At 43.8% G+C, this 125,007-nt stretch overlaps 1 long non-coding RNA gene across 3 annotated transcripts; it reads right to left on the minus strand.

Moving 5' to 3' along the window:
* Positions 1 to 52,181: 52,181 nt before the first annotated feature.
* LOC142488779 (uncharacterized) lies at positions 52,182 to 114,986 on the minus strand. Of its 3 annotated transcripts, none has more exons than XR_012799652.1 (5): positions 114,795 to 114,986; positions 108,026 to 108,118; positions 71,051 to 71,213; positions 52,717 to 52,843; positions 52,182 to 52,386 (listed from the first exon to the last, which is right to left on the minus strand). It is a non-coding gene; the product is annotated as an uncharacterized LOC142488779 (long non-coding RNA). The 3 variants fall into 3 exon arrangements; XR_012799651.1 differs by lacking the exon at positions 114,795 to 114,986 and adding an exon at positions 109,396 to 109,477; XR_012799653.1 differs by lacking the exons at positions 71,051 to 71,213; positions 114,795 to 114,986 and adding an exon at positions 109,396 to 109,477.
* Positions 114,987 to 125,007: the final 10,021 nt, after the last annotated feature.

Genomic DNA, 125,007 nt, shown 5'->3' on the forward strand with positions numbered 1-125,007 from the left:
TCTTTTTTTGGATATTTCCGGTTGTGCTCTGCCTTCTTTCTTTTCTATTGTATTCTATGAAGAAGCAGCAGCAGCAGCAGCAAATCGCAGGCAAGTGAAAAAAAATCAAGTGTATTAAAGCCCCAAAAAATCCAACATTTTGTTGTTTTGGATCAGCTTTGGGTCACAGTAATGTATGTGTTCATATGATTGCAATGATGCATGCACTTTCCTACACATGCTAATGTTTAGTAAAGGTACGTAGGTGTGTGTATTGTAAAATTTCTGTCAGTATTACATATTTGGCAATTAAAATTACCATGCACGAACGTCATGCTTTGAAACCATATCACAAAGTACTACAAGGAAAAAAAAATGTAAATCTTTTTTTCATTTTTCATTTAAAATCAGGCATATTATTAGTTTAGGAACATATTCCAATTGGGATATTATTATTTCTCAAGTAAATAAGGATTGACAGATTCCTTAAGGGGAATGTGTAAAGGTCTAGAGTGGGTCAGTGTAACTTAATAGCGACATGCCTGGGAGGAACAGGCTTGTTGGGACCACGGATTCCCAAAGGTTTTAGAATGAATTGATTTGTTCCCTTTGGCACTGCAGCCACAGTCGGTGAACAATGTTTATACTTTGTGATATCACTTAGGACAACTCAATCCACCAATTCTGTTTGGTTTACTCTCACAAACTCAAACTGGGGCGCAGGAATGCCATTTGCTCAACCATTAATTCATAGCTAAGGATAAACGATAATTAGCAGCTGGTAATTTGTGAGGTAAAATACTATAGGTTATATATCCAGGTCTACTGGCTGCAAAACCCATGCAAAAATAAATGGTAAAAACTGTGCCAGATGTAGCACATGAAAAAAAATACTATCACTCTCCTTGGGACACCTGCTCTTCCATAAATCTGGTGCCCTTTTCTAAACACTCTCGCCTCAGTTTACAGCTGTAGAACTTTGACAATTTGAAACCAATTTGAGCCCCTTACAACAGGGGGGCTCAACTCCTGTCTTCAAACCCCACCAACAGGTCAGGTTTTCAGGATATCCCTGCTTCAGCACAGGTGGCTCAATCAGAGGCTCAGTGAAAGAGCTACCCATGCTGAAGCATGGACTGATTGAGCCACCTGTGCTGAAGATGGGATATCCTGAAAACCTGACCTGGGAGGAGGGGGGACTTGAGGACTGAAGCTGAGCACCCCTGCCTTACAAAACGGGTGCAATGTTTGTGTCTCCAATTGGCTCTGTTTCATTTCTAAATCTGCTATGTACTTGCACCCACATTGCCCCCACTGTGAAGAAGGAGACACTTTTGCATGACCCCTTATGTGTTCCTGTGCCTATTTCTCTAATTGTTGTATGCATTGTCCCTTAGGCCTCGTCCAGGGTGGAAACAGGCGCGCTGGCGCTCCAGCGCTGCGCCGTGCTCGGCCGGGCAATTCCTGGCCGGCTAGGTGCGCGCGCGTCTGGGGGCGCGGCCACGACATCACGGAGCTGGTTCGCCCTCATTGGGCGAACTGCTCACGTGACGCGCTTGCGAGCAGCAAAATCAATTTTGCTTGCTCGGCAAGCGGCTAAGCGCCGAGCAGGCGCGCCCGCCCGCTAACGCAGGCCACACACATTGTCGCAAATGTGTCCAGTGTGAGCGCGTGCGCCCGCTCGGCACCACCCTGGACGAGGCCTTATAGTTCATTGGGCATTTAAAACCTCATGTTGCATGTGAGATCACAAGTATGTTTACAATGGAATAATTATTATTCACATGCTATGATTTGAAGTGGATGTTGTACTGTAGCTGCCCTGAGAAGACTGTATGTAATGAGGAAATAAGCGAATTGCCCCCACACAGTTAAAAAGATAGTCTGTAGCAGTAGCAGAACATATTTGTTTTTCAGATATAACACAGAGCTAAAGTATTTTGAGGGAAAACACATCACATCATTAAATTTGTCACTAAATCCGAGTGGTCCTGTCCTACATCTCTCTAGGTGATAATGAGTATTTTGCATGTAATTAGCAAGAATAATTAACACATTCCAAGTAACAAATAGACTGAATGGTACTCAGCAAACAAAATAATTGTTGTGCTAACAGAGCCCAGTGTGTGCTTTTATTACTTCACAAGGTCCCCATTTGCACTAAAGCCTACTATAGACCTCAGGATTCCTTTCTATTGATAAATGACGGAATCTAACATTGTACTTCACCCATCTGCTTGACAGAAATTTCAAGACCACCTAGAGACTTGTTTGTAAGGAACATGTTTGTCAATTAGTAATCAAAATCATTTTAGTAATACATTAATGCACTGCTGGTCTTCATTAGATGGTGGAAAAGTCAAAGTGATTAACCAATTGAAAGTAAATAAAAGTGTGAGGCAGACCCAATGTAACATTGTAATTGCTTTCCTAAACAATGCACTCACCCTCCAGTCAAAATGATGTGATAATTGGGGGGGGGTAGGCACTCGGTCAGGAGAATGAAAAGTATGCAGTAGACAGTTGCATCAAATTTAAGAAAGAGTTTCTTGAATCTGGTGCAGATTGTTCGAGACCAGAAAGTTACGTCACCTCAACCCTGCCAGAATCTGTCATAATCTGTCATGGAGATTGAAGGGAGAAAAATGGACGCAGAATGTGTTACATTTCGGTTTTATCTGTGCATCATGTAAATCCTGCATAACATCTCCATTTGACACTCGAAATTGCAAGTTGAGGCCCATGGTGCAAACATTGAAGCAACGAGCTTGATACACTCACTGAGCCACAGAAAAACTAAATGAAAATAGTGCTTTTTGCATCACATTTGCTGTAAAATTGCCTAAATTACATAGCTATTACATAGCTCCCTGGGTTTCTTTGGAAAATAAATTCCCATTTCATCAGAAAACCAGACAAGAGGAAGGTGAGTCCCTTTGTATGTGGAGAGGTAGAACAAAAGGGTCGCAAAAGAGTTACTTTCCGAGGTCAAGCAACTTCCAAGTTTAACTATACTATATTTACAAACGAATAAAAAATATATAAAACATAAATGAAAAAAAACCCAAATAGATGTTAGCCCTTTAATTACATTTCTTAAACATGTCACTGCAATTTTTTTTTTTTATCTTAGCAATGACTGCACATATTGGATATAAGATTGAAATAATGTTTGTGTGTGTATTTGTGCCCCCTGTGATTGGCGGGTGGACGGCCACAGCTCATTGGCCTGTGGGGTGGGCTGACTTCACAGCAGGGTGTGACAGTCACACCACCCAAACTCGGCCACCGCGCCTAACCTCAACCCGCCGCCCCTCTCACCCTCCAGCATGAGTGGCATGCCGCCTCACCTCAAGCCGCCGCCCCTCACACACTCCCGCCTAACATCGCCGCCGGCTCCCGCCTCACCTGCGCGCCGGGGATGGGGGGGGAACGAGCGGCGGCTCCCGCATCACCCGCCACCGCACTGAGTCCCAACTCACTGCCTCACCCGCGGGAGCGCCAGGGACCGGGGTAAAGGGGGGGAACGAGCGGCGCTCCCGCATCACCCGCCACCGCACTCGCATCACCCGCCGCACTGCCTCCTGACTCACCGCCTCACCCGCGGGGAGGGGAGGGGAAGGTGAGGGGAACATGAGCGCCGGGGACGGGAGAGAGGGGGGGGGGGAACGAGCACCAGCTCCCGCATCACCTGCCGCCTCACAGATAGCCGCTGTACTGCCTCCAGACTCACCTTACCCGCGGGAGCACCGGGAACCGGGGAGGGATGGGGGGAGGGGGAACGTGCACCATTTCAAGGAACGCCGGGGACAGGGGTGGTGGAAATGAGGACTGGGGGGGGAGGGTCATGCAGGCGTGGGACTGTGATGTCAGGTACAGGGAGGGGACAGTGACGTGGGGTGCAGGGGGGGAGAGTGATATTAGGTGCAGGGGGGGGAGGGTGAGGTGCAGGGGGGGGAGGGTGAGGTGCAGGGGGGGTGATGTGAGGTGCAGGGGGGGGGGTGATGTGAGGTGCAGGGGGGGGGGGTGATGTGAGGTGCAGGGGGGGGTGATGTGAGGTGCAGGGGGGGGAGTGATGTGAGGTGCAGGGGGGAGTGATGTGAGGTGCAGGGGGGGGAGAGTGATGTGAGGTGCTGGGGGGTGAAGAGTGATGTGGGGTGCAGGGGGGGGACTTATGTGGGGTGCAGGGGGGGTGGAGAGTGATGTGGGGTGCAGGGAGTGGAGACCAAAGCTGTGAAGGGGGGGAACAGGGGTGTGAATTGGGGGGGGGGGAACCCAGCTGTGAAGGGGGGTAAATCCCGGGCAACGCCGGGTATATCAGCTAGTATTGGATAAATACATCCCACGTGGGAGACAAAGCCATTGCACAGTTTTGTTACCCTTTATATATGATGCTATTAGTACTGCTGAAATGTTCCAAAATGTTTATCCAGCATTTAAATAAGCCAGGGCCATATTACAGTATGACTGACCTTACTATGAAACAACCAAGAATAGTCCTGTCTTTTTCACTTGGTGCCTTTGAGTGCCTAAATATATATAAGTATTGATAGTGGTCTCTTGGTGGCAGACCTTTTCCACGATAGATGGAGAGAGCAGGTCAAGATACTTGGAGGCCTGTGACTAGGCAGGAGTTATTATATTGGACCTGACAGTTTACTACTGTGCAACTCAACATCTGTGAGTCATTGAGAATTAAAGTTAGAAGCACTGTCTGATTTTTCACTTGAACAATTGGACTTGCATTAAAACGTGTTACACAATGCAGCCTCCTACATAAGTTAGATATCAAGAACATTTTTCCTTTTACTACAAGAGACATAATGCAATTTTAATCCTAACTCAGGAAGAATATGGTAAATTTATATCAAAGAATAGAGAAACGGAAGATAATGTTCATAGAAAGATATAACTCTCTCTCTCTCTCTCTCTCTCTCTCTCTCTCTCTCTCTCTCTCTCTCTCTCGTCAAAATGAGTGCTAAGGAGAGGTCTTACAGTACACAGAGAGATAGAAACAAAGGACAGTCCTGCTTACAGGTACCTCTTTGGACTTTGGGATCATATGTTGGCAAGAGGCCTATCCTCCCAGCCCTACAGATAGGGACTGAGAGAGTGAGTTAACCCATACAAAGGGATAGGCTGTTTGTTTGTTTGCTTTCTTAAGTATGTATTGTTTGAAGCTAAGGGCTGAATAAAAGCCATGATTTATTTCCCCCAAATATGTCTCCCTTGTTGTACCTCTGCACATGTCTCCTACAGTGTTGAAGGGAAATGCTCTTTGAATGGAGAGAACACTCGAAATTAAATAATAAGAATGTTTATAGTGAGACAACAAAAGTGCTGATGTGTATACAAAAAGACAAAGTGTTATGCCTGGGCCTGCCCGGTTTCATAGGGAGGTTACATTGAGGTAGTTGTGTGTTTGATATCAGCAATGTTTTACCTTTTCTCTGGGGGGTTTTCTGTGGTCGGCAGGGTGGTGGAAAAGATGGGTACCAGGAGTTTGTATAGTGCAACATCAATCCTTCTTTATGTTCCCATGCTTAGGAACATTGCAGTCACTGTTACATGTAGATTGATATGATTGTACTTCATTTCATCCATACCAGTGTCACTCTTGGTACTTGTTGTCCCTGAGTGCCCACTCAATACTCATGTGAGGCACATTTACTTGATAAAGTAGCATGTTCCTCTTGTGAAGCCAGCCAGCCTTTTTAGCTACATCTTGAGGGTCCCTTTTACGTCGGGCCCCTAATGAGATCCTGGCCTATGCTGTGTAATGTTACTATTACCTTCCAGCCCTGTTCTGGAACTGCCACTTCCTCAAGGGGTATTGATTTCTATGGCTGAGAATCCGCTTCTAGGGCTGATCCTCAGACATCCTGGGGTCTTTTCTGCTCTGCCCACGGAGGCATGTCTGCATTTCCGTTACTGGGACATGCTCTTCTCATGTGGTCATACTATGGGATCCTAACTTATGGGGCAGTATCCCTAACTGTAACACAATAAAAGGGTCCTATACTATACTTTATGGAAAATATCCACTACCTACTCCCCGAGGTTCTGCCCCTTCTGCAATGTATTTGAAAGACGCTTGATTTTTTTCTTAGATCACGTGAGTGGGAAATTTAGTGTTTTCAGCATTTTGCACATATTTAGTTAGCATTTTTGCACTGTGTATATTTTTTCTGTTTTTCTACATACACCCTAAGATATTTTGTGCTTTGGACCTGTGTAAGGAATCCACTACTGGCTTTGACTATTGCCTTGCAGACTTGTGCAGTTGCAGGCTTCCTCTGGCAATCTATGGCACAGGTGCTGCCTCTCATTGCAGCTTCTGCCCTGTGCTACTTCATTGGAGGAATTCTCACACACCCTCCTCCTGTGATTGGATCTCCGCCCTTTATATTCTAGGCGTTGGCTCTGAACCAGCGCCGAGCATAACTATTCCTACCTCTATGTTACTGTCTCTGCCACAAACCACCCCAGGCCTCTCTCCTAGCGTTCTTACCTTCCAAGTTCCTGAGTATCCAGAGGCCTGGTCCTGGACGTCTGTGCTGAAGCGTTGTTGCCAGCACTGGCCTGCTGCTATCTCCTTGCAGTGGCCTACCCTGGACGTCTGTGCTGAAGCGTTGATGCCAGCACTGGTAACTGCTGCATTCCCTCCTAGCAGTAGCTACCCTTCCTGTCCTGTGGCCTGCCGCTATTCTCCTGTAGTGGCCCATCCTGGACGTCTGTGCTGAAGCGTTGATGCCAGCACTGGTACTGCTGCATTCCCTCCTAGCAGTGGCTACCCTTCCTTTCCTGCGGCCTGCTGCTATCTCCTTGCAGTGGCCTGCCCTGGACGTCTGTGCTGAAGCGTTGATGCCAGCACTGGCCTGCTGCTATTCTCCTGCAGTGGCCTACCCGGGACGTCTGTGCTGAAGCGTGTTGCCAGCACCGGTACCTGCTGCATTCCCTCCTAGCAGTGGCTACCCTTCCTTTCCTGCGGCTTGCTGCGATCCTCTTGCAGTGACCTGCCTTGGACTTCTGCGCTGAAGCGTTGGTTCTACCCGACGCTGCCCTGCGGTGAACTTCGGCCAGCCTGCTGTCTCCTCCTGCTGAGATCGGCGTCATGGGCCGAGGCCGCTCCTCGCGCAGAAGCCACCCCCGCGCTCACGCTCCTAAGCTGAAGCGGGGAAATCCTGACTACCTGTTGCCGAACTCCTGCTTCCATAAAGACGATGCTGCCTTCTCCAATCCTGACCCTGCGATGTACGACTACGAACTGCGCACTCCGGATCAGTCTGCGTGGACTCAGGTCGGTGATTATATAACCCCACCTCAGCCCCGCGGTCCGGTCCCGGTTTGTGGCGAGCATCGGCGTAACAGTATGCTCGGCCCGTTAAAACCGGACCGCGCCGTGGCGGGGGATGGCAATTTTCCAACTGAAGTTATGTCCCGTCCTGCGTATCAGTCCCACTATGAAGGCCAGTATTTGTGTGAAGTAATACCCCTGATGGATGAAATGTTTACCTATGAAGGTTTAACCTCTTTGCAAAGACAATGCCATTGTGATCTCTTTATTAAGGCTTACTGCATCCTGAGCTTAAAACAGTCTCTGGCCGCTTGTATTCGCTCTCCTGATTCCCCTATAACCTGGGATAATGTGAACCCTATGGAACTGGCCGACGCCCAAGAGGCAATCTATGCCCTGGCCTCATCACTGGACATTCATCTAGTAGAACAGAGCGCCCTCCTCATGTTGGCTCAGTCTCAAGATACACTCCATGTATTTTCCTCAACACTAGACACTCACATAATAGAACAGGATCCCCTCCTTGCCAGCTATGCTGCTGCTTGGCAGATTCTCTGTGCTGCCAGTCCTGTTACTAAACCTGTGGGGTTACCTCTCTCTCCTAAGAATGGTCAAACCATTTCTCTGTCGCTGCCCGCTAAGGAAGAAGCTGCCACGCTCCCTAATCCTGAGTTAACCTCCCTAAATTCTGTCCCTGAGGTTATTTCGGTCTTAACCCCTGCTAGTCAGGCTTATGCGTTCCCCACTGTAAATCCCTGCAGTACCCAGGTCAGTATGTCTTCCCTAGCACCAGAGAATGAATCCTGTTTGCCCTCTTTTCCTAAACCAAAAATCCTAAGCTCTGTTTCCGAGGTTTTTTCTGTATTAACCCCTGCTAGTCTGCTCTGTGAGGTTCCTACTGTTAACCCTAGTATTCCGCAGTCTAATGATAGGTCCCTAGGGCAAGAGGCAGAACCCCCTATGACCCCACTCTCGGAGACTAGCTTCTATTTCTCTGATTCTCAGGTACAGAGTAATTTAACCCTTGGGGTTTTTCCTATGTTAACCCCTGCAGGTCAGCCCTGTGAACCTTCCTTGGTAGATCCCTTTAGTTCGTCAGTCAGGGACACCTCCTTAGCCTCAGAGGATCAACCCCTTTTGTCCTCTGACTCGGCTAAAATTCTCGGGGTTATGCCCCCTGAACTTTCGGCAATAATACTGGCTCCAGTAAAAAGTACTCTGGAGCCGTTTGTTTCTCTAAACCTGTTCGCAGAATCCCTACTCCTAGGTATTTCACTCACCCCGTCTGTCACTCAGAGAGCTGAGACCCCTGCTTCTGAGCATAGACCCCTTTTCGTGGAATCTGTTGTCGTTTCTGATGTCCCAGACACTCTTTCCCAAATACCCACTTCAGAGACCAGCACAGGCGTGGTCGCCCCACTTGCACTGTCTGAGTTCTCCTTTTCTCAAATCCTAGGGTTTAAAGCGAACAGTACATATTATGCTCCTTTCCAAGTGACCCCTACTAAGATCAGCGTATCTGCTGTTGCTCCCTCAGTACCATTAAAGTTAGGGCCCTTCTTTTTGAAGGATCAGGCTTTCAAGTTTGAGACTCCCTTTATCCCTGACTTTGTAAATCTGCAGTCCCTTCTCACTGTAGTTAAAAGTTCTCCAGCAGCCGCTGAGTTAAGCTTTGCCGCTGTCAAATCTTCTGTTATAGAAGTAACCTTGCCTAGCTTACTTCTGTCTGTCCTATCTGTGATGCCTATCACCTTTACTAAAATTTCTGTTTTGCAAGGTATTTCTCCTATCAAATCTGTGATACCTGCAATTCCTTTAATCAGTTACAAAACCCCTGTCACTCAGTCTCCCATGGAGTCTGATGCCCTCACTAGGGATTCTCAGGGACCCAATTCTGTAAAAAGCAAGATGTCCCTTGTGTCTGTTGGAGAGTTTACCCCAGTTTCTCTCACGGATCATGCCACAGCCTCCGGGATGATTAAAAATGACTTTAAGTCTGGGATGCCCATTCCTGTAATAATACTGTTTCACGCTGATTCGCCCACAGTATTCGGGGTATCCACTACTGACTGTATGTCTACTACCACGAACTCGGGGGTATCGCATTTGGAACTTTCCCTTTTTTCAGAAGATCCAGTCTTTAAAATGGACTTATTTTTCTCTGTGTCTTCCACAATACTTGGGGTACTTGCTATTGACTGTCCTGTCCCAAAACTAGGGTTACCTCTCAAAAAGGTGCCTGGAGCTACCGATGTTAAAAACCCTATGTTTAAAACAGTAACAATTTGCATTGCTTCTCCCACAGTATCATGTGAGACCTGGGTACCTGGGACCTCCACTCCGAAGCCAAGCTCTAGTTCTCTGTCTTCTTTCTCTGTGTTGGAGGCACCCAGCTTTAACCCCAAGACTTTTTTCCCTAAGGTTGATGCACCGCTTAACCGCCTGCCTTGTTTTTTGGATAAAATCTGTTTTCTCACCTTTCAAACAGACTCCTTACTCGCAGGTCTCTGTGCGGTGCCCAAAATGCCCGATCTGCATGGCAATTGGCCTCTCCCTAAGACGAAGACACCCTTACTGGACCTCGTCGCTTTACCTGAAGCGTCCGTTCCTGTTCTCTATGGGTCCACTATGGGTATAGACATGCTTATTATGTCCTTCGCCAAGGCCACAATTTCGGATTTGATTCTCTCTAAAGATCACAAACCAAAGGAAGCGGATCCTTCTTCAACTGCCAGTACCATGAGTTGCATACACACTGCTACAGACTCTCGCAAATTGCTTGGGATAGCAACCCTGCTAGGTATCAAAAGTACCGCTGCAATAGTGTGTAGTGAACCCTCCCGCCCCATTCCCTTGCTAACCACCACCCGGAATTCCTTGGAAGCTAAAGACTCTCGCAACTTCCTCCGTGCTGATTTCACCAAAGACATTGCCTTCTCTGAAGGTCCCTCTGCCATTTTTGTCCGACAATCTGTGTCCTGTGTCCCGTACTCTTGGACTATTACTATGCACCGGACACCTGGCTACTGTCCTTCTGATGTTCCCATTCCGGAGCCCTCAGGTCCCATTGTCCATGTACCAAGAACTGCAGTACCACCACTGTCTTTCATGACACTCGCCAATGTACATCTGGATTGTGGACCTAATTCTCGCCGGAGACACTTCAGGAACAACTCAATGTCTCCCAGACCTATGAATGGTCCTGTTCACCCAGGCTTCTCACCCAGTGGTGGGGGTACTGTAAGGAATTCCAACAAACTATGGGCTTTCAACGCCACCTCTCGCCTAAGGAGGTTTAGGAACAATTCCATGTCCCCCAAATCTGTGATGGATCTTGTTCGTCCGGAGGTCTCACCTGAAGGGGAGGGGTACTGTAAGGAATCCACTACTAGCTTTGACTATTGCCTTGCAGACTTGTGCAGTTGCAGGCTTCCTCTGGCAATCTATGGCACAGGTGCTGCCTCTCATTGCAGCTTCTGCCCTGTGCTACTTCATTGGAGGAATTCTCACACACCCTCCTCCTGTGATTGGATCTCCGCCCTTTATATTCTAGGCGTTGGCTCTGAACCAGCGCCGAGCATAACTATTCCTACCTCTATGTTACTGTCTCTGCCACAAACCACCCCAGGCCTCTCTCCTAGCGTTCTTACCTTCCAAGTTCCTGAGTATCCAGAGGCCTGGTCCTGGACGTCTGTGCTGAAGCGTTGTTGCCAGCACTGGCCTGCTGCTATCTCCTTGCAGTGGCCTACCCTGGACGTCTGTGCTGAAGCGTTGTTGCCAGCACTGGCCTGCTGCTATCTCCTTGCAGTGGCCTACCCTGGACGTCTGTGCTGAAGCGTTGATGCCAGCACTGGTAACTGCTGCATTCCCTCCTAGCAGTAGCTACCCTTCCTGTCCTGTGGCCTGCCGCTATTCTCCTGTAGTGGCCTATCCTGGACGTCTGTGCTGAAGCGTTGATGCCAGCACTGGTACTGCTGCATTCCCTCCTAGCAGTGGCTACCCTTCCTTTCCTGCGGCCTGCTGCTATCTCCTTGCAGTGGCCTGCCCTGGACGTCTGTGCTGAAGCGTTGATGCCAGCACTGGCCTGCTGCTATTCTCCTGCAGTGGCCTACCCGGGACGTCTGTGCTGAAGCGTGTTGCCAGCACCGGTACCTGCTGCATTCCCTCCTAGCAGTGGCTACCCTTCCTTTCCTGCGGCTTGCTGCGTTCCTCTTGCAGTGACCTGCCTTGGACTTCTGCGCTGAAGCGTTGGTTCTACCCGACGCTGCCCTGCGGTGAACTTCGGCCAGCCTGCTGTCTCCTCCTGCTGAGATCGGCGTCATGGGCCGAGGCCGCTCCTCGCGCAGAAGCCACCCCCGCGCTCACGCTCCTAAGCTGAAGCGGGGAAATCCTGACTACCTGTTGCCGAACTCCTGCTTCCATAACGACGATGCTGCCTTCTCCAATCCTGACCCTGCGATGTACGACTACGAACTGCGCACTCCGGATCAGTCTGCGTGGACTCAGGTCGGTGATTATATAACCCCACCTCAGCCCCGCGGTCCGGTCCCGGTTTGTGGCGAGCATCGGCGTAACAACCTGTTGCTGCCTTACCATAAGTCTTTTGCCAGAAAATATATATTTTTTTGTGCTTCAAATACATATACTGTAGGTAAAGTGACTTACCTGAGGTCACTAGGTGTTCGCACTAAATTGGGTTCTTTCTCTTTGAGGAAGTGCCTTTAATATTATGACATATCTCCCATTCTGTGTGTGCTGACAGTGTGTTGTCCTCATTTAATATTGATGAGCATTAGCTCTACAGTACCTATAGAAAGGAAAAGCTCTCTACTCGTCATTCATGTTAAATATTAATGCCACTTGTCAATGTCTAAATTCACAGATACAGTATCTTTAGAGCAATGAATATCCTACTTAAAGCAGCAAAACGTGTAGCATTGTGCGATTTTTTAAATTTTAATGTTTAATTACAAGATTGAAGCAAGGGGTCTCTGGAGCTAAACTGCGTTAATTTCAGCTCCAGGGACCCCCTGCTTCCAGAGATACTTATCTCCGTAGGGGGTGCCGGTATATACAGCCAGGGAGCTTGTGTGCCTAATGAAATGACAGCGTTTAAATGCCCCGCATCACGAGGGGCCAATAGGAAGCTGTGAGATCATCCCTTGCAGCTTCCTATTGGCCCACGTGACTGGCGGCTTTAAACTGAAGACAGATACTGGTACCCCCAACGGAGTTAAGCATCTCTGGAAGCAAGGAGTCCCCAGAGCTCCAGAGTCCCCAGAGCTGAAATGAACACAATTCAGCTCCAGAGATCCACTGCTTCAGTCCTGTAATAAAATTGTGCAGTGCTACATATTTTGTTGCTTTAAGTATTCAAAGAAAATACAAATATGCTTCTATCCCTAGTGGTTAAATGCTTGCGCTGGAACAGCCAGGTAACCTGGATGTTTAAGACAGTTTTTCTTAACCACATGACCTGTAATAACCATCAATTTTTCAGAATGGTACCAATTTATTTGTAATATGTTACATTTAAATTAATTCAAACAGACAATGGTGTTATTGTATATAGTTTAAGGGGTTGGTTATAATGTTCAACAACTAAATCATAGTTGTGGAGATTCACAAACTGTCCACATTTGGCAAGATTTGTGTATGTTATATGTGGTGCATACAGTATGTCTCGCTTTTTATGAGGTGGCACATATGCAGGTAGCAGATTAAAGGACTAGACATTACATTTGTAAAATAATAAGATTGATAGAACGATTACACGAACGTTCAAAATACTGGCTTCTCTGTGTGCAGATCTTCTGCAGATTTACTGTGGTCTACTATTTTAAGTCTCTCATCTGCAAAACTGGGGCAACAACTGTGCACTGGCTTTATTAACGTAGATCATTGCCATTTAAATGAAAAGGGTTTTCCTCTTTGATCACTTGATAGTATTTTTGTAGCAGTTTTTACCCTGGTTTTAACTACAAGTGAAGTACCAACTTAATGTTCTCTATGTATTAAAAGGGACGTGTGCACAGTTGCATTCAAAAAATAGCATTATTTTCTGTATGAAACGCAACATATTCTCAAGTGTATATCTATTTTTTTTTTAATTTGGCACATGCTGTGCTAGTATTCTGGGCTAAAACAAGAAGACTTTGTTAAGGTGCCGGAGAAAACCAACAAGAAAAGTAACGCAAGGCGCACGTTTTTTCTCACATAGACCTGCGCCAGCATGCAAATGTAACTGTGCCCTAACACATCTCATTGCAGGCAGACCTACCCTAAAAGGGTGCAACTAAGATTACTACATGGATGCCTGGCATCTATGTATCAGTGTGAGTTGCAACAAAATACTGTAACAGCTTTGCCGTTTGATACTCAGAGCCCAATGTGGTAACACTGGTATTTCCCAAGCTTATTTATCAGCCAGATGGAATAACAGCAAATCATTTTTGTACACTCTGCTAACAGGCGATGTTCCATTACAGGTAAACACTCCAAGGCGAGAATAAGCTGCTTTTGAACACATTTTCCTGGTTTATCTTTCACATTTACTTTGCCGTCACATAGAGTGACTGAAGAGAAAAAAATATAAGATATTATAAAACACAAAATAAACAGAAGGATTCTAAAAATACGATAAAATATGAAAACAAGTGACAACAAACAGACTCTTAAGGAAACGGAGTGTAAAAGATAGAAAAAATCGAGTCATTTATCAAAAGTCTCCCAGCTGCAAAGGTGGCGCGATATCAGTGCAAAAATACTACAAAAACATTTATCAAAGGAAAACAATTCTATTGGTTTCAATGGAAATATTGTTTCTTTGATACATCTGGTGCAGTTTCCTATACCCACTTCGGCAGCTAGAAGACTTTAGTAAATAACTCCTTACCTTAGAGTAGACGTGCGCAAACTAGGGGGTGCAGCGGTTACAGAGATCCCATGCTCACCCCCAAGGCATTTAAATTAAATGCCTGGGGACCGTGCAGGGCCTTTGTAACTTTTCCTACCTATACAGTGAACAGACCATGAACAGTCTTTTGGAGACAGATCTCAGATGGTAAGTGCTGCATATGGTAGGGGTGAGGATCTTGTTCAGATAGACAGGTAGTTTGCCCAGAAAGTATTTGAAGGCAAGACAGGAAAGATGTACTTTGCGCCTAGACTCAAGTGATGACCAATCTAGTTCTTTGAGCATTTCGCAGTGATGTGTGTTGTAGTTGCATTGTAGAACAAAGCGGCATAGTGAATTGTAGAAGGTGTCAAGTTTGCTAAGGTGGGTTTGGGGTGCCGTATACTATGTCCCCATAGTCGATAATTGGCATTAGCATCTGCTGTGCGATACGCTTTCTGACCAGCAGACTAAGGGAGGGTTTGTTCCTGTAAAGTACACCTAGTTTGGCATATGTTTTTGATGTCAGGGTATCAATGTGCATCCCGAATGTTAAATGGGAGTCAAACCATGTGGACAAGTATTTAAAACTAGAAACAGGAGTTAGGGTGGTTCACTTGAGATATACTGTATATATATATTATATAAATTGTAATTTATTCGCACATATTCGCTTACACACAATGGAACACAAAATACAGATGAAAAACACATTTACTGGAGTCAAAAACTAGACTCTTCTAGGTGCAGGGAACTCTAAATAAGAGTTTCCCTTGACCGGGACTTAGCCCAAAATCTCCTGGTTCCCAAATCGGTGTGAGGTTCCACATGCCACCTCTCCCTTCTCTTATGAACCGAAATCGGCATCAAATCCCTGCTACGTTTGATTGAGAACTTGGGCGCTAAAATTGGGACTTAGAATCTGGCAGGCAGGCTTTCCTGTCTTGAAATCGAAGCCGGTTGCTCTGCTATTCGCACAGAAGCAAATTTGAAAAACCCGTCCGCGCTCTTACTACTGGGAATCTCAAATTTGATTGGCTCAGACGATTCTTATAGTATTCTGAGTTTCATTCATAAAACTCAGCAGCCAATCATCGCGTGGGAATTTTCTCAGTAGCCAATCAGAGCCAATATATAGTATATATATATATATTTTTTTTAAGTGATGTTATTTTGTCCCAGCTTTGCAGCCAGGAGACTTGGATAAATGGACCCCTTATTCTTCTGGGATTTTTTTTTTTTTTTTTTTAGCAAAACCATGTGCAAAATGTGAGGAAACAGCAGAGGGGCAACTTGTTTTATCAATGAAAATTATACTTTAATAGAATAGGAGAATTACTGTAAATGCATGAACAGGTCATAGTCACAAATTTCTTGCATACATATTAGTATTGTTTATAAGTACAAGACGTGTTTGTTTTTGAGTGGATGTGTCTACATTCCAAACATAAACATAAACAAAACTGTTCTATTTTTTTTATTTTTTAGAACATTTTTATTGGGCAATTACAAAAGTCATATACATAGTAAGTTACATTTTGTCAAATAAAATACATTTTTGGAGAAATAAGACAGAAAAGAATGTCACCCACTTGGGTGATGCCCCTAGATCTATATTTGACCATACCAGAAAGGAGAGGGGCTGGAAGAAAGAAAGAGATAGTGGGGGGAATGGAGGGGGGGGGGAGTCGACCTCCTTTCCTGACGTCCATCACCTAAAAGTAGACTATACCTCTTAGCGAGGAATCAAAGAGCCTACGGATCTTGTCTGACGTATCTCCAGCAGAGAACAGTATTTGCTGTTTCTTTTAACTTAATCAACCAGGGCTCTCATACTTTGTAAAAGGCCTCTGAGGAGTGTTTCAGAAATGCAGTTAACTTTTCCATCTGCATTGTTTCGTTTATTCTGTTTTTTAACTTCTGCTTGGAGGGGGGGGGGGGCACTTTCCTCCTGGAGGCCGCAATTGCACATCTCACCGCTGTAAGAATAAAGGAGATCAATTTCCTTACTGGACGAACAATTCGGTCCAGTGGCTTAGCCAATAGGAAGGTCAGTGGATCAATAGGTATCATGAGATCTGTTATCTCTTTTATCAATGTTTGAACCATAAGCCAATATTTCCGAATTTCTGGTCATGACCACCAAATATGTTCCATGTCTCCCTTTTGTCCACAGCCTCTCCAGCAGAGGTCGGAGGCCAGAGGATAGATTTTTTGAAGTCTCACTGGGGTAAGATATCAGTGGAATAATATTTTATAAATATTCTCTTTTGTCGTGGTGCATATGGAAGTTCCTGAAGCTGATTCCCATATAGCTTCCCAATCCTCCTGGCTGATAACCACACTTAATTCCGTAGCCAATTTGAGCATATAGTCATGCGCTGGAAAATCTGCTGAGATCTCCAACTCAGCGTATAATTTGGTTATCAGGCCTTTTTGGTATATACCATCTTTACACATCCTTTCAAAATTAGTTAGAGGGGGAAACTCTAATTTCGGGGAGATTTTTTGTAAGAAGTGTCTAATTTGGAGATATTTGAACGCGTCTAACTCTGCATTCTCATATTTTGTTCGCAAATCTTGGAACTTCAGGAACTTCCCCCAGCATAGGAGGTCAGCAATAATTTTAATTCCTTTAGATATGAATTGGTTAAACTGTCTAGGCTCGCAGCCCGGTGGGAATTTCGGATTATCAAAAATTGGGGTAAACTGCGAGCAGGCGGGGGCAAGGTTGAATCGGAATTTGTTTTTTTCCATACCTCCCATGTGTGTCTCATGGTCCCTAAGGAAAATTTGTGTGTTTGCAACTCTTCTCTATCCATACCCCAGAGGCAAACTGGCAGAGAAGGCGTCCCAGAGTGATGGGACTCTATATCCTTCCAACTATAGCTTCCCGGGTCAGCATTCCATATCACTGCTTGTCGCAATTGGGCAGCTTGGTAATACCTGGATATATCGGGGACTCCCAGGCCTCCTCTTTTCCTCGAAGCCATTAGAACCGATCTAGCTATTCGAGGCATTTTCCCCTGCCAAATAAATTTAAATATTTTATTTTGGATGTTTTTCAATTCAAAGCCAGGAATATGTTTGGAAAAAGTAGAGAAGTCAGGGGAGAATATTCATTTTTACTGAAATCATTCTCCCAATCCATGAGATCTGGTAACCTTCCCATTTATCTAAATCTTGTTTGATTTTCCTAAAAAGGGCTGGGTAATTATGCTGATATAGAGAGTGGTAGCTCCTTGATAAATTCACTCCCAGATATTTAATGTATGAAGAATTTCACCTATAGTTAAAATTGAGCTTAAGCAACTTTATTTCTAAGTCACTTAGATTTAAATTTAGAGCTTCTGATTTGTCGCTGTTGATTTTGTAACCAGAAATTTTCCCAAAGTCCAACAATTCCCTTTGAAGGTTAGGAAGGGAAGTTTGAGGATGAGATAATGTTAGAATAACATCGTCAGCGAATAGGGAAATTTTATAATTTGTTGGTCCAATTACTATCCCTCGAATATTTTTAATTCCTCGAATTTTAGACGCCAAATGTTCAATGGTTAAGGCAAAAAGGAGGGGGGACAAAGGGCATCCTTGTCTCATTCCATTTTTAATATTAAACCTTTCACCTAGTCCACCTGGAACTCTGACCACAGCGGATGGATTACGGTAGAGAGCTCTAACCCCCTCTAGAAATAATCCATTATAACCAAATTTCCTCAAAGTATGGTCAAGGAACAGCCAATCTATGCGATCGAAAGCCTTCTCTGCATCTAAACTTAACAAAACAGCCTTGGTATCGGTGAGATGAACATGCTCTATAATATTAATTATCTTCCGGGTGTTGTCTGAGGCTTGCCTACCCGTGACAAACCCAACCTGGTCAATATTGATTAACCTGGGGAGTATAGGGTTCAACCTATTCGCCAAAATTTTGCTGTACAATTTGAGGTCATTATTTAGGAGGGAAATTGGGTGGTAGCTCCCGCAAATCATCGGGTCTCTGCCTTCCTTATGAATAATCACAAGATTTGCTAGGGGCATTGAAGCCGGGGTCTGACTCCCCTCTAGGAAAGAGTTAAACAAACTCAACAGGTGGGTGGACAGTATCGGCAGAAATCTTTTATAGTAAACATTTGTAAAGCCGTCCGGGGGGGGGGAAGGGTGGAGGTGTGGGGAGAGGGGGGATGGGGGGGGTGGGGAAAGGAGGAGGGGTGAGGGGGGGGAGGAGAAGGGGGAGGGTGGGAGGGGGAGAGGTGGGGGGAGGGGGGAGAGAGGGAGGAGGTAGGGGGGAGAGAGGGGGGAGGAAGGGGGGGAGATGTGGGGGGAGAGGGGAGGGGGGAAGAGGGGTGGGGGGGAGGTGAATGGAAGGGGGAGGGTAAAAAACCTTAAGTTATATTTTAATCCTCAAGTTCTCGAACAATATACCACATACTGGTCAAAACTGAAAATTCCTTAATTATAACATAAACCTTTAAACAATCAGGCATCAACATTTGTAATAAAGTATTGGCCGTGCTGGCCAGGTCTTATGAGAAAAAACAGGGGGGAGGGGTGAGGGGGGGAGGGGGAAGGGAAGGGGGGGGATGGGGAAGGGAAGGGAAGGGGGAGGAGGGGAGGGAGGTGGGAGAGGGGGGGGAGGAGGGGGGGAAATTGTTCTATTTAAAGAACAACCTCAGCACCTTTGTGATTTCAATTATAAGGCAGTTAAAGATTATATGGGAGAAAAAAAGCCCAGCATTGAAATGCATTTTGTGAAAAGTTAGTACTTATGTTTGCCAATTTGTTTCTTTATTTTTTTTGTTTATCATTTTTCTCTTGTACAGGTTTTTTTTTCTCTACATATAATAACGGATATAATAATACGTATTTTTTTCCCCAATTTTGTTGAAATATAATTGTAAATGTTGCAGAGCAGTTAAAAGTAAAAACACTGAACAAACAAATGTCAATATCATTCCATCCTCTGTAGACAAGAAACCCTGCACCCTTAGGGCAAATGTTCTACACATAGGAATAATAATAGGCATGTCTGAATTCAAAGCCGGGCTCTTACAGTGTTGTCAACCTCCAGAGGAAGTTTGCTTTATATGTTTAACTGCTAATTGTCAGGAACTGCTTAGGATTTCCTCGCAAAGTCCAAAATGTGCAAGGGAAAATCTAATACCAAAGCGTTCTGTCTGAAGAGGTCTTGGCATGCTTTTGAGTAAACAAAATGAGTAACTTTACTATATACAAATGTCTCATTTATTTCAACAGCAGAAACATTGTTACTTACTGCTGCAGCCCTAGGTTTGCGTGTTATACTTTGTCATAAATTTAGTTTGTTATGTCTCTTCACATTTTGGGGTAGAATGAAAAGATCAAGATTAAAATTGGCAATAATTTCAAAACTAACTTCCTCCTTTCAGCCTGAATAAATGTTGAGTATTATGGGGAGAGTGGGATTAGTCGAAAGCAGGCAGTGGTAACTCTCAATGCTTTACTCTGCTGTACAAACATGCAGCACAGCAAAGTTACAAATTTATCAGACTAACAGGAAGCCACCACTATCTGTAGACAGAAAACATAAACAAGGCAGAGCAATAAAGCTCCTAAGAAGACTTCACTTTGAATGCTACAACACCCTCTGTATACACAATATCCTCCCCTCTTAGCTGATTAATCGTTCATCCCCTTGGGGAGACTTCTACTGTGCTGTGGTCACGCCACAGCACTTGGTTGGGAAGGAGGTGTCTGCACCTGGGCCTCAACCTGAATCTCTGTTGAGATAGGATAATCTCTGCAGAAAGGGGGGTTCGGGAACAATGGGCGAAACTTGAGCATTGATAGTTCTCATGTGGAGGTTCACCCTAAAGCTCTTTTGAAAGTGGTGTCACTTGTGATTAACATCTTTTTAACTGGTTAATATGACAATGCCAGTCTTGTTCATCTATGGTTCTCACCCTATAGCAGATGGGACCTGTGACCTCAGAAACTGTAGTAGGAACCCACTTTGGTCCAACTCAAAAGCTTTCCATGAATAGAAGATCTGGTGGAGTCAAGCAATGCAGGGTTAATTATGACAAGGAACAGTCCAGAGCTTGTTCCTGCTTTTGTTGCAAGTCCTCAGATAGGTCTGGGTTGAAATGGTCAAGGGGGGTCTTGAGACAACATCCCACAAGCAGCCCAGCTAGACTAACTCCAGTAGTCAGGCGTGGAGTGACATATTGACCAAGGAACCTTGGGAAGCTTGATGGGCAATCATCATCACTCATCCTTATTAAAGCATCTTTGGTTTTCTGTTCAATCTGTTTGGTTTGTCTATTGGCCTAAGGAAAGTGAAAAGTAATTGTGACAGCTCAAATTACTTTTTTTAAATTGCATTAAATTCTTGAATTTGTCAATGGTAAAGACAGTTCCATTCTCAGAGACAAGTACATTTGGCATCCTTTGAGTATCAAACAGTTATTGTTGGGCAGTAAAATTGTTTTCCAATGGATGATGTTTGTGATGAGACTAAAATCACTTTCAGTTATTTTATGTAACAATCGATCATTAGGAAGTTCTTCACTTGGAATGAACACGTAAAGTCAATGTAAAATTGACCCAGGCTTATTAATAGCATTCCAAAGAAATGTTTGGTCTTTTGATGGTTTGTGTCGAGTAACTTTGTATGCGCTGCGCTGCTTTACAACTCTGTCTATATCTGCATGAATTTTTGGCCATCAGACATAACATCTGGCTTGTGGTTTCATTCACACTGTTGTTGAATGGACTGCAAGTAACATAACAAGGATGACTTAACGTCTTTTTTGTGGAATGACAACTCTGTTTCCCTATATCAGACATCCTTTTTGAGCAGAACAACAAAAGACAAATCACAAAGCTCCCAGGGTATATCAAAATATAAACACAGTAATATAGTGCAATATGCAAAAACAATGAAGGATAATGTTGGAAAAGTGCTGCAATCCCACTCAACTGGTGTCAGGATTATCAAGCATATTGGAGACTCAGAGTCCTCAAGCAGTCTTCAATAGATGATGTAGAGATCTCCCAGCTTTATGCAACGAAGATAAAGGCAAAGATAGTGTTATAACGTTTATATATTAAATATGGTAAAAGAGGTAGAAACACACTCACAGATAGTACAAAAATTCAGCGCTTTAGACCATGCACTGGGTCGATGAGAACAGAGCAATGCAGCTGGTAACGGACGCTGACTTCTCGCTCCCACCGCGTAGATCTTCTTTTCGTCTTTGTGTGGTGTTGTCATGTCCTCCACTTCCTGTCAAATGACACATGACAGGCCTTATATAAGACCTGCGACATCACACATTTGACAGACACATGTACATCCACCAATCCAGGTTACTACTTTGGGTTTAGTGATGGTCTATTTCTGTATGGACACAACTGTAGGCTATTCAAATGTAACAAATTGCCTATTGAATCATAAGCTACTTGTTTAAATAGCCATTTGTAACTTTACATTAGGTATTTGATGAAGGACATCCCCTCTTAGCATCTCAGTAAAGAATCCACATCATTTTTTAACTATGAGCTGCACACAGAGATTAGAGAGAAGTCTCCCCGCACAGCTCTTACAGCAGATCTCACGATTTCTATTATTTTTTAGTACGCAGTATTGAAGCAGGGGGTCTCTGGAGCTGAACCACATTTAATTTAGGTCCATGGACCCCCTGCTTTTCGAGGTACAGGTCTCTGTATGGGGTGCCGGTATCTCCTGCAAGTTTAAATCTCCCGCAGCATGGCCCATGTGACCGGGACATTTAAACAGCCCCAAGATACCGGCACCCGATACGGAGGTTTGTATCTCGCGAAGCTGGGGGTCCCTGGACTTGAAATGAATGAGATGCATCTCCAGAAACCCCCTGCTTAAATACTGTGCACTAAAAATAAAAATAAACTAAAAGCAAACCTTCATTACAGATGTAGCACTATTTACTTTCAGTGTGGGCTCAATGTGGAGCGGATGGAGCAGCGCAGAATAAATTTCCCAGAGGAGATTAAAGCAGCAGGTGTCCCTGCTTATGAATGGGACTCAAACAGCGTTAATCCTAACGTGATGCCACTAGTATGTAAGAGCTGCGCAGAGAGATCAGAGAGAAGCAGTCTCTGTGTCTCCGCGCACAGCTCTTACAGCAGATCTCACACATTGTATGAATATTTTTAGTATGCAGTATTGAAGCATGGGGTCTCTGGAGCTGAATTCAGGTATGGGGTGTCGCTAATTCCTGAAAGTGTAAATCTCCTGTGTCATGTCGCACATGACCGGGACATTTAAATAGCCCCAAGATACCGGCATCCCATATGGAAATCTGTATCTCAGTAAGCAGGGGATCGTATAATACACATAGAGTAATTACCCCAAAAATAAAATACATTTGAAACATACAACCATTCATTGTCACTGTGGATAACTAAACCCTCTCAATGGAGAGCCTAGATAGGCACGTTGGCAATCAATATTAAGCTATAATTAAAAAATACATTAATCACCACCCCCTTCCTTACTTTAGTGGCTAACTGCTAAGGTAATGAAGGGGTTACTCATTCAAACCCCCCTCCTCCCAGGAGGCCTAACCACTCTCCACAGGGCAACTGCCCCCATCACCTACCCCTCTACCCCCAACTAACCCCCTCCCCACCACACACAGTAATTGACAATAGCCCTATTAGTCAAATAAGGCTAATAGAGATTTCACCCCCTGTGAAGCATAAAAAATACCCATTAAAATACAATAAAATATACATTAAAATAAAATCAAGCTCTATTTATTAAATCCATTGATTGTCACTGTGGCTACCTATACCCTCAATGGGGGCACTGATACCAACATTTGCAATCAATGGGCACCCTAAAGTAAACAAAAGTTGCACTTACCCCTGCCAGGATAAAGTCCGTCCTTCTCCTCAGAGGCACCAACATCCAATAAAGGGCCAACCATTAAAACACTATCTACTGGCAAGTACCCCTTCATAACCTTAGCAGGTAGTAACCATTATTGTAATTATGGGCACCCTATACTCAATTAATGTTTCTTTCCCTTGCCCGGCTCAAGGCTCATCCTCCTCATCAAATTGCGGAACCAATTTTCTCACTTGACCAATGAAGCAATGATACTCAGCTTGACCCAAAGCAATAATCTTCAGCTTGCATTAAAATTAAACAAACAAAATAAACATAAAAAAACAATCCCTTTCCAATGGCCATAACCCTCCCAAAAACCATAAAAAACAGTCCATGCCAGATGGCACAAAAATATAAAAAAACAATCACAAAAACAAAAGAAATCCAAAAACCAGAAGAAATAATCCGTCTGATGGCAAAAAAATAAATCAATGTTGATGCGCAGAAATTCCGGCTCCTCTGTGGCTTCAAGAGAAGTCACCAGTGAGTAGATCTTCTTTTTTTTCTTTCTGGGATGTGTTGACATGTCCTCCACTTCGTGTCAAATGAGACGTGACAGGCCTTACATAAGGCCTGTGATATCACATTTGACGGACACATGGTACATCCACCAATCCAAGTTTGATTTAGCAGTTTTCTTTTCTCATTTTTGAGTCATCTGAGATATTACTGTATGCTCATTTGCATGTCTTAGACAGGTCTGCAACCCAGACGTTCACCATTATTACCCAGCATTTCCACTGCAGTAAGGGATTCTGGGAAATGACATGCAAATGAGCACATAGTGGTTTTGAAGCAAAAGGTGGCATTGTGTGCTCATTTGCATGTCATTTCCCAGAATCCCTTGCTGCAGTGGAAGTGCTGTATATATGAACACCTCTAAAAACAAAAAGTGCCAATGTGATAAGTGAAAATAAAGATAAATATATACATTAGAATTACCATGTGGACTGTGTGTCAATTCGTGGAACTGCCACTAATAACCGTGGCCATTTACGTGGACTTGATCTGTTCCTGAAAGTTCCGGCCTGGAAAGTAAGCAGAACACTTGCTGACATGCGCATGCGCATCAACACATGGCCAGCATCTTAGCTTTTCTTACTCTACACATGCGCTCGTAGCCCCGTTCTGAAACACAAGTAAGGCACTTTTTCAGTTCAGTGAGGTTGCGCATGTGCATGTGATGCGTTCCACCACACAGGCAGCTCCCTGCGCTATTGATCGCGCTGAGTTCACTTCAGGTCAGTACTGTACATGCTTTGCGCTGTGCAATCATTGTACAGCACTTGGTTTATGTGAGGGTTTTAGGGGTATATATATGTGTTCACTGCTGTCCTGTAATTGCACCACCTTGATAAAGCTTGTGGACCGAAACATCGGTATTGTGTCTCATCTTTAATACTTTTTTTTGGATAATTTCTGGAGTGCTGCCTTTTGATTTCGTCTTCAAAAACGGTATCGTATTGCTTATATATATATATATATATATATATATATATATATATATATATTACCGAAAAAGAAGACAGCGCGGCTCCCATAGCATAATACTGTAGATAAAATATTTATTAGTTGCCCAATACCCAGATTACGGCCACTCACAATGTTGAAATGATGACAAGCAAGGATCTCAATGTAACAAGAACTTCACCCGTTACTCAGTCACATACACCAGGTCCACATATAGGGATACCGCCGGACCTCCGCCACGGAGCCAAGAGTGTGCGTCCACACTGATTCACTTCCTGGTTGAAGTCTTGCGATACCAGTCACGGAAGTAGAGAACTTACAGCATACAGTGTACCATACCCCATGGGAAGATAATGATTGGTTTCTTCAATACTGGAAGTGTATTTCTGAGTGAGGTGTAAAGGTCCACAATGAGTAAGAGAGTCCTTAACTTTGCCCTATGCATTTCATCGCGACATGCGACTTCCTCAGGGGTTAAATGTGCAGTCCTCAGTGTGGTTCCTAAATAGCCCAATACTTAATTAATTGATTAATTAAAAGATTACACACCAGTGCTGAAACACTGAAATAATTGTTCAAATAATTGTACATCTGCTTAAGGAAAGGGGGATGGAAATGGGACACTCAAACACTATTAACAGAACAAAAACAAATGCAATTGGTCTAGTAAAAATAAAGAGGAGAGATAGATAGCAATGAAAAAGTATCATTAGTTAACTATTGTAGTTTACATTACCTCTAGACATACCTTATATATTATACAAATACATGAATGATCATATTTGTGATCATGAAATACTTTTTAGCATTGAATTTACTGGATGAAAGAGGTTTCGGGGGCATTTGGTATGTAATTATTGCCAATAACCAAAATATTCCCAGAATGAATATGACTCCAATTCATCCACCTAAATAAACCATGCTACACAAATATCATTTCATGTATAATACATTTACATAAAAATTACTAAAAAGAACAAGTAAAAATTTGTAATTAAAACATGTATCAATCGATTGGGTATGGTACACTGTATACTGTAAGATCTCTACTTCCGGGACTGGTATCGCGAGACTTCAACCAGGAAGTGAATCAGTGTGGACGCACACTCTTGGCTCTGTGGCGGAGGTCCGGCGGTATCCCTACATGTGGACCTGGTGTATGTGACTGTTACGCCGGTGCTGCCCGCAGACCAGACCCGTCCCCTGAGCTGAAGGGGGAAGTGGTAATACACGCACACGCAGCAAAGGGAGCATGTCCAGAGTGTGGTATAAAGTGTTGCCAGGCCAGATGTATTAAAGTAGACAATACTTGCCGGTACCGGTTGTAGAGATAGAGTGAAGAATGCCTTGCCGAGGTCAAGGAGTGGAGAGCGGAGGTAGGTTGTAGTCCAAGCCGTGTTCAAGGAGTAACCAGAGTGTGCGTTGTCCAAGGAGTGCCGAGATCGAGAGCCAGAGGGGGTAGTCGTACGAGCCGTGTCAGAACCTGAGAAACCACTAAGAGAATCCAGGAGTACTTCCATGCAGAGACTATGTCGAGCAAAGACTGAGAGCAGAGAGGAGCTAGAAAAGCAGGGAGATCCAATCAGGAACGGAGGCGGGACAGGAAGAGCTACAGGGAGACACTGCAGATTGGTGCAGGCATAACAAGCCAGGTGAGTCTTATTGGTAACCTGAGTATGCCCGTGCGGCGTGCGGGGGCGGAGACTGAGGTCCGGGAGACAGGAAGAAGAGTGTGCAGAATGAGCGTGCTCCGTAACGCGTGTACGCGAGTGGACTGCGCCAGAGGAGGGTGCAGGTGTGCGCGCGGGAGGGCCCCTGGATAGGCGAGAATCCAAAAGAGAGTGAACTTCGTATTCTTTGTTATTTTGGACAGTAATAGGGTCTGGTTTACGAGTCTGATCCGGAAAGAAGTGACTGGTGATGAATGGTTTTAAGAGGGACACATGAAAGATATTGGGAATCTTCATACTGTGTGGTAGTTGGAGCCAGAATGTCACAGGATTGATTTGTTCACAAATAGGGAAGGGACCCAGGAACTTTGGTGCCAATTTTGGAGATGGTACCTTGAGGTGGATATTCTTAGAGGAGAGCCATACCAAATCCCCTGGCTTGTAACTGGGTGCCGAACGACGGCGACGATCGGCCTGTAGTTTTGATCTGCGAGAGGAGTCGAGAAGGGTAGACTGAATCCTGGACCATGCGGTTTGGAGGGAAGAAATGCTTTCATCTACGGCTGGTACTCCAGAAGGGATGTTGGAGATGGGGAGACAGGTAGGGTGGAACCCATAATTTATAAAGAAGGGCGACTCCCGGGTGGCCTCGTTCTTGGCAGAATTGACGGTATACTCTGCCCAAGGAAGGAGTTGAGCCCAATCATCCTGGGAATCGGATATGAAACATCTCAGGTACTTCTCCAGGGATTGATTGATCCTCTCCATTTGTCCATTGGACTGTGGATGATAGGCAGAAGAGAAAGAAGAAGAGATGCCCAATCTCTTCGTGAAAGTTCTCCAAAATTTGGATACGAATTGAGAACACCTGTCAGAGACAATGGACGAAGGAATCCCATGAATCCGGAAAATCTGCTCTGTAAAGATATCAGCAAGGGCGGGGGAGGTGGGTAATCCCTTAAGAGGAATAAAATGGGACATCTTAGAGAACCTGTCCACAACCACCAAGATAGTGTTCATACCTGGGCAACTCCACGATGAATTCCATCAAAATGTGGGAACAGGGGCGGTCGGGAACTGGAAGAGGTAACAGAAAACCCTGAGGCTTTTGACGGACAGTCTTGTTTTGAGCGCACGTGGGACAGGCTCGGGTAAACTCCAGCATGTCTTGAGACATCCTTGGCCACCAGAAATTCTGACGAATGAGATCAGTAGTCTTCTTAAAACCTGGATGACCTGCAGATTTAGAGGAGTGACCCCAAGACAGGACCTCTGGAACAAATTTGGAAGGTACGAAGAGTTTGTTGTCGGGAACGACCAAGTCCTTGGGAATGCGTCTCTGGGAGTGCAAAATCTTGTCAAGATTCTTGAAAGAAGACGTGGCGAGGATCCTCTCCTGTGGAAGGATGGTCTCCAAAGATTCCTTTGGTCTCTCTTCAGAAGAGTGCGTCTGCCTTTACGTTCTTGGTCCCGGGGATATAGGAAAGGTGAAAATCGAATCGAGAAAAAAAAGAGCCCAACGAGCCTGTCATGGACCAAGGCGTCGAGCGTTTTCTATGTAAAGAAGGTTCTTGTGGTCCGTGAGAATAGTAAACGGCTCTTTCAACCCCTCCAGCAGGTGTCTCCACTCTTGAAGAGCCATCTTCATGGCCAGAAGTTCCCTGTTACCCACGTCATAGTTTCTCTCGGCGGATGAGAATTTCTTGGAAAAATATGCACAGGGATGTAACTTATCTTGAGGCGTGGGTCTCTGAGAAAGAACGGCTCCAGCGCCGCAATCAGAAGCATCGACCTCCAGGACGAAGGGAAATTCAATGTTGGGATGATGGAGAATAGGTGCGGAAATAAAAGCTTTGTTTAGTGTCTTGGAGGCGGAGAGGGCCTCGGATGACCAAGCAGAGGGATCAGCTCCTTTTTTGGTGAGCGCGGTGAGAGGTGCCACAATGGTAGAAAAATTACGTATAAACTTACGATAGTAATTGGCGAACCCTAAAAAATGTTGTATGGCCTTGAGAGAATTGGGTCTTGGCCACTCAGTAACTGCTTGAAGTTTACTGGAATCCATCATAATACCTTCATCGGAAATGATGTACCCCAGGAACGGAGTAGAGGTCTGATGAAAGGTGCATTTCTCCAGCTTGGCGTACAAATAGTGTTCACGGAGACGGGAAAGGACGTAGGAGGTTTGACGTATATGGTCCTGGAGATCTTTGGAAAAAATCAAGATATCATCCAAGTATTACAAAAATATTGAGTACCTTACCAAAGACGTCGTTGATGATATCCTGGAAGACAGCGTGAGCATTACATATGCCAAAAGGCATTACAAGATACTCGTAGTGTCCGCTACGCGTGTTGAAGGCTGTCTTCCATTCATCCCCCTTCCTGATGCGCACCAGGTTATAGGCACCACATAGATCCAACTTGGAAAAAATGTTGGCCCCCTGTAATTTATCGAACAGTTTGGTAATAAGGGGAAGGGGGGTAACGATTTTTAATAGTTATGTGGTTCAAACCCCTGTAATCGATGCAAGGCCTCAACGACCCATCCTTTTTCTTGACGAAGGAAAACCCAGCCCCTGCTGGGGAATTGGAGTGACGAATAAAGCCTTTCTTGAGATTCTCCTGGATATATTCATCCATAGCGTGAGATTCTGGTAACGACAAGGGGTAGGTCTTGGACTTGGGTAGGGAGTGACCTGGAACCATATCGATCGGACAATCGTAAGTCCTGTGTGGCGGCAAGAGGTCTGACTGTACCTTATTGAAAACGTCCCAGAATTGGTGGTAAACAGAAGGTAGAATAACCTCAGTAACAGAGGTATTGGCCAGCAGTTGATAAGTCTCGCCTGACCTCGGCCTCCAGGAGATGGGAGCAGAGGAAGTCCAGTCAATGAGAGGATTATTAAACTGTAGCCAAGGAAGACCAAAGGTGATGGGTAGCCCAGGAGCGTGAATGGCATCGAGAACTAAGACCTCGTTGTGTAGATGTGTGGACAGAAGCAAGGGGACAGTCTCTAAGGAGATGTGTGCCGGGGTAAGGGGATGTCCATCGATACCGACGAGTGCGATGGGAAATTTCTTCCTCACGAGGGGTATGCGGTTTAGCCTGGCGAATTCGAGGTCCACAAAGTTTCCTCCAGCTCCTGAGTCAATGAAAGCGGCGGTAGAAGTCTGGAACTTATCGCCTGAAAGGGAGACTGGAAATGTAAGTTTTTTAGGGAGTTCACCTTTATGAAGGGGACGTGGAGACATCACACCCAGAGAGAGCCCCTCTATACTCACTGGGTGTTCCCGTTTCCCGGACGTAGAGGACACTCCCGAACCAGATGCTCCATGGATCCGCAGTAGAAACACAATCCCCTTGCGTGGCGGAACTGCCGTATCGGTGTGCGGATGCGTTGTACCCCCAATTGCATTGGCTCTGGCAACTCCAGTGCAGGACGAAGAGGTGTGGTAGCACTTGGGAGAGCAGGAGTGCTGCTGGGAGTACTGGAGAAAGGAACTTGAAAGTTATGGAAGCGAGTGCGCTGACGCTCTTAGCGGCGTACCTGGATACGTTGATCCACTCGGACAGCCAAATAAATGAGGACCTCCAATTGATCCGGCCTGGATTGGCGAGAGAGAGTTCATTCTTGATGGGATCTGCCAGACCTTGCCAGAATACGGAGACGAAAGCCTCTTGTCCCCAGTTAGTCTCGGCTGCTAGAGTCCGGAATTCCACAGCATACTGTGTCACCATTTGCCGTCCCTGAGTGATCTGGAGAAGAGAAACAGATCCCATCTCCCGACAAGCGGGGGAATCGAATACTTGTTGGAACTCGGCTTTAAATGCCGGGTAATCTTGGGTAAGGTCAGAACGTCGCTCCCAAACCGGGGAAGCCCAAGCCAGAGCGCTGCCAGTGAGGAGGTTTTAAATGTAGGCTATCTTCTTGCGACCAATATTGTAGAGATGGGGGGCCATTTCAAACTGCACCTCACCCTAGTTTAGGAAACCCCTACATTCTTGAGGTTCACCTGCATAAGGCTTGGGGGGTGGAATCTTTACATTGGAGCTGCTAACTGCGCTTGCGGAGTGGGGGCTTACAACTGGCGAAGTCGCGGTCAGTACTCGGGCTGAGAGTACTGCGACCTGGTGTGTGAGTGCCACAATTTGATCCGCCATGGCCTGGTTTTGCTGAAGCAGATTGGAGAGAAACTGTTTAAGTTCGGTCTGGTCTGCGTCTTGTGGGCTCGACATAATATTATGCCGGTGCTGCCTGCAGACCAGACCCGTCTCCTGAGCTGAAGGGGGAAGTGGTAATACATGCACCCGCAGCAAAGGGAGCGTGTCCGGAGTGTGGTATAAAGTGTTGCCAGGCCAGATGTAGTAAAGTAGACAATACTTGCCGGTACCGGTTGTAGAGATAGAGTGAAGAATGCCTTGCCGAGGTCAAGGAGTGGAGAGCAGAGGTAGGTTGTAGTCCAAGCCGTGTTCAAGGGGTAACCAGAGTGTGCGTTGTCCAAGGAGTGCCGAGATCGAGAGCCAGAGGGGGTAGTCGTACGAGCCGTGTCAGAGAAAACACTAAGAGAATCCAGGAGTACTTCCATGCAGAGACTATGTCGAGCAAAGACTGAGAGCAGAGAGGAGCTAGAAAAAGCAGGGAGATCCAATCAGGAACGGAGGCGGGACAGGAAGAGCTACAGGGAGACACTGCAGATTGGTGCAGGCATAACAAGCCAGGTGAGTCTTGTTGGTAACATGAGTATGCCCGTGCGGCGTGCGGGGGCTGAGCCTGAGGTCCGGGGGACAGGAAGAAGAGTGTGCAGAATGAGCGCGCTCGTAACGCGTGCACGCGAGTGGATTACGCCAGAGAAGGGTGCAGGTGGCGAGTCCGGCGCTGAGCAGAGGAATCACCGAGGGGAGTGATCCCGTGACGGTGGCAGGGGCAGGGAGCCGCGGAGACCGGTAAGGTAGGATTGTGTTGTGTGTCCAGGGACTCCCTAGGGGAAGAGAGTGCTCTGTGTGGGGAGCGCGGAAAACGCCGATTCCTGACAGTACCCCCCTCTTCAGGAACGGCCTCAGGATGGTCCATGAAAGGTTTCTCTGGAAACTTTCTCCTAAAGGACTTAAGAAGGGTCGGGGCATGAATGTCCTTTAAAGGTACCCAGGATCTCTCTTCAGGGCCAAAGCCCTTCCACTGCACCAAAGACTGGAGCTGGCCCCTGGATAGGCGAGAATCCAAAAGAGAGTGAACTTCATATTCCTCGTTATTTTGGACAGTAATAGGGTCCGGTTTACGAGTCTGATCCGGAAAGAAGTGACTGGTGAGGAATGGTTTTAAGAGGGACACATGAAAGACATTGGGAATCTTCATACTGTGTGGTAGTTGGAGCCGGAATGCCACAGGATTGATTTGTTCACAAATAGGGAAGGGGCCCAGGAACTTAGGTGCCAATTTTGGAGATGGTACTTTGAGTTGGATTTTCTTAGAGGAGAGCCATACCAAATCCCCTGGCATGTAACTGGGTGCCAAAAGATGGTGACGATCGGCCTGTAGTTTTGATCTGCGAGAGGAGTCGAGAAGGGTAGACTGAATCCTGGACCATGCGGTTTGTACTGTGTTTGTATGGAGAAGTGGTATTTGTAGTAGAGCATGTTTTTGATAACCCTTCTACATTTATTTGTATATTGGTTCATCATGTGTCTCTCTCTCTCTCTCTCTCTCTCTCTCTCTCTCTCTCTCTCTCTCTCTCTCTCTCTCTCTCTCTCTCTCTCTCTCTCTCTCTCTCTCTCTCTCTCTCTCTCTCTCTCTCTCTCTCTCTCTCTCTCTCTCTCTATATATATATATATATATATATATATATATATATATATATATATAGTGTATATATATAGTTGCATGATGAAGCCACTGTACAAATGAATGGGTGAAGGGTGTGTATCGGGCCAGGGTGGCTTAACCCCTTCATTTCCTTTGCGGTTATTATCTGATAAGGTGATAAAGGGGTTCATTGATATTTGAATGTTATTGCTATGTATTGGCTATGTATTTTGTGGGCAACGGAGGACAAGGATTGTGCTGGCGAAGGGGGCTTCTTATTGATGAGGTCAGTAGTACTTTATTTATTTTAATATGCTAGTTAATGTGTTTAATAATGGGCAAATAATCTATTATACCTATCTGGATAATAGTTATTTTGCACATTATTGTACTGTATGTGTTGGGGGAGGGGGGGATTGATGTATTGAATGTATAGGTCAGGTTTATTTATTTTACATTCAGGCTTTGTTCCTTTTGGTTTTGCGTGAGACTTCTGGAGACCACCTGTGGTATCCTCGGGTATCTCACGGGTATCAGGCTGGTGGGTCCACGGGGGGCACCTGCGGGGAACAACCGGTGGCCCCACATCTGTGGGGGCACCGCGGACCCGTAGTCTGCAGGGAAGAACCGGTGGCCCCACATCTGTGGGGGCACCGCAGACCAGTAGTGCCCATCCGTGGGTCCCCAGACCCCTGTGGGAACCACCCGAGGCAGCGCAGGCACCTGTGGGTCTGACTCGGGGCTCCCAGACATCCGCGGGCCTACTGTGGGGACCCAATTGTGGCCCATGGTGACCCGCGGAGACCACCTGGTGGCCCATGGCGCCTGGCGGGACCCACCAACATGCCTCCAGAACCTGTATGAAACAAGTTGCTGGTAACCTGTAGGTCTGTGAGGTGACCCGTCAGGCCAACCGGGAACTCACGTGGGCCTGGGGTATGAACCCTGTATGTAAAAGAATAAATCATGTATTTATGGGGGGGCACAGGGGGTGGGTTATGTATTTAATAAATAGAATGATGTTTATTGTGAACTGTGTATTGTTTTATTGTGGGTACTGGGGGTGGGGGGAGGGTGTATTGGCCCCAATGGTATGTGGGTAGGCCTCCCGGCTGGGTAGTGGGTGAGGGTGGTTAGACCTCACGGGGTGGGGGGTTAGTGGGGAGGGTATGTAGGCCTCCCGAGTGGTGGGTGAGGGTGGGTTAACCCCTTAATGACTGTAGCAGTTAATAACCGCTATGGTGATTAAGGGGTTAGGGGACATTACATTGGATGTTTTTATTCTTGTTTCTGTTTTGCAGCATCGGAGGGGGCATGGGCAGGATGAAGATGAGGATGGCCTTCATCGTGCCAGCCGGACATGGGTGAGTGCTATATGTATTTATTGTATTTATTGTTCTTTATGTATTTAAAATGGGCACATTCACTATTATCCATTTGTGGATAACAGTAAATGTGCACATTACTATACTGTATGTGTTAGGGGGGGGGGGTTATTTCTTTATAAGTATGTATGTGTTTTGACATTAATTGGGGAGGGGGCACAGAATTGGTACTGCAGGCCTGCGGGTAACACCCGGGGACCCCCGCCGGCCTCTAGTATCATTAATGTGCATATATGTGTATGTTAGGGGGGTACAGGGGTTGTTGGGATAATATATACATATATATAATTATTTATTTATATATATATATATATATATATATATATATATATATATATATATTTAGTGTGGGGCTTTTGTGTGTGTTTTTTTGTTGTTGTGGGTAGCGGGGTGGGTGAAGGGGGTATTTGGCCCCAACGGTGGTTTGTTTAGGGCTTGCGGGTTGGTAGCGGGAGGGCTTAACCCCTTCATGACCGTAGCGGTATTAACCGCTACGGTCGTGAAGGGGTTAAGTGCACCCGCAAACCCCCCGCAAGCCCTAAACAAGCAACAAGGGCCAAATACCCCCTTCACCCACCCCCGCTACCCACAATAAACCTGGCACGGCGGCTTACTGAATCGGGAAGGCATTTTTGGCGAGAAAATGGCGATAAAAGCCTTTTCAGCGCTTACTGCATGAGGCCCTTAATGCCACTGGCCCCCTCCCAACAGGAACACTACAAGCAACCATGGATGTAGAGTCACTTTACAGAAACATCCCCCACAAAGATGGGATTTCAGCCTGCAGATACTTTCTGGGACTGCATGCGATGCCGGCACCATAATCTCAGCTTTAGCAATATCCTACATCCTTTTTTTTTTTTTTTTTAATTTAAATCAGTTTTGTACTATAAGAAAATACTTGTAGCATTAAAAAAAAAAACAATTCTGAATGGTATTTTAATATATTATAATGTAACAAGCATTTTTTGTTTCTATAGCATCAATTTACAAATTCACACCCCCTTCCTCTTCTGGAAAAGGCTCTGACACACCCCTTTTTGAGCCCTGCCCTCTCTGTTGCAGTGCACCAATTGTATTTAGTGTCTGCCAAGTCACATGATCTCCCCCATAGAACTTTGCATCTTTGGTCCTCTTCTGCTGCACTGACGGCCATTTAGTGAACCCCCAAGCCGAATCTTCGCCGATCCATCACAGGAGAATGGATCAATCGGCAAATTAGCTAATTAGTTATCATTGTGTGGATTGTTTTAATGCACATGTTAAAGGGCAAAAAAAAAAATCTAACTTTTTTTGAAACGGCAGCTTGGACTGCTGCTTTAAGCTAACGCAAGAGAGTGCTAACTTAAAGAAGCAAAACGGGAAATCTTATATATATTTTTATTAAATCAGTTCTGTAGTATGAAATAATAGTGACCGGTTTAAATTTTTTTTTATTCAACTCTTAATTCCATTTTTAATTAGTTTTAAAGCAGCCTTCAATTTCTATAACAGAATTTAGCACACATCCCCAGCAGTGCAAGATCTTTGTAACACTTTCCTGTTTGTGAAAATTTGCTGCCAATGTTCCCAGCAGTTTGAGCTGTAAACTGTAACTGTAACTGTAAATGTTACCTTAGTAATACAGTATCTGGATACATTGTAGCAACTGAGTTACATTGACTGAAGGATTGATTGGAACTGAAAGGCGGCCATTTAGTGAGGCACACAATCAGGATTTTTTACAGATTTATAATGGGCACCAAACGATTGCCATCTTAGGTAAAAATCTAGGATTATACACTGTCACATGCTTTACATATAAAAATACACGTTAACAAGCCTTGCTGTGTGTTAGAATATAACAAGCATATGGGTGGTGTGAACAAAACAGACTAGATATTGCAGCCTTACAAGGCCACTAGAAAAACGTTGGCATTGTATGAAAAAGTTGCCATTTATATGGTACAGGTGGCAGTGTACAATTCTTACATTGTGTATAGAACAGCAGTAGCAGATGTAACATTTTCATTCTTGGAATACTAGCCAGAGCTCACTTTTGCTCTGATTTTTTACAAGTATAGACAAATAGCAGAATTTCTAAGCAGTGAGAACACAATCAGGCTGACTGGGAGACATTTCATATGAAAATGACCCCTTACTGCAGGAAATGCGAAAGCAAAGGGATGACGAAGGGTTGGTTTTAAAAAGGGGATGAGAAGAGATTAAAAATATGATTGCCCTCAGTGCCTAACTGAACCTCGTCTGTATTTAGAAGGGTTCTGTGACAAGTATCACACCAGAATTACTCGCACTACATTACAACTGCAGCACCCTTGGGCATGTGTTACAATGTCAGATGGCACAATGTGAAATAAATGCAAGTACCTGCGGTTCCTTTTAGTGAAAATTGCAACACAATCCCATGGCTAAAAACCAAGTCTAAATTCTAAAAACTTAATGTATGGTAACTTGTTGAATTTACCCATTTTCACTGTGCCATTATTGTGTCACCACACTCAGTCATTATTTTTTGTTTTAGGGTGTTGAATCCATGATACAGTATTCTTTATTGCATAGTCTTTCTAATCTAGGAGCTGTATTTGCCAAAGAACAGCATGGGAACCTACAGTATACAGATCTGGCACCAGTGAGCTCAGCAGACCATGCAATAACATTTAGTATTCCTGTCTATGATTAGACTGAGGTTGTGTGAAATATTTTGGTGCAAAGTCTGTGTAAATTCATGAGAAAAATATAAAGACCACTGTCTTAGCAAAGATTCCATAGCTACACATTTTTGTGACTAAAGACATCTTACCCATGGGTACATTCTATGTGTTGTGTACATTCAGAAAACACATTCTTTGGGGTGGGGGGTGGGGGGGGAGGGGTATTTTTATTATTATTATTATAGGGGGGTGTTTAACCCTAAAAAATGCAGGCTTGAAGATACAGTATTACTAATTAGTGGCCTGTATCGGTTAAAAACAGTAGGTCGACCTATACATATCAACAATCAGTGTACTTAGGGTACTAGGCAACAATATTTTGTGTTCCTGTCCATGAAAAATATATACAATGTACAGCTTTTAGCAAAGATTACCTGCCACACATGTTTGTGAATGAGAAATAAATGAGAAATGTTGAAGCCAAAAATTTGAAGTTGGTATAAATGTATAGGAAAAATATAGAAGCCTTTTTTGCCATGCCTACATTTCTTAGGTTGTGTACTTTTAGAAAAAATATTTTTTTGTGTGGTATTTTTATGCTAGAGTGTAGTTTTTCCTTGCTGATGATGGGGTGTGCCTTTTGCATTCAGCCCTGAAAAAATGAGATGTGAACATCCTTGCTACTTAGGGGCCTAATTGACCAAATAAATAATGTATATCTGGTACCAATGTACCCAGGGCACACAGAGAAATAACATTTAGTATTTGTTGTAATGAAAGCATTGAATTTGTCAGGCATATCTACGGCAAGATAACTAGATTAGCCGTAACTCATCGGGACCTGTTCATTAAAATGCAAGACTGATCTCTCTGTGTAAAATATGGCAAATTTTGAATGCAAATAAAGAATTCTCAAAAAATTAGACATTCGCACTAAGTAAAGTTTTTCTTCTCCTAAAGGCGGGAGAAATTTTACAGAGAGTGGGAAAGAGGAGAGAGAGAGATGGTTTGTAATTATCCACAGTGTGATCTCTGGGAATATGTAACCTTTTTTGTTTACCATATCAATGCTGTGCAGTTAATTCTTAGAAAAGACACTGATGTTATTTTGTAGGCGAATTGTCCTTCCAGTTCTGGTTTTATAACTTTAATGCGTGAGCCAATATCAATTGATCGCAGGATTGCTTGTTAATGCTGAATAATATCTGCCATCTATTTCCGTGGCCTTACAAGTACTGTACGCTATGGTTACATCCATGGGAAGGATGTTGATCCAGGGAGTAATTACATTTTTGGAGTCAGGAAGGAATTTATTTTTCCCCTTATGAGATATCATTAGATGAAATTTCACTGGGGTTTTTTGTTTGCCTTCCTCTGGATCAATATACTGTAAGTACGGATATAGGATAAAGTATCTGTCTAAATTTAGCATAGGTTGAACTTGATGGACAAGATATTTTTTCAACCTCATCTATTATGTAACTATGTACCATGTATGTAACTATGGTTGCTTTGTCTTAGAGTAAGTCCTTCACAGCATGCAAACAAACAAAGTCAGCAATGTATTGTTGATATTGGTTTTCAAAGAAAAGATCAATCTGCATTAAAATATAAATTGTATTTATTTGATTACCGTAACAATTGATACATAATTTAAAAAAAGTATAACCAGATCTCGCATGTATTCATTCATTTTAGATAGAATGTATCCACACTTTTATCTGCTATAAAAAAGTCTACTAATGCAATAATTATTCTTCCTTTAAAAACAGAGAACAAAAAAAAACCCCAACAATATCCCTGTAAAAACCTTTCAAAGTGTTTGGTTATCATTGAAACATTTAAAAAGGGAAAACCTAGTGTTACTATACTTGTACTAGTCTGAGAGATTTGTTTACAGGCACCAATCACTTATATTTGACCTACTGTATTAGGCATGTCACTAATTTACTTTGGTCTTGGACTGTCCATTTACTGTATAATTGTTTGTATTTATACATTGTAAGTCATATTTGCAATTACCTTGTCAAACGGTTTGTTCAGGAGCCACAGCCCAGATACAGGTTGCTTAAACTGCTTTGTTAATTCACAGCCATCTTGTTGTGTGCAATCCGTTTAACCCTTACATAACACTTTGCTTTATGCTCCAGGTTCTAGTTCAAGGTTTTTCCTTGCTGTCATGAAGCTCTGCTTATCCATTTAGCTCTTCTCACAGATGCTTATGCGTTTGTCTCTCTGTTTGAAAACTAACAGTACATATTTTTTTATTGGAAAGCAAAGACTTATTTTTCCTTCTTCTAACCAGAACTTGCACACTTCCCTTTCTTTCTCCTTTTAAGTGTCACTTTACGTGCTTCCAAGCTATGGGGTCCATGACTGAGATTCACAACGCACTGATGCAGGGTATTTCACCCCAATCCGGCATGAACTGTCAAGTCAATGGATGTTAACGCCTGGATCGAGATGTTACTCCCACATCGGCCTTTAGTGAATCCCAGCCTACTGTATGTATCAAGGCAAATTTGGCACTAAATTGGGGCATTTGTATTCTGCTTCAATTTTCCATAAGGTGTTAGGGCAAAACTGGGACATTTTTCATTTTGCTTTAATTTACCCTGTATAGGGGAAGGTTTTTCTCACGTGTTTTTGCATCACTATAATTTGCTTTATTTTACACAAGTACTTTGCTCCAATGTTGCCAGTGTGCACCAGTTTGCGACTTGTGGAATGTTAATAGGTTGAGTTTGGGAAGAGGTATGGAATGAATTTGCCACATTGTCTGCCATTGTGTACCATTGTGTGACATTGTGTATCAGGTTCTCTTCCTTTGATCTGTCAAGATAATCACCGTCACTATTTTGAGGTGTTAGTAGTACATTTGTGTGAAGGGGCAACAGCTAAGTCATTTTTAATAAGCCCCAAATGCATAAAGTATAACTTTGTGCTGTCAATGGAGAAAAGTTACAAACTTTTCCTCATCCCTCGAAAGTCACACACAAATACGACATAATATAAAGCATTTAGTGACCGTGACTTATTTTGTGCCTGATTTATGTTCTTAATTAGATCATGGAATGATGTAGTGGTGTTTGTAAATGTTCTGCACAACTCTATTTAACAGCAAATGCCTTTTATCTAGTGTACCAAAGAAATGGAAATATTTTGATATAAAAAGGTTTAGATTGGAGTGGGAACGCGGCATGGATAAGGGATCGATACAAATGTACAAAGCATACAAAACTGTATTTTGAACCAACTATAGATAATTGCAAATCCAGTATTAGAATGTACCGACTAGCCCAGTTTATTGAACAGTATTTACACATTCAATTAAGTGCACTATTTTGTATTGTATTGTATTGTATGTCTTTATAGCGCCATAAATGTACATAGCGCTTCACAGTAGTAATACATTTTGCAGTTAATTCAGCCATTAATAAAATGACATTTATTAGATCAGTCCAGAGCAGGTCAGGTTATAAATGTATCAGTAAACTGCAAAGTTTAGATATCAATAGATTTTTCAAACGGCATTCTTTATTTTTTTTATCATTATCCCTATTTGGCATTTTCTGCCGCTGCTAGACATACCACAGTACAAAGTACTGAAGCATAAAGCCAAGGTTTCTGCAGACACAACAGCCTCTGTTTTAGTCAATCCCAAAGAGTGCAATCTCTGGGAGTAAACCAATACTGGAACAGGTTACTGAAACTACACGGAGCAAGCTCCCGAATGCTGTCATTTTGAATTTAGGATGGAAAACTCTTTGAGGCTGTCATCATCAATCAAAAGAGCTCTGCCATAGTGATGTTGTTTGTTGTGCATAATGCACATGTTAATTATGTTATTATGCCGTTCCAAGTCCTGGTGCTGTATATGCGTGTTATAACAAATGACTTAGTCAATGTGTGCTGTGTTTCTGAGCCTGGGGTGGTAAGATTTTGGAGTGCAGCCAACCTACTTGTTGTGTTAGAGCTCATAACCCTATACACTTTCAAGCATCCCACTAGGATTCCGAGATAAAATCTATGATATTTTGCCACAGATTTGTACGGTCATTATAAGTCTAGAGCTCAATATCTTGAACACCTCAGCATTAAAAATTAGGTTATAAGACCGGCACATCATTCTGTAAGGGTTTCCTATTGTGATGTATATGTGAACCATTTCAAACGAGTTAACCAGAGTGATACGTTAAACTTGAAGCCTTTCCATTATGTCAAGCTAAAAATATGAAGAGCAGTACCCCCATTTGAACTTTGAAAGAACCCTGGACTTATTCCCATGTACTTTGCAGTGAAATGATACAGAAGGTAGCAATATGCAAAAGCTATTAAAATTACCATTCCCTTGTGTTCTCTCGTGTTTGCTTTATCTGTGGAATGTTACTAATGTTTTTAACAACCATAACAGCAATTGTTTTTCCTAAAGAACGTGTGTATTATTACTCCCCGTAAGTGATAATGCAGCTGCTTACAATCGTGGAGAAAATAGTTAAAAGAAAATATGTTTAGCTGCTCAACTTATGTGCAAATACAGTTGTTAAAGGAGCAGGAGCACAATGATACAGTATCCATGCTTCACATTTATGACGCCCCAATGATTTCCAAAGGAAGGAGCCCAGACATTCCCAGATTCTTTGCATCAGTTCAGTGAGGGAACTGCATTTTCTGTGAGCAAAAAGGAGATTTCACTTCAGACTTTAAATCAACTGTTCTCTTACAGAAATAAATAGCCTCTGCAAATTCAGCCGGGTGTGACTGTCCTGCTAATCGTATCTTTCTCATTTTGCTTGCAATGAACATCTATTTCCCCAATCCTAAACCTCCATTTTAGGACTTTTTTTTCTTTTCATTCTGTGCAAATATGTTAAGACAATAGGGCTTATGAGTTGAATGGGATTTTTTTTTCCACCAATAGCTGTGCCATTGGCTGCATCGAATAAGCCCAATCAATGCCTGGGAGAAGAGATAGCAAGTGATTCTTCCTTTCTTTACCTCAGTGGAAAAAATACTCTGACATGGATAATTTGCTTCACTCCAACTCCATTTCCCTCGTGTTTCTAATGAATACTTTGCGGGCTAAATTCACCGTAACTGGAAACAGGAACAGCCGTTAATTTCCCAGAGTTAACGCCTGATTTACTAACCTGATGATATGCAAAAAGAACAGCTGTAATTATCATAGGGTAAATGTAACATTATTCAAGTAATAACCTTGAAGAACAGGGCATTAATGGAAGAGTCCAAGGCCTAGGCAAAGCCAAGAGCCTTTAACCCAGTCAGGGCATTATTGGTCAGTAATGTCCTTTTCTGAGGGATTATTACTATGTGGCTAAATGTTTCCTTTTTTATTTTTAATAAATAATATATGCACTTTTGTAGTCATATTGATTTTTATAGATATGATATTTCTTGAACTTTTGTTTTCTTTCTTAAACCGTTCTACACATAATATGCAAGAATGACATCCCTCCCTCTCAAACACATACATGCACACACTACAGCCCCATTTACACACGCACGCACGCACACTATAGCCCTCATCTCCACTCAGACAGACACACATCTGCCCCCCCCCCCACACACACACTATAGCCCCAATCTCCACACACGCAGGCACACTCTTCTGCCCCCCCTTACATCTCAGCCCTAATTTCTCGTTATGCACAATCCGGACTCTTGCGTTCTTCTCAAGGATTCTTCTTTCTACCCCCTTTGTATCTAAAGCCCTGTCCCGCCTTAAACCTTTTTCACTGACTGCCCCACACCTCTGGAATGCCCTTCCCCTCAGTACCCGACTAGCACCCTTTCTAGCCACCTTTAAGACCCACCTTAAGACACACTTGCTTAAAGAAGCATACGAATAGCACTGTGGACATTCTGAACACGATACATAAAGCTTGGCCCCCTGCAGACGCACTTACCAGAACTCCCTTCTACTGTCTCTGTACGTTCTCCCTACCTACCAATCAGACTGTAAGCTCCTCGGGGCAGGGACTACTCTTCCGTAATTTTACTTTTATGTCTAAAGCACTTATTCCCATGATCTGTTATTTATATTATCTGTTATTTATTTGATTACCACGTGTATTACTACTGTGAAGTGCTATGTACATTAATGGCGCTATTTAAATAAAGACATACAATACAATACACACACACTCAAACAAACACTACAGCCCCTCTCTTCACACACATACACACACACACACACATACACACCACAGTGCCCATCTCGCCACACACACTACAGCACCACTATCTGCCCACACACATTACAACTTCCCTCCATCTTCCCACTGATACACTCTCTTGCCCTCTTTACACACACACACACACACACACACACACACACACACACACACACACACACACTACAACCCCCACCCTTGCTCTATACTCACACAGTCACTCATCTTTTTCCTCAGTCTCTCTCCTGTTTTCCTGCTCTCTCACAAACTGGCGAGAGGGGTCTCTGTCTGGCTGCTGCTGCCTCTCCTTCCCTGTCTGAGAACTGCTGAACTCAAGTGCCACAGCTCTGAAAGTCTCCGCATGGATCTTCCAGGTACTGCGGTTGCAAGCCAGTCTCTTCTTCATGTTGTTCCAATACATTTTCTGACTTCACCTTCCCATCATACGTGGTTGCCGTCTTGGCCATTCAATTTTGCTTAAAATCCAATTGAGTCCAATGATGATAATGTCTTCTTCTGATATTTCCTGCCCATTCTTATTTTTGCCTCTTTGGGTGCTACCCAGCATACAGCTCTCCCTACTTCTTTGAGTTGTCTGAAGCTTATGAATTATCTTCACATTTAATATCCACATTTCACATCCATATGTGAGCACAGACAGAATACACTGGCTTGAAAACATTCCTCTTGAAGCACAGTGGAAGGTTCTCTTGAAAGATTGTCTTGTTTCTTCTAGATGCACTCAATCCCATTTTCATTCTCCTTTTAATTTAACTAATAACGTTCCCCACACTTGATGGCCAATGACATATTAGACACATAGAATGACATAGTATTCTACTTCTTCTAGTTCTCTTCCATTTATTTCAATCTTTCTAGAGTTGACACATTTGTTGAACATCACTTTGTTCCTTCTGAAGAAGCCACGTTCTTACTTGCTTCGGCGAGTTCTCAGATTTGATGCGCGAGGTCTTCCGGACTTATGGAAAAAATAACAATGTCATCTGAAAATCATAGGTGACTAAATTATTCAATGTTGATTTTAATTTCTTTTTATTCCCAATTCAATGTCAATGCCAATCCAATGTCCAATACTCCAAGTGTTACTATGAAAAGCTTTGGTGAAATGGTGTCTCCCTGCTGCACTCCTTTGCTGATCGGTATCTTGCTTGTATCTTCATGTAATCTAATGGTTGGTGTGTCATTCTCGTAAATGTTCTTTATAATATCAATATACGCTTCTTCAACACATTGCCTTCTTAATGTATTTAGAACCGCTGAGGTGTAGACAAAATAAAATGCTTCTTCATAATCTTTGAATCCTAAACAGAGGTAGATCATATTCATTATTTCGGGAAATCACTTCTTGTATGTCATATTCATTACTTCGGGAAATCACTTCTTGTATGACTTGAATGTGGTTGATTGTGTGGTATACACAGCAAAATTCCGCTAGGTAAAGTCCAAGATCTGTTGCAGTAGATTAGTGAGTATCTTCATTAAAATCTTGTAAATGATTGAGAGTAGACTGATTGGTCTGTAGTTCTTAAGGTTTTCTTTGCCTTCTATCTTGTGGATGATGATCCCTATGACATTGCTCGATTGTTCTGGAATTTCCCTGTTCTTCAAGCAGCATGTACTGTAAAGAGTTTTACAAGGATTTCCCCCAACTTCTTTCAAGATTTGAGTTGTAATTCCATCTTCCCCTGGAGCTTTCTTCTTGTTCTTCACGTATTTTATTGCTCAGCCCCTTCTTTTGGAAAGACACATGGTTCATCATTGGTGATTTCTTATTGCTCTTCCTCTGCTGGGGTATGCTCTGTGTCATCTGTGTTCTCGTACAATTTCATTTGAAAGTCCTCAACTCTCTTTATGATAAGTGCATGGTCATTCATCATCTTGTTTGAGTGCAATGATTTGCTTCTTGATTACCATTGATTTGTCTTCTTTAAACTTTAGTTTTTTCGATAGTCTTCTTCATCATATCACAGTTACATTTTCTTACATCTTCAGTTATACATTTGCGGATTCTCTTCACAGCACTGCATGTTCAATTCTTGATCTTGCATCTTGGTATTGCTTGATTTCTTGCTGTCTCCTGAGTAATTGTTTTATCTCATCCGATATTTTTGTATCCTGTTTTTTTGTTAGTGACTTCAGTAATGTTTTTGCACTTTCAACTACAATCTTCATAAATTCCTCATAATTGTTTGTTAAAGTGCCCCAGTTAATTTTGAGCAAATATGAAGCACTTTTTCAGTTCTAGTTTAAATTATGTGCTGTTGTTCTTGAGTTTATTGATGTTGATTGTTTTTGTCGTCTTTCCGTCTTTGCATTCAGATTTAATTTGCAGCAAACCAATTGGCGATTACTCCGTGTGTCAAAATGATTAATGTTTGTGCAGTCTTCAATCACGTGTTTCTTGTTAGCTAGAAAATAGTCCATTAAAAAAAAAATACTTCCCTCAAATCCTTATCTCACTGCCTCAAAGTGACAGGAAGTTGGCAATAGGTATTCAGAACACTGTATAGTGGCACTTGTGCCGGTGTGTTTAACCTTACTATGAAATCTTCTCCCAATCAGGGCACTATCACATACTGCATAAACTCTCATTCACATAAATGACTGTCACCTTTTGTGTGAATAGCCCCAAGGGGTGATGCAGAGTGTCCAGTTTGCTCAGTTGAGTGCTGTACACATTATCATCACAATCTTGCTACATTGGTACAGTAGCTTAGTTATGAGACCTGGTTACTCTTCAGTTACTTATTTTCTTATTTATGCTTTAGAAACATCCATGTAGTGGTAGCACATGTTGCTCTTTTCCCTTTCTCCTCTTTTGTTTTTGACATTGAAAGGAAGCCACCTTACAGCCAGTCCAAGTGACTTGCTTGCCCGAGGTCACAAGGAGGGCTGATACTGGTACTTGAACCAGGCTCACCCTATTTTCAGGCATTGCTCCGTAAGCTACTACTTCAAAACTATTTATGCATATCATGCTATACATAAGGTGATTGCATTGTTAAGTCTGAGCTGTTGTACTGTATATATACATATATGTATATATGACATTTGATGTGAATGCTAAATATCTTAATAGTTGTTTATTACAGCATAGATTTCTGCTTGACTTTAAAAGGAGTTTCCATGCTATAGTGCCCCGATCGGCACTATCACTGTTAAATAAATGACCCCCAAAGACTCAGACTGTACCCATCAAATGTTTTCCTATTCATATAAAATATACATACTACTGCTGAACATCTGCAAATTACCTTGGAGAATCCTTCCTTTCAGACAAGAAAGGATGTGCAGATTTTAAACGAAGCATTTATTTCAATATTTAGTTGTTTGAACAAGGATTTGCATGTCTGTCTACAATTACAAGAATATATTTTTAAGTCTGGCATTTGGAAACTGAACAGACATATGTTCTTTAGCACAGCTCAATATGTGTGTTTGGCTTTCTGCAATCCCTTAAAAAATATGAACAACATTTAGAAGAATGCTTTTATTCATGTTTTACCATCCCAATAGAAAACTAAGAAAAACATATGGACTTCACAGATGTACCACACAAATTGTACCCAATATACCCCACAAATATATTACAACCCAATAATTTTTTTTACAGCTGCTAGATCATATGCATGATTAACAAAAAAGCAATACATATTTTGAGATGCATACTGTAGGTATAATATTAAGGATTAAACCCACATATTTTCACCCCATTGCACATATCCTAAGATGTGGTAATCATTCACTTTAATGAGATTAGAAAAACCTAAACTATTTATGTCAAGTACCCCCCTGGAAATGTGATAGGATATGGGAAAACAGTATTAGAGTTAGATAGTAAGCAGAGTAAGATTGGGAAGACTGGATAATAGTACTTATCCTTTCTCAGACCAAGACAGTTTGGGGCTCATTTTAGCTTCTTATCTTCCAGGAGCCAGTGAACCACTCTTCTGTAATGGATAAGATGACCCAATCATGACAGTGTGAGTGATATAACTGCTTGTGATTGAAATGGTCAGTAGGGATAGAGGAAATGCATCTGCCACACACAAAGGGAAACCAATGTTGCAGCAAATTAATATGTGGACCAAGGGGGGGGGGGGATTCAAGTAGTGTGATAAAGATAGGACACTTCAAGAGAGTTTTATTAGAATGAGAGATATGGGTCATCCTTTTGATAGTAAACACTGTAGTGTTGACATCACATTGAAGACAATATTTCATATCTTTGTTTCTGCAGTAGCCAAAAATATTACAATGAACATGAAACTATTCATTCTATCCTGTGTCTTTTAGCTGTTACACATATTAATACAGTCTCTTTGTCTAGGGTCCCTGGTTTCAATCTAAGAAATCCCAAATATATATTAAATCAAGATGACAGAGAACAGTGAGTGCCTAAAATGATGTCATCCAGATCCCTCTAAATGTGTGTTAAAGCAATTAATTAATTTACATATTTAGCTTTTTTTTGTCATTATGGGATCTATTCAACATCAGATTTATACTGCAGAACAAAACTACTCAATAACAACTGCACAACATGTATTTATTTATTTCTCAAGTTGTAAAATCTAGTAATATTGTAGAGACGGTCTTGGAACTTGCAGAAAAGATCAACATCCAGTAACGTGGCAATTTTGCTCTGTTCTCATGGTGACCTGCACAATACTTGATATGAAACTTGTGAAGTTTAGAATACTTATTCCCTAGATTTCATTGTATCAAACTGTACCACATGCTAATTGACGGAAAGCTCAACACAGATAACGGTTTGCAAGGAGCTCAGTATTTAGACATATATTGCCACTTAAAGAAGTAAAGGTCAAACTGGCTACTATTGTAACATTGTATATTACAAAGAGTATTTTATTCTAAGCATTCTCCTCATTAAAATATATTGAGAAAATTACCAAACCCAGATACCTAAAAATACTAACATTTACATAGAATGATCAAAAGATGGATAACATATAGAGCTAATTAAAAAAATGTATCAAAATATATAAAAGAATCTGTAAAAAGGTACTTGGTGCTCAAGTAACGAAGAGTATAAAATATTTTAATGTGTTTTAGTACAAAAAAGGCCACATAATGGTGAAAAATAAGTGTCAACTGATACTAAATATAAAGAAACAATAGGAACAAATGTTAATCCAAAAATGTCCATATGATTTTTATGCAGGTAGTTAGGTTTAATATATTTATTGTGAGGAGTGTGGGATCCCGGAGCCCGTGCCCTGGCCCCTCCTCACCTTCGTTAACCCCCGCTGCCATGGTGCGTGCCCCTCGATGGTGTCACTTACCTCCTACTGTTCTGGAGGTCCCTCGCTGTCCCCGGCGGTCTCCCGTGCCTGCTGGTTCTTCCTTCTCCCATGCGGCTGCCAAGTGTCCCGGCCGCGCGCGTGTACAGCACGCGCCGGGTGAAGATAATTTATTCACTGCTCTAGCAGTGAAACCACGCCCCTGCAGACTAATAGGACCTCCTGCCAGAATAAGAGTCCTCACCTGCCAGCCAATCAAGTGGACCTATCCAGGATAGCTCCACGCACTCCTCCAGGCCTGCCTCCACCTCTGATTCGTCAGCCGCACTTTATAATGCCTGTCCTCCCACTCATTCATTGCTCGACATAGTTTCCACTAGGATTTCTACTCTGGCGTTCTCTCTCTTATTCTCTCAGGTTACGACTTGGCGGACGTTCTTCTCTGGCTCTCGACCCCTACTTGGACAACGACCTTCCGGAATTCTCCAATCCCTGACCTTGGCTAACGGCAACGACGACGGCACTCTTTCTCCGGTACCGGCAAGTATTGCTAGGTAACATCACCTGGCCTGGCAACGCCTAAATACCACACTTCGGACACGCTCCTTTTGCTGCGGGTGCGTGCCCATATACGTTCCTCACCTCAGTAGAAGGGACGGGTCTGGTCTGCGGGCAGCACCGGCGTAACATTTATTAAAATAACACCAGAATAATTAATACAGTTAATTTACTATAATTAATAGTAAAACACTATTTTCTTTGTAATGTAAAATATCAACGTTACTTTTTATAAAACTTATTTACCCTACATATTAATTCAGTTTAATTTAGAAGTGTTTTTCCAAGTATTCCTTAGAGTGGCTCAAACAACTAAATGGTATTCATGAAATACTTGAAAACATTTTATAGTTGAGGCCTGTCATCCTATATCTTATTTGTTATCTGGCAGTTGTACCATTACACTGAAACACCAATATGGTTAATAAAGGCATGATTTAAGTAAGAATGACAAACCAACCTTACTGCAATTTATAAAAATAAATAAATAAGTTGCAGCATATAGATTATGACCCGTATGAATCAAAATAAAGGTGGTGCAATTCTGGGGCAAACAAATTGTGCCAAGTGTATTAAAGAAAGAAATGCAAGTGAGATCAATTATTTTTGTTTGATAAATATATATCTAACAATGTTTTTGCCCCAACATTGGACCCCTTTTGCCTTGATATAGAAAGCCCTATATATGTTTTAACAATGTAGTGTTAACATTTATAGGTAAATAGGATGAAAACCATTGATTTTAGATCAAGGGTAGCCAACTCCCGTCCTTAAGAGCTACCAACGGGTCAGTTTCAGCACAGGTGGCTCAATTAGTGGCTCAGTGTTTGATTGAGCCGACTATGCGGAAGCCGGGATATCCTGAAAACCTGACCCGTTGGTATCTCTTGAGGACTGGAGCTGGCTAACGCTGATTTAGATTATTCCTCATTTTATTAACCCCATCTGAAGTTTCAACTTTGTTACACATGCTATTTTTTGTTTAGCTTCCAAATAATCTCTAACAACATTGATACAAACATTGAAAGGGCTGATACCTTTGCTGCACACTGTGGCACACCCTCGTCAGAGGCTGCTGAGCTTGTTTGGGAATCTAAAATTATACACTTTGTGGCAAAATGGTCGCTGAAATCTAGGACAGCCACATGTTTTTCCACACCCCATGATAACAAGTAGGTAATCCACAGATTAGTCCGACAAGTCTCTCCAGCACATCTATGCTTTCAGAAATGGTATATAATGAGATTCACAGATAGGTTGTTCACAAGGGAATTTGGTACAAATTGGGCGTTTGCAATTGGTGACTCATTTCAAATATGCTAAAATGTTTGGCTAATTTTAAAGGCATTTCATGTACCGTAGGTCAGGGGTCCTCAAGCCCCCCACAACAGGACAGGTTTTCAGGATATCCAAGCTTCAGCACAGTCACAGGCTGTGCCTCTGATTGAGCCACCTGTGCAGAAGCAGGGACTGATTCAGACACCAATACTGAAGCTGGGATATCATGAAAACCTGACTTGTTGGGGGGCTTGAGGACTGGAGTGGATCAGCACCGCTGTAGGTGACTATGCAATTTTTTTGCATCAAAATCAGGTTTCTCTAACTGAAATATTAGCTTTGTCCCTAATTTGGGAAAATGTTTTAAATTCATCAGATAATCACTGCAATTAATTCATCTCTCCATTACAAATTACCATAAATTTTATTTTTGAACTTTCAAATAAACTTTACATTTGTGTTTTCTTCAGAAGTATTTATATTAATTTCCCAAATGCTCAAATCATACTTGCTTTTTGCCAACTTCCCTACAAGTTTGCCAAATGGGATAACAGGAGTAAACACAATAATGGCAATTCATGATCGACCTGAACATGTCGGTAACATGCCTTACTATTTTCCTAGATCTAACATTTGTCAACATATCTAAAGCCATATTGTTGGCTTTAGACATGTTCTTAAAGAATTTTCTACATGTAATCACTAATACTGCAAATGAGCCAGATGCTGGGCCTTTGATGTTCTTTTGTAAGTGGGGATGATTCAAACTTCTGAGAGTAGGAAAAGGTGTATTGACTATTGAGGTTGTGATACATTGTTTAGTCTAAGATGGAATTGTTACAATAGTTATGTCTTTGGTCTCAGATTTCCATGATCCTTTCTGGGTTTGAAATAGAGGAACCGAGATAGATATGTGTCATAGTCTGATATTGTCTTTGTATCTCAACATCTTATTCATCTTGTTGAGTACTTCTGATTTCCAAATATGAGACTGAGCAAAAATGAGCTACAGTAGTAAAGTTAGTCAAAGTGTCTAGGGGTATACAGGTGTTGTTCTATGCATAGAGAGATCACAGCAACATGCAACTATGTTTATAACACTGTTTCTAAATAGCATTTGTGGTAACTTGGAATGCACTGTTGGCATACTTCCCTTGGAGTTTGTTAATTTTATACGTTAGCTCTGCTCAGTGTACAATCCCCAGCCGTGGTGGCTGCCAGTCTTATAGGGCCGCAGGCAATAGTTTGACAGCTTTTTTTGTAGGAATATTTTTCTAAGCTTACGAAGGAATGAGTATAAAGAAACTGAAAGGGAAGCTTCCCGTGGGTCCCACTGTGCATGTGGTTCTTCCCACAGCTGCATTAGAAAAATATCTAAGAGTGCATGGAGATATAGCAAAAAGTAGATTCAGCCAAAACATGGGAGTCTGTGTGGGAATCCTTCAGCCGAACGGCCCTTGGAACTATGTTAGCTAGTGGTAGAGCTGCCTCTGATTGTTTGTTTATCTAATCCCACAAAATATGTATCTTTGCCCAATATTTTGCATTTTTGATCATTTGAAGAGGATTAAGAAACACATCCATCTTTCCCAATTGTAGCTACTTATTCCCCCATCACTATAAATTGATGGAGTGTATTTGACTGATCCTATGCCTGGCTAGTGCACTAGCCAACAAATGACATTGATAACCTGAAAAGTTCTCCAAGTGCATTAATAAGAAAAAGTATAGCAAAGAGAATATAGGACCCTTTCAGTGTGAGATGGGCATGGAAATTATGGGAGATAAGGAGAAGGCAGAGATATTACATAAAGTATTTCCCTATGTATTTACCAAGAAAATGTCAATTGCAAAAATATTGCAATGGGAGGAAATTACAACCTCTGTATTAATAAACAATTAACAGCGGAAGACGTGCAAAGGCGACTTGATAAAATTAATGTAACTAAAGCACTTGTATATATTTAATACTCAAGGACTTCGTTTCCACAGGCACATTACCACTAGATTGGTGTAAAACAAACATGGTAACATATTTAAAAAGGGAGCTAGATCACAAACAGGAAATTACAGACCTGTAAGCCTGATATCAATAGTGGGGAAATTACTTGAAGTTTTAGTACAGGACAATATTCAGGAATACAGTATTTAATAGATAACAACATTATTAGCCATAGTCAATATGAATTTATAAAGGTTTTATTAGTTTCTTCGAGGACGTAAGTCGAATTTAGACTAGGGAAATGCAGTTGACATGGTTTACTTAGATTTTGCAAAGGCTTTTGATGCGGTGCCACACAAAAGTTTAGTGTTCAAAATAAATGAAATTGGTTTGGGTAAAAATATTTGCACCTGAATTAAAAACTGGTTGAAGGATAGACAACAGGGAGTGGTCATAAATGGAACCTTTACAGTTTGGGCTAAAGTTGTATATGGAGTACCTCTAGGTTCGGTACAGTGGTCAATGCTTTTTAACTTGTTTATTAATGACCTTGATGTTGACATAGAGAGCAAAGTCTCCATCTTTACTGATGACACAAAATTATGTAAGGTAGTAAAATCAGAGTAGAGTGTAATTTATTGGATAAACTGGAAACTTTGGCAGATAAATGGCAAATTCATTTTACCTAGGACAGATCCCAAATCTGCAGGTGAATGAAGATAAGAAGACAGCGGGCGTGCGGTACGGTGGCAGGAGGAGATCATAATAGCAGGAGAGCTGAGCAGGAGCAGAGCGGCATAGGGGGAACGGCTTGGGAAGTCAGACACCGGTCAACTTACGGTGTTACAGTGTGCACCTCCCAAGCCGTTCCCCTATGCCGCTCTGCTCCTGCTTTTATGATCTATTAGCTGCCTCCGCCATTGCGCGCCCGCTGTCTTGTTATCTTCATTCACCTGCAGACTTGGGACCTGTCCTGCCGCCGCCATCGCACTCCTGCCCGCTGTCCATCTTCAACCATCAGCAGACGTGGGAGTTCTCCTGCCGTCGCCGCACACACACGACCTCTCCTGAAACATGTTAAGTGAAAAGAGGGGGTTAGTACTGTAGACACTTAAAAAAAATAAAAAAATGTAATACATCGATTCTAAGACGCACCCCGATTTCAGACATGTGAAAATCGAAAAAAAGGTGAGTCTTAGAATTGAGGAAATAGGGTAATATAGATAAATGTAAGGTTATGCCTTTGGGGCGCAAGAATAAACAAGCTACTGGCAAATTAAATGGGGCACAGTTAGGTCAATCCATGATGGAGAAGAATTTAGGCATGTTTGTAGACAGCAGGCTTAATAATAGGGCCCAATGTCAGGCAGTAGCTGCAAAGGCAAATAAGATCTTACCTTGCATAAAACGGGGAATGGATGGAAGGGAAGATAGCATAATTTTGCTGCTGTATAAATCATTCGTAAGTCCACATCTTGAATATGGAGTACACACGCAGAATTGGGTACCACATAATTTATTGAACTAGAAAAAGTACAAAGAAGAGCCACTAAATGAATAAAGAGGATGGAAAATAGGACATATGAGAATACTTAAAGAAGAAAAAGTGGTTAGAGTTATCTATCCATATCCAGAGTGATGAACAGCTTCAGAATGAGGACAGAGGCTTGAGTTTTTCTGTTCATAGCAATTTGTGTCTGTCTGTTCATCCCTCTGGATGGAGCCAAGTAAGCCAAGTAAGTTAACTAAGAATGATCAGATTTTTGTATTCTTTTTTTTTTTTTTGTGCCTGCACAAGAGTTCAAACAAATATCTTGCAAGATAGAGACAACCGCACATGAAACAAAAAGTCATCTCTGCAAATACTCTTATCCATTAGCTATTTCTTTTAAAAGATCATTTTTTTTTGTTGGCTGTAAGGTAAAGTCAGATGAAGAATTCCATTCACTGAGGGCTCTGAATCAAGGTTCACATTTGTTTGACACCATTCACAGGTCATAGACCGTAGTTATAAAGAGATCTTTCATTTTACCTCAGTTTTGTATCCCACCGAAAGAAAAAAGCTAGTACACTTTAGGTATTGCCTCAAGAGGCAAGTTGTTATTTTTTTAATGTCACTATTTATTTTGCACTGAAATATGAAAGAAGAAGGTTTGAATAGAGGACAGACAAAGCATACTATTCTTTTCCTAAGCAAACAGTACCACTCCCTATATTTCGTGACTTTTTGTCTTTTGTGGAGAAACAATGAAGCTATGCGCACAAACAAGAACTTTATCCAATTGTAGACTGGAATGATACTGTTTTAAAGAAGTGACACCTTCTAGATACACAAGCAAAATCTTCATAGATTTAATGTGCACATAAGATAGAAGACTTTGTAAGTACATTTTATGATTACACTAAATGCAAATAAAATACATCTAATGTTTTACTATGAAAGATCTGATACTTTGTAAGCATCATTTGCTAAGGCAAATTACGATTAGCTTGCATAAGATTTAAATAAATATTAGTAGAATGTTTCTATTCTTTGGTACAATGTTTTTGCTCCAGTTTGGCCTAATGTTTGTACCCAGGATAAACATAACCATCTTCACATGGAGGTAATTTTGGTGCAAAACAGGCACAAGAGCGCTTGTTATAAGCATCCTTTTATGTAAGTATTTTCACCCTGGGGTGTGCTACCTTCTTTTTATTTTTATTTTTATTGAGTTTACACTATACAGATGTCCTAGGATCCGACTTGCCCACGATCTACACCCTTCATACTGTATCTATGAGATTCTACTAGACTCTGGGTTATTTTGATATTTTTGTTGAGACATGCTTCAAACACTTCAACCAGCAGAATGTGTCTCCCTTGGCCTATCCTCGATCCAATCCCTCTTTGGTAAGTGAATATTTTGTATCGGGGATGTGGGTGATGTCTTGGCGGATATCTCTCCGTTAGAGATAGAAACAGAGAAATCAAATGATAGTGTAGATTATTTAACCTTTATATTTATCAAAAAGTAATGTTTAAAATGTGCACTCACATATTTGAGCACTTAACTAGACATATACAGAAATCACACAGAGGTATCAGAGCTAGCAAGCTCTCTGCTCAGGAGGTGATCTCACCACAGCTCTTCTGGAATGAACAGCGTTGGTCTGTAATTTTGGTTTGCACTTCTGCCAGTTGGGTGTCCTCCCTCTCTGGTCTGCCAATATAATCAACCCTACGCGTTTCACTTTTCAGCTTCAGGAACTCATGACGAAGTTAAACCATATCTCTCTACTTGTCTTTAAATTAATTGGTCCATGTGAATTTAATGACGGAAGTCTTCCCCTCCCGTTTACTGAAAGAGTTTATAATGTATTAGACTATAGTTTGTAACATCGCCGGAAGAAGAGATCAGTGTATCTCGAAAGCTCACACAAATAAAAGCATTTCGTTAGCCACAGAACGGTATCATCTATTTATTTTTTGATTTTTGAAGCTCGGCTAACACGGTACTGATACCTCTACATATATATATATATATATATATATATTCCTGTGGAGGGTTTTTGTCACTTTTTTTACTCACCATAACTTAACTCAGTATTATGGTTTAGCCTATCCCATAGCCTCTCTTGCATTCCCAGTAAAATCAACCCCACACTGATGAGACCCATCAAGGTCGAAACAGCTGTCTGTGGGTGGTTTTCTGGGTATGCACCTTAACCCTGGCTGTGTTCAAAGCTGTGACCATGCAGCAAGCTTAAGCCTATAGGGAACCATGTTAAAAATGGTTATTGAGGCAAAAAGTGACACTGTGTGCTCATTTGCATGTCATTTCCCAGAATCCCTTGCTGCAGTGGAAGTGCTGTATGCTGGGTGATAATGGGGAAAGCGGGGTTGCAGACCTGCCTAAGACATGCAGATGAGCATACAGCTATATTTGCATATATATATATATATATATATATATATATATATATATATATATATAAAACAAACAAATTGGAGTAGCACCTTAGGAAGCTTGATAAGGATAAATCAGCTGTGTAAATCAGATAGAGTTAACAAGGCTATTGACCAAAGAATCCCCAAAAGAGCGAATTTGTGATAAAAACAACTGAAATCTATAGCAAAAATAAAAAATATGAAACATAAAAAATAAAATAAAAACCATATGTCGGTTGAAATTTAAAAAAATGTACTTAGTCCACTGGAGTTTTGCTGCCCGTATATAAGGATCACCAAATTCCAAGGATATCTACAGAAAACAATAAGAAAAAACAGGCGCACTCCTAGTGTGATAAAGTATAAAACAGAATTTATGGGATTGTAAAATATAAAAAGCGCACTCACAAACAGAGTAAAAATAATAGCATTTATGAGATATACTCAATCGCCTTGAAGCTGTGAAGGGAATGTATCAGCCTGTCCCGTTGGTGCCACCTCTGGTGTATCCGTTGGTTCAACCAAAATTGACTCTGTCACATGGTCTACTAATCTGAGTTATTGAAGTTACATGTGATGGCAGCCATCTTGGTTTTGGTGATGTCATCTTAAAGGGAAAGGAACACAGCCTTTCTAATTGGCTAGCTTCACTCCCTTTACACGATGTCACATCCTAAAAAAAAATGTCACATGGTTGTCCCAGCCAACTAGATTGTGTGGGAACCATTTATCACTCAAATGTGACATCACAGGTCTTCTATACCGTAATGTCTCTACCGTCTTATTTGATGCTAAGAAGTTGAAGGAGCGACATCTCCTCCATAATGGATTACAATGGGCAGTACAGATGAAGATACAAATGTAGATACAGATGAAGGAGAAGAAGAAGAAAGACCGCAAATTAGATTACAATTAACAGATGAAGAAAAGAAAGAAGAAAATCATTTACTGTATCTGAGGACCTGGCTTCTTTGTTTAAGAGCTTCCTGAGACCCTGGGAAATGGAGGGTGAAGACATCTAAAGGTAAGAAAAACCATTGAATGTATGTTATTTTAATTTTGTAGTTTTTTTCACTGTATTTTTTTATTTGCTTATTGGTGGTTGTTTATTTTTTAGGTTGACCATTGACTGTGATAGTGTTAAATCATGCCAATATTATATGGGCATGATGTACCACTGTGTCAATCAATTGTTTTCTTGGCATTTGGAACGTGTATATTTTTTATGTAATGTGTTTTATTTGGGGCCTGTTTTTTTTTAGCTTCCCCATTTATTGCTATTGTGGCAAAGCATGTCCATATTATATGGGCATGCTTTAACACTGTACCAATTAATTTGTAGCAGGGGTGGTGTCCCTGGGTAGGGTGGATGGGTAGCCGGGAAGGGTGGGTTAACCCCTTAATTAGTATAACGGTAACTAACCACTAAAGTGATAAAGGGGTTAGGGGCCATTAGATTGTATTTTTTATTGCATTGTTAATGCCCACGGAGGACAAGGACAGTGATGAGGATTAGGACAGCCTTCATCCTGGCAGGGGTAAGCACCAGTTTTATTTACTGTATGTTTTATTTTAATTGGGCAAATGCACTATTATCCATATCTGGATACTGTATGTATTGGGGGGGAGGTTGGCGGGGGGGAGTATTTATTTGAATGTATTGCATATTTTTTGTTATGCACAGGATTGATACCGCAGGCCAGTGGGGACCCCCGGACACCAACTGGGGCAACCAGGAGGCCCCCCGGACACCTGCGGGTACCACCCGAGAACCCCTGCAGGGATCAACCAAGGATCCCCGGGTACCCGGGCCCCTCGTACACCCACAGGGACCACCCAAGGACCCCCAGACACCCACGGTCGCCTGTAAGAGCCGTGCATGGAGATGCAGCACCTCCATGCAGCTCTTCCAGGCTGCAATTTTTTCTATCAGTTATCACGCTATAGGATTTATAGTGCGATAGCACTGATACAAACAAGAGGTTGGAAGATTTTTTTTTATCAGCCTTAAAATAAATGGCGTTCATTCTTAGTTAATACCATTTTTGGCCTCGTGTCTTATTGCGCGATAAATAAATGCATAGTCGGGCGCAAATGCACTGATTTTATCACTGCTTTGTGATTCGCCCCCATTGTGTCATTTTCATTGTGCGTCAATACAGTATATCAACATGTGCCCCAGTTTCCTTGTTGAGGGGGAGGGGAGGTCAAGAGTAGAAACCTTTTTATTTAGAATTTGGATGTAACATATCTGCTGAACATACAGTATACAAGCAGAAAAGGAAGAAGTGAGTCCAAACAAACTTCCATTGACACTTTACACTGATACAGCCCCTCAGTAGCTAACAAGGAGCTTAATTTTCTTTGCTAAATGTGATGTTTTTCATTTTCTTTAGCACTAGTTCTGCCCCAGGGAGATTTAAATAAATATACCCCATGGCATTTTCAATTCCAGTTTGTACATTGTGCCCTACCAATCACATCATATTCACAATACCTAACTGGGAAAAGAAGACTGCAGAGACTTTGTTGGTTCCAGTTTTGCCCTAGTGTTTCGGCCTAGAGGCTTTGTTAAGTAGACCCCTGAGTTTGTAGTAATCTTCCAGGTGGAGTTACATACATATCAACCCTTAAACAATGTACTATTGTGGCTAGTTGGTTGAGCCTCAAAGCCATGTTACATCTCCTAAAAGTCCACCACAATAGAATGTTACTGGAGAATTGCCCACTGACGTATGTGACTGGAAGGAATTCTGGACTTGTAAAGACGCCCAATCAAACAAAATTAAAATAAGTTAACCTGAGAAAAGTGGAAGCGCATACAGTATTTACCCACTCATAATGCAACCCCTGAAAGTTTTTGAAAAGCAACAAATGAAGCGTTGAACTTTGAAAGTGTAATGTATGCAGATAACGTCTGTGGGAATGAGGACGCGGGGGAAGATGTGTTTCCAATTAATAAAAGGAAGTTCTAAAATTCAAACAATGGTATCACATACATAGAGCAGCATTCCAACCCCTTCCTGGTAGTGGTATTTGCTTGTGCACAGATGGCATGGAAGGGCAATAGTTATATCACAACACATTTATTTCCTTCTTGCCAAGGAACATACAAATGTAGTAGTTGTTCTTTCTGTTGCAGCGTGGGAATGTGCAACATCATGTGATTTTATACAGTATGCAAAGTTGTGTGATGCTCTTACTTGCAGCTCCTTTTGCTTGAATAGAGTAGAGAGAAGTTGCATGTTAAAACTCGCACTACCTGTAATGCTATATTGCAGCGGTGGCCAAGTCTGGTCCTCAAGGTCCACCAACAGGCCAGGTTTTATGGATATACATGCTTTAACATAGGTGGCTCAGTCAGCATGAAGAATGAAGCAGGGTTGCCTGAATACCTGGCATGTTGGTGGCTTTTGAGGACTGGAGTTGGCCACCCCTGCAATATTGTGGGATAACATGAACAGTGAAGTCTCAAGCAACTATTTGTGCTGCTTAGTAAGTATTGCTGGATATATTTTGTGACATTAGTAATGCAGCTTCTTATTGGTATTTTATATTCTTTTTTTTCTGTATTTTTAGTTATTTCATTATCTAGGTCAGCATTATTTCTCACATTTCTTGTAAAAAAAAAAGGCTCCAGTTATGTTAGTCACATTTGTGTTTTTACACAAACATGGATCACAACAATTTATAGTTACTATGAATTATTCATTTTTTGTATACTGTAACATATACTTTTCAGAATTAAATATTAAAATGTATGCTCATTTACCGCCTTTACGTGCAAAAAACAAACCTTTCGTTACATCAAAGTTTGTTATTATTGTGCTAATAATTACTTCTAGCTATTCTGTCTTATATTTCCCCTGTATAGTGATATAAACCTTTTGGCCTTTCACATGTTTATCAGGAAATAGACATTAGTTCTGGTTGCATTTCTCAATGGTGGATTTGTGGTTAAAGTTAATCACTAATAGGAAGTCTACTTGCAGGAAATGTGTGAACGCTAATCCATGAAAACATAAACAAACCTTTGGCTTACATTAACTATTATAGGGATTTGCTTCTTGATTCCACTTCCTTAGAATGTCAGTACATTTTACAAGCAGCTTGTTAAGGATGGAGTCTGAAAGTGTTCCAGACTTTGTTTCAATGCAGAATATTGCTAATTGTGAAGTGGGTGTGTTCTTACCTTACCCATCTTACTTGAACTTTTAGAGACGGAAGGTAAGCTTTTGCTGAGGAATGCACAGGGCATCTTTCAGCAACTTCGTGCCATTTAACATAATTGCAGTTGCTGCTTTAAATCAGATAGTGCTTCTACTGTTTGGATTTACAAAGAACACATACTATTTTTGGATCAAGTATTTAGGCAACTCCGATACTTGCCTGTCATTAGAATAGTCAGGATAATCCTCTCATTTGGAAGTATTCTAAAGATTACCAGAGCCATTTTAATTAGTCTTAAATTGTTGCCCAGAAGCAGCCCAGCTGCAAAGGGCTGAATGGAACTACTACATAACCCTGACTAGGATGTCTTCATGCAATGGTCCTGTCAAGTATGGGTGGCCAGATTGCGGCAGGAATGACATGAGACTGAAAAAGAAAAGTCAAGTTTTGGAGAACACATTTATATTCATGTGGCTTAGGCCAGAAATGGAAGGCTCAATGGGAGCTATAATGGAAGCATAAGAGTAATAGAATTTCAGTGTTAAACATAAAGCCCATAAGTTCTTCCCCAGGCGATAGGAGAGAGAGGGGATTTTGGAACGGCACCGCAGGTTTAGTGGGACTCTTTAAAAATGAATGAGTTGTTTTTACCTGAAGTTTATACCATAAGTTTGGTACTAAACACTAATCAATATTTGATAGGAATGTAAAATTCTCATTGTTGATCTAGTTTGGTATGATCAAAATACAAATGTAGCAGACCTTATTGCACCCGTTAATGTTATGTGTTATTTAACAGTAGTGCTATTAAAAACAATGGGTAAGGAGATAACATATTTTATTTAACACGTTATTTTATTCGTTAACTTACTTCAACAGGAGTAATAACATCTGCTAGATTTGTATCATAATTTTAAAGAAATTAGATGTGTCATTGTCTTTTCAGTTCTACTGAAAGTGGACTATTTATCAACTAAATATGGAACTCGGATATTGAAATGGTATTATTTAAAGTGCTGTGGTTATATGTACACTGCGCAAATTCGTACATCAAAATAAAATGAAAATTCACCCAATTCACTGGGAAAAATATACAATTGCTGAATTGTTTTCCATGTACGAATATATACTAGAACTAGTAGTAATAGTTCTAGAGTCTAACTGTACAAAATTATTAGATTGCACAGAAATCATCCATATTAATTGATTTATGGTAATCGTATGTGTATAATCATTGGTATATTCTAAACTTCCATAGCACTTGGACATTTTTTTTAATTTTCAAAATGATTTCACTTTGTTTTTATTTCTAATATATATATTTTAAAAATATTTATATTTTAAATTGTAGTTGTTTATATTTAAAAACATTATGGGGTGGAGGGGGAGATGTTTAGAGGCAGATGTGGAGAAAAATGTACACAAGTTGTGTCATTAATATCTTCCGTATATTTGCGTCAGTGTATCAAGGTCTTTACTCCAAGTTTTGCACATTTGCGCCACCTTGCAATTCAGAGAGTGACAATAGAGGTAGTTAGGGAGGAGTTACATGACGCACGATTATAATGAGGTGTATAAAGGTTTGAATTTCTGTATGTCATTTTTATGTCTTGTATTTGTGTCAAAAAAAATCTGCCAGGTCTGAGGTAGTGTAAAATATTCTGGCCAACAATTTCCCTCATATGTAAGGCTTTGTCCATAGTGCAAGATACGGCGTGAGCTCCGAAACAAACACTAGGACGCCAATGCATATGCGTAGAGTGTGCGCACGCTAACATGCGCTACAGGGAGAGCAGCGCTTCGCAATACAAACAAATTTGTATTTCCAGCGCGGCGCCGTGTCACGGAAGAGAGCGGAAGCTAGCGCATTCCACTATGGACGCAGCCTAAGAAACCAGAGGAGAGGCAGCACTCTATCCCAAATAAATGTAACACACAATTCGTAGGGGAATATCCAGATTCACTTCAAGCAGCACACACGGGTAATAAAGAAAGAGTTGCATTTCTTGAAAAAAAAACATGCCACATAGCAAAGCGACGTTTCAAGCCCGCACACGGCCCTTCACCAGGATCGTGTGACATACAATTGACAAACAGTGCAGCTTATATAGCCCTCGATCACAATCTCCGGATTTACAGGGATTTACATAATCTAACTTCCGGATTGCCGCCGGGTCCAGTAACACTCGGGCTTGGCGGCCTCTTATCTCTTAGTGACACTTTCTCTTATACCCCAGAGGGTCCCAAGTGTAGGAAAAACTTGTGAAGAGGGAAACCTCGATCCACATACAGATGACCATAAAAATAGATCATATCTCAATTTAATTGATAGATTCATAGAATATATAAGGATCAAGATTTATAAAAAAATATCTGAATACCCCCATACTGTTATGATACATAAATAAGTAAACATCAGGAGACCAACAATATTAATAATAATGTTAATGGGCAACAGCTGATGGAATTATATCTCATAGTCCACTAAATGGACATTAACCATTCAATTTTGGTATGTAATTTACATTTGGCATATAATGTGTGTTAATCAACAAAATGTGAAGTAGTGAAAACATATATATCATAACACCAACATCCCCAAAAATATTTATACTATAAATATATCAAAAATATTTTAATAGTTAAACACTGCAGCATATATTCATCTTTGGTTTTATATTCATGTAATAACTTATAAAGACAAGTGTAAATGTTAATTTCCAAATGGGAGGAGAAACCTCTAATGGAACAAATACACACTTATTCTATAACATCCCTGTTTTTTTGCATACAATTGAAAGTGTAACCACACTTAAAGGGACAAGCAGCTTTCTATACAATCACTGCTTTGATTACATTAGGGTATTTGGAGACTTGTTCCCTTATATCCTCATATAATAAACACTTTTTTATATATTTAATGTGAACTCAAGCAATGTGTAAAAAAAATAAACCTTCTATGTGCACTTTCTTTACGTTAATACATTTCCCCCACAGCCTTCCAGTGGCATAAGGTGTATTTTAGTACATTGTCTACCTGTTGGAGTGCCCGTTTGGTCTCCATTATGTAGACAAAATGACGAGACCCGTTAAAGTCAGGATATTAGAACATTTGGGCAATATTAGATGGAAAAACTTAACGTCGGTTGATAAGTGACAATTTTAATCAGAATTACTAAATATCTTTTACATCAATAGTGTTAATAAGTCAAGACAAAGATTCATAATCATGGTCATATTTATGGCTTAGTATCCCAATAGCTGCTGTACTTGGATAGATAGTGATATATGTAGCACATGTACCTCCACCCTCTAGGAGATACTGCTTCAGCTACAGTCAATAGTGGTGCGCATACCTGTGAGGGTCCAGGAGAGCTGAGCTGTCTGCGTTGTAGTAGAGACCAGGACAGGCTTTTGATGATCACTGAGATTCTTTCCGGGTGCATAGCGCCTCCAGTTGTGATGGGCTCCAGGGTATCAAAGATCAGTCCCATAAAACATACTTCTCCCTTCTGCCCAGAGACTGACACTCAGACAGAAGTATACAGAAACAAGGGCTGTATTTGCAGTCACTTTATATGATGGTCATACAGCATTGCAGGGTTACATAGGATTCCAGACCTAGGGATGGTGCTGGAACTCTGATGGTATAGGGTCCTCTATAGAATTCAGATGTTCTCCCAGCCCCTGGGGACTGGGAGGGGGGGGGGGCAAGCTCATCCTTGATGGGAGAGACTCACAGCCCTTCCAGTCTCTCCAACCTCCAGACTAGAACTGCCCAGCAGTTTGTCACTTCCTCTCTAAGATGAAGAAGGGGAGGACATAGTGTCTGCACCACTTTTGGCTGCACACAAACACCATGTCACCTCCTCTCCAGTCACTCAGAGAGTAGCATGAGGGGGATCAACTGCCCCATGGATTACCTGTCACAGCCTGTAGCTATCAGAAACTTACAGTGACGAGAGGCAACTGAGACTAGCCCTGTTACATATGGTATGTAAAGATCCACTATATCCTATCTTGTAATCTTATGCAAAGTGAGAAAACATACACTGGTGATGGTGAATTCTATGAATAATGTTCATACATACTGATTCTAGTGCCTATTTTTCTGTTTCTGTTTTTGTTTCATTGCATCCAATGGATCTCATTCTCTGCATATGACGATCCATGAGGATTAAAAGATTAAGGGCTCTATGCAGTAAGCGCTGAAAAGGCTTTTATCGCCATTTTCTCGCCAAAAATGCCTTCCCGATTCAGTAAGCGCCGAAAAATGTCCAAAATCGGCAATTTTTGTTCCCGATAAAAACTTATCGGCATGCGGTGCCGATAAGCCACTTTTCGGCACTTTTTGAAATCGGCTGTATTCAACTAGCCCTGATTAGCTTTTCGCTGCTGATCGGCACTCTAGAATTGAGATTTGAACGCCAATCCAGCCCGCCAACTAATGTTGGCGGGCTGGTGGTGTATAAGCATCGGCAAGGTCGACACTTAGAAAAAATCAGGCCTTTTTCTGCCTGTGATTGATGCCAGGGTTTCCGGAGCTGATACCTGCTAATACCAGCACCGGAGCCCCCCGGCATGCATCCTAGGCAGGAAAAATGCATTTAAAGCCCACTTCATTACCTTAGCGGCTAACCGCTAAGGCAATGAAGGGGTTAACCCGCCGTGCCAGGTTTATTGTGGGTAGCGGGGGTGGGTGAAGGGGGTATTTGGCCCTTGTTGCTTGTTTAGGGCTTGGGGTTGCGGGTGCACTTAACCCCTTCACGACCGTAGCGGTTAATACCGCTACAGCATTGAAGGGGTTAAGCCCTCCCGCTACCCCTCCGCAAGCCCTAAACAAACCACCGTTGGGGCCAAATACCCCCTTCACCCACCCCCACTACCCACAATAAAAAAATTACACACACAACAGACCCACACTAAATAAATAAATAAATATATAAATATATATATATATATATATATTACCCCAACAACCCCTATACCCCCCCAACATACACATATATGCACATCAATGATACTATAGGCCGGCGGGGGCCCTCGGGTGTTACCTGCAGGCCTACAGTACCAATTTTGTGCCCCCCCCCAATTAATGTCAAAACACATACATACTTATAAAGAAATAACCTCCCCCCCCAACACATACAGTATAGTAATGGGCACAATTACTATTATCCACAAATGGATAATAGTGAATGTGCCCATTTTAAATACATAAAGAACAATAAATACATTAAATACATATTGCACTCACCCTTGTCCGGCTGCCACGATGAAGGCCATCCTCATCTTCATAACCGTCCATGCCCCCTCCGATGCTGCAAAACAGAAACAGGAATAAAAACAGCCAATGTAATGTCCCCTAACCCCTTAATCACCATAGCGGTTATTAACCGCTACAGTCATTAAGGGGTTAACCCACCCTCACCCACCACTCGGGAGGCCAATGAATGTTAACAATAACATATTCCAAACAAAATACCAATACATCCAAATAAGTATACTATTTAACCCAATCAAGTCAACATAAATCAATTAGCATTCATTAATCAAATCACTAAACAATTTAAATTCCATCCATAACAATTAAACAATTAACTATTTCAATCGTTAAACCGAACAAGTTACCATCAGACAAAATATAAGTACCAAAAAGAATACAATATACAAAAGCAAGCCTCACCATGACCTAAAGTACACCATACAAGACCAACAATTACATCTACCTAATTCTAAAATACATTACACACACATTTATGCATAGCCAAAATCATTTTAAATACTGCAAAACAAGTTTTTAAAACAATATAATTTCTTACCCTGTATGTATATATCGAACTAGACATACATACATACATACATACATACATACATACATACATACATACATACATACATACATACATACATACAGTGGCAAAAAATGATGTAAAAAAAAAAAAAAAACACATGTAAAAAAAATTAAAAAAATGAACAAGTTAAATAAAATACATTTCTTTTGTTCACTTACCATTACTTGACCCACTCACCGACTCCCGTTGAACTTCTTACTCTCCAACCAATTCACACACAGGAACCCATAAAATAATAAACCATAAAATAATAAACAATAAAATAATAAACCAAAACAATCCAGGGGTCTTCTATTTGTAATCCATCTTCATCTGTATTATTCTTTCTTGTATCTTCTTCCGGGGTCTTCTTGTCTTCTTCGGCCACGCCCTGGCCTTCTTTCTTCTGTAGGAGGTCCTTCCTCCTCGGCGTCTGCCTTCAAAATGAGACGACATAGGCTTTTATAGGCCTATGACGTCACATTTTCGTCATATGGTTCCCACGGCCCTGATTGGGCAGTGAAAACCATGTGATTTGGGGGAAAAAAATTAATTTTGATGATGTCATTTAAAGGCAATGGCGCCAGCCAATCAGAATGGCTTTGCTACAATTGCCTTTAAGATGACGTCATGAAAAGAAAGATGGCCGGCCTTACATGGTAGCCAATCAGAGCGTGGGATGTGACGTCATTGAAAGCCTGTCACTTGGTACTAGAGCCAATCAGAGTTGGGATATATAGACCTTGAGGACAAGAAAATGAATCGAATAGGATGTTAATAGAGGATATCACTGAGATAGCAATTAAGGGAGAGTTTATTATTATGGGAGACTTCGATCTACCAGTTGTGGACTGGCATATGTCTGTTGCAAGTTGAGCAAGAAGCAGGGACATTCTGGATTCCTTGCAAGCGACAGCTCTCAAGCAATTCAACTCGCAATGAAGCAAGGCTAGACTTAATATTTACAAATTGGGTTATCGTATCAGATGTAATCGTGGGTGAGAACTTAGGTTGCAGTGATCATTAATCAGAGTAGCTTAGTATAAAGACAGAGGCTGATTCATACCACACAAAAATGAAGGTTTTTAGATTTTAGGAGGGCTGATTTTTCAGAGATTTATATATAAATTTAATTATAGTGGAGATATTTAAGTGGAATGCAGGAGCAGTCGGAAAAACTACATTCTCTAAAAGCAATAGAAATTTGTTTCAGACAGTTTAATAAAAAGACCAGGAAAAAAAAGCCAATATGGTTTTCAAAGGAGGTGGCAGATATTGTAAAAGCTTTTAGGAAATATAGACTCACAGGAAGCGACAGAGAACTATATAAGGCTAGGCAGAAGGAGGCTAAAGAAATAATCAGACGTTCAAAGGCCCAACCAAAAGACAAAATAACCCAGTCAGTTAAGAAAGGGTGCAAAAACTATTTTAGGTATATAAGTGAAATTAAAAACAAAAGGAGGAATAGTAAGACTAATGACAGAAGAGGAGAGTCTTGTTGAGGGAGACAAAGGTAGAACAGACCACCTTAATAATTAATTTTGCTCAGTCTTCACACCTGAAGGTGACTTGAAGGGACCACAGTTGGGCAATATAAATATAAATGGGGAAGGTGGACAAGTCATTGGGGCTAGACGGAATACGTCCAAGGATATTAAAAGAGCTTAGGGTGTGCTGGCAACATTATCAACAAAACTATTTATTAAGCCACTATTAGTAGGTATAGATGTATGTAAAAGAACATGTGTAGTCCCACTTCTCAAAAGTGGAGGTAACGAAGAGGGAGGTAACTACATGCCAGAGAGCCTGATGTCAATAGTAGGGAAATTAGTTAAAACACAAACGTTTAAATAATAATAATAATAAAAAAGTTTAATATCTTAAGTCCAGGAATTTTCAAGATGCCAGGTACTATTAATTTACTGGGGGCATCAGGGGGGAAGGAGATCATGTCAAACAAACCTAATTTTTTTTTTAATGGATTACTAAGGTCAGTGTGGAGCAATAGATGTAGTTTACCTTGATTTTAGTAAGGCACTGTTCCTCATATAGTAGATGACTGACAAATAGGTTGCAATGCTTGTGATTAGATTCTAAGATTGTTAAATGGAGAAGGCATTGATTAAAGGATAGACAATAGAGAGTTGTGGTAAATGGAGTACATTGAGAGGAGGGCTGACCGGCAGAGTACCGCACGGTCCCTATTAGGACTAGTGCACTTTAATATCTTTATTAGTGATATTACAAATGGTCTGAAAGGGAAAGTATGCATTTTTGCACATGACACAAAGATTTGTAACAGGATTGACATTAGAGAGGGAATATACAAAATTAATAATAATTTAAGTTGATTCGTGTACTGGTTAACAATATTGCAACTATAATTTAATGCCAAAAAGTGCAACATAATGCATGTGGCCCACAAAACTCCAAAGGCAGAATATAGGATTAAAGGCACTATAATGTCAACTATTATAGTGGAAAGGGACCTAGGAGCCACTATTTTAGTTCACTTAAAAGTAGACAAGCAATGTAACAAAGCAATGGGGGAAGGAAGCAGAATGTTAGGTAATATAGGGAGAGGTGTTAGCAGCAGAAAGCAACCGAGGTAGAGATCCTACTTTATAGATCACTGGAAAGACATTACCTACAGCAGTGGTTACAAACCTTTTTGACACTGTTCACCCCCTGCTAGGAAATATTTGTTCTGTGAACCCCATATTAATAAATCTTATTGTCTACTAATCAGACTATTGTTATCAAAACAGTCAGTACAGAGTCCTGAACTCGTGGGCTGAACACATTCTTAATAGGGAGCCAAACTGCATCTCTGTATGTGCAGACAGCATAGGTGATATAGCTGTCAATTACTGCGGGTCTTCCAAAGTCACACCCCACAATGCCTTGCCGTTGTGAAGGGAAAGCATTGTGGGTAGCAACAGCTATATCACCCAGTGATAAGGTACAGTTTAGTAAGAGTGCAGTCCCCACACAGACTCAGGAAACCACTATGCTGCCTGGGATCCGCCATTACATATTTTTTTGAATTAACCCCTTGGATACACCCCAAAACCCCCTAGGTTTGAACCCCCTGTTGGGAATCACTGACCTGGTGTACTGGAGACCATATCTAAGGAAGGATGTAATTAGGGTTCTGGTTACCTGTACTGTATTCTATACTAAATTATTGGTGAGCAGAGAAAGATACCACCAACTGACTTGTCTATTCTCTACCAGTAATACACAAGTCAATCAGTTCCAGTTGGGTAATAAAAACTCTATTATCTGCTGGTCATATTTAAATATATAAAAAAAAACCTCTAGAAAAAGTGCACATAGGAGCCACCAAATTAATAAAGAGTATGGAAAATCTGACTTATGTGGAGAGGCTAGCAACATTAGATTTATTTAAATTAGAAAAGAGGCATCTAAGAGGGGATGTGATAACTATATACAAATATATTTGGGATCAATACAAAGAACTTTCAATAGAACAAGTCATCCCAAGGGTAGTACAAATTACACATGGTCATCCCTTAAGGTTGGAGGAAAGGAGATTTCAACAGTAACAAAGGAAATGGTTCTTTACAGTAAGGGCAGTTACAATGTGGAATTCATTATCCATGGAGACTGTGATGGCAGATACAATAGATATAGTCAAAAAAAGGTTGGACATCTTTTTAGAAAGGAAATAAGGAAAGGTAGAGCAAATAAACAAACATAGGAAATATGTTGATTGTTGTAAGGGGGAAAAGAATCCTTCCTCACTAGCGCAATGAGACATCATTGAATGATGTTTCACTGGGATTTTTTGTTTGTCTTCCCTTGGATCAAAATACTGTAAAATCAAATATAGAATAAGTATCTGTCATCTAAATTTAACATAGGTTGATCTTGATGGACATATGTCTTTTTTCAACCTAATCTACTATGTAACTATGTAACATATATTAATAAATATATATGAGGTAGGCATACAAAAAGATCTCATCATCTGACCTGTCTCCTACTCCTACTCTATCGGTATGTACTTAAGTAACAACCAATCAGTTCCAGTTGGATTAACAGTTTTAACACAGTTTTAACAACAAAGATCTACTAAAATGGTGCATGGTTTACAGCATAAGACTTAGCAGGAAAGACTAAGGGCCTCATGCAGAGAGCAGCGCTATTTGAAATTGGAGAGGGGAATAAAAAGTAACTGTAATGGAGAGTTTTTTTCTCCATATGCAGAAAGGGCATAAAACTGCATTTACAATCCTTTCTGCATATGGAGAGTTTCAACCAGCGATATGAGCGCTGTTGAAACTAGTGGGGAAAAAATCGGGGTTTTTTTTTTTCTCTCCCACCGGCCGCAGAGCGCCAGCTTCTTGCTGGCGAAGGAAAATGTTGAAAATCGCGCCATTTTTTTGCCGCGAACAGCCACTAGATGGCGTTCGCTGCTCTCTGAATACGGCCGTTTTCAACACTGGAGAGATTTCTGTTCTCTCCAGCCGCGCGGCGAGTTTCAGAGAAAAAAAAAATGGCGCTTTTTTTAAAACTCGCCATTATCTGCCTTTCTAAAGGCAGATTTCGCCAATACATGCCGCTTTCCCTGTTAGCGCTGCTCTCTGCATGAGGCCCTAAATTACTGTAGTTCATACATTATAGGATAGAGAGAGAAAGGGGATATATGATTGAAACATACAAATTCATAAAGGATTTCAACAAAGTATAGTACTGTAGGTAAGTACATTTCACAGAAGGAGAAGTTGAATCTAGAACACGAGGTTGTACTCTGAAGCTGGAGGATGCAGGCCAAGAAGAACTGTGAGAAATGACTGAACTGGTGGATTCATGGTACAGCCTCCAACAGAGGTTGTATGGGCTAATACAGAAAGAGAATAAAAAGAACATGCTTGGCATAGACTTACAGTAAGGCTATCCTAAATAGGACAACAAGTTCAAATAGGGTCTAAGGCTTTATAGCAGATAGGAAATGGGCAGACGAGGTGGGCCAAGTTGTTCTTATCTGCCATCAAATTCTATGTTTCTATGAAGATATGTTTTATGATATTTTAAATTGCCTGACTGTAAAATAAGCTAAAAAACCCACTGAATAAGAGATATGGTGGTCCAGAGAGGAACCAAAAGTTCCATTCAGTACAGACGCTGTATCTTTTACATGACACATTCAGATTGATAATTTTGACAAATGAAAACAAAAAAACTCTACCGATATATAAACAACAGAAAAGTAACATTTCTAATGTTAGCTTGAAAAATATGTTGTTCCTAATTACATACTAGGCTTTTAAGGAACGCACAAAGAAACCAATAAAAACACATTTAAAAACAGGTTAGAGTTAAACAGACATTCCTACAGCTAAATTTGGGAAATGGTTTTGGGCATTCTACTATGATTTCACAATTGTGCAGTCATTATAATCTAAGTCATTGAATAAGCTTCTGCAAATATGCATACTTTACATCTGTGTGTGGAGGCTAAAAAGGGGAAATGTTATGCGTCAAAAAGCCACAACTGTTTTACATAAAAATACTATTCTGCTAGTGCTATATATATAACTCGGCTAACACGGTACAGATACCTCTACATATATATATATATATATATATATATATATATATATATATATATATATATATTGGAGGGGGGCTGGGGGGAACACCGTTACATATATGTGTGTACATATATATATATATATATATATATATATATACACACATATATGTAACGGTGCCCCCCCCCCCCCCAATTGCAGATAGGGGCCATTCCATGGTGTGTGTGGTGCATACCTGCTGGTAAGAGGGCTGACTCATCCGCGATGACTTTGGGACACAGGATCAGGCTCAGGCTTAGCAGTGCAGCGCCTCCATATGCCGTAGGCTCCAGGGATGTATGGAGATGATCTCCAATGGTAGAACTTGTACTCTCCCCCCAGTTAGATCACACACCAGGCTGGAGGTATATTGCAAACAGGAACGGTTTATTACTACAGTCTTTGCAGTAACACACAGCTACTCAGCAGTCTTCTGCGGTACACAGTCTCTTTACTCTGAGCTATCACTGGAGATGGTCCCTGAAAAGCTGGGAACAGCTGAACAGAACTGCAAAACATACAGAACCCCTATAAGCTCATATTGAACCCCCCAAATAACCACAACATATATATGCTGATTTGGAGGGTGGCTCCTCCTTCCCAGGTTTGAAGCTCACCCCTCCCACTTTTAAATGGTTAAAGCTCACTCCATTTTCACCTTCCACACTCATGGGAACTTGCATGCAGTTTGATTGCGACAAATCTAATACTGTGCTTTTGCTGGTATAGTACTGGTTAATATGGACATCACCTACTGCTTCTGATTCCTGCTTTTGATCTACGTTGGAAAAGAGGATATCATCTATCTAAGACTGCACATCTCAACACTTAACTATTGCTGTGATGCCGCCTTTATTTTTTATATTTGCTGCAACCGCACTTATTTTCAAATTATGCACTTCCTTCCACCAGTCTCCTTATGTCTCTAACTCTATTCATATATCTCCATCTCTCCTTTCTTCCCCACTTCTCAGTTCACATGAACTCCTTTCTTACCTGCGTCCTCTGTCACCACACAGCTATACCTCCTGCACTAAAACACACCCCTACAAATCATCCTCACACATCCTCTTTCTATCCATGCTTCTCCTCCTTGCTTCTGGGGATATCTCTCCCAATCCTGGTCCCTGCCTTATTTCTACTTGCTCTCGTCCTCGCCTCCCACATACAACTTCTACTCCTTCTGGTGTTAACCCCTCCAACCTCATACCCATCCCCTGCCACCCTCCCTCCTCTCTCCCTTTCTCCTGTGCCCTTTGGAATGCTCGCTCCCTCTCTAACAAGTTCCTCTCTGTGCATGACTTCTTTCTCTCTCACTCCCTGCTTCTCTTTGCTATAACTGAGACCTGGCTCACTCAGTCTGACTCTGCTCTGGAAGCTGCCCTCTCCTACGGTGGCCTTTCCTTCTCCCACACTCCGCGCACTGATGGCAGGGGTGGAGGTGTGGGGCTCTTGCTCTCCTCTCTCTGCCGTTACCGAACTATTCCTATTCCCCCCTCTCTTGCCTTTCCCTCCTTTGAGGTTCACACTGTCCAGATCTTCTCTCCTCTCCCTGTTCATGTGGCGGTCATGTATCGCCCACCTACCTCTACTCATCCCCCTTCTGCCTTTCTCTCTCACTTTGAATCCTGGCTCTCTTTCTTCCTCTCCTCAGACTCCCCTGTTCTTCTCCTTGGGGACTTCAATTGCCACATTGATGACCCCTCTCTCCCTTGGGCTTCCCGCTTTCTTTCTCTAACCTCTTCTTTTGGCCTTCAACAGTGGACTGCAGCCAGCACCCACAAGGATGGCCACTACTTAGACCTGGTTTTCACTAAAAATTTCTCTCTCTCTGATTTCTCCATTTCCCCTTTTCCTCTCTCTGACCATCACCTCATCTCATTCTCTCTATCTCGCTTCTCAACTTCTCCACCTCCATCTACACCCCGGTTCTGCAGAAACCTGCGCTCTATTCACTTACCTGACTTTGAGTCCACGTTACACTCCTCCCTCTCCTCTCTCAGATCTGCTACAGACCCTGACAAACTGGTCAGGAACTACAACTCTGCCTTGTCCTCCTCTCTTGATCTACATGCCCCGCTTTCTCTCTGCCGCACTCGCCCTTTTAACCCTAGACCCTGGTTAAATTCCCACACGCGCATGCTGCGTTCCTCCACTCGTTCCTCTGAACGCCTCTGGAGGAAATCTCATACTCTCGCAGACTTCCTTCACTACAAATTTATGCTATCCTGTTTCAACTCTGCCCTCTCGCAAGCTAAACAAGCCTACTTTTCTTCACTAATCAACATGCACAAGTCTAACCCACGCCGACTGTTCTCTGTCTTTGATACTCTACTCAAACCACCCTCCGCTGCCTCTCCTTCCTCCATCTCCGCTCAGGACTTTGCTGACTATTTTAAGGAAAAGGTGGAATCCATACGTCAGAACATCCCCTCTGTTTCTTCCTCCCATCCTACACCTCTTCCTAACTCTCCTCCTGCCTTCCTTGACTCTTTTTCCACTGTCTCAGAGGAGGATGTGTCGCTGTTGATCGCCTCTTCTCCCTCTACCACTTGCCCTCTTGACCCCATTCCCTCCCATCTCCTAAAACCTCTTGCTCCTACTATAATCCCTACGCTCACGCACATTTTTAACTCCTCCCTCTGCTCTGGAACCTTTCCATCCTCCTTCAAACATGCAACAGTCATACCATTACTCAAAAACAGCAAGCTTGACCCTACCTGTCTTTCTAACTATCGGCCTGTCTCCCTCCTGCCTTTTGCCTCTAAACTCCTTGAACGTCTTGTATTCGCTCGCTTGCTCCATTTTCTCAACACCTATTCTCTCCTAGACCCTCTACAATCTGGCTTCCGTACTGCTCACTCCACGGAAACAGCCCTCACTAAAATAACTGACGACCTCCATGCTGCCAAAGACAGAGGTCATTACACTCTGCTCATATTACTCGACCTCTCTGCAGCATTTGACACCGTGGACAACCCTCTTCTCCTTCACATTCTCCATACTCTTGGCATTCGGAACAAAGCTCTATCCTGGATCTCATCCTACCTCTCCCATCGTACTTTCAGTGTCTCTTCTGCTAATACCTCCTCCTCCTCTATTGATCTCTCTGTGGGGGTACCCCAGGGCTCTGTCCTGGGACCTCTTCTCTTTTCTCTGTATACACTCTCTCTAGGTGACCTAATAACATCTTTTGGGTTTAATTATCACCTCTATGCTGACGACACACAAATATATTTCTCAACACCCGACCTTACACCTACTGTACAAACCAAAGTTTCTGAATGTCTCTCTGCTATATCATCCTGGATGGCCCTCCGCCGCCTTAAACTCAACATGGCTAAAACAGAGCTCCTCATACTTCCTCCCAAACCTGGCCCTACTACCTCCTTCCACATTACTGTTGGAACTACCATCATTCACCCAGTAGCCCAAGCACGCTGCCTTGGGGTCACACTCGACTCCTCTCTCACATTTGCCCCTCACATTCAAAACATTTCTAAAACCTGTCGCTTTTTCCTCCGCAATATAACAAAGATACGCCCTTTCCTCTGTTGCTCGACTGCTAAAACTCTGACTCAGGCCCTCATTCTCTCCCGTCTTGATTACTGTAACCTCCTGCTGTCCGGCCTTCCTGCCTCTCACCTGTCTCCCCTACAATCTATCCTTAACGCTGCTGCCAGAATCACTCTACTCTTTCCTAGATCTGTCTCAGCATCTCCCCTCATGAAATCCCTCTCCTGGCTTCCGATCAAATCCCGCATCTCACACTCCATTCTTCTCCTCACTTTTAAAGCTTTACACTCTTCTTCCCCTCCTTACATCTCAGCCCTAATTTCTCGTTATGCACCATCCAGACTCTTGCGTTCTTCTCAAGGATGTCTTCTTTCTACCCCCTTTGTATCTAAAGCCCTCTCCCGCCTTAAACCTTTTTCATTGACTGCCCCTCACCTCTGGAATGCCCTTCCCCTCAGTACCCGACTAGCACCCTCTCTATCCACCTTTAAGACCCACCTTAAGACACACTTGCTTAAAGAAGCATATGAATAGGACTGTGGCTATTCTGAACACATGGCACATAAAGCTTGGCCCCCTGCAGATGCACTTACCAGAACTCCCTCCTACTGTCTCTGTACGTTCTCCCTACCTACCAATTAGACTGTAAGCTCCTCGGAGCAGGGACTCCTCTTCCTTAATGTCTAAAGCACTTATTCCCATGATCTGTTATTTATATTATCTGTTATTTATTGGATTACCACGTGTATTACTGCTGTGAAGCGCTATGTACATTAATGGCGCTATATAAATAAAGACATACAATACAATACAATACAATAAGAGCTTCAATCAGACTTAGAACTATGCAACTAATTTTGACAGATTTATTATAAATCATTCTTCCTGGTAATGTACAGGTTATTAAGAATTTATATTAGTGTTAGTACCCTTGAGACGTGGTCTGTCTTGGAGGGGCTCAAGGGTTTATGACACTTTGGCCAAAGAGTTAAACTAAAAGACCATTTTATTCAAAAGATATATATATATATATATATATATATGTAAGGATGTGCATATATATATATCTAAAGGTTCCGCGCTGTCAATCACAAAGGCAGTTCCATATTATTCCTTCTGTCAGCAAGGTCACTGTGTACAAGTTGGGCTGCGCATGCGCGAGAGAAGCGCGCGAAGGGCAACCAATCTGTGGAGACTTTGGGGGTTTGAACTCTGAACTCCGAACTGCGAGAGAGTCAGCTGAGGCTGAGGACCAATCGGGTGCGAGACTCTGTATAGAGGAACCGGATGCGTGTGGGCGGTGGGTCAGAGCAGAGAGGGAGGTGAAGGAGGAGGTTGGCGGAACCTCGTGTGCACGAGCGGAGGGTCAGTGACCCGTCCGCTTAGGTGAAAGGTATTCCCCCGGCCCGAGGAGTATTCCCCTGTCATCGTAGGGTGCTGTTTTGTAAGGACGGCCCTAGTTGGTAGGGACATTTCCCATTAGTGTGGTTTAGTTGCGGAGCTGCGGAGCTGCGGCCGCTATCTTGGATTGGACACAGACGCGCTGCAGCAAGGAGTGACGGCGAAAGGCTGGAGCAACGCTAGGACCCTGCGTGGAGTGTGACGGTCATCGCAGTGACCGGAAGGTATCATTGTCTACAAGTGCACCTACACCGGTCACCAGGCGCTGATCCCGCCTCCCACTACCTAATTGGGCCACCCGTGCAAATCCTATGGTACCATACCTATACTGGTTATAAGACATACTCCTAGGGAGAGTGGCAGAGCCACCTGTGTACAGGACATTATCCCTAATAAGGTGTGGCCGAGCCACGGTGTATGTGTGAGATGTTGATATATATATATACTCTGTGATTCTGTTGTTCTCTATGCTTAATACATAAAAGGTTGCTGTTGCACAATGCTATGGTTATGTTCTTGCTCAGGGTATAATCTCTATCATGGGGATCCTGGGCGAGTGGAGGCGCTGCACCGTGATAAGTAATGGTATGACCCCAGGCTCCCAAATAGCGGAGGCTCAGAGCTCCTGAAGCCGCAGGTAATTGCATCACCGTAGTTCCTTAGTGTAGGTATTCACAAAAAGGGCTACATTTGGAGGCGCTGCTGAGATCTCTAGACCTGGGGTGCCCCCTCATTTTTTTTTTGTCTCTATTGTGCAACCAACCCACATCATGTCGGTGCCCTCGGCGCTCGAGGTGCGCAAGTGGGCCCAACGGCGCGGGATTCCCTTGAACCGTGTTTTCGCGCTGGGCCATGTCCCCGCCACGATCTCGTTAGGCACAGTGACCGAGCAGGTCCGAAAGCTCCCGCTCCTGGACAATGCCCAAGTACAAGACCATTTCTATGACCACGACCAGACCTGGCGCCGGATCTTGTATGCCACTGAACAAGATATATGCCCCGAGGCCTTGCCCCGTATATTGCTGCTGCCCGAGGCCCCGGGGGTGCACTGCCCCCTAGTCCAGGCGGACACCCCTGCGCCCCTGGCCACGTCCACCCCCCGGAGAGAGTATACCCCCCCCGTTGGCGCAGCGACGGGAGGCCCCGACCACTCTCCTGACCGTGGTCTGCACCCTCGCTGGCCCGCAGCCCTGAGCCTAGGCTCCTCATCTACCCCGTCCGGCCTGCGGGCTGGCCTCAACCGACTTAGCCTATCAAGATTGGACGCTCACCCCGCCGTCGGGGATAGCTTACCGGGAGACACCTCTTTTCCCGCCCTAGCCGCCGCTATCCACAATACCACCCAGTCGCTCCAGTACAGGAAGTTAAAGGCCTTCTCCGGTGAGAAACCCACGCCCCAAGGGGACTGGTTGGATCATACCGAACAGGTACTGCCTGAATGGACCTGCACGGACGCGGTCCGCAGACAGCGCATCGTCGAGTGCTTACGGCCCCCCGCGTCCCACATGGTGCACTACTACCGCAATGACAACCCGGAAGCTGATGCAGAAGATCTCATCTACTGCCTAACCAAGGCGTATGGAGCTCCGGTGGACATGTACACTTTGATGTCAAAATTTCATGCGTTAGCCCAGAAGGAAGGGGAAATGGTATCCGATTTTCTCAGGCGACTACACCTGGATCTCTGGAATATGGTGAGGAAAGGTGTGTTGCCAAGGAAAGAAGCCAACGGAATACGTACCACTCAGTTGCTGAGGGGCCTCCTACCCCTACACCCCGTGTCGGTGCGGGTCAGTAGCTGCATAACGCCCGGACAAGCCCTGTCGTTTCACGACTTAATGGACCGGGTCCAAGCGCACGAGATGGTGTTGTTAGGGCGTGACTTAGCCACCGGGAAGAAGCCACCACCCGGGGGTAAAGAAGCCAAGAAAGTGGACCCAAAGCCCGACGTGCCCGAACCTGGGGATCCCGATTCCGAGGATGTCCCTACCCCAGTGACACCCAGACCTCGTCCCCCGACTGGGCGAAGTCCCCCAACCAGGAGAGACGAGGCTTACCTCAGCCAAATGCAGTGTTACGCATGTGGAAAGATGGGACATTTACGGGCCCACTGCCCCACCTCGCGGAGGACGTCGTTCCGACCGGCGCAATCAATGCCGTGCCAACCCCTGGAGGATGAAAAGGCGTCACCGCCCTCTCAGAGCCCCCGAATTGGCCCCGCCTCCATTGTTCGCGTAGTTATCGAAGGCATCTACGCCGCCGCATTGTTGGATACGGGTTCTCAAGTAACCATCGTATACCGGCCCTTCTACGACCAACATCTCCACCGACTACCGTTGTTATCTGCGGATGCCCTGCGACTACGGGGATTGAGTCATGAAGATTACCCCATAGACGGAGTAGTAAAGGTGCAGTTAGATATTCTCCAGCTGAATACTGGTAAACATCACCCCATGGAAGTGGAGGCCTTAGTGTGCCCCGAACCTCAGGACCACCCCAGCGCCCCAATCATCTTGGGGACCAACGCTGACATTGTGCGCGCGGTGTTCCGCCAGTTTTTGCAAGAAGCGGGAGAAGCCCCACTGCTGGCCTTAGCGGCCTGTCCCGCCCTCCAAGAGGTCTGCGGTAGAATTGCGGCTGAAGAAGAGTATGGCGTCCTTTACAGTCAAGAATGGGGACTGACTCAAATTCCCCCGGGGGAAGGACGAATGATGGTCGCCGCTTGCCACTACCCCCGACGACGGTTGGAGAATCAACTCTTCACCGTGGAAAGTGTGGCCCAGGACGAACAACGTTTGGGATACAAAGTACTAGCCTCTGTCAAGGAATGGCCCGGGAAGATTCCGAGGCGCACCTGGGTGTACGTGCAGAATATATCCCCGTACCCCATGACTATCGACAGGCGGCAGACGCTGGGAAGGATATACCCTGTAACTCCCGAGGAGAAGGTTTCGACGGGACCATCTAGGTGCCCACCTACTACCGTCGAGTCAGTGTTGGAATTTGACTTCGGCGACTCGCCACTCCCGGATGTATGGAGGAAGAGGCTGCAGAACGAGCTACACGACCGAAGGAGTGTGTTCTCCACTGGTGATATGGACGTGGGTTGCAGTCGCAGCGCCCACCATACCATCCGAATGAGCGACGCTACCCCCTTCCGGGAGCGCTCCCGCCGGCTTGCCCCCAGGGATGTTGAAGAAGTGAGGGGATTACTCGACGAGATGAAAACGGCTGGCATCGTGCAGGAATCTCGGAGCCCTTACGCCTCACCCATTGTGGTAGTCCGCAAGAAGAACGGGACGGTCCGTCTATGTGTGGATTACAGAACTCTGAATACCCGTACTATTCCCGATCAGTACACACTGCCCCGAATCGAGGACCTCCTTAACGCTCTGACGGGAAGCAAATGGTTCAGTGTGCTCGACCTCAGGTCCGGATATTATCAAGTGCCCATGGGCCAGGAAGACCAAGAAAAAACGGCCTTCATCTGTCCATTAGGGTTTTACCAATTTACCCGCATGCCGCAAGGGATCTGCGGTGCCCCGGCCACGTTCCAGAGACTAATGGAAAAAACCCTTGGAGACCTTAACCCGCGAGAGTGCTTAGTGTACCTGGACGACATTATCGTGTTCGGGCGGACTCTAGAGGAGCACTCCGAGAGACTGATGAAGGTGCTGGATAGACTTCAGGGGGAGGGTCTAAAACTGTCGCTGGACAAATGCAAATTCTGTCGGTCCTCTGTGACGTATGTGGGTCATATTGTATCGGCTGATGGGGTATCCACCGACCCAGGGAAGATAGAGGCGGTGGTGAATTGGCCTAGACCTCAAAATGTTCAAGAGTTGCGGTCCTTCTTGGGGTTTTGTGGCTATTATCGGCGGTTCGTAGAGAGCTATTCCAGCAAGGCCAAGCGACTGAATGATCTTCTAAAGGTGTATCCGGGAGAAACCGAGAGAAAAGGAATCTCGGCGCAGACACCCTTTGGTAAGACATGGACTCCAGAATGTGAACAGGCCTTCAAGAACTTAAAGGCCAGCCTCACTCAGGCTCCCGTCTTGGCCTACGCGGACCCCGACAGAGACTATGTTCTACATGTCGATGCTAGCCTTAGCGGATTAGGAGCGGTTTTGCATCAGAAGTATGAGACCGGGCTGCGTCCGGTGGCCTATGCGAGCCGAAGCTTAACCCCTAGCGAGCAGAATTACCCGGTCCATAAACTGGTATTTTTGGCGCTAAAATGGGCTGTGGTGGATAAGCTGCATGACTACCTATATGGGGTACAGTTCGAAGTACGCACGGACAACAATCCCATGACCTATATCAATACGTCTGCCAAATTGGACGCCACAGGACATCGTTGGTTAGCTGCTCTAGCCAATTACAGGTTCAACCTTAAATACAAACCCGGACCCACCAACATAGGTGCCGACGCCCTGTCTCGTCGACCTGGTCTTCAATCCACCCCTGATGAGGAAGTTTGGGAAGAGATACCGGGTCCCGGGATTCGTGCCCTCTGCTCCGTGGCTGCGGTAGTCGACGACCACGTGGCATTCTCGGAATTACGGGTTGTTGACTCGTTGGGATGTCATTCGCGGGCTATTCCTCAGGCCTATCGGGGTCGAGAAGGGATGAATATCATTGACGATAATATCATCTCGTGGAGGGATCTAGTGCATTATCAAACACAAGACCCCATAGTGGAGCTAGCCCGTCAAGCGGTACAACAAGATAACCCTTCTATACTGAAGCGAGCCCCCAAAGACTTGGTGAAACTCCTGTCAAATGAATTTGGGAAGTGCGAAATGGACAATTGTTTGTTATATCGGGTGATACCTTATCATAACCATCCCGATCGGCGTCAGCTGTTTTTGCCGGAACGTTTGAGAACCCTAGTCCTTCGGGCCCTTCACGATGACCATGGTCACCTGGGCATTGACAAGACATTTGGGCTACTACAGGATAGGTTCTATTGGCCGAGAATGAGGGAGTCCGTGGAGCAACATTGTCGGAGGTGTAATCGCTGTTTACAACGAAAGACACTGCCCACCAGGGCGGCTCCTATGGCACACTTGAAAAGCTCGGGTCCAATGGATTTGGTGTGTATGGATTTTCTCTGTATCGAGCCCGACAATCGGGGAGTTAGTAATGTTCTAGTGATCACTGACCACTACACTAGGTACGCCCAAGCGTTCCCTACGAAAGACCAGAAGGCCGTAACGGTGGCCCGAGTACTATGGGAGAAATATTTCATTCACTATGGGTTACCGAATCGTCTTCACTCTGATCAGGGCAGAGACTTTGAGAGTACACTGATACGGGAGTTGCTCACACTACTGAACATTGCCAAGTCGCGTACTACCCCGTACCACCCCGAAGGGGATGCTTTGCCTGAACGGTTCAATCGCACTTTGTTAGATATGTTAGGAACTTTGACGAGCCCGCAAAAGACGGAGTGGAGTAAACACGTCGAGGCATTGGTACATGCGTATAATTGTACCCGACATGAGTCCACTGGGTATACCCCGTATTTTTTGATGTTCGGAAGAGAAGCCCGGTTACCGGTGGATGTGCGCCTGCGGATATCTACCGATGGGGTATCCAATAGGACGCATTTCCGATATGTCCAGCGACTAAGGGACAGTTTACAGTTGGCCTATAAATTGGCTGAACGAACGACTGCGCAACTGAATGCGGGAAATAAAAGGCGCTACGATCACAAAGTACGTCATAAGGAAATTCACCCCGGAGATGCGGTCCTCTTACGCAACTTAGGTGTTCCTGGGAAGCATAAATTGGCAGACCGGTGGCGGGAGGGTGTGTATGAGGTGGAGTCACAGATGCCTGGTCTTCCTGTGTACCGGATCAAGGATTCTGAAGGCCGCGTAAAAGTGTGGCATAGGAATCATCTGCTTCCCATACCTCAAGTAGGGACGGACGAATTGGAAGTCCCAGCCACGGCCCTAGATGGAGAAGTTGAACACACAGAGGATGGCTTAGAGACTGTAAAAATTGCCACCTCTGAGGATCCAATGGAAGGAACCTCTCAAAGGGGCCTTCCGGCCGTGGAGGCATCTCCCGAAGGAGCCACGGGTAAAGAGCCTCTTGGCCCGAACATTGATTATTTGACTCCAGCGAGTCAGTTCCTAGACCCACAAAGTCCCTGTTTCACACCTCAAAGAGACTGTACTAATGTTGGAAACTCCTCAAGAGTAGAGAGGGAAGCACCAGTTGAGACTGGATACTCTGCAGAGGAAACAGAGGAGAATCAACCCCGGCGAAGTCAAAGAACCAGTCAGCCTCCCATGCGAATGGCATATGATCAATTTGGGGCACCCCATTATGAGGCTCAGCAGTGGGCTCGGCATAGGATGCAAGCTGTGATGGTACTGTTTAACGAAATGTGTAACCTAATCTAAGAGAGAGAGGGTTGTGTACATAGTTAGATATATATGTGGTTTATGCAGTCCAGCGGGGACGTTGGATTCTGGAGAGGGGAGAATGTAAGGATGTGCATATATATATATCTAAAGGTTCCGCGCTGTCAATCACAAAGGCAGCGCCATATTATTCCTTCTGTCAGCAAGGTCACTGTGTACAAGTTGGGCTGCGCATGCGCGAGAGAAGCGCGCGAAGGGCAACCAATCTGTGGAGACTTTGGGGGTTTGAACTCTGAACTCCGAACTGCGAGAGAGTCAGCTGAGGCTGAGGACCAATCGGGTGCGAGACTCTGTATAGAGGAACCGGATGCGTGTGAGCGGTGGGTCAGAGCAGAGAGGGAGGTGAAGGAGGAGGTTGGCGGAACCTCGTGTGCACGAGCGGAGGGTCAGTGACCCGTCCGCTTAGGTGAAAGGTATTCCCCCGGCCCGAGGAGTATTCCCCTGTCATCGTAGGGTGCTGTTTTGTAAGGACGGCCCTAGTTGGTAGGGACATTTCCCATTAGTGTGGTTTAGTTGCGGAGCTGCGGAGCTGCGGCCGCCATCTTGGATTGGACACAGACGGCGCTGCAGCAAGGAGTGACGGCGAAAGGCTGGAGCAACGCTAGGACCCTGCGTGGAGTGTGACGGTCATCGCAGTGACCGGAAAGTATCATTGTCTACAAGTGCACCTACACCGGTCACCAGGCGCTGATCCCGCCTCCCACTAACTAATTGGGCCACCCGTGCAAATCCTATGGTACCATACCTATACTGGTTATAAGACATACTCCTAGGGAGAGTGGCAGAGCCACCTGTGTACAGGACATTATCCCTAATAAGGTGTGGCCGAGCCACGGTGTATGTGTGAGATGTTGATATATATATATACTCTGTGATTCTGTTGTTCTCTATGCTTAATACATAAAAGGTTGCTGTTGCACAATGCTATGGTTATGTTCTTGCTCAGGGTATAATCTCTATCATGGGGATCCTGGGCGAGTGGAGGCGCTGCACCGTGATAAGTAATGGTATGACCCCAGGCTCCCAAATAGCGGAGGCTCAGAGCTCCTGAATATATATAGAGGCACTGTACCGTGTATTTGTGACAATGGATGAAGCAATTTAGCACTTGCCTCTGTCTGTGTTTCATGTTCTGTCTCTGGTTTTAAATATATATTGCCATGCTCATTAGCACTCCTCTTTGACACTTATAAGTACGCAGTGTTCGACAAACCTATACATTTGCTCGCCCCGGGCGAGTGGATTTAACCCCCGGGCGAATAAATATTGGCCCAAGCAGCACACGTTTGGTACTAGGTGGCGAGTAGATTTTTTTGTGTGGCGAGTAGATTTTTTGGTGATTTGTCAACCACTGCTTATAAGCATATATATATATATATATATATATATATATATATATATATATATATATATATATATATATATATACATGTTGTGGTTATTTTGGGGGTTCAATATGAGCTTATAAGGGTTCTGTATGTTTTTGAATTACCAGTTCATCCTGAATTATAAGCCGGTTCTCCTGAATGTCGGAGCCGATGCTCTGTCCCGAAGGCCTGGAGTGAGTACAGCAGCAGACGATGGCGAATGGGAAGAGATTACTAGTCCTGGGATTTGGACGATGTGCTTCACCGTGGCTATAGTGCAGGACAAAGTAGCTTTTCCGAACTCAGAGTGGCGGACTCATTGGGATGCCATTCAAAGGCACATCCTGCAGCATACTGCCACCCAGAAGGCATGTCCTTAACCAAGACACTATAATGAGCTGGAAAGAGCTAGTGGTACACCCGGTGAGACCCGGTGGCTAAAGCCATCCATCGGGCCATCCATGAAAATAATCCCTTCTTAGTGAAGCATGCTCCAGCCGACATGGTCGCTATTCTCATGAGGGAATGGGATAAGTTCCAAGTAGACCATGGCCTTCTCTATCGAGTCATCCCCTATCACAACCACCCCGATAGGAGACAACTAGTCTTGCCCAGAAGATTGCAGTACCAGGTCCTACTGTCCCTACACGATGATCACGGACACTTGGGGGTGGATAAGACATTCGGACACGTAAGAGACCGGTTCTTCTGGCCCAAGATATGGGAATCAGTGGAGCACTATGGCCGAAGATGTCAGCGGTACATACAGCGAAAAACACTGCCTACACGCGCTGCCCCAATGGGCCACCTGTAGAGCTCTGGTCCCATGTATGGATGCTCTCTGCATCAAGCCAGACTTGAGGGGTATCGGGAATGTTCTCGTAGATAATGGATAACACCTGGTACGCCCAAGTGTTCCCCACCAAGGACCAAAAAGCTCTTACTGTAGCCAAAATACTGTGGGAGAAGTACTTTGTGCATTATGGGCTACCCAGTAGGATGCACTCCGATCAAGGGAGGGACTTCGAGAGCAAGCTGATCAAAGAACTTCTAAAGCTGCTCAATATCGAGAAGTCTAGCACAACTCTCTACCATCCTGAAGGAGATGCCCTTTCGGAACGGTTCAACCGAACCCTACTGGATATGCTGGGCACTGAAGGATTCTGAAAAGGCCGGGTAGAGCAAGCACATGGAGCATATGGTGCATGCTTATAATTGCACCAGGCACGAGTCCACCGGTTATTCACTCTACTTCCTGATGTTCGGTCGGGAAGCCTGACTACCAGTAAATATCAGCCTAAGGATGTCCATCGAAGGGGTACCAAGCATGACACATTATAAGTATGTACAGCAGCTGAAGGATGACCTCCAGAGAGCGTACAGCTTGGCGGAAGAAGTCACTGCGAAACTCAACCAAAACAACAAGCAGAGGTATGATTGTAAAGTACGAGATCGGGAGCTTCAGCCTAGAGACATGGTTTTCTTGCAGAACCTGGGCATACCGGGGAAGCACAAACTAACCAACTGATGGCGAGAGGCAAGATTCGAGGTGGAGTCGTAGATGCCTGGCCTCCCCGTCTATCGCATCAAGGATTCGGAGGGGCGGATAAAAGTCTGGCATCGAAATCATTTGTTACCAATCCCTCAAGTGGGAGGAAGTGAACCTGATCCGTCACCCATACTGCCCTCCACAGACCAGGAAGATTCCAGCGGGATTCCGTAAGCTTTAGTGGAAGAAAACCAGGATGCAATGGAAGGTGCTTCTTCAAATACTCACAGAGACTGGTGGGCCGCACCATTAGAAGAATCGGTTAATGGCCCTGTCAGTCAGGTGCCCGCTGCAGTGGCCTTAACAAGTTTGTCTCTGGACCCAAAGAGTCATATCTTCACCACAAAGGGTGTTAATGACATTCACTTTATGAGAGGGCCAGAGCCTCAAGCGGATTGTAGTCTCTCCGACCATGAAGAAGTTGAAGAAGTTCGTCGGAGCCAAAGACCGAGATGCCCTCCCATGAGGTGGGCTTACGATTCATTAGGGGTACCCCACTATGAACCTCAGCAGTCATCTTGGTATAAGTTAGCCTTCCTAATGGTGATTCTGACTGAAATATTGAATACCATTTAATTGCATATTGTTGTGCTGTTATTTTTATTATATAAAAGTTGTATGTATGAGATGCATTTTTTTAAATATAAGATGTTATTACTGTTCTCAAGCAGGGACGTTGAATTCTCCACCAAGGGGAGGATATAGCGGAGTCCCCCTACCCTGCCTCCGGCGTGGGGAACTGCTCCGCGCGATCGGGGAGAAGTGGCGGTGGCCATTTTGGATTCCGCAAGCATGCGGAGTGTTGTCAACGGGGCGGCCATCTTATATTGGCTCTGCAAGGACTGATGCTGGACTACAAGTCCCAGAATCCTCGGGGGGAGGGTTTACCACATGGGCTGATCCAGCCATTAGAAGGCACGCAGCCTAAAAGAACAGGATATCCTCTGTGGGCAAAGAGCCCACAAGTCAGTCATGTAGCAGCCAAGACAGGAGTAGGTAGTGTCCAGGAAGCAAGTGGCTTCCTGGGCTAGGCCTAGATAGGCCCTGAGCCAACCATAGCTCCGTATTGTAGGGAAGGCCCCCAGATAAGTACCCTCCTCAACTTATCAGTATCACTACACTGCTGCGCCGATTGACAGACATCCACGCTTCGGACTGGGGCCTGGGACCAGGCTGCAAGTGTTCAGAGACATTTTTTGAGACACTCCAACTGGAGCTTGCACCGCATGGAGGCCAGGATCCTTAGGCGAGAGAGGATTACTGTCGGAGGCCCCACTGCATGGGACCTGTCTCAGCAAGTCTGCAAGCTGCCCCTGGTGTACCTGAGTACCAAGGCAGGAATCACATGTGCACCAACGGTTCACATGGGGGTAGCGCTACCTCACATTTGGTGGGGCTTGTTCTGCGGACACCGGGTGTTTAGGTCCTCAGCGCACACTCAGTACTTTGGGGAATACACACCGGGGTGTTGGGGTATTGCATTAGTGTGTTATTGTATTGTGTTGTTGAATACGGTGGGGTTACAGTAAAACCAAGTTATATATATGATGTGGTATTGCTATTTCTGTTTGTATTGGTTCCTATGAGGAGTCATCCTGCCCATGCAGAGATCCCTCATTGGTGGAGGTGCTGCACTAAGAGAGAGCTCACCCAGGCTCCCAGAAACGGAGCCTCTGGACTCCTGTTAGTGTACATGTATTAGCAGCACGCGTAGTCGCCGCGGTTTCCCTTAGGCATACGGAAAGGGAGCTACATGTAAATATGTGAAACCATCCCAATAGGACTTAATAAGAGACAACCGCTTCAAAGTTTAATGATTGACCAAAAGTTGGAGTTATCAAACTTTTTTAAATCAAGGGGATGTCAATTTCTATGCATTTAATATTGCATACATTGAAATGTAGGGGCAAGGGAGGTATAAAGCATTGGTTACGGGTTAACCACAAAATCTATTTATTTATTAAAGTTGTTTCTGTATCAGAAACATAACTAAATAGGTTGATTTGAATGAGTCCACCGGTTATTCACTCTACTTCCTGATGTTCGGTCGGGAAGCCCGACTACCAGTAAATATCAGCGTAAAGATGTCCATCAAAGGGTTACCAAGCATGACACATTATAAGTATGTACAGCCGCTGAAGGACAACCTCCAGGGAGCGTACAGCTTGGCGGAAGAAGTCACCGCGAAACTCAACCAAAACAACAAGCAGAGGTATGATTGTAAGGTACGAGATCGGGAGCTTCAGCCTAGAGACATGGTTTTCTTGCAGAACCTGGGCATACCGGGGAAGCACAAACTAACCAACTGATGGCGAGAGGCAAGATTCGAGGTGGAGTCGTAGATGCCTGGCCTCCCCGTCTATCGCATCAAGGATCCGGAGGGGCGGATAAAAGTCTGGCATCGGAATCATTTGTTACCAATCCCTCAAGTAGGAGGAAGTGAACCTGATCCGTCACCCATACTGCCCTCCACAGACCAGGAAGATTCCAGCGGGATTCCATGAGCACGAGTAAGAATAGTATCACCCACCCTCAAACTGTTACCATTAGTTTTACCCTTCCAAAATTGCCAAAGGCTCTAGCACAAAATGAAAAAGAAGAGTAGCCAGCTCCAGGTAATGTTTTTAAAGCATGTGAATAATGATGCCCTTCCCTTCATGTGTTTATGGATTACGGTATATCTTATGGAACGGTATATCTTATAGCAGGGCTCTTCAATTCATGGCTCATGTGCCAAATCCATCCCGTTGAGAGTTTTAGAGTGGCCCTTGGATTTTGTGCTCCGGGTAATATAATTGTAGCTGCCTAAGCAACTTAGTGCAGTTGTTTCACATGTAAACTAATGTAATGTAAATATGCATGGTGCATATTATATCAATTCTTACATGTTAGAACTGTATCATTTTAAAGTCTTTAAAAGTATCCAAACTTACATTGCTCTGGTCTCTTTGGATAACTAGCTGAGTGAAGAGTCCTGTCTTATAGACATAGTTACAAAACTATTGAGTCTTGAATGTGTCATAAGTGTAGTGTGGTGGAAGCATTAGCCTTAACTCAACAGTAAAAAGGTTTGCTCTCGTTGCACAGCTGGAAACAACAGAACAACAGTTCTGTTGTTTCCGGCTGTGCACCACCAGCAAACTTTTTTTCCTGTCCTCTATTATGTTTCTCTTAGCCAGTGATCCTCCGGTAGAACCCAGTGTGTTTCTGTACCGTGTCTGACGCTCTGTATATGAGACGCTCCGTGGAGGAGCTTGTGCGACTAACAGTGACGTCATTGACTGGTCCATTGCATACACAGTCTCTACTCGGGCCCTATTTTGCGCTGTGATATACAGACAAGTAATTCATATGGACATTTCGAACTAGTCCCACTGGTATGTGATTATCACACCACAAGGACTTTTAATCCTCCGTTTAATCCTCACTATTGAGAGAGGCCACCGCCACTGACGAGCCGTGAGGAACCCCTGATACCATCGCTACGAGATGTTTCCCTTTCGCGTACCTACCTGCTGACTGGTAACCTCTGTGTTTATCACAGTCAATGCTTTTACCCTTCTTATCTGATGTACGCAGACTACTTACGTTTTAAATTGATAAAACTTATTTTTATGTACTAACACACAGAAACTTCAATTTAAGTGGAAATTCCTGTGTGCATAATGGGCACTTTAGAGCATAACCCGTTTAGATGGAATGTCTCTTTAGTTCATGACAGACATCACCCAAGCTGTGCTCTAGGGTTATATTAAAAAAAAAAACGCAAAACATTTTCTGATTTAATAGATAACTGTGTGTCCATGAAAAACAAAAAATACTATTCATTAAAATTATCAATCAACGATTTGTTAGGGTAAATATCTACTTTGCATTTAAGTCTAATAGTTTGATATACTGTACCCAAGGCTTCTCTGTACCAGATAGCAAGAATATAATGTGTAGCCCCCTTTCTCTATGACGAGGGGAACTACGCGTGCTGAATTACATGTGACTCACAGAAGGCCTAAGCCTCTGCCGCTGGGAGCCTGGGATGTGCTCTCGTAGAGTCGTTGGTGCAAGTTGGTACCTTCCAGGTCTACCAAGGTATGTGGGAATCCGGAATCGTCAGGCCGCAATATGATCCCACGACGCGGGTCTGCCGGATCCTCTCTCTCCTTACCGATGATGTCCGTGTCTTGAGGGAGCTCCAGCAGGAGTGTCTCCCTTAAAGTCTCAATGTGGCTGGGTCTGGTCGCAGACCGCAGGCCACAGATCACCGCATGGCATCCTGTCACTGGTGCACTAATGCTATCTGTAGTGGGCTAAGGGAAAGCGTCCCTATCTGGGGGCCTTTCCTATAGCACCACAAGCTGGAAGGGGCTCAGTGACCTAGCTGGGGTCTGTGGGGAGATCTGACATAGTATGGGAGCCAGTGGTACCCGGACACTACCTACTCCCTCTGCTGCCTCCGTCGGACTGAGAGAGCGCTCCCTTTTGCGCCAATGTATCTCCTTTCTCCCTGGCTTTGCCTCTAAGGCTCCAGGGACATGTAGTCCCTTGCAGAGCCGTCTCCTAAGATGGCCTCCGCAACTAACTTCAATGCACATGCGCACGGCTCTTATGCACATGCGCGAACATTCAAGATGGCGACGCCCTGCACTGGCGGTCCGCTGCGGAGCTCCAGCGCTCCGACACTCTGCAGCCGTCACTTCTCACTTTTAATTTAAGCCTTTCACTGCCCTTATGATTTATCATGAATGTCTCAAGAGCTAGCACGCCAGAGGCTCTTATGGCGCACAGGGGTACGTCATGTGATATCTGATCATTGTCTAGATGGAATGATATGATGGAGGGTGAACGTGACAGGAATGGAAGTAGAGTGGGCTCCACTTCTGTTTGCGTCTTTGGGAGCTGCCTTCGACCACTTGCGTGCCGCAAAACTTCCAGCAGTGAAAGGGTTCTATGGTGCAGTTGTAAATTATGCTATAACTTGATCCCCCCACAATACTACTTTTCTAAATAACTAAACTTCTAGTTCTATAACCACTGCAAAAAATCATTATCATAAACAGGAAATATATAAAAGCCAGACATACAAAGTGTTTGAAGTACTGGTATGTTACAGTCACAAGACCAATACAAATATTCACTGCGTTCTGCAATACTACCAACTTAATTAAATGTCAACATGAGATTGTCTTTTGCCGAGTTGTCCTTTACCATAGCAATGTAATACTATGAGGATCAAAGTGAGCTATGGAAAAAGACCAGAATGTCATGATGACAATGAGTACATTTGGAACTATTACAGGTAGAAAGCAACTATTGTCCAGACTAGTTTGCTGGTATGATCTTACATATTCTTAAATCATAGATGTAAAAAAAAAAAAAAATCAGCACCTCCCTAACTAGTGGAACTAAAAACATTAGATCAACCCTATTATCATTTCCATTTAATTCCATAGGATTGAGATTTGTTAATTTATTATGAATGTCCTAAAGAGAGCATTGCTTACTTCTATAAAATACACATAGGGATTCTAGTTTTCTGTTTATTTTTTTTGTAAAATTAGTGTTTATTTTATTTGTTTTGTAATACTTTTTCATATGCAAAAAAAAAATCGTTTTCTCCGTGGTTAATAATATATAAAAATAAGAAAATAGCAAAACAACAGTAACATTCTGTGTTTAACTTTATTCACGAAGTAGTATAGATGATGCCACTTGACATGGTAACAGGGAGGTGGTGGGGTTGGTTTGCTGTGGCAAGGGGTTCAAGTACTGGGGGCTTGGGATGCAGTACCTGTAGCCTCACTCTTGGCTTCTTATCCTCCCATTGGCTGCCTGTGGAAGTACATACTGTAGTGCTGTTGTCTCTTCTCACGTGGCCGCGCCGGCACATCCATATTCACATGGCGTGAGAAGTTTCATCACATGAGGACACTCCCTCAATGAAAGTCATTGGCGGCTAAATAACATTTCTTCAATTTCCAGTCGTTATCAGTTTTAACTTAAAACCCCAATGATTAGCTTTAATTTACTAGATGGTTTTAAAAGACTACAATTCTCATTTGCTTTACCTGAACAGTGAAAATTGTGTTCATACAGATGTTGCAGATATTATTGCACTTGCTGGCATATTGCTACGGGACATAAACAACTCACCAGCGGGAGAAGCGCTCATTGTCCTGAATGAACTCTGTGTTAAAAGGAGGTGATGCTAACATGCTATTACACCTGCAGAAGCATGCCTGCAGGTGCATTATGGTCTGCTACATCTGTAGGAAATTATCCAATTCTGGAAAAGTTTAATCAATAGCAATTAAGCTCTTTGAGTGGTACGAGGTGGATCTGGGGTTTACGGTATAACACATGGCAGAAAGATCTAGAGTCCATACAGTATGTGTACCAAAAAAAAAGTGTGTATACCAGAGGTGTGTTTTCCAGGGTATGTCACGTATACCAGAGATACACCAGAGCCTTAATTCAGGAAACAGCAGACCTGCTGCAGATTACTTACTGTAATGATTTCAGAAGAGCTAATGTACAATAATAATTTCAAGATCAAGAGATCAATGCCTTAGACTGAGAGCTGCTGTTCTTTGCTTCTAGATAACAATGGACCTGTTCCTAACTGCCAAGCTCATGGATATCATTTTTTTCGCTACCACACGGTGAAGAAGATCAACTGTCATAAGCATGTTTTAGATCCATGATAAGCTCAGGGCTACAAACACACAGAGAGAGTTCACCATTGCTTGTAGAGATAATGGAACAGCCTGTAACCTTCCGCTTGCACAGCTAGATGTCTTAATTTGCACACCCTGACTTCAGAGTACAGGGTTGTGCACAGTGGTTGTATATAGTGGCAGAACAGCATGAAAGTAGAAGTTTGTGAGTATAAGTTCTTCAGTATTAGATGATTCCTTTTTATTTGGACTAATAAATGAAATGATAAAAAATAAAAAAAAAGAGAACTGAAAATGTAAACCACACACAATGAAAAAGTTCTAATATCTTCATGTATATGTGAGATATAGCTAAGCTAACTATCTTCGGTGCCGCTGTCACATGACCGCTACATATGTAAATCTGTATTTGTATCCTGCGATCTATGTACATAGCGCTTTATATCAGTAATAAATGCAGCAAAATAATATGGGACATAATGAGAATAAGCGCTTCGTACATAAAATTAAACATTACCGAAAGGAGTTCCTGTCCCAAAGAGCTTACAATCTAAGTGGTAAGTAGGGAGAACTTTCAGAGACTTTAGGAGTGTGCTACAGTAAGCCAGTCTGCAAGGGGACAGGGTAAATGCATATGGAATGTATAGCCAACGGAGCTAACAAAATGCTTGCTTAATTAATTATTAATTAATGCTTAAAGAGTGTGTTTTAAGAAGGGCCTTGTAGGTGGAGAGGGTGCAACTCAGATATTGATGGGAAGGGCATTCCAGAGGTGTGCGGCAATAATTGAGAAAGGTTTTAGATGGGAGAGAGCTATAGATACGAAAGGTGAAAACATTTTTTGAGAAGACCAGGTGTATAATGAGAAATTAGGGCTGAGATGTAAGGACCTTCAACAGAGCTTTGCTGATGTTTTGGTCCAGCATGGACCTTCATCATGTTTTGTAAGAGAGGCCTTAAAGGTGGAAATAGAGGGTGATTATCAGATATTGAGGGGAAGGGCATTCCAGAGGTGTGGGACATTCTGGAGGTGTGTAACATTATACTCTATATCCTCTAAAATCTAAATAAAATGTAACCTTTATTTCACAGTTAAAAATGTACTGGAATTTTTTTTACTTTAAAATAAATATTTAAAAATAAATATATATACAGTAATAGATCTAAAGGAAACAGGACAATGTAGACAAATGTTTTATTTGAATAAATATGCAAATATTTTCACTTGTGAATAAATTCCATATTCGCAGCTTATAAGGTTATATGACACATTAAGATTACTCTTAAACAACAAATATGTTATTTTTTCATTTGTCTCACAAACAATATAGACAATATGCACATTCCCGAAATGTTTTCTGCACACCAACCACCAGCTAATAAGATTGAGATTGAGGATCAGGGTGGAGAGAAGCAAATTCCTTCACTGGAACATACTTTACCTGAAGAGTCAGTAATAACACTCTCTTGGCAGAAGGAATAGCTACATGCACAGGAGAAAGCAATGCCCTGTTTAGTCAGATGTTAGGAATAATGAGCCAAATGATCACTAAAATAAAAAGCATGGCCATCTAAACAGAAGTTCTCTTCCCAGCGGGTCAACCTCATCCACTCTAGCTGCACCACTCCAGCCTCCAGTTGCTGCAAGGCATGATCATCCATGCATCGTCCTGCAAAAAGAGGAAGTTGTTTTTTTATATATATATTTTTATACTTTTAACAAGTCCCTTGTTCTTTGCATCTTGTAGGATGTATGTATAATAATGTTTAATTTCGTGATCATCAATAAAATTATATATATATATATGTATAGTAAATAAGTTTTGGTGCTTATCCCATAAAGCAATAACAGACCATACGATACCGGTTGCAACACGACATCAAGGGACAGCACGCAGGTAAGTAAATCAAAAATGTTCTATATTTGATAGAAGACACAAAAACCGGCGTTTCGGTCCCCCAGTGGGACATACTCTAAATCTTTCAGTACCATGGTGTAAAAGGTCTCGACAAAGTTACCCTTAGACTGGTAGGGGAAAAATAGGGACTTGGGTCCAAATGGAGAGTTCTTAATATTAGGCTCCAATGAAGGGCCTGAAGGATGGAGAGTCAGTTGGGATCCAGCAAAATCACAAGGGCTACAAGGAAAAGGTTGTCACTGGTGCTCTTAATGAGGTCAAGAATATTAGCAGGGATGTTCTTCTTGCTCAATCTAAATCCAAAGTCACTACCTATCCCCTTAAAAAAACATGATATGGGTTCAGGTCAGGACGAGTGTCCTAGATTCATCACTAAATGTAATCAGTCTGCATACAAAATTAAACAGATATTGAACAATCATTTGGATATTCTCAGGAATGATCATGTTTTGCGACCTATTTTACCTGCATACATTCTAGTCACATACAAAAAGCTAGAAACATTAAAAATATTGTGGCCCCCAGTCGATTGAGAATGACTAAGGACGAAGATTCAGTTCCCTCTGACCGTCTCTCCGGCAATTTTTCATGTGGACGTACTAGATGTCTTACATGTAAACATCTTATTGCCGGTGAAAAATTCTGTTCTTTCTCCAACAAGAGAGAGCATGATGTAAAGGGCAGGATAAACTGTCTCTCCACCTACATAGTGTACCTTCTCTCATGTTCCTGTGGTCCACAGTACATAGGGAGAACAATTCGACCTATGAGTACCAGGTTTCTAGAGCACAGACGGCACATCATTAATGGAAATCTGACTCATAGTCTCTCTAAACATTTCTCTGTCTGTCACAACAAAGATCCTGCTTCTCTAACTATTAGGGGTATTGAACACATACCAGAGGCTCTCATTGGGGGTGATAGATTCAGGAGGTTATGTTTTCGAGAGACCTTCTGGATCTACAGTATACCCTGGACACTTTGTCACCAAAGGGGTTCAATGAACATATAGATACCAGCACACTGGTATAGTGTTCTGTGGTCCCCCTGCTCGTCTGATGACTACATCACCATAGGTGTATATATATATAACTATCAATCCAATAACACTATTGTAACTGATTTCTGTGGTTATCACTAGGGAATGAATAACTTACTCTCAGGTTAATAGCTATTTTGATTGTTGTCTTTATTTTAAATATACTTATTTTCTTTATATTTTTCTTTTTTCTTTTCATTTTGATATCGTTTTTATTTTCTATAATTAATCTTTTTATATATTCATTTATCTATTTTATTATATTCTTATTTTTATCTATATTTTTTTTTTTTTTATCTATATTTTTATTCATTCTTTTCCAATTTCTATATTTGTATTTGTGCTGAATCAATATATAGTCCAGGTATTATATATTATATTTTATATATATATACACATGTATGTATATACTTTTATGTACGTTTTGAGGAATTTATATATGCTTTTCACTAACATTCCAAGTTTATATTTTATCAGATAATATGTTTATTACTGTGTATTATATATCAACATCTGAACCATTTCAATATCTGTGTTTAGTAGTATCAATATATATACCATTTTTCATGTCATTTATGAATATGTATATGTATATACACATATCTTTCATGATTATAGTTTTTGTTATGTTTTATGTACCATATATTCATCCTATGTTCCCCTTATGTTTCATCCCCCTTTTCCCTTTCCAGCCCTTCAAGAGTTAATGATTGTAGCAATCAATTTGTATTCAGGTGATTTTAATGTGCTCTTTTTAATTATGGCATATATATATATATCTATGGCATTTTTTGTTAGTACAGCTCTACCCCCTGAGGAAGTCGCATATCGCGACGAAACGCGTAGGGAAGTAGCTAGCATTGGACTTTTATTGTACACAACTCATATTTTGAGTAGTTTTATCTTTTGCTTGCTTTGGAGCCAGTCCATCTTTCATCACGCTTGGAACCCTGATGCAGGAAGTCTGACTGTCGTGTTAGCATCCCTTAGTATCGGTGGACACATACTCTCGCGGGATTTACAACCAGGGGGAGACCGGGTGCGCGCGCATGCTCCTGGCATCCACGACAGGAGTGTGTTGGACTCCACACACGGTATCTATCCACGGAGGCTCCGGTGATTGTAAAGACTTTACTCACTGTCTTATTTCATTTTGCACAATGTAAGTGTCCGTGATTCATCTGCACGTTCATTTTAATTATTAACTTACAGTATTATGCTATGGGAGCCGCACTGTCTTCTTTTCGTTTATATATATAATATATATATATATATATATATACATATACATATATATATACACACATATATATATATATATATATATATATATATATATATATATATATATATATATATATATCAAAAAATAAATAGATGATACCGTTCTGTGGCTAACGAAATGCTTTTATTTGTGCGAGCTTTCGAGATACACTGATCTTTTCTTCCGGCGATGTTACAATGAATGAAGCAAGCAAAAGCTATACTATAAACAGTGTCTATTGGAATGTTATCTGTGCTGGTCCTTCCCCCGGTGTGGATGTGTTTTATGGCTGGAGGTGTCAAAAGGTTCCTGAAAGCAAGTGATGAAAGAGTGTGTATGTGTATCAGTGTAAATTAACATGAATGGAGAGCCCACAGTACATACAGTGCTTTACAAAAGGTGTGTGTGGAGTGGGAGCGGATATACATGGTGTGGGTGGGTGTGGAAATGTGAGAGTTAGTAGCATAACTAAAAGTGTGTGTGGATACTATGTGGTCCCTATTGGTGTATAGGGATGGAAAAACAAGGAGTATAAGTATGTGTGAGAGACAGCTGTGTGTGCATACATATAGCACAGTATGTACAGACATGGCCTATAGCGCTCATGGGAAGAGAGTTCACTTGTGTCAGTATTTTGTATTTTTATCTACTGACCAATAAAATAATATTTTTATAACTTATCCCCATTTGGAGTTACCCTCATTTTTTGGCGCTACACTAGCTGGAAGCTGCTGGGAATCGCTGCTGTGCTCCTCTTCATCTCTTGCTCCTGGAATAGAGAGCCTGTATCGCTGGGATCTCATGCTGACAGCACACACTTAGTGCTAGAGAGATCCCCTGCAGTTTAAGCAGGAGGCTTTTCGACCTGACTGATGAGCCAGGGGGAGACAGGCTAATTGTCTGTAGTTGCAGTTAACCAGCTCGCTGCTGGACTCATCAGCCAGATACTTGCTATTTGGAGCCCCTTTTAGACAGGGGTTAAGGCCCTGTCACACTCATAGAAACTAATAATGTTGGCACAACATATCTTTCATAAATCCATGCTGACTATTACCAATCATTTTGTGATCCTCAAGGTATTCGTGAATATTATCCCCTACTAAACTTCACGTAGCATCCCCCCAATTGATGTCAGGCTGTCAGGTCTGTAATTCCCTAGTTTTGATCTATCCCCCTTTTTAAATACAAGCACTGAGCCTGTGGAAAGGGAGTGCTTGAATAGAAAATATAATGGTTTGTCTATTATTGAACTTATTGCGGCCCTTAAGAGCATGTGGGTGCATGCCACCTGGGCCAGGTGCTTTATTTACCTTAAGTTTATCAAGTCGCCTTTGCACTTCATCCTCTGTTAAGCAATTGTTAATTAATATTGTGGTTGTAGCTTCTTCCTGTTGTAATGTTGTTGCAGTTGACTCTTGCTTGAAACCATAAATACACATGGAAATAATGTATTTAATACCTCTGCCTTCTACTTAGCTCCAATAATTTTCCTGCCAATCTCATACTGAATGGGTCCTATATTCTATTTCCTAATCTTTTTGTTATTAAGGTACTCAAATAACTTTTTAGGGTTGGTCTTACATTCTATTGCAATCCCTTTTTAGTTAAAATGTTCTGCTTATAATTCTGATTTGATACCTCTGTCCATTCTGACTTTAAGAATCTAAATGTCTGCCTCTTCCTTTCCATTCCCTACCTGTTTATTTAGCCACATTGGTGTATACTTGTTTCTTTTATATATGTTACCTAAGGGTATACACTGATAAGTGCACTTTCAGAAAAATGCTTTAAAGACTGTTCATTTATCTTCCACATTTTTCTTGCAAAAATGTCATAACAATTTATTCCTTGTAGATTCTTCCTTACAGTAGTTTATTAAAATCTGCCTTTCTAAAATGTAATGTCTTTGTTGAACCCATATAATATGTTTCTTGATCATTTATTTCAAATAAGACCATGTTACAACTAGAGATGGGTGACATTTTCACAGAAATTCAATTCCGGTGCTGATTGACCGCTTCCTTTTACACGCGGATCAGTCTAAAAAATAGAATTAATTTTTTTCCCCCAAGAGAGACATATTTTGCTGGAGTCTCAAGTTCTCTATATATCCCCCTCAAACCTCTCTCCAAATAGCATAGGGAGAGATCCCTGTGCTCAAAAAGGCACCACTCACGTGAAGTACCTGGGAAATATGCCAATGAGATATGTAAAATATATTTATATGAATCCAATGCCACACTTCCTAAAAGAATTTCAATAACATCTAAGGCACCTTGTGGGAATATAACAGGATCAGAAGAACCCACACAACCTTTGCTATTCTGAGCAGCAGATTTTTGGACTGGATTTTTAACTAGTACATTTAAAATAATTATTTCAAACTAACAACACTATGCTTGTAACACTTTTATAATAAAAGTTAGTCTCATTTTTAAAATGTAGTGTTTAGAGTGCAGTAGACACGTGACTTTCCCTGTAAAATTGTTAATTTTTGATCCCTGTATGCACCGTAACCCTTCTATTCACTTTTCCAACTAATCTGAGCAAGAGTTGCCTTCTCTTTTTGTAAAATTGTGCACAAATAACATATATCCATCTCCCCAGGTCAGAAGCTTTGGTTATACCGAGCAAAAATGTTGCAAAGTATTTTGATTCATAGGTGCAGGATGAAAATGCCCCAATTTTTTTTCAAAATTGCCTTCACATGGAGATGTTATTTGTAAACCATTGGCTGTTAAGCCAATAATTGAGCAGTCAACCCCAATTTTATGTTCATTATGTTTATAGGTATTCTTTAAACCCACCACACTAACAACATTGAAAGAGACTATTTGTATTCTTTAATCAATACATGCTTTATACATTAAATAAACTGCTGATGCAAAGGAATAAACTAGCTTTTCTTCGCATAAAAATATAAAAAACACTAAATGGGTAGATTAAATTCATTTGGTAAAGTTTTTATAGCGTGCTTCCCAGGAAAACACAGACTTGCATAATAATAATAATAGCATGTTCTTGTATAGCGCTGCTAGGTTTACTTAGCACTTTACAGAGACATTTTGCAGACACAGTCCCTGCCCTGTGAAGCTTACAATCTATGTTTTTGGTGCCTGAGGCACAGGGAGATAAAGTGAGTTGCCCAAGGTCACAAGGAGCCAACACTGGGAATTGAACCAGGTTCCTTTGCTTCAAACTCTCAGTGCCAGTCAGTGTCTTTTACTCAATGAGCCACTCCCTCTCCCATAGAAGCAAGTCAACAGTATTCCTATAAGTGGTGCACACCTATAGTTAAACATAGCTTTTATAGCTGCAGTTCAAGCAATATCATACATTTGTGTTTTTTTTTAAAATAAATCAGATCTGTACTATGAGAAAATACTTGTAGCATTTAATTTTTTTTTCATTAAAAAATGGCATTAAGAGATTAATTAAAAAATGTCTTAGTAAGTATTATTTAATACTACAGAACTGATTTATAAAAAAACACGTGCAGGATATTGCATGGATTGCGCCTTTAATGGCTTAGTATTTATTATGTACTGTAATGTGATTTATGTTTAATGTTTTTGTAATGCTCTTCAATGGGCAAAAGTCATATTAGGCACATTTCCATTTGCACATCTGCCTAATGAAAAATACTGGCAATTACTGAGTGGGGGTGGGGAGTGGGGGTGGGGGGTGGGGAGTGGGGGGTGGAGGGTGGGGAGTGGGGGGTGGAGGGTGGAGGGTGGGGAGAGAGGTAAAACAACTCTTGTTGGGAGTAAGAGGGGTTAGTAATGGGGTTGTGGCAAGGGAGTTATCTCTGATGGCTGACGGACCATCTTTCCCCATGCTGGTGCAAGGCGAAAGCTGGGCCCATCTTCTGCGGCCACATGGCACGGAGGCTCTGATCATGGTAAGGTAGGCTATTGTGGGGCTATTGTTGGGGAGGGAGGCTATTTTTGGGGAGGGGGTGTATTGTTCTTTAGGTGTGGCTATTGCGGAGAGAAAGGGGTATTGTGGGGCTATTATGAGGAGGTGAAACTATTGTGGGGGAGGTGGGGATATTGTAGAGGAAAGGGATATTGTGGAGCTTTTGTGAGGGAGGGGAGTTTTTGGGGGCTATTGTATGGGAGGGGGGTATTATCTGAGTATTTTGGGGGAGGGAGTATTGTGTGTGTGTGTATACAGTCAAGGGAGAGAGAAAGAGGAAGAGCAGGAGGTGGGCGAGAGAGAGGAAGAAGTGGGGGAGGAGGGGGAAGTGTGAGAGAGACAGAATTGGAGGGAGAGTAAAACAGTGCGAGAGTGAGAAAGACAGAGGTGAGAAGAGTGATGGAGAGAAGGGGGGATGAGACAGTCCCCTCCCCCCTCTTTCAGGGCCACTTACCGGGATTCTGACGGAGAGAGAAATAGGGGAAAGAGAGAGAGAGAGGGGAGGGCAGATAGGAAGGGAGAGAGTGGATGGGTAGAAAAGAGAGAATGGATGGGTGGAGGGAGAGAGGGGGAGAGATGGGATGAGGGGAGAGAGGGGGAGAGAAATACCAGTGTGGACATATTTTTAATAAGAAAAAATGTGTACGCGTAGGTTATATTTATTCTATTTTTCCTGGTGCGGCCCAAGTCTTGCATTGGATTTAAGAATTGGCCTGCAAGCTATTCTTTTTGATGGACCTGCAATATAGCATCATTTAATTTATTTTAATTGTATATATGTATATAACAACTATGGATAGGAACCTCGCTCTGACCCCTTGATGGTTGAGGCGTGCTGCCTAGGGAGTGTATCAATGGATGATAATGGGTGTATCTAGAGAGGTACACAGAGAGAATCCCTTTGTAGGCGCACCGCAGACCTTTATAGAATAAAAGTGGTCAGGGGAGAAAAATAATTGTATTGTATTGTATGTCTTTATTTATATAGCGCCATTAATGTACATAGCGCTTCACAGCAGTAATACATGTGGTAATCCAATAAATAACAGATAATATAAATAACAGATCATGGGAATAAGTGCTTTAGACATTAAGGAAGAGGAGTCCCTGCTCCGAGGAGCTTACAGTCTAATTGGTAGGTAGGGAGAACGTACAGAGACAGTAGGAGGGAGTTCTGGTAAGTGCATCTGCAGGGGGCCAAGCTTTATGTGCCATGTGTTCAGAATAGCCACAGTCCTATTCATATGCTTCTTTAAGCAAGTGTGTCTTAAGGTGGGTCTTAAAGGTGGATAGAGAGGGTGCTAGTCGGGTACTGAGGGGAAGGGCATTCCAGAGGTGAGGGGCAGTCAATGAAAAAGGTTTAAGGCGGGAGAGGGCTTTAGATACAAAGGGGGTAGAAAGAAGACATCCTTGAGAAGAACGCAAGAGTCTGGATGGTGCATAACGAGAAATTAGGGCTGAGATGTAAGGGGGGAGTGATTCTGGCAGCAGCGTTAAGGATAGATTGTAGGGGAGACAGGTGATAGGCAGGAAGGCCGGACAGCAGGAGGTTACAGTAATCAAGACGGGAGAGAATGAGGGCCTGAGTCAGAGTTTTAGCAGTCGAGCAACAGAGGAAAGGGCGTATCTTTGTTATATTGCGGAGGAAAAAGCGACAGGTTTTAGAAATGTTTTGAATGTGAGGGGCAAATGTGAGAGAGGAGTCGAGTGTGACCCCAAGGCAGCGTGCTTGGGCTACTGGGTGAATGATGGTAGTTCCAACAGTAATGTGGAAGGAGGTAGTAGGGCCAGGTTTGGGAGGAAGTATGAGGAGCTCTGTTTTAGCCATGTTGAGTTTAAGGCGGCGGAGGGCCATCCAGGATGATATAGCAGAGAGACATTCAGAAACTTTGGTTTGTACAGTAGGTGTAAGGTCGGGTGTTGAGAAATATATTTGTGTGTCGTCAGCATAGAGGTGATAATTAAACCCAAAAGATGTTATTAGGTCACCTAGAGAGAGTGTATACAGAGAAAAGAGAAGAGGTCCCAGGACAGAGCCCTGGGGTACCCCCACAGAGAGATCAATAGAGGAGGAGGAGGTATTAGCAGAAGAGACACTGAAAGTACGATGGGAGAGGTAGGATGAGATCCAGGATAGAGCTTTGTTCCGAATGCCAAGAGTATGGAGAATGTGAAGGAGAAGAGGGTGGTCCATGGTGTCAAATGCTGCAGAGAGGTCGAGTAATATGAGCAGAGTGTAATGACCTCTGTCTTTGGCAGCATGGAGGTCGTCAGTTATTTTAGTGAGGGCTGTTTCCGTGGAGTGAGCAGTACGGAAGCCAGATTGTAGAGGGTCTAGGAGAGAATAGGTGTTGAGAAAATGGAGCAAGCGAGCGAATACAAGACGTTCAAGGAGTTTAGAGGCAAAAGGCAGGAGGGAGACAGGCCGATAGTTAGAAAGACAGATAGGGTCAAGCTTGCTGTTTTTGAGTAATGGTATGACTGTTGCATGTTTGAAGGAGGATGGAAAGGTTCCAGAGCAGAGGGAGGAGTTAAAAATGTGCGTGAGCGTAGGGATTATAGTAGGAGCAAGAGGTTTTAGGAGATGGGAGGGAATGGGGTCAAGAGGGCAAGTGGTAGAGGGAGAAGAGGCGATCAACAGCGACACATCCTCCTCTGAGACAGTGGAAAAAGAGTCAAGGAAGGCAGGAGGAGAGTTAGGAAGAGGTGTAGGATGGGAGGAAGAAACAGAGGGGATGTTCTGACGTATGGATTCCACCTTTTCCTTAAAATAGTCAGCAAAGTCCTGAGCGGAGATGGAGGAAGGAGAGGCAGCGGAGGGTGGTTTGAGTAGAGTATCAAAGACAGAGAACAGTCGGCGTGGGTTAGACTTGTGCATGTTGATAAGTGAAGAAAAGTAGGCTTGTTTAGCTTGCGAGAGGGCAGAGTTGAAACAGGATAGCATAAATTTGTAGTGAAGGAAGTCTGCGAGCGTATGAGATTTCCTCCAGAGGCGTTCAGAGGAACGAGTGGAGGAACGCAGCATGCGCGTGTGGGAATTTAACCAGGGTCTAGGGTTAAAAGGGCGAGTGCGGCAGAGAGAAAGCGGGGCATGTAGATCAAGAGAGGAGGACAAGGCAGAGTTGTAGTTCCTGACCAGTTTGTCAGGGTCTGTAGCAGATCTGAGAGAGGAGAGGGAGGAGTGTAACGTGGACTCAAAGTCAGGTAAGTGAATAGAGCGCAGGTTTCTGCATAACCGGGGTGTAGATGGAGGTGGAGAAGTTGAGAAGCGAGATAGAGAGAATGAGATGAGGTGATGGTCAGAGAGAGGAAAAGGGGAAATGGAGAAATCAGAGAGAGAGAAATTTTTAGTGAAAACCAGGTCTACGTAGTGGCCATCCTTGTGGGTGCTGGCTGCAGTCCACTGTTGAAGGCCAAAAGAAGAGGTTAGAGAAAGAAAGCGGGAAGCCCAAGGGAGAGAGGGGTCATCAATGTGGCAATTGAAGTCCCCAAGGAGAAGAACAGGGGAGTCTGAGGAGAGGAAGAAAGAGAGCCAGGATTCAAAGTGAGAGAGAAAGGCAGAAGGGGGATGAGTAGAGGTAGGTGGGCGATACATGACCGCCACATGAACAGGGAGAAGAGAGAAGATCTGGACAGTGTGAACCTCAAAGGAGGGAAAGGCAAGAGAGGGGGGAATAGGAATAGTTCGGTAACGGCAGAGAGAGGAGAGCAGGAGCCCCACACCTCCACCCCTGCCATCAAGGCGCGGAGTGTGGGAGAAGGAAAGGCCACCATAAGAGAGGGCAGCTTCCAGAGCAGAGTCAGACTGAGTGAGCCAGGTCTCAGTTATAGCAAAGAGAAGCAGGGAGTGAGAGAGAAAGAAGTCATGCACAGAGAGGAACTTGTTAGAGAGGGAGCGAGCATTCCAAAGGGCACAGGAGAAAGGGAGAGAGGAGGGAGGGTGGCAGGGGATGGGTATGAGGTTGGAGGGGTTAACACCAGAAGGAGTAGAAGTTGTATGTGGGAGGCGAGGACGAGAGCAAGTAGAAATAAGGCAGGGACCAGGATTGGGAGAGATATCCCCAGAAGCAAGGAGGAGAAGCATGGATAGAAAGAGGATGTGCGAGCATGATTTGTAGGGGTGTGTTTTAGTGCAGGAGGTATAGCTGTGTGGTGACAGAGGACGCAGGTAAGAAAGGAGTTCATGTGAACTGAGAAGTGGGGAAGAAAGGAGAGATGGAGATATATGAATAGAGTTAGAGACATAAGGAGACTGGTGGAAGGAAGTGCATAATTTGAAAATAAGTGCGGTTGCAGCAAATATAAAAAATAAAGGCGGCATCACAGCAATAGTTAAGTGTTGAGATGTGCAGTCTTAGATAGATGATATCCTCTTTTCCAACGTAGATCAAAAGCAGGAATCAGAAGCAGTAGGTGATGTCCACTTTTCCACTTCTTTTTGAACTTCCTTTTTAAACTTCATAAATACTTGAAACATATCTGCTTAAAAGCATGGCTGCTAGCAGCAATGGCTGTTAGGAGTTTACTTATATACTTTTAGAAAGTCACCTGGTTGGCACAACAAACTTAATTAACACATGTGAGGGTAGTTAAAGCAAATGGTTTTTCTAAGGTGGGTGTTGCCTTGCCTTGCACAAGTGTGAAAGCTGAATTAAATTAAGACAGTAGGGGGATGATTTACAGACAGACAATTGGAATATGTTTTATTTATTTATGTTTATGGACTATGTAATAATAGTGTGTATAACAAATGATGTAATTCTTTACTTTTATTAAGTTCAGTGAAAGTGTAATAAAAACAGTATACGTTCTCGTACTTGGTTGAGTATACTGTGTTTAAAAATAGACTCTAGAAGGTCTATATGGTCTACCATACGCCCCCTGGTAGCTTATGGATAGAAGATAGTTTTACTAGCTTCGAGACTGTTATAGATCACTTTAATAGCCTGTATGTTATTGCTGCATCTCCGCCGGTAGTTGCGTCTAATAGTGGGGCAGATACTAATATAGATTGTCGTTTGCTCGGTGTCTGGCTTGCTGTGGTGAGTTACACACAGTAGCCGAGTGATAACAGAGTATACAGATGATTATTTGTTTATCCCCCGTTTAGACAGGTCAGACCTGTTGGGATTGCTGTAGGAGACCTACACACTCAGCGCACATGTAATCTGTTTATGCCATCATGCTCATTGTGTGTATACAGTGTTGAGGCTAATTTCCATGCCCCTCGTGTAGGTAGGTATGGCTAGTCCCTATAGTGCCAGGTATTGTCACAGGATATTTCTGTGTGAGCGGGCTGGGTTAGGTAGTATGAATGCTCTGCGCTCCAAACGAGATTCTGGCGATGCGTGTGTCAGATACGTTTTATGCTCCAGTGGAGACTCTGACTGCGCATGCAGGTGAGTGTGACTAGACAAATGAACAAATAACTAACTACTGGGGTCTGCACAGTTAGAACCAGGAGACTGCAGACACTACATTATAATAACGATGGAAACACGGCTAAATAAAGGTACAATGCTAAGGATTCTCTCCTAGACCCTCACAGGTATGCAAGCACCACAAACATCAGTAGTAACAGCCACATCTTCCAGAGAGGGGGGGGGACATGTGTTACATATATATATATATATATATATATATATATATATATATATATTGCTCCCCCATGATGCATTGATGATAAATTATCTGTAATTATTTTAATAATGTTTATGATTAGTGGGCTATAAATTGACAATTTCTGTGCCGTACACGTCACCCCCTGATTAAGTCTTTTTGATTAAATTTGTTGGTGCCATTCTAGTGTTCAGTGTTACTGAGCAGTTACCCTGCTTCACACTGTTCCAGATGGCAGCCATCTTTTTGCATTCTCCTGGTGTGGACTCGGACTCGGTGCTTCTTTTAGTGCTTTTAAATTGTACGTGTACTACATGTATTTTACTTATATGATTGTGACACTTACCTTCTGGTGCGCTGCTGTCTGCTTTCTTGAGCATTTCTCAGCAAATAATCATTTAAGCATTTCTCAGAAAACAACACCATCTCCCATGAGATTCCCATGATTCAACCTGAAATGGGGCACTTGTTTCAGGAGTTAAGGATGGTTCCCAGAGGAGACTTCTGGTAGGTTAGGATTGGGCATACTCTACCTTCTGCTTTTGATATAGATGGGATCTCTCCTCAGTACCCTCAATTACTCAATAGCTTTAGCAATTGAAATACCAATTTGTATGTCCTTACTTTTGTGTTATTAGCTTCTTTCAGTGACCTTTGAAACCAAAGAAGGAAGCACATGATTCATACAGTTCAGCCGATGAATGCACAGTTTATTATTGCATGCCACAATGTTGTAGTCAAAATATAAAACATGACAAGTTTCCTATTGTTTTATTCTCCAGTGATAGAAAATTCTGTGTGAAAAGGTGACTAATTAAAATCCATCAGTCTGAATTTAAAATAAAATTGCGTACCAAGAGGAACCAAAACAAACAGGTGTAAGATCGGATCAAAGGGAAAGCAACATAAGGTTGTATCATTAACGCCAGATGATCAGAAGCTCATTATGCAGCTAAGATTCCCATTAATGTGCGCTTTCAAAAGTGACGGTGATTTTGAAACTAATCCCATTTGGAGGTCTTCTTACAAGATATTATTAAATTTGAGCCCACGCGAATGAGTTTCTGTAAATCAGTTCCAATGTAAACGTTATGGGATACCAGATGGTATTATATGTGGAAATTGACCTGCTAGAGCACTGACAGACAGCACAATCCTTATCTCAGTCACATTATCTGTGAGCTGAGTCTGTGATATTGTATGCTGAAATAGGACTTTGGAGAACAGAGTTTTACATAGAGTTTGTATCTTATGTAGGTCAGACATTTAATTGAACTTGAACTTAATTGATATTTAATGTTCCCGTTGCCCTTAATATTTGTCTTGGGTTATACCATGTAAATGAGTATGACATATCAGTTTTTAGTTTTACAGTAAGCAAATGTGCAAGAACATGCTATTATTATTATATTATTATTATTTACCCCTAAATAAAAAAACACCCACACAAATCCTCTATTCACACCCTCTATCTACTCCTTCCTGCTGCTGGGGATCTACCCTAAGCCTGAACCAAGACATACACACCTGATCTTACCCACACCTCCCTGCCATCTCTTCCCCTGTAAATGGTGTTAAATGAAATGGTTAACATTGACTAACCTTAAAACATGCCCCACAAATCAAGCATCCCAAAATCCTGCACTCATGGCTATTGTCCCACAGTCACTTATACCACCCATTGTGGCCAAGCACACCCATCTACAGCACTTATTCCCTTACCTGCTCTCTCTGTATGTTTCCCCACAAACCTCTTAGATTGTAAGCTCTTCAGGGCAGGGATTTCCATTCCTATTGTCTGATTTTTGCTGCACTTATTGTATTATTATAATTCCCTGTACTGTATTCTTTGTGAAGCGCTGAGTACACTTTTGGTGCTATATAAATAAAGACATACAATACAATACCTCCACGTGAACATTTGAAACGTAAAGAGTTATTTTAAAATAATTAGTTCATTTTTTGTTTTAGGTTGCATTGAACTTTAGTAATGGTTAAATATAGATATGGGTTTTCAGCAATTTAACGGACTTCCCAAGTATATTCAATCCAACAAATATTAAGGTCGCTGGAAAAACAACCATTTTATATATATATGAAAATTATGTATGTATATATATATATATATATATATATATATATATATATATATATATATCTGTCTGTACACCACCAATTTTATGTTTGAAAACAGTTTTTTAATAAAGTTTAACTGATTAACAGTGCATCTTTAAGGAGATAGATGTAGAACAGGGGTTCTCAACTCCAGTCTTCAAGCCGCCCCCCCCCCCCAAACAGGTCAGGTTTCATGATATCCCAGCTTCAGCACAGGTGGCTTCGACTGTGCCACCTGTGCTGAAGCAGGGATATCCTGAAAACCTGACCTGTTGGAGGGTTTGTTGACTGGAGTTGAGCACCCCTAGTGTAGAAGACGGTTTTGAAAAACAATATTGCAAATGCAAAAAACCCACCTGTGAGCACATTCACGCGTCCCAGACAGATCTGCAACCCGGCTTTTCACCATTATCTTCTAGCATACAGTGCTTCCACTACAGCCAGGGATTCTGGGAAAAGGCATGCACATGAGTACAATATTTTTGTGTTTAAACAGTTTTAAACTTTTTAAACTGCATACAAATGTCGTTGATCTTTAAACTAATGTAGATATGACAACTCTGAATGAAGTTCCTTTAAAAAAAAAACCCTATACCTATATTTCTTAGATTAGGCTTTCTATTCTATGTAAATAAGTCAGTTTGAGACTGTCTCTCTGGATCTGATAACAACTACTGATAGCTATTCTGTCTGCCACTCTAATTGCAGGGTGTTAGCATCTGACTTTCTATTATTGAATAATCTATTCATAAAAACTGGAGGCCTTACTACAGTATTTCAAGAAGAGCATTGATGTTTTTACATAAGCAAGCACTTACTGTATATGAAGAGGCAGAGGCCCCAGCATGGGGTCGTAGTCTCCTTAAAGGATGCAACGTCCTGATTGGCGAGAGCTGGGGGGGGGGGGGTGTCGGCTAACCCCCCTCCCCGTTCCCACACGGAGTGGGAAGGCTGCTTGTCCCCTCCCATGCAGGGGGAGGGGGGAGAGGGTATAAAGAGTGGGGCCCCAGGGGAGAGAGACAGAGCTAACGGAATTTTCCCCTTACAGGAACGCTGGCTGCTGCGCTGCTGTTTTTCAGACCACGAGGGAGGGCCGCAGTGACTACAGCAGCCCCCTGCTGTATGTAGACCACCGGGTCCTGCCAGCCTCACCCATGAGCCTGAGGAGCCTGCTGATGCTGCTGCACCGGAGGAGCCGGTAAGTGTCCCTGCCCCGCGCAGTTCCCAGCGTTATCAGGTAGGTATCCCCAGGCCCCATTCCACAGTCCTCCCAGCTCCCCCGCCAAGCGCAGGCACCTGCTGGCAGCCCACCGCATTCCCGTGTCCCCTCCACCTCATGCCCTTATACATCCCTCCATCCGGCCCCCTCCCAGCCTTTGCCCCCGCCAGCTCCAGGCCCGCATCTCTGCGAGGTCACTCCGCCTCGTGACCTGTCCCCCCTCCGGGCCACGGCGCCCCCAGGCCTGGCTTACCGTGTCCCCCCCGTCAGGACCCACACCAGCCGCCCAGCTACTATCCGCGGGTCCGCTCTTCCATCTTCCCCCAGGGCCGCGCTGCAGCACGCTCCCTCCCGGAGCACCAGTACAATGAAGAGGGTTGCTCCTCCCCTGCGCCGGCGCGGCCCTGCCCCCATCCCGCGCACCTCCTCACCACCCCGTGGACCATAGACGGGAGAGCACCCCGATCACCCCCGATCACAACAAGCTCCCCCACTGCTATCACTCACCTCCCTCTCAGGATTCCCGCGTGGGCTCCTGGGCTTCTCCTCCCTCCCAGGATTCCCGCGCTGGCTGCTGCTTCAGCTATGCGCGGGGGGGGGGGGGTTGTTAAAGGGATAGGAGGTCAGTGAGGTCTGCACAGGCAGGCTTTACCTCAGCCCTCCCCTGCAACAGCGCCACCATGAGGCCCCTGGCAGCACTGCAGGGCGACCTCAAATTCACCCCTCAGGGCAACCTCAAGTTCACCCCTCACACTGCAGGGGGAACTGTGACTAGGATTATTAAAGTCATGAAGCACCAATATTAAATGTACCACCATATGTCACACCCATATTAAATATACCACCATATGTCACACCCATATTAAATATACCACCATATGTCACACCCAACCACCTACCTACCTATCTCCAGCTGGCAGGGGCTCGGGCGGTTCTATTTATAATCGCCACAGCCGTCGGGGGGGCCCTGCTCCTCCCACACATGGGTCACGCTTTTTCGGGGCAGATTAACCGGGTGGGGGTATTTAAGGCGACCCAGACCCTGGATCCCGCAGGGGGTCGCAGGCCGGGTCCTCTCAGTTTTTGCAGGAAGCGGCAGCCAATGTGTGGTCATCGCACGCCTGGGATGTAGACCTGGACCCCTACCCCTTTCACCAGTGCATGGCGAGAAGGTGGACAGACGCTGAGTCCAGTCGGCACGCTTCAGGTCCAGGTCAGCGCAAGCAACCCGAGCGATGAGATTCCAGGTAAGGAAATAAATCCTCGTCAAGTATGGATAATAGCGATGCAGTGTCAGCGACATATCAGAGTCTGAGAGCGCAGCGCAATTACACTAGCCCCCAGGTATAAATTCCTAAAGAGAGCTAGTAGTGATGAACCGATCACTTAAGGCTAGGCCAAGAGGGGCAACGCAGGAGGCAGTGGGGAGAGCAAGGCCCCAAAAATAAGGACGACAGCGTCGGCGATGAAGGGGAAGTACACGTAAGCCTGCGCCATGACCTCTCTCCTGTCGGGTTACACCCAAAGTGAGATAATAAGTGAAGTCACGGACATGTACGACCTTTCTACTGAGGGGTTACAGGCCAGGGGAAAAGCAAAGGCTGTAGGCGATGAGAGCGCTAATAAGCATAAAACCAGTGACAACTGGCTAAGAGGTTACCTGGCGTCAGCCAGCTGCCTGCTAGAGAAGCACCCAGAGGAGGGTTTGAATATTCTTAAATACATAGACCTTATATACAACACATATAAAACATATGGGGGCGCAGCATGGTACAAATGTTTAGGCACAAGATACATGGGAACCCCGTTCCAATTCGGTACTAAGGGCCTTGACTTATGGGTTCGCCAGGTAACACCAGAGAAATTGGCTCCCTCCATCTAGTCAACTACTGGGGAAGCCAAGGAAATCAGAATGCTGTAACTTTAATAAAACCCTGGTACAAGCCCCCCCCCCCCATTCGCAAGGGTGCTAGGAAGGTTACACTAAGGCAGATGCAGGCACTGCTCGGGCCTAAATTTCGCATGTAGGTTCATACCCATGGGCAGGATTTTCAGCAGGAAATTAGTGAGGTCGACCGCCGGGGTATCCCACCCGCTGCACCGCATCAGGGTCACTAAGGAACTTAGATCCTGGGAAGCTTTCCTCCAGGACGTTAATGGCAAAAGCTATGGATAAAAGGGGGCCGTAGTAACCAAGAGCTAGAGCTGTTCAGACGCGGCAGGGTTCGTAGGCTTCGGCGCCTACCTCAAAGGGGAATGGTGCGCAGAACCAGGACCCCAGGCATGGGTAGATGCGGATTTAATAAAGTATATCGCCTTCCTGTGTTCCCATCATAGTGGCGGTAGAGCGTTGGGCTAAGGAGCTGAGTAACAAACACATCATATTCTGGTCCCACAGCCTTGGGGTGGTGGGAGCAGTAAACTGCCTCTCCGCAACATCAAGCCCAGTGATCCGGCTGCTGCGGAGGCTGGTGCTGCTCTGCATGCGCAGCAGCATCAACTTTAACGCCAAGCATGTCCCGGGGAGATTAAACGTGATAGCAGACACCTTATCACGGTTATATTGGACAGCGTTTAGGCGAGCAGCGGCAAATGCCACAGGTCTAACGTGCCCATGTCACCTGTGGCAGATAGGGATATCGGACTAATGGACCTGGTCTAGAAGTCGCTAGCCCCACGCACCTAGAAAACCCACCTCTGGCCTTGGCACACGTGGCTCACATTCAAGTAAAAGTACAGGGTTGAGGGTAAGCGAGGTAGCAGCGCGCGGCTCTGTGGCTTCCTACAGGCCCTGAAGACAGTGGGGGTGACGCGGACCACTGTTGGGGCCATGTTGGCAGGTTTTGCTTTTTTCCTGAAGCTCCACAACCGCAAGGACATAACTAAGGATTTCATAGTAAGGAGAATCCTCATGGGCTGGGATAGGGGCGAAGCCAAGCGAATGGACGGTAGGGATCCGGTAACGCTAGACAGGCTTGAGTTATTGATGATGGCAACAAAAAGGGTATGTTTCACTACAGCGGAAACGGGAACTGTTCAGAGTAGCATTTGCCGCGGCTTTCTTGGTGCCTTCAGGGTTGGCGAGCTAGTGGTGTTATCTTAAACAAGCCAGGGTTCGGGCTTGTTTTTTCACGAGCATGATTCTCAATGCTACGTCGGTGGCATGCAAGATTCACAGGTCTAAAACTGACCAAGCGGGAAGGGGAGCGTGGGTCCACCTCACTATGGAGAATAACGGAAGTTTGCCCAGTGGCGTTTATTAAGTGGTAGGTAAGGCACAGGCCCAAGGTAGGGGGCAATTTCCTCATCCATCAGGACGCAACACCACTCACAAGGTACCAATTTCAAAGCGTTGTTAAACGGTGCCTTGCCGTTAGGGGGGATGGATCCTAGTGTATTTGGTACCCATTCCTTCAGAATTGGTGCCGCTACAGCGGCAGCTGAGAACGGCTGTATGCCGGACCAAATGTACAAACCGGGGAGGTGGAAACCCATTGCCTATAGGTGGTTACATCAGGGCCAAAGGGCACAGCAACGTGCGGATGCAAGAAGATTAACATGTTTTTCCCTCTCAGTAGACAGCTGCACAAGGACACTGGAAGTGTGGATCATGGGTCATTCCTTCATTCAGTGGGCGCACGAATGGGTGAAGGATCAGTAGTGTGGCCAGCAGCGGTGGTTTACGGGGGAGGGGGTGAATTGGCGTTGGCTTGGGAAGAGAGGAAGGTGCTTGGTTGATCTGTAACAGGCTCTGGACAAGGCGTGAGCAGAATTTCATGTGAAACCGGATGTTATTTTGCTACACCTCGTGGGGAATGACCCAGCCAACAACAAAACACTAGAGTTGATTTATCGGTTACAACAGGAATGCGCCCGCTTGAAGGCGCTGTGGAGTGAGGTTGTAATCATTTGGTCAGTAATTATTCCAAAGCGAATTTTAAAAGGGCCACGGAAAGAGAAAGCTAGGAGGAAGGTAAATAGGCCATGGGAAAAATTCATCCTCTAACAGCTGTAAAACTCTTAAAGCGCAGAGAGACTGACACCAAGGAGCGCAGCTGGCACAGAAGGGACGGTGTGCATCTATCACCAAAGGGGTTGGAGGTGTTCTTAAGTAACATCAAGGTTTTTTTTGCGGGAAGAATTAAGATCAGAGGTCGCAGCTTTGGGTGGGCGTGTCGGCCCCAGGATAGCCAGTGCCCTGCAGAGGGGCCTCCGGGTGGCGGAGCTGCCGCACCAGCCAAGCTCAGGAGACGGAGAAAGGGTGAGGACTTTAGGGTCCGTCCCTCAGCTGGAGCCCCTAGAACAGCATGGCAGGCTGGAGGCGCCGGCTTTAGGGCTGGGCCGGCCTATGCCCAATCAACGCTGGTAAAAGGCTGGGCGCCAGCTTTAGGGCTGGGCCTAAGCTGACCCTAGGGGCAGGAGGGGGAGGGAAGCAGCCCAACATTGACTGAATGAGGATCTCCCGCTCCCATCTTACAGTGCTTTTGGGCGGGGGGAGGGAGCGGGCCAATTGCTGGCTGTCTGGGCAAGGATCTCCCCCCCATTCACATGCTACGGGCGGGGTGAGGGAGCGCGGCCAATCGCTGGCCGCTGGGCAAGGATCTCCCCCCCATTCACATGCTGCGGGGGGAGGGAGGGAGTGCGGCCAATCGCTGGCCGCTGGGAAAGGATCTCCCCCCCATTTTGCATGGAGCATACTTGGCTGGCGGGCAGGCTGGTAGGATTTTAACAGCGGATGTTAACATAAAGCTGTGACCTTTTCTTCCAACATTGTGTGGTCTCCATTATTTGGTTTAGCGTCACAAAGGATGGGCGGCGCATAAAGCCTTTATAATACACGGTAATAATAGTACAGTAACTTTGTATTCAGAAGTGGAATAAACAAGGACTCTCTCACAACTGTTCCTTAATGATGAAGAATAGAACCTACTTATAAAGACCTGCAAAGTTCCAGCAAGTGCACAAAGACACACACAAATGGTGCAGGTATTTATCAAGCTAATTTGAGACTTATTATAGTAAATAATTTGTGCCAACTCAGCCATTTTCATTGTATTTAAGAGTAGTCCCATTGCTAGGAAATTGATTAATTCAAACATCTCGCCAGGTTCATTTGGCAAATAGACTATGGAATTAAAAGAAGAAGAGAGCATATTCAAAACTGTAGCACATGTAATATATCCAGGAGATGTATGGTAGAACCCGGAGCACAGCCATAATGCCATATGCACAGCCATAATGCAGAAGATTTCTTCTGTGCAAAATACATCTGCTGGAACTGCTACTCAACGGATTGCACGCCTTGGAGTTGCTGGACTGTCCTGGCAGTAAGCGTGCAGGTAATGGGCTTTAGCCCTGTATCTAATTGCCTTGCTTAAGCATTTAATTACACCTTCTATGCCATATAGAGGAAAGTATTTAAAGCCATGTTAAGTGGACACCACGAGCACCTATCTCTCTTGGGTATAATATATATAGACCCCTATCCCCCCCTCCCCCCGACGGGATATGTAGGGTTACCATGGCTGTGGTAGAATTGAAAAAAATATATGCGCAATAAACTACATTAATTAATAAATAACACAATAATATTCGATATTTGATGTGCTGGTGAAATACTCAGTGTAACAACCAACTCATAAATAATTAATTAACATAAGTGTGTTATATTTCAGTCATACAGTGAATAATTAATTACAACAGTAAAGTGTGACAAATTTTAATGAGTGATAAAACAAATACACTTAAAGCATAACCTCTCCTGTATAGATCTCACGAGTCTGCAGCTGTTTAGTAGAGGTGGCCCAACACCTTAAACACTAGATAAACAAAAAACAGCGTACAACACTTAGTGTATTAAATGTGATTGTATTAGCTCTTTGCAGGTAGGTAAATATCGCACGTACACTTAAATGGAATATATCAGGCAGTACATGTTAGGGACATGTTACCACTGTGAAGTGCATCAGGGGTCCAGGATCTCAGCATACATCGGTACACAGTAGAAGCGATCCTTAATTCTCTGATCTCATCCTCTCCACGAACCAGGCACCGGATCTCGTCCTTCTCCTCCTCTATCCCGCACACCTCCGCTCGATCCACTGAAAAAGTGACAAACTTTAATGTCTTCAATTATAACACGATAAAAACATATTAAAACCAAAAGGGGGCGGGACCCTAAATAGACATCAGATACACATATCACAAGGCTAACTGCACCAACATCCTAAATAAAGGCTAATGCCATGAGGTGTAATGTGCAAACCTGAGAACAAAATATTTTTCTTAGGTACGCAAGACCGGCCGGTCAAGTATGTAATCAAAAGACCTGAGGGTTATAGAAAGCAAAGTGCTGTTTGCTTTCTATAGTCCTCAGGTCTTTTGATTACATACTTGACTGGCCGGTCTATTTAGGGTCCCACCCCCTTTTGGTTTTAATATGTTTTTAGCATGTTATAATTGAAGACATGAAAGTTTGTTAATTTTTCAGTGGATATTCTGAGTGCTCGTTCTGATACTTTTTTTGTCTCGTTTATGCTATATCTATTTTTGTCTCAGAGCACCGACCAGTCTCTTTAATTTAGAGTATATTTTCTGGTCTTGTTAATACCCCACATTAGAGGTGTGTATGCAGACTCTATCTCTGTGTGTGTGTATGTATATGTAGGGGTGTCTGTTCTCTCTGTACCTCCGCTGCAGGGTACTATCATAGGTGGTGCCGTGAGGGAGTGTTCGGAGGTTTCGCGGCGGCCCATGTTGTTGGGCATTGCGCAATAGTCAGGCGTGACTAGGAGGAGCGGAGAGAGTTTGCGCATGCGCAGTGTAAAGCGCGCGAACGTGTGGCCAATCACCAGGAGGCTCTGAAGTAAACTACAAGTCCCATGAGCCTCAGCAGAGCCACCTGACACCAGGGAACGAATAGGAGTGCAGGGATTGCTGGCAGGCAGGAAAGGGAAGCAGGGGGAGAGACCACGCTAGCCAGAGGGCACCGGAGGAGCAAGGGGAGAGGTTGTGTGTGTGCAGGGGGTCAGTGACCCACCTGCGTAGGCCAGATTTCCCCTCAGGCCCAGTGCAGACCCTGAGTCACCATTAGCTTGCGGTGCTGCAGGGAACGCCCTATAGAGAGAGACACCTATTCCCTTACTGTAGTAGCAGATAGGGACACAGTGTTTGCAGAGCTGCGGTGTGTGAACAGTGATTTGGGCTCAAGCTGCTGGACATCACCAACTCGTGAGAGACTGCGCTGGATCGGCGGATCCTTTTTGAAGTCTGTTGCCGGCTGCAGGAGTAGCCGGAAGGTATTTAATAAGTGCACCAACACCGGTACCATCAGGCGCTGATCTCGCCTTTGGGGAGGACTCTTTGGGGACACTGGGTTGAGTGACCAAGGGTCCGAGTATATATGTATATATATATATATATATATATATATATATATATATATATTGGACACGGTGTGGGGTGCACGAAGTGACATTACTCTATAGGAGAGTGGCCGAGCTGCATGTCAGCCATTCATATATGGTATTATATGTGTGTTATCCCTAATAGGTATAAGCTAAGGTTATGCAATTACGTATCAGTAAATGGTTACAAAGTTGAAGTGTGTTATCATTATTCTTACCTATGGGAATCTCACTTATTGGGGATCTTGGGTAAGTGGAGGCGCTGCCAAGACCCTAATATTACCCCAGGCTCCCAATTAGTGGAGGCCCAGATCTCTCTGAGCCAGCAGGTACATGCAGCACTAGTAGTCGCTCTAGATCAGCAGGAAAGACGCATACATTTGGAGGCGCTGCTGAGATCTCAGACTTGGGGTGCCCCATTCAGAAATTAAATTGTGCTATCCTGTTTAGCCATGTTTGTGCCCTCACAGACCGAGGTGAGCAAGTGGGCCCAACAAAACCATATTCCACTGACCTGCGCCATTGCCATTGGGAACGTCCCCGCAGCCACCTCCTTGGGCACCATAGGGGATCAGGTGAGGAAACTTCCATTCCTGGCCACGGCCCGAGTTATAGACCATAAGTATGATGCAGATCACACCTGGCGTAAAGTACTATTTGCCACGGAACGGGATATATGCCCAGAAGCAGTACCCTTTATACTAATCCTACCTGAGGCCCCGGGAATCCATTGCTCGCTGGTGCAGGTGGGCGTGGCTGAACCACTGGCTATGTCCACGCCACAGAGGGAGTACCCTGGCCCTTCAAGTGCCGTAACGTTCATTCCATTCCGTACCCCTTAGAGCAGTCTGAACCCCATATGGCCAGCAGCCATGGGCCTAGGCGTATCTTTCACCCCCTCCACCATCTGGCCCTCTCTGAGTAGGAGCAGTATGCCCAGACTTGATACAAATGTCCCTTCTTCAGGAAATATCACGCCTAACGATCTGACCATACCTGTGCTAGCGGAGGCCATACATCAATCCACCCAGTCGCATCAGTACCGGAAGCTGAAGGCATTCTCCGGGGACAAACCGACGCCATTGGGAGATTTGAGGAATGGCTGGATCATGCTGAGCAGGTATTCCCTGAATGGTCCTGCACTGACGCTGTGAGGAGGCAGCGCATTATTGAATGCCTCGACCACCCGCTTTCCACATTGTGCATTGTTACAGAGATGACCATCCGGATGCCAACACGCATGGGATACTTCATGCACTCACCAAAGCCTACGGGACCCCGGAGGACGCTTTCGCACTGATGGCCAAATTCCATGCACTGACCCAGAAAGAAGGGGAAATGGTATCTGATTTTCTTAGGCGCCTACATTTGGATCTTTGGACTCTGGTGAGGCGGAAAGTAGTGCAGAAGGCTGATGCTGATGGACTGCGAACCACGCAACTCCTGAGGGTACTTCTCGCCTTACATCCGGTATCCGTAAGAGTTAGCGGATGCCTCTTGCCGGGTCAAGCCTTGTCTTTTGACGAACTTATGGACCGAGTACAGGCCCATGAGACCGTGCTGTTGGGTCAGGATTTGAACCCGGCCAAGAAAACGGGGGTTCCCCCCAAGGAAGCCAAGAAGGGAGAGACTAAAGCAGGGCCTGCTGGGGAAGTGAGTCAAGAAAAGGAGGAGCCTGAGGAACACGAGGTTGACCGTGGAGGTTCCACCTCAGGAAGATCTCCCCCTGCTTTCAGGAACAGTTCCCTAAGGAGTAATATCCAGTGCTACAGCTGTGGCCAGATGGGACATATCTCTTCCCAATGTCCTGCAAAATGGATGATGGCGTCCCGACCTGCAAAATCCATGCTGTGCACCCCCCGGACCGCGGAAACCGGCCTTGTGTCCAACGAGGGCACTGCTCTGGAGGCCAATGATGCGCCGGCCCCACCCCAGATGAATAGCCGCATCAGGCCGCCAGCTATTGTCAAGGTCGTTATTGAGGGTATCTATGAGTCTGCTCTACTGGATACTGGTTCCCAAGTAACCTTGGTATATCGACCCTTCTGCGACCAGCACCTTCACCGTTTACCCCTATTGTCCGCAGACTCCATGAGATTGAGAGGGCTAAGCCATGAAGACTACCATATCGATGGAGTGTAGAGGGTACATCTGGACATTCCACAGTTGAATACCGGCAAGCATCACCCGATGGAAGTGGAAGTGTTAGTGTGCCCGGAACCCCAAGACCATCGCAGTGCCCCTATAATTATGGGGACTAATACGGACATTGTACAAGCCGTGATCCATATGTACTTGCAGGAGGCGGGTGAACTACCATTGCTAGCTCTAGCCGCGTACCCGGCATTACAAGAAGCATGCTGTAGGATCGCTGCCGAAGAAGAGCACGGGGTGTTGTATAACATTGAACATGGATTGACTGAGATTCCTCCAGGAGAAGGAAGGATGATGACAGCAGCTTGTTGCTACCCCGAGAGACGCAGGGAGGACCGGCTATTCTCATTGGAGAGTACTGCAGACGATGACCGTCTGTTTGGGTACAGGGTGTTGGCCTCAGTGAAAGAGTTGCCGATTAGAATTCCGCGTAGAACCCAGGTCTATGTGAGGAACCTTTCCCCCTATCCCATGCCCATTGATCACGGGCAGCAGCTGGGCAGAATATATCCGTTGACTCCAGAAGGAAAAACAGAAGCTAGGTCGCCGGCCGCTACCGTCTACACTGCGGCCCCTAAGTTGGCATTTGATTTCGGAGATTCACCCTTGACTGAGGATTGGAAAAAAAGGTTACAGACCAAGCTGGAAAACCGACATGAAGTATTTTCCACCGGCGATATGGATGTGGGGTGCAGCCGCAGTGCCCAGCATACCATCCGACTTAACGATACGACGCCTTTCCGCGAACGATCTCGTCGCATCACGCCAACGGATGTGGAAGATGTGAGGAAGCTGCTAACCGAAATGGAGGGGGCTGGCATTGTCTGAGGATCACGTAGTCCTTATGCATCGCCTATCATGGTAGTGCGCAAGAAGAACGGGACGGTACGCCTATGTGTGGACTATAGAACCTTGAACAACCGTACTGTATCTGATCAGTACACCCTTCTGCGCATTGAAGACCTCCTGAATGCCCTAGCCGGGAATAAGTGGTTTAGCGTGCTGGACTTGAGGTCCGGATACTATCAGGTGCCAATGGACTCTGAAGACCAAGAAAAGACAGCTTTCATCTGCCCCTTGGGATTTTATCAGTTCACGCGTATGCCTCAAGGGATATGCGGCGCTCCAGCCACCTTCAGCGTCTCATGGAAAAGACCATTGGGGATATGAATCCTCGGGAATGCCTGGTGTACCTTGACGACATCATAGTATTCGTGAAAACACTGGAGGAGCATGAGGAACGGCTGTTGAAAGTGCTGGATCGACTCAGTAACGAAGGGCTTAAGCTGTCCATGGATAAGTGTCGGTTCTGCCGCACGTCAGTGATTTATGTGGGCCATATTGTGTCGGCCGAAGGAATAGCTATGACCCTGGGAAAATAGAAGCAGTGGTGAATTTGCCGAGACCCAATAACGTCCAAGAATTACGGTCATTTCTGGGGTTTTGCGGGTACTACCGAAGATTTGTGGAAGGCTATTCGGGTAAAGCCAAAATTCTCAACAACCTCCTCAAAATCTACTTCAAAGACACTGGACGGAAAGCCACTTCAGCTCAAGCACTATTTGGGGACAAGTGGACCACTGCATGTGAACAGGCGTTTCTAGGGTTGAAGACAACTTTAACCCAGGCTCCGGTGTTGGCGTATGCGGATCCTGATCGAGAGTATGTTCTGCATGTGGGTGCTAGCTTCAAGAGCTTGGGAGCATTGTTACACCAGAAATATGACACTGGGCTTCGGCCGGTGACGAATGCCAGTCGAAGTCTGACACCAAGTGAACAAAACTATCCGGTCCACAAACTGGAGTTTCTGGCCCTCAAGTGGGCAATAGAGGATAAGTTGCACGACTACTTGTATGGCGTTCAATTCGAAGTGAGGACTGACAACAATCCTATGACCTATATCAACACTTCTGCTAAACTGGATGCTACAGGCCACCGTTGGTTAGCGGCACTGTCAAACTATCGTTTCAACCTTAAATATAAGCCGGGGCCTACGAACATAGGTGCGGACTCTCTGTCGCGAAGACTAGGGCTCAACCCTGCTCCCGACGAGGAAGTATGGGAGGAAATTCCGGGACCTGGCATACGGGCGTTGTTCTCCATAGCAGCAGTGGTAGATGATCAAGTAGCTTTTTCTGAATTAAGGATAGCAGATTCATTAGGATGTCAATCAAGAGCGATTCCTAGGGCATACCGACATCCAGAAGGAATGAATGTCACTTCAGATAAGATTATTGCCTGGAAGGATTTGGTGCAATATCAAATTCAGGATCCAGTAGTTGGAATAGTTCGTCAAGCGCTGCAACAAGATAATCCTTCCATACTTAAATGACCTCCTAAAGAACTGGTAGCTCTACTAATGGAGGAGATGGGAAAATTTGAACTGGACAACTGTCTATTGTATAGGGTCATACCGTATCACAACCATCCTGACAGGCGACAGTTATTTCTGCCCAAGATTTTGCAAACTATGGTAATCCGGGCATTACATGACGACCATGGTCATCTTGGCATTGACAAAACATTCGGGCTACTTCGTGATCGATTCTAAAATGATGATATACATTGTAGACAGTGCGCCTGTTGTATACAAAGGAAAACACTACCCACCCGGGCGGCACCCATGGCCCATCTAAAGAGTTCAGAACCTATGGATCTGGTGTGTATGGATTTTCTTTGCATCGAACCTGACACCCGGGGCATCGGAAATGTACTGGTGATCACAGATCACTGTACCAGATATGCTCAAGCTTTCCCTACCAAAGATCAACGGGCTGTGACTGTAGCTAAAGTATTATGGGAGAAATACTTCCTTCATTATGGACTGCCAAATCGATTGCATTCTGATCAAGGGCGGGATTTTGAAAGTAACCTCATACGAGAATTGCTTAAGTTATTGAGTATCACCAAGTCCCAAACTACACCATACCACCCGGAAGGGGACGCTATACCCGAGCGTTTCAATCGAATGCTGCTCGACATGATGGGTACCCTGAAAGGCTCACAGAAGACGGAATGGAGTAAGCACGTAAAGACGTTTGGTGCATGCTTATAATTGTATCGCCACGAGTCCACCAGGTATACGCCTTACTTCCTAATGTTTGCACGAGAAGCTCGTCTACCAGTGGATGTGCGAATGCGGATATCTACCGATGGGGTATCCAACAGGATACATTTTCAGTATTTGCGAAGATTACAAGACAGCTTGCAGCAGGCATATAAACCGGCAGAGAAAGCGGCTGCTCAACTAAATGCAAGGAGACGCTATGATCATAAAGTGCGCCATAAGGAAATTCGTCCAGGGGATGCGGTCCTTCTTCGCAATCTGGGTGTCCCCGGAAAGCACAAATTGGCCGACCGTTGGAGAGATGGTGTATATGAAGTGGAGTCGCAGATGCCTGGCCTCCCGGTATACCGTATCAAAGACTCAAAAGGCCGGGTAAAAGGTATGGCATAGAAAATATCTCCTTCCCATACCTCATGTAGGGGATAACGAATTGGAAGTGTCCACTGTTTCGCTCGATGGAGAGTCAGATGTTACAGAGGATGGTCCATAGACTGTAGTTAATACCACCTCTGAGGATCCTATGGAGGGAACCTCTCAAAGGGGCCTTCAGACCACGGGGGCATCTCCCGAAGGAGCTACAGGTAAAGGGCCCCTTAGTCCAGCGCCAGACACGATGACTCCAATGAGCCAACCGTTAGACCCACAGAGCCCATGCTTTGTGCCTCAAAGAGACTGTGTAGAAACATTAAGCCCCTCAAGGGAAGAGACTGAATTGCCAAGCGAAATTTGTTACTCTCCAGAGGGAGTAACGGAAGAGCACCTGCGCATAAGCCAAAGAGCTGGTCAACCTCCCATGAGGATGGCGTACAATCAATTCGGGGCACCCCATTATGAGGCTCAGCAGTGGGCTCGCCATAGAGTGAGATCTGTGATAGGAATGTTCAGTGAAATGTATAATCTCATATAGAGTATACAGTGATAAGTTGTATTTTTCATACATGCATTTTTATTGTGTAAATATGTGTATTGGTTACGTTCCAAGCGGGGACGTTGGATTCCACGACGGGGAGAATGTAGGGGTGTCTGTTCTCTCTGTACCTCCGCTGCAGGGTACTATCGTGGGTGGTGCCGTGAGGGAGCGTTCGGAGGTTCCCTGTGCTATCAGGCCGCCGCCATGTTGTTGGGCATTGCGCAATAGTCAGGCGCAACTAGGAGGAGCGGAGAGAGTTTGCGCATGCGCAGTGTAAAGCACGTGTGGCCAATCACCAGGAGGCTCTGAAGTAAACTACAAGTCCCATGAGCCTCAGCAGAGCCACCTGACACCAGGGAACGAATAGGAGTGCAGGGATTGCTGGCAGGCAGGAAAGGGAAGCATGGGGAGAGACCACGCTAGCCAGAGGGCACCGGAGGAGCAAGGGGAGAGGTTGTGTGTGTGCAGGGGGTCAGTGACCCACCTGCGTAGGCCAGATTTCCCCTCAGACCCAGTGCAGACCCTGAGTCACCATTAGCTTGTGGTGCTGCAGGGAACGCCCTATAGAGAGAGACACCTATTCCCTTACTGTAGTAGCAGATAGGGACACAGTGTTTGCAGAGCTGGGGTGTGTGTGAACAGTGGTTTGGGCTCAAGCTGCTGGACATCACCAACTCTTGAGAGACTGCGCTGGATCGGCGGATCCTTTTTGAAGTCTGTTGCCGGCTGCAGGAGTAGCCGGAAGGTATTTAATAAGTGCACCAACACCGGTACCATCAGGCGCTGATCTCGCCTTGGGGGAGGACTCTTTAGGGGACACTGGGTTGAGTGACCAAGGGACCGAGTATATATATATAAATTGGACACGGTGTGGGGTGCACGCGGTGGTGGGAATTGACATTACTCTATAGGAGAGTGGCCGAGCCACAGGTGTATATTGCTGCATGTCAGCCATTCATATACGGTATTATGTGTGTTATCCCTAATAGGTATAAGCTAAGGTTATGCAATTACGTATCAGTAAATGGTTACAAAGTTGAAGTGTGTTATCATTATTCATACGTAGGGGAATCTCACTTATTGGGGATCCTGGGTAAGTGGAGGCGCTGCCAAGACCCTAATATTACCCCAGGCTCCCAGTTAGCGGAGGCCCAGATCTCGCTGAGCCAGCAGGTACATGCTCTAGGAGTCGCTCTAGATCAGCAGGAAAGAGGGATATATATATATATATATATATATATATATATATATGCAAATATAGCTGTGTGCTCATCTGCATGTCTTAGGCAGGTCTGCAACCCCGCCTTTCCCCATTATCACCCAGCATACAGCACTTCCACTGCAGCAAGGGATTCTGGGAAATGAGATGCAAATGAGCACACAGTGTCACTTTTTGCCTCAAAAACCATTTTTAACATGGTTCCCTATAGGCTTAAGCTTGCTGCATGGTCACAGCTTTGAGCACATGTATGATCCTTTTGTGAAGAAGGAGGAGATAGCCTTGTTTTTGAGACATTATTGTGCAACTGTAAGAGATGGTGAAGAACTTTTGAATTGCTATGGGATATTTAATGGCAAGCGGGAATTTCACGTACGTCTAAGACCGGACCCAGCATGTGCAGGGGGAGTGATGCACCCCCCTGCTGTTTTCAAGGTGGGTGGGAAAAAAGGCTTTTTGGAATATTGGGGCCAACCCAAGAGATGTAAGAACTGTCAACAATATGGACATTTGGAAGAGAGATGTGGTGAGGTGGGAATGGTGTGTCACAACTGTGGTAAAGGGTCACGTGGCTGCAAAATGCAGAGTACAAAAGAAATGTGACTTTTGCTATGAGTCTGGACATTTGGCGAGAAAGTGTTTAAAGAAGAGTGAGATTTGGTGCACAAAAAGGACAAGTACGATGTCATCAATTGTGGGTAATCGTGCTAGACAAATGACGAGACAGAGTCCGGAAAAGACTAATGTACAGGTGCAGAATAGTGAGAAAGGTCAGCTCAGAGGTTATGTCAGTGAGGATGGAAAGGGAAAAGAAGGAGAGGCGGGAAAAGTTTTGGAGTTTGTGAGTGAAATATTGTGTGAGTCGGAAGAGAAGGAAGTATATCAGCTTACAACAGAGGAGAGGTTATTTTGTGACTTTCTGTGTGATTATAAAGTGAAGGAAGAATGTCAGCCTAGAGTAGAGGAGGAGGTAGAGGTTGAGAGGGGAAGTAAGAAGGGTCTTTCTGTGGAAAGGGAAAAGTTAGTGGAGGAAGACTGTGAGGACGATTGGATAATTAGACATGCAGCAGAGGTAGACGCAGCATCCTGTAAAGCAAAAGAAGAGGAGAGGAGGAGAGAAGAGTTTTGTTCAGGGGAAGAGGTGGAAAAAGTTTTGGAGTTTGTGGGGATTGTAAATGGGGAGGAAATAATTGAATGGGTGTATGTTAAAAAGCAGGAAAAGCAGAAAAAAACAGAAAAAGAAAGCAAAAATAAAGTAAGGAGGTTTAGAAAAGGAATAGAGGTATAATATTATGTAAAGAAAGTAAGAGGAAAAAGAGAAAGAAAATGTAATGAGAATAGTATATATAGGGAGAATATGAGA

This window comes from Ascaphus truei, chromosome 2 (genome assembly GCF_040206685.1).
Source record: "Ascaphus truei isolate aAscTru1 chromosome 2, aAscTru1.hap1, whole genome shotgun sequence".
In the NCBI taxonomy this organism is placed as follows: Eukaryota; Metazoa; Chordata; class Amphibia; order Anura; family Ascaphidae; genus Ascaphus; species Ascaphus truei.